Source organism: Pinus tabuliformis, chromosome 4_2 (genome assembly GCF_031772625.1).
Source record: "Pinus tabuliformis cultivar Carrire ecotype Pingquan chromosome 4_2, CPIR1, whole genome shotgun sequence".
Lineage (NCBI taxonomy): Eukaryota > Viridiplantae > Streptophyta > Pinopsida > Pinales > Pinaceae > Pinus > Pinus tabuliformis.
The window spans coordinates 77,180,822-77,325,000 of record NC_142304.1 but is presented as its reverse complement, the minus strand read 5'-3'; positions in this window follow the sequence as shown (position 1 = coordinate 77,325,000).

Here is a 144,179-nt window from a genome sequence, read left to right as displayed (position 1 = left end):
ACATGTCGGGGTTAAGATTTGGGAAGAAGCCATTAAAGATATGGAAGGTTCAACCAGACTTGATGGGCTCAACTTGTCATCTGACCCTCATTTTAGTGCCCAAAAGTTGATAGTGCTGGACCTTCCAACTTTCAGGGGATCTCCCCGATATGAAGTTCCAATTAGACCTCACACCATTTGGTGTAGGAGTTCCATCTGGAATACGACCCGATTGTCTATGCAATGGGTTTTAATGATGTGCCTTCACTACAATAACACATAGAGTGATGTATAGTGACTTTGGTGAGAACAAGTGTGTGACCCTATGGAGAGTCAAGTGTGATGCATGAAGGTTCTACCACAAGAAAGGGAAAATGAGTGAACCCCTTAGAAGTCTGTAATAGTACACATACTAAAAGGAACACACGAGCATAAATGAAATCACAAGATAACATGCAAAATAGTTCATAAGTTAAAAATGATGAATTCAACAACAACATGTATTCAACAAGATTCGTACCAATGCAAACAAAATAGTTCATAAGCATAAGCGTAAGTTAAATAACATACATTGCAAACATAACAAGAATAGTCCTAATATATTTATAACACATGCATGAAAACATGACAGTTATGAGATTTTATTAAGTGAAAGTTCCAATCATACATATACCATTGACTTACCACTAGCCCTAATAGTGGAACGTGAAGTCAACATCACCTGCTCCTCCAAAGAAAGATACTCCCTCTATGCTATGGAGAAGCCAAGGCTCTCACAAAACTTCCAATCTCTTGATTCTAAGCCTAAGCCTAGCCAAAATATTGGATCCCAAAAGCCCTTTACATGAGTTATGAGGATGTATTTATAACAAGAGGTGGTGACTCTTCAACTCCCTTTTGTGACTTTTGGACTTACCCATGACTTTTTAAATTCCTTACAAAATGACTCATTACATTAAATCATGAATCTTCACATTCCAATATTGACATTTGGAATTCCACTTACAAATTACTTACAAAATAATATTACAATTACTCATACCCATATGAGACAAAATTGGGTAGAGCCCACTAGACATCTTAATATGACATAACACTATCATGCTTGATTTTTGGGCAACTCTAGCTCGACAAATTCAACTTGACAGGTCTTGGTCACGTAACAATGCCAAGCTATGTATTGTGAAAAGAGTCCCTCAAACTGTGCGATGAGGATTGGATGGAAGAAAACTCTAGCCTCCATGGCATCCAAGTATACTAACTTGGAACCGGTCTGTACTTCTGACTTCAATATGAGAAACATCGTGTGAATCTAGACAAGACCACCAATTACTTCTGCATGTTCTGTCTATTTACTTCAAGATTTTTTTTAGCGACGATCTATTTTAACTGCTCCAAGTATTCATCTATCTCTAGCTTGACTTAGTTCCTGCGTTTGGCATCAGTGAGCGAGTCAACTGATGGGATCCTGTGGGTATTTACCAGACATCAATGCCATTATACAATCGTGCATACGAGGCCTGAATGATAGAAATGAATGAGGTGAGTTGTTTGTTGTTCTGGATGAGTATCTGAACCTTTGCTTTCTCCAGATATGCCTCCTGCTTTGTTTTCTTTCCTAGTTCACAGGTGCCCCCTTGTATCACATTGACCATTCATGCACGACAACAATGGTTGCTTATACAACCTTGAGAGTTTTGAAAAAATATCTGCACTTCTGCTATAAGCCATGCAAGTGGACAACTTCCTTATGCAAGGTAACAAGCTCCTCATAGAGATTTCGCATGGTCTCTCCAAGTATTGATACTTTGCCAAGTAACACTGCCTTATGTCCTCCAGATGGACCCTTGTGGAAGCTGCGTTCTAAGCTGCTACTCGGAGCTGTTCAACCTCTTGCCTTACAACCTGCTAGTTCTTCTCCAATTTTGTATTGTTGACCATCAAATACTCAATGTTTGACTTTAATGCACCTGTGAAGGCCAAGTTGGTTACGACAATGGCATTGGGATTATTCTTAGTGTCCTCCAAATTCACCCTTTCTCTAATACATGCAGGAGATGCGAGGTCATCCAGAAAATGGTTCTTATGCATTTGTACAATATTCTTTTGAAGTTCATCGTATGATAGATTTTACGTGTCCATAACCGAATCATCATCAAGAGGAATGGCTTCCTCTTCCTCGCCTGGAGCTAACTCTGATGCTGGAGGTGGTGGAGACTGAGCGGTGACCTGCTGTGTGCTAGGAATCAAGTCGACTTCTTGGTTCTGCAGCTCCAGTTTCTCCTCCATGTCTACAATCTCAATCAATTCTTCAATCTGTTGAGTAAGCTCTTGGTCTTGCATCTGTTTGTTCTCCTCCTCTGGTTTCCGCTTCTGTTCTTGCTCTTCAAATTGTTTCCGTGTTGTATCTTCTCCTATTTCTCTTCACCTTTCTTCTTCTTCCTGCTTCTTGTCTCTTCTTGTTCTTGCTTCTTCTTTTCTTCCTCTAATCTCCTCTTCTCTTCCCTCTTCATCCGTTCTGCTCTCTACATCCTTTGTTTCCTCTTTGCCTCTAGTGCTAAAGCCTCTTTCATCTTGCGGCTTCGTTCTCCCCCTAGACTATAAGCAACCTTTCTCTTTCCCTTATCTCGCGCGGGGTTTCTCTGTTCTGCTGGCACTGCTTCCAGAGTAGCTTCCTTATGCGGAGTCAGCTATGAGGTTCCTAAAAAACTGACTGGCTCGTGGGACTTGAAGGCATTATAACAAATTTTCCTTGGATCCTCTTCCAATGAGTGAAATGTCCCGCTGAGCCATTGAAAGTGAATTCTCGCACAATGGTATTTGCAAATACCACAAGGATCATACAGATTAAAGTCCCGAGTACCGAATGAAAACTTCTCTATCGCCATTCCTTTGGTCCACGACCTTCAAGTTCTTGATATCATACAATGCAATTTGCATAGGAAGAGTTGGCCAAGGTGTTTTCTTCTTCCAGTGCCAAGCTGCTAACAATCCTGTGGAGAGATGATATGCAACTTCTTGCATGACAAGCTTATCGGTGGCATACCTTGGCAAAAGATGTGGTGACCTATGACTGTCGAACACTCTAAGGATGGTTCCATCCAGTGAAACAAACCAATATGCAATATCTGATACTACTTCCATTTCCCCACATGATATGCAATGTGGTTCTTCCTTAAAGTTCATCTTGTATAATGGAATGAGGAAGTGATCATTTAGCTTCTCCATTACTCCTTTGTGGCTACAATCTGAAAGTAATATGCAATAGATATACACGACAGGGTCCTGTGGTGTCCAAGTCCAATCCATGCAAGGGAATGCATTATATGCACATATTGCATCAAGTAGATATGTAGACATGTAGAATCTTGCTTACCCTCCCTTGGAAGGATTCCGAGCATTCGCTACATGGATACTTAACTGTCGAGCCAACAATTCTGGCCAATTGAATGACTTCCCCTCATTCACAACCTAGTTAAATAAGATTTCCCACCCTTTAGGAAAGGTCTTCGTGCTCTATTGATCATATATTCTGCAAGTTAGGATAACCAAGAGCTGATAGGCCCTCCTAAGAGACTTTGTTTTGTAAGTATTGGTGGGTGTCTATCGATATATTTTTGGCTCTTTCACTTAACCTTTAACAATTTCTTTTGTGATCACATAGTTTTTGGTGGCATACAAGTATGAATCCATGAGTGCTTCTTGCTCAGGAAAATGGTACATGAGACGATAATCTGCTGCCAGAAAAGTAGCAAGCTTCTGTCCGCTGACATTGCTTAAAGTCATAGTCTTCACATTAATATGTGAAACAATCCAGTTGATAACATATGCACATGGGAAGACTAGATATCTGCATGCAAACCTATGTAATCCTGACCACTGAATATTAATGTATACCTGTCAGTCCTCTAGATCTACTTTGAAGCTATTTAAAAAAAAAAAACTTTGTTCACTTTCTGCCATGTAAGATCTGATTCTTTTTCCACAAATAGTTGAGTTTCTGAATATACTGACAAGTTTATTGGTGTACTCTCAACTGCTTCCCTGGTACTGCTTTCTATGGTATCTTTTGAAACAACTCTCTTGGGTGCCATGATAACAATGACTGCTAGAGAGAAGTGCTCAACCACTGTGAGACCTACATGAGGAAAATGCACTCATGGCTATATTACATTAGCTTTTACAAATCAACTTTCAAAGAAATATTAGACAGTAAACACACAGACTAATGAGAGATATTGCATAATTCTCATGATCAAGGAGGGAGAATGGCTGAGGGAACTGCGCATTGTGCAGTCTCAGCAGCCAGTGACGCCGCCTGAGGATTGATACTATGCAATGTGCAGTCTCAGCAGCCAGTGATGCAGCTTGAGGATTGATACTGCACAATGCACATTTCAGCCTAGGCAGTGATAGGGAACGACTACACATTGTGCAGTGTCAGTGGCTAAGGTGGGAGGACTTAGTCCTGGGACTACACACTGCGTAGTTGGTTCGACCTATACTACACTTTTCGCAATATCACGGGCCAAGCTCTTCGCTTGAGGCTTCGACTTGCGCAATGCTCAGTTGGCAAGGTAGTGCATGGCCAAGTGAAATGAAGATCTGCCTAGTGAGGGTGTAGGAAACAAGAAGATCTAAGAGATAATGAAATTTAAAGTGAAGATATGACTAAGTATGGATAGATAACCGTGAATCAAGTGCATAAAATCAAAAAACATAAGGAAAAACAAATATACAAGGAGAGTCACCAAAATGATGATCACTGGTCTGCAAAAATAAGAAAACTGATGTGACACATATGAAAGATGAACAAAAAACTGAATCAACATTTCTACAAGCTAATATTAGTTAAAGCACCAACAACCATGAAGATAAACAAACAAAATAATTTTCACTGAAACGAAACGATAAAAAATGACAGAAAAAGCGGCAAAAGATGACAATAGAAAAACTCACCCGAAAAACGGTGCAAGCTCCATCTAAGGCTCCTTGATCTCCTTGGAAATGTTAGAGCTCCAAGATAGAATGTGAAAATGTGCTCTAGAGGCATCAATTATATAGATTTGGACGGATTAGGGTTTTTGACGCGCATGCCTAAAATCAAGGAAAAAGCAACACTTGGAAGAAATTTCTAAAAATAACAATTGTGCCACCTTTGGGAAACTAATAATGACTCCCTATTTTCTAGGGATGTTTTTTCGTTTTTTTTGCATTTTTTCTTTTTTCGGGAAACTTTCCATGTACGCTACCAAGGAAGATTTTGCAATTCCGGAGAACTGGGCAACTTCTTGGTTTAATGAATTGTGTAGTTTCTAAGCACAAGGGTTGGATTGTGCAATTTTTGAGCTTAGTGCTCGTTGCCATCCATGATTGTGTAATTCTCAAGCTCAAGGATGACCTGCCATTTTGGATTGCGTATTTTCCATCATTAAGGTTGACTTTCCTTCGAAGATTGCGTGGTTTCTGGAGGAAAGCTCAAGACTGCTGCAAGGTCAAGTCAAAAGGTTAGCTAATAACTCAAAAAGATCATATCAGTATCAAAACAAGAAAACAAAATCACAACATAAAAGGATAAGTCTTAATTTCAACATGAATAATTAACGACAGTAAAACATAAACTTCCGTGGACAGAAGGGAGGACTCCAAAATGAAAGCATAGACAACATTTTGGAGGGTAGTTGTAGCAGCTACAACAAATGGCTATTTTCGTTTCAATCTTGCATAAAAATGAAACTAATCTATGATATTCATGAGCATAATTATTTTCCTATGTCAATCTCATTAAAAAATGAAACAAATCCCCCTCTAATTGAGCCAAGTATTTGATTAACTCGCATAAATGTTAAGTCGAATATTTCATATGATCTCATGAATGAACCTTCGTTTCATCCGGCTATTAGTAACCAATAGTCTACTTAGGTAGATCAAACAAAGCTTGGGGGGAATGTACCTCTACAGGTTATGTTTGGGGGGCATTAAAACTTATCTCAAGAACACTATCCTCTCTATTTCAATCTTGTGTAAAAATGAAACCACTCTCAAGCATGGTTTTTCTCTGTTTCAAGCTTGTATAAAAATGAATACTATTTAGAGTCCAATTTGGTTATTATTTTCAAGACTCGTTAAACTAATGAAAATCCCGAGCATGTTTTTTATCTTTTCATGCTAGTAAAATGTACATGAAAATGTCGAGTTCTTTCTGTGTTTTCCTGCTCGTTAATTAAATTAAAAGTCTATGATATGGTTATACTTTTATCACTTTTTCGGGCTCCTTAAACTAACGAAAAAGCGAAACCTTGGAGTTACCTTTAAGTTCTTTTTTGACTCCTGAAATATGAAAAGATTACCAAGTATGCTTTTTTATTTCAAACTCGTTAAAGAAAATGAAAAACTTATACTTGATATAAGTTTACCCCTTTTTTGGATCATGTAGACTATTTACGAAAAATGTACACTTTGATTAATCATGGTCAAAAGAGTTATTTCCTGCATTATTTTACCCTTTTCCAGGCTTGAGAGACTAAATTTAGAAAAAAAGACATTTCAAAGTTTACTTATGTTTTTCCCCTGACTCCCTGAATATGAAAAACACTGAACTTTACTTTTGTCGGGCTCGTTAAAACTTTACGTTGAAAGAACTGAATGAGTCTTATTTTTGTGTCTTTTTCAAACTCTTTAAATATGGAAACGACATCAAGTTACCCCTTTGCTGGACTCGTAAAATATAAATAATGCAAAACTCATCAATCATGATGAGACCGAACCACTCCCTCCTATGGTTCATTAAAAATACTCTGAAGGACTCATCTGAAGGATGAGCTTACAAGACAAGAATATGTTATCCTCCTCAAGCTTGTGCAAAAATAAAGAGGTACTTTCCAATAATTGTGGGGGAAAATTAGAAAGAGATGATTGTTTTTGTATTGTAAAAAGACAATATGTCGCTCTTAAACATGACACTTTGTCACTTTTGTGTTTGGGTTGGGAAATCAATTTATCTCTGAGTTGATCATATCTCATTGAAAGTATTCAAATTGGTTTTTGGTCTTATTTTTGAGTCAAATGCTACCAAGTCAAAATGTCATATCGCCCATATGTTTAAGAGAATTCCAACCTCAGTAAAATTCCCTTTTAATTCATAGCCTTCAATTGCATCGACCATCCCCGAGTCAGTTATGAATCACTCCAAATTTGTTCTTCAAAACTTGACATGAGTTTCATGTTGTAGGGCCTCTTGCGATGGGTCGCTTCCTATCGACTTCAACTCATTATCTAGGAAGTTGATTTAGAAACCTCCTTCAACATGGTTGTATCTTTGTAGAGAGTTCTAGGCTGGGGAACTGTGCCAAAGCATCTAAGTAAGAGTTTTAATTGAATTGGATAACCAATGCATTAAACCATTAACACTTGTATAATCCAAATATTTTTGAGAAGTTCAAAGCATTGATTTTCATTCCTAACAACATAAAATCTTTGAATTGATTTCGAAAGTGGAAAAGAGAGAAGATATATGACAATTAAACATTCAAATTGAATACTTAATTCACCAGATATAGTATATGCATGCAGAAGAATTATACAACCAAACAAATATATATTCAAGACATGACAAAATACAACAATTTAAAGGTGCAGAGGAACTAGTTCAAATAGATTGTTCAATTATCTAATCTCCATAAAGATGATAACTTCGCTTCGGCCTATAAGTAAGTTAATATTTAACTTAGCCTTACCCTAACTCCCATGTTATCTTAACTATATGATGAAAATCAGAGATGAATATACCATAAAATCTCACATGAACACAAATGTTGTTAATACTGATGACAAAATACTTTGATTATCTTCAAAATCTTTCAGAAAATTACAATAATGTTTCTAGATTATCACAAGGATTTAACCTTTCTTACTTTGAATTATAAAATATTTATAGAGTGTGATTCAAAATATCTAATCTAATACAATCATTTACAAAATGAAATCTTATCCAAAATGATTTGGATATATCACACTAATACAATATAAAAATATACTACTCGAATTGATTTGCATAGTCAACACTCTATTCCAGGGTGTTGTTTGTAATTGCTAGTTGAAAACCTATTTCTTCTCGTTGTGTTCCTTTTTCCACTGTACTAACACCTGGAAATGTGTATTCACTTCCCGTTTTCCTGTGCTTATGTCTTGAAATGTTTCATTTATTTTACTTAACAAGGTCGAGTAACTTTTCCCATCTTTCATAATTTGGAATTGAGAATTTAACCACTTTTCTAAATGCTTCGTCCACCTCTGTGCACTTTTCAAAAGTCAGTCTAGTAATAAATAAATGTTGAATTTGATGCTGGATAAATAAATCATATTACAGACCTTCTAGAAAAGCCTTACCATTTATGATTCCATTTACTTCAACAAATTTTGACCTGTCTACTTCTATGTTATGCAACCTATGCTGGTAATTTTCTAGTGGAGTCAATTGGCCACTAAAAGCTCTTAGAGGTGGAAGTCCTTTTTGCTATATAATGGAAATATTTATTTGAAATGTACTTATTACGCTTCTAAGTTTTGACATTAATTTTCTAATTGTAACATCAAATTTCTTTTAGTCAAAACTTTTTTGACTTCTAGGACTATGTTAGCCCTATCTTCAATTCCCAGGTCTTCCAATTCATCCTTAGTCTTTGAATTCAACACTTCGATGATCTTCATTTCCTCCTCTGCCTTATGATCCAAGTATTCTTTAATATCTGTTATGGATGCCTTTGCTTTTCTTACTAGTTCCTCTTGTTCAAAGATAATCTCAATAGATGTCTAGAGCTCTTACATGTTTGGATTGATATCAACCAAGATCTTTTCCTTTGCTGCAAATAATTTTTGTGTTGTGAGTGATTCATTTGCATACTTTTCAAGTTTTTTAGTTTGCTTGAATTTTTTCCGTATTTCATATATATATGCATTATCTGCTTTATTTTATTCTCTTCCATCCTCTTCAGTGTTGCTTTCAACTTCTCTATTTTGATATTTCTAAGGGATAAATATCCCATGCCCTTTGATAATATTTTTGTTGCTTCCTCACTGACTATCTCTATTTGTACTGCAAAAGTCCCTACACTTATGTGTTTTTTGTTTTCCTTTAACATGATTTCCATATCAGCCTCCATTTTCTGTATTTGGATGTTCTGCTCCACGATCATCTTTAACATGTTTTCTTCTCTTTCTACAACTGTCCTACTTCCTTAGTTTGTGGATACTTTGTTGTACGAAACTTTAGCTTCTTTCTAAGTGCCTGTATATCTAAATTTCTCCTCTTGGTTATCTCTTCAGCAACATTGATGTCACTAGAATCCAATCCTATCTTTAAAACCAGATCTTCCAGCCCTTTTATTCTAGTATCCTTGCCTAAGGAAGACATTATTTTTAACTTGATATGTGAATGGATATTATTTAAAGATGTTTTCAATTTAGAGACTTCCATAGCTGAACTTGTTAGTGAGGAATAAATCATCTCACCTACCTATTTATGGAGATCCATTTGATCTATTGGATGTATCTTCTTAGTATCAAAGGAAAACACATAAGCCTTATAGTCATCTGCACTTTTAGGAATTGGTACTTTTGGCTTTAGGAATGTCCAACTGGAATTTCCCTATGTCAGTTTATAGTGTAGATAATAGCATGTGTTGAGTGGTGGATGACTGTTTCCAGAACTCGGTATAAGTGGAAGTTTCAATGCCTCATTATTTTTCTTCATCTCTCTAAATATGGAAAATATATTTTGCTTTCCTCGAGGACGAGAAACATGAGAAGTAGGAGAATTAATAGTTATTTATTCAGTTTGCTAGAATGAAAAATTACACTGGTTTGATAACACTATTGTAGTTTTTTCTTATGAATTTCTACCTTCTGCTGTCTCCCTCTTCTAAATTCATTGATTTCCTTCTTTTGAAAACTTTGAAACCAATTGCTTTAGGTCCTAAACTTGTAGGTGACACACTTTCTCTTGGCCTTTTCAATCCCTTTTCCTTTAATCTTGGAGTTTCCAATGCTGTCTTAGTGGAGATCTATTCTTCAGTCTCTTGGAGTGAATCTTCTTCCCATTACTCTATATTTGCAAACTTCTCAATCTCTGGCTTTTCTATATGAACATAAGGGGATGACTTTTTCTCAGATCTTATCTTTTAAATTATTCCCAATGGGTCATAAGGCCAACTAAAACTAGGTCTAAATTTCATGTGTTTGAGTAGACTATTTACTTCCTTCTCTGCTGCTCTGGTGTTAGCAAAAAAGGACCAATCTGTTCTTTTAATTTTAACTGAGCTTTTTTATTTCTTGACACAAATTGTATTTCAATCATATTCATCCTCCGCTTAATGAATTCTAAAGAAAAAATCCTCACATGTAGGAAAATTGGCAGTTTATAAGGAGGTAGTTCACAACCATAGACTCTGATTTCTTTAATTTTTTTTTATAGATATACTAGTTTCCAACCTTAGATTATTCACTAAGATGTAAAATTATTTTGATTATGTGGAGACTCTAGGAATTGCATCGGTGCTCAAAAGACATAATGTCTTATGCAAAAAATGATTAAAAAAATCATTGAAACAATATTCTTCTGTGTTTTTTTTGACCAAAGAGGTCCAATGGATGACTGATTGTGGCCTTTCCTGTGAATAAAACTTTTGTAACAAAAATTCAAACCTCTTTGTCTGATGATACAAAAATATATAAACTAGAATATACTGATGCTTGAAAGATCCTTCAACACTGAATTTTAAAAATTGCTAATGAATAACATATGATAAAAACTGACTAAAATAAAAAAGAAATGAGGGTTTATTTCCAGATGAGAAGACTGACATAAATCCAAGGATGAATTCATCTACCCATTAATCAGTTTGATATCTGAGATTACAGGAAACCATGGAAACTACTTGCCTAGATATATTTGGAAAAATTGCAGAAGAATATTGTGGATTAGTTTTGGGCAATATTGAATTTCTAGATAGAAAAGACTAAAAAATGTGGGTTTGTTGCTGACATGTGTTCTTCTGGTAAAATTCCATGAGGTAATCGGTTGAAAAAGGATGAAGAAGGCCTTGGGGATTTTCTTTCCAAAGGAAAAATTGTAATATTTCATTATGTTAAAAAATTACATATAGTAGATGCCCACGACATATGCATAATTGTTGGCCCATGGCTAGTATTAGATACATATCAGTAGATAAGTTATGGTGATTGCCATTTCCAAAAAAAACTTGTAAAAAACTATACAAAAGTCACCTCGCAGGGTGTTTCGAGCTAGTTCAGTCTGATGAGCCATATATATATGTACATAGAAAATTTTCAAAAAAAGACAACTGAAATAAATAAAACATGTAGAAGTAATGTTTTTAGGGCCTGTCCACCCTATGATATGCTTGATCTATATATGGGCGATGATAATATTGGTACTGTTCACACTGTCCTGCTCCTGGATCATCCAAAAGCCTCAGGGTAGTAACATGGCCTCCTTGGAAAGCCTATCAACACTTTCGTTATATTCCCTGTAAATGTGTTGACATGAAATTGAGTTAAAATTTGCTTTGAAGGTGAAAACTTCGTACAATATGTTTTATGTGTATGAGGATGACAAAGATTTGTGTTGTTGAACCAATTTATAGTAATTTTAGAGTCCCTGAAAATATGCATGTTTGTGCATGCATGTGCTAATGCAAAACGAAATAGGTGCTTGAGAATAATTAGTTTCGCGAAGTTGTTTGTCCCCTTCCCCAAACCAAGCTGGACTTTATATGAATGTTGCTCTGATATATGCAAAATGAAATTGCCTCCACAACCATGAGATTGGGCAACACCATCGAAAAAAGACCATGGGTGGGATTTGTTGATTGGTCCCAGGGCGAGAGTGCACCGGGTGGGGAGATGGACAACCTCCGGGATTTCGTGGTATGCTGCCACTACCCTTGTGATGATAAGGGGCCATCGAGCCACTGCACCATTGAAAATGATATTGTTACGGGTAAGCCAAATGGTCCAACACAGGAGGAGGGGTAATCATAATTTTTTAGTGCCATGGTGAGCAGCAAACCATGTGTTCCAAGCTTGTTTGATAGAAGGTCCCTGCCACCTTTCCTGGATGGATAGCGCATGAACAGTCATTTGCCAAAGATGAATAGTAATAGGGCAGTGTAGTAACAAATGCTCATTTGTTTCAGATTCCTGTTTGCACATTACACACTAGTGCGGCCCATAGATAGATCTGTGGGTGAGGTATTCTCCCGTCGGTGTTTTGTTGCTAAGTACACTCCACATAAATAGACAAGATCGAGGAGGTGCTTTCAATTTCCAAAGATGGCGCTTCCTCTGGTTTGTGATCCATTAGGAGAGAGAGGTAGCTGATTTTCAGGGTGTATTTTCCATGTTTTGTTGGGGTCCAAACAAGTTCGTCTGGTCCTTCTTTTATATGAACATGTGCTTCGGTCAGAGCATTTAAATAACCCTCCCACGATTGTTGCCACTGTACAGGATGCCAATATTGTGAGCAAACAACCATGCTTGCTCGAATAAAGAACTGTTTTCCCTGTCTGCTATCTGTGCAACCACCTTGATGTCCCTTTGATGTAGATGGTGTATCAGGTTAGGAGGGAGCTGATGTCTGTTGCCTCCCTCGATCCATGGATCCATATCGATTCGCACATGATTGCTATCATTTATCCTCCATGCCAGGCCTGCTTTGATAAAAGGCATAGTTTTCAGAATTTCCTTCCAAACAATAGAGATGCCAGTGCGCGGCCAGATTGGCATTCAGACCCACTCGATTAGCTGCTGTGGCCAAACATATTTATGGTATGTGACAATGGTCTAGAGATTCTGTGCAGTGAGGAGAGTCTGACCCATCTTTGCTGCTAATGCTTGTGCAAAGGCAGCTAGATCCTTTATACCTCATCCGCCCCATCTTTTTGGTAAAGCTATATTTTTCCAACCAACCCAAGCAAAATTTTTTCCATCTTTTTGTCCATTCTATAGGTATCTGCAACATATCCTCTAGATACGGGTAAGAATGCCCTGAGGGATCTAGGCTGGCGACATCCAGTACATAGGTATGGCCTCCAGAATAGATTTGCTGAGGATAAGTCGTCCGGCTCTGGAAAGGAACCTATAGTTCCAATTTGTCAATCTATTTTCTATTTTTATCACCAACCAGATCCAATCTGTAATCCTGTAGCTATGTGGTTTGATCCAAAACCCCAAATATTTTAGGCCATTTTCTAGAGGATGCAGTTGGTATGAGAAAAACTGAAGGGCGGCTCCATCTTCCTAAGGGGAGGTGTGAGATAGAGTGATAGTGGACTTGGCTTGATTTGCTTCCATACTGGTGGCATGTGCAGAAAGTGAAAGGATTTCATGGAAAGTGGTGGAGTCCCGGATGTTGCCATCAAGAAAGATACAAACATCATCAAAAAATAAGAGGTGTGTGAGATAACAGATATCGCTCATTTTCAGCCCTTTGAGCTGACCTTCCCTTTTTGCTATTACAATGAGCTTGCTGAGGCCCTCCATCCCAATCAGAAACAGAAGGGGAGAGAGAGGGAATCCTTGTCGAAGGCCTCACTCTGCATGAAAGAAATGTGAAGTTGATCCATTTATGACAACACTGAAGGATGCTGAGGTGATACAACACATGATCTAATCCGTGAATGATGATGGGAAACCTAGGTGGATAAGGATCATTTTTATATAGAGCCAACTAACCCAGTCGAAAGCCTTTGCAAGATCAATCTTTAGGATAATTCCTTTCAGATTTTTAACTTTGATAGAGTGTAATGCTTCTTGAGCCGTGCTAATGGCCTCGTGGATCTGTCGATCCTGTAGGAAAGGAAATTGCTCAGGGGATATATGGTGTGAGAGAATGGGGCAGAGCCTATTTGCGATGATCTTAGCAATGATTTTATACAGAGAATTGTATAGAGAGATAGGGCGGAAATCATTGAAAGATGTTGGGGAGTCCGATTTAGGGATCAAGGCAATAAAAGTGGAGTTTATGGCCTCATACATTTTACCAGTGATCCTGCATTCTTCAACCACTTTGAGGAGATCTTGTCTTATAAGCTCATAGAGAGACAGATATAATTCAATAGACCATCCATATGGTGTAGGGATTTTATCTTTTTAAAACCATTTTAGAGTCCCTTCAAGTTTTGCAGAGGAGATTGGAGCAGTAACCTCTTCTGTTGTGTCCATATCAACGAAACTATGAAGATGTCATTCCGAACAAATAGTTTCCACAAGATTTGTAACAGGTGGTGCTTTGTAGAGGTGTTGGAAGTGAGAGTTCCCGAAATGTGAAAGGTGGCAAAAAGTATTAGCAATACCTCCATCCTGCGTGGGCATATTCTAGATGGTGTTGGAGACTTTTTGCCCCTTGGCATAATTCTTAAAGAACTTTGTGTTTTCATCTTTGGCTTGTAGCCAGATCACTCTGCTTTTGAGGCACCATGTTTCCTCCCTTTCCTTCAAGATTTTGGATCGTTAATTTTCCAAGTCGATAAGATGGGACTTTGCTTCTGCAGATATGAAGCCCCTATTCCAGTCACCCAATAGAGCGGCCAGTGATGACTCGATAGTGGAGAGGGTGTTGTCACCATTCAAGGTTTTTCCTTTGTCCATTGGATAGATAATTTCTTGAGCCGAGAGAGGTTGTAGTGGAAACCTTCAGCCAGGGAGCGTCCCCTAGAGGGAGGATTTGCCAGCCAGAAATTGGTGATTAATTCGGAATAGGATGGATCCTGTAGCCAGGTCGAATTGAATTTGTATGGCGCCTTGGGGATTTTTTGGAGGACCAGTGATTTCCAAGAAGATATGGGAGTGATCTGAGATACCTCCAGAGCCAACCCATTATCTGTAGAGAGATAATTTCTATAACAGTGGGATCTTGATCAAGAATCTGTCCAATCTCCTGGCTAAAGTCGCCTCCCCCATTCTCCTATTTCTCCATGCGACCATTGGTTTATTCATGGGGATATCAATCATATGGGCGAGTTCCAATAGTGCTTCCATGGATTCTGAGAGCGGGTCTACCTGTGCAGAAGAGCCCCAGGACTCGAGGTATCCTAAGGATAAATTTAGATCATCCCCAATGATGAGGTTATCGAGAGAGGTGATAGAGAGGTTTAAGAGACGATTCCAGAAGGCCTCTCACCCTTGACAGGGCCCATATACATTGATGACCCGGAGGTCCATACCGAGATCAACAGAGAAAAAGTCTATCCCAATGAAACCCACGCCTCCCCAGGTAGACTTCAGGTTAATGGAACGAGGGTTATATCCCAGAGCCAAACCCCCAGATCTCCCGGATGCATCGAGGGAGAGGAAGGTCCATCCAGGTTTCAGATATCCCAGGATATAGGTAATATGATCCGCCTCATCAAGGGTTTCTTGTAGGAATATGATATCAACGGGATTGGAATCAAAAAGTCTACGGGGGGCTAGATTTTTGGATGAGCTAGCCATGCCCCTATAGTTGAACAAGAGACACTTCATGGAGGTAACTGGTCATGGGTGTTCAATGCTCTAAGAATTCAGTCTTGGGATGTTTTTCTACTAGAGACCACCTCGGCCCCTGCTTGAAGTATGGATTTCGAGAGGAAGGCTTTGCGGCCACGGGAGGGTTTGAGGGGTAGCAAGGGGGAGGAAAGGCCCAAACCAGGGTGGGAGGGGGAGGATTCAGATGGGAGAGAGCGGGGATGAAGATTGTATGTATGGGGGGGTCAGATGGTGTAGAGGGTGGAGGGGAAGGCGCAGAGGGGGTTTCAAGAGGGAAGGATGGGGCAGTTATGGAGAAGACAGGCTGATGGGAGGTCAGCGGGTAGGGGATAGGAGGAAGAAAGCCATCATGTTCCAATACTGATGCATTGTGCAGATGGAGTGAAAAACATGCAATAGTAGAAGAAAAACAGGGTGGGAAAATAGTGGATTACCTGAGGAGCATGCAGCCTTTGCTGCTGCCCTTGATCGAGTCATCGACGAAGATGGTGGACAAGGGGTGGTGATAGGAGCCTGTTGAGTTGTGGTATCCCTTCCAAGTGGAGGAATTGCTGTTGATGGAGTCTTCTCAGGGTGGCTGCAGTAGTCTTGCCCAACCCCCCGTTTGTGCCCACTGACTGATTAGGGGACTTTCGAATCAAGGGGCATTCTTTGAATAGATGCCCTACTTTGTGGCATCGGCGACACCTAAACGACACACCTTCATAGTCTAGGATTTGGATGAAGTTACGCCATGGTAGGGCTAATTTCTCCTCCAAACCTTCTAGAGTATCTAGGTGCACCAGGATGCAAGCAATAGTATGGTTCTTTAACTATATGAAGGACTTTTCATAGTCTAGGTAGGTGCCTAGGGTATTCCCAATACGCACAAAAACTTCTTCAGACCAATATTGAAGGGGTAAACGAGGAAATCTTACCCAAAGGGGTCCTGCCCCAATCTACTCCCTTTTCGTATTAAAGAGTGGACTCCATCGTTTTAGCAAAACCGAGGCCATTTCTATGTGCCAATACCTGGCAAGCGCCATGTCTGTGTACTCTTCCAGGGAGAAATGGAGCGTGAACTAGCCTCGGGGTAGGATCTGCACCTCAGGTAATTCTTTGAAAATTCCCCCCCAAATATATTTTACCCATAGTCCAAGTCGTTCAGTAGAATAGGCTCTCTCGCAAACCCTACTCACTAGGACTTTTCCTACCATGTCTACTACTTCCGCCATGGTTAGACCTTCCCCAAATTTGATAGTGAAGTCTTTCCTGGAGGCCTTTACACACTTGATTTTCCTTTTCCCAGTTCTAGGCGCAGTTGGGTGGTCCTACAAAGGATCAGAAGGACTCAGATTCTCATGTTGAGATCGCTGCGCTGCGGTCCTTACCTTGATGATCGAGGTTTCAAAGCACCCGAATGGAGGAGCAGAAGAGATCGTCGCCGTTGAGCCGATGGGAGAGCCGTGACCCTGGGACTGTGGTGCTGGCTCCATAAGAATGTCATGACCCAACAGAGGGGAAGGGTCCACTGGGAAGAGGTGGTCCACAAGAGGCGCAGGTTCGAAGGATGGGGAAAAGGGTGAGTAGGCAGCCAGAAGGTTTAGGGTCCTAGGAGAGAGCAGGGGGCAATTGAGGGTCGGGGAATCGATGGAAAGGGTTGTAATATGGAGAGTGGATGCAGACAATCCAGGGAGGGAGACAACCAGAGATGGGTTTGCAAGCGACGGAGTAGCAGAAGAGTGATGAGAAACTAGGGCCGGCGTAGGGTTAGGGCGCTAGAAAATGGCTTGCTCAGGGTAAGGGTCTGGTGAGTAGTCGACCGTTTCAAGGTCCATGTCGTACATCCTATAGTGGGGAACAAAGATCGTAACCGTTGGATCACGGAGGCAAGAGCGTAGGCAGAGGGCAACTGGTAGCAGAGGGAGCCAGTGATGCTCAACGAGAGGTTATGGTTGTCTGCAATTAATGTATTCTCAGCTAGGGTAAAACGCTTGGAGCTCCTTGGGGATTGATATGAAATGCTTGAAAAATGGATCCAGTGGTTATTGAGAACAAAATTTTGTTGTTTCTGGCCACTATGTCTGTTTGGCTTGGTAAATAGTGATCTCACACCAACTGATGAATTCGAGAAAATGATGGGTTTGGGGAAGACAAAATTGGGGCAACATTGACTCCCAGAAGAAAAATTCATCACTGACATCCTCAAATTTTTGATATGCCCAATTATGGAGTTCATAGAGATCGAATTCACATTGGGTTTCAGTAAATCTATATTGTGTATCGATCAAAGGGATTTCATCTAAGTTAATGATAGGGGGTCAAGTCAAACTCTCTACAACTATTTTGGATTTTCCCTTTTGATTGGCCATTTCAAGAAATTAATAAAACATGGGATAAGATAAGAAATTACCCTGTTGAAATGATGGTTGATAACACATAGGATTGTTGCAACTGGTCGTTGTTTGGTTTGTCAAAGTTCTTTGGGCAAGAATAGAAAAAGGATAAGAATTAAACGATATCCAATATATAAATCTAGAATGAGTTTCAATGGTTTATTTCAAATTACCATTATTGGTGCACCATGATTTATTAATTTAAACATTGGCAGGAGCATTTAATAGGTTAACGAATAAATCTTCCAATTTATCGGAAGGTTTGACAATGACTATTTTAATGGGGCAATAGCGGAGTGCTAAATGAGTGGGAGCGTTGGCGAGAGGAATTGGATGTGAGCGGAAATGGTTTGTCGGGGGGGGGGCTGGTCCCACAATGTATGAGAGTGCTCCACGTAATGGATGATGGTAAAGTGAAAAGTACTTTGCAGGCCCCCTCCCCCCCCCATTCGTCTGGAGTGTGGGGGGTCTCGCAAATGCTTGTTGATCGTTGATCCGAGCGGGCATGATCTTGAGCATTGAAATATGCATGTCATAGTTCCTTCATAGGAAAAACATTATTTGGATAAAATAACCATTTAAAACAATTTTTTGGCGCATGTTGAAATTTTAAAAGCGACATTTAAATTTTCTCGCTTATTATAAAGTACATAAATTAAATTTTAACTTTTTTAATTTTTAATTTTTTATTTTTTGAAAGAAACTTATGCATTTCAAAAGAATCAAATGCCTAGGTAAAATTGAGTTACAACATTGGCTCCGTATGGGGACTGCTTCCTCTTGCAGGATGTAGAGAACGTACATATCCATGTGCCTTCTCCTTGGGCTATGGAGTTTTTGCTGTGAAAAACCACACCTACTCTGGAAATGTAAACATAACCGGATATATGCAATACTGGTGTTGAAAACTTACTTAGTACTAGATGTAATGCTTTATATATTTCCCATTAACTGGCAGTGAGAAACATTCTCCTTCCAAATTCAGAATAATGAAGGTATTATTGTCTAACTTCTGCAATGCTGAAAGGTCCCAACCAATGGTTGTTGAACTTTCCATTCTTTCTGTTTTCTTCTCTTCTTGCATCCCATCTAAGAACTAAATGACCTTGTCTGAAATATCTCTCTAGATTTTTTGTCAAACAAAATTTTCATCTTTTACTTATATTGTAGAATTTTGTGTTGAACTTCTTCCCTATCTTGATTCAACTCAATAATTTGATTTATCCTTCTTGAAAAATCATCAGTCTCTTCAAATGAATCTTGCAAAAATTTCATGACTGGAAATGCTAACTGATAGGGAAAATGGCTTCTATTTCATAGATAAGCCGAAAAGGAGATTTACTGGCAGACATTTTAGGTGAAACTCTATTTTCCCATACTGATATTTCAAATGATTCTCCCAATTTATTTTATGATCTACTAACACCTTCTTGATAACTTTGATTAGAATTTTGTTGGATGATTCTGCTAGCCCATTCCCTTATGGATAATAAGGTGTAGAGTGATGTAATGCAATTAGTTGGTTTTGACAAAATTGAATCATCTTAATGCTACTAAAATCTTGAGCATTATCTCCAGCTATTTGTCTTGGACAACCAAATCTAGACAAAATGTTTTCTTCAATAATTTCCGTAAGTATTACATATGTTGCATTCCTTATAGGAATAGATTCTACCCATTTTGTGAAGTAATCAATTGCTGTAAGTATCCATCTTTATTGATTACTTGAAGAAGGAACTATTTCATCGATCAAATCTAATCCCCACTGCAAAAAAAAACTTCCATTGAAACTGGAACTAGAGGGAGTGTTGCTAACTCTGTTTTCCTACAAAAATCTAACAAGGAATACAACTTCTCACCTTTGATCCAACCTATGCAAACAACCTTGGTCAATGGAATCCTTCTCTTAGAATTTTATGTGTTGTTTCTTTCCAAGCATAATGACCTCCACAGACTCCTTCATGAAATTGTTCAATCACCCCTTCTGTTTCACTTTCAATTAAACACAATAAGAGAATATTTAATGGATGTTTCCAGTACATATTTGCATTGACTATACAATATTTCATGGCTCTAAGTTTGAGAGATACACATTGATTCCTTGTGAATTGAACAAGATATTTTGAAGTCACTTAGAAAATGCATATTACCTTTATATCAATCTGAAATAAAAACTTTTCATCAATATGAAAAGGAAGTGACATTGAATTGGGAGAAGGTTCTTGTGGATTCTTATCCTCTGAAGACTTAATTATTGAATTGATGCCCAAAATTTTGCAGTTCGATCCTAACAACAACTTAACTAAACCTTGTACTTTCACCAACTTTGTAGGTCTGATATCTAAATCAAACTCTAGGATTTTAGCAATCCATCTCCCCCTCTTTCCATCTATATTAGGCTGAGTCAACATTGTTTTTACTGCATTATTAGACACATAAGAAATTATGGGAGAATGCAGGATGTAAATTCTAAAGGCTTTCAAAGGTTGTACCAAAGAATAAGCTTGTTTTTCTAGTATGTCATATTTTAGTTCTGCATCCCTCATGGATTTTCTAAAGAAAGAAATTGGTTTCTCATGTTGATATTCATTGTTCTGTAATAAAACTGCTATTAGTGTGGTATCTGAAACAAAAGAGAAGATATTGAATAATCAGGACTGACAACCATTGGAGCCTAAAAAATTGCCTTTTTGATCTGAGAAAAAGAAAATCTAGCTTGGGTGGTCTTGACTTCATTATCTGTAATATATTTAACAAAAAATTAATAGTAAATATGCAAAACAAAATAGACAAACACACCATGAAATCAAAACAAACAATCATACCACGAATTTGCATCCAAACTGCACTATGTACTCATTTTATTAATGGAAAGAGGTGTACAACAAGGTGATGGAATGAGTGCACCTGGGCTTGCTCTAGGCAAGCTAGCAAAAGCCCAAAATGATAAATGAAACAACCTCCTCCAATATGCTGCTAATTCAGCCCAATTGTTACACTGTAGTTGCCCATAAATATGTTGTTGCCTGAAATCATATGTTGTTAGGTCTCTCTCCACTGCTCAGAAAATTCCGGTAAATTTATCTCGACCTCTACTCAAGAAACCCATAATAACCCGCAAAGGGTTTGGCCAAAGCCTGACCCTAGAATTTCAACCCTCTTGGGCTTGACTAGCTCTCCTACTGGGTAAATCGACCCACTTGAAGATTTTGTTGTTGAATGCTCCAAAAATGACTACAAACCATGTTAGAAGGCTCTCCAAGCCTTCCCTTCGAATTTCCTCCACAAACTCCCCTCACTCCCCAACTTCCCGAAGTTCCTCTAGCTATGATTGCACAATCCCTACACTGATATAACTCTCCATGTTGTTGTAACTTGGCTCATTGTTGCTGGTACGAATTGGGATGAAGTAGAACTCTCTCCTTGGGTTGGCACTTAAAGTCCACCAAAGAAAGGGTTGGGATTTCTGCTCAGAAACACCCAGTGTGTTGAACAATGCATGTAGACTTGTCTCACTCCTCAAGCGTGTTATGTCAAAAGAAAAATTCTGAAAAATGATAGATGATGTGAAAAATGAGGGTCCCTCCTTCCTTTTGTCGAGTTGCCTCCAAGGTTTCCCATGTGGGTCCACATCAAATTTCCCTCACCAATTCGCTCCAATTAGAGTGTACTCTCCATGTGGGCTTCGTTCCAATTAGAGCATACTCTCCATGTGGGTTGAAATTCCCTTGTGGTGCCCCCACACTCCACCAAAGCCACAATATTTTGCATCAAACTCTAATTTTGGGGTGCTTCTCATGCAAAAAATCTAATGTCGGTCCCGTAAGCCCACTTCTCCTAAGTGAAGCAATGTAATACGCCAAAATTGAGCAAAAAAAGATATTTATTGAGTGGCACACTAAGTAGGAATATCATGGTCCTCCCCGCCAAAGCATTGCTTGTCCTTAAGCAACCACAGAGAAGGATCTTGTAGTATCTGTTCCCCCTCCCAGGTGGCATCGTTATCTAGTAGATTCCTCCATCGAATAAAAAACTCCCAAATGGCCTTGTTATGCAGATATCTCTCCCTGGTGTTCAAAATGGCCTCTGGTTCCAACACTAAATTCCCCTCATCGTCCACAAGGGGTAACTCTGTAGCAGTTGTAACCTGTTGTCCGAGTGCCTTCTTTAGGAAATATACGTGAAAAATGTTGTGCACCTGACTCCCTGGGGATAGCTCCAACTCATATGCTACCTCCCCCACCCTCCGAGTGACATGATAAGTTCCATAGAAGTGAGTTTTGAGCTTCTCGACCCTCTTCTGCTTGAGCATAGACTACTTATACGTTTGGAGCCTCAAAAATACCAAGTCCATTACTTCGAATTTCCTCTCAACTTTTCCCCTGTTTGCATAAAGATTTTGCTGATTTTGGGCCATTTGCAGGCTGTCCTTCAGATCACTGGTACAAAATGGCTAATTAGTTACTAAAAAATGACTAAAAGTTGCATATAAATGACCACTTTTCAGTCAGTGACCAATAATAGCTAATTTACAATATCTTATAACGCGAAAAACTTTTAGTCATTTTTAGCTTCGTCATTAATTGGTTGTATCAATTTTATCATCTAGTAGTATATTTAGTCATAAATTAGGTCACTAATTTAGTCATTAATTGTCACAAATAATGACCAAATACACAAAAAAAATATACTACTATATGATCATCCTAGAAAACCAATTAATGACCAAAGAAATATAACCAAAATGTTGGTCGCGTTATAAGACACTGTAAATTAGCTACTAATAGTCATATATATGCAAATTTTAGTCATAATTTGAAACAAATTAATGACCAAAGAAATATGGCTAAATTTTGGTCATGTTATAAGATACTATAAATTAGCTAATAATAGTCATAGATATGCAAGATTTAGTCGTTATTTGTAATCACAAATTTATCATTTACAATAGTCATATATCTTTTTTTGGTAGTTTCATATTCATTGTATAACCAAGTGATTTAGTAATTTATATTCATGTCATTTAATTTCATTAATAATCATTATAATCAACTAATTTAGTTGTATATTGATTTTATTTGTGTTCATCATTAATAAATATAAACTACTAATTTAGTAGTTTTAGATTTATTTTATGTGTTCATTATTAATCAACATAAATTAATTAGTATGATTTTGCAACTAAATTAAAAAAATGTCATACAATGTTCATCTAATTGAAAACACAAAGTCGAATATGTTAATTACAATACTAAATAATATCAAGTACAACTATAAATAATTTCACCCACATAAATTATATGATATGAAATGTCAAGTATTACAATATGAGTTTCCAACTTAATATTGGTTGGACTACAATTTACATACGAAATATTGTTTCATCACTTTAAAACATTATCATTGTATTGTCAAAGCATTGCAGATGCATTCACTGACTCTAAATTCTTTACCATCAGTCTCTATGTGTGTGTCTCATGTGGGATATTGACTTTAAGGGTATCACTAGACTGGCTCTCTTCTATCTTTTTCTGCATTTGTCGCTTCAGTGTTATTGTTCTCCTCTTTCTTCAATTCTTGCTTCTTACCATCAATACTTAGTTCTTCTTCTGAAACAAAAAAGATACAATGCAAAGTATAAGACATAAAAAACAATGAACACTAGAATATAAACTAAAGTAGACTATAAAAGATGTATATGACATATACCTCAATATCGACAATGTCAATGCCATATTTTCCAAGAAAAACAAGAAACTTGAACAAGTTTTCTTTAGTTGGGCGACAGTGGCCAAATGAATTGTATAAACAACACAAATAAAATGTCACCATAGAAAAGAACACCTTAGTAACTTAGTATTCAAACTTCAGGAAAATTTTAGGCACAATCATGCCAACTAAGTTACATGCTAAAAATCTTAGGTTGTAGATAACTCGTGAAAACAAATAATATGAGGTGTGATATCTAATACTCGTCTTTATTCTCAATATAATTTCATTCTCTAATGCATATTGTGCTCAAATAACAACATGGAAGTAAATGTTTGTAATAGTCATGAAAATATTTTAACACAAAACAAGTAAGTATTTCCAATTTCATAGTTAAAAGACAAAACAAAATCAAAGGAAACATTCAAAATACAATAAAAAATAAAGATACAATATCATGGAATGAACATTACAATTATAAAAAATCTATCTACCTTTCCACCAGTGTCTGGAATTCCTATAAAATTTGCTTTCCCAAAATAACCGTGAGGTGAAATAATCACAACATTAAAAACCATAGGAATCCCTACTAGAAACATTTCCAAAGTCGATGGATCATGTGTCTGAAGGATCTCCAACAACAAATGAATCATATCCAAGACATGTTATGCATTGTCTCCCCATCCTTTTTCCAATCCCATTTCCTATAACCTACCCACACCAGAGTAAAGTCACAATCAAACATAGGCATTGACATTTGTTTTTATATTTTATATCTATAAACTATTAATCTAATTTGTTTCGAGAACATATTAATCCATATTTAAAGTCATTTTGTCTTGAGAAGGTAATTAAGTAGGACATTAGAAAAGTTGACCTTAATGAGGTCCTCAAACAATTCCTACAATATCAATATTTTTCTTGATATGATATGTTGGGTAGAAAAAAGAACATATATGCAAAAGAAAAAGTCATATATTACTTGTGTTCAAACTCATATATGGCATACTCTTAGGCAAAGTTTCAAGATGTTCCTCTTCCTTTATCAAAGCGGACTGTAGCTTGGTTAAACTCTATATACTTTCATTCAGCATCAATTCTTGCATGATAAATTTCACACATTATTCCTTCCAATTTCTCAACATGCTACAAATGATAAATTGAAAGTCACATAAAACTAACCGTAGGCCCTTTTATAACCAATACAAACAAACAAATAATGTCTCTAATACAACTTTGCACCTCAAAAATTACTTTGTCACTTGCTTAGGCTAAAGATGAGATTCTTTGAATCGTCTTTAGCTCATACTTAACGGGATATTTGTATGTTTACCGTGATGCCAATTTGGTGTTGAAAGAAATATATAAATACAGGTCATTATCAATGAAATTAATGTATAATTAAGAAAAATAACATTACAAGGTAGTGGTAAATTTAGAGACACAAGCATCTATTCATAGTGGTAAATGAGGGTGGACCCTCTCAAACTTATGTGATTGGGTGGCACTATCAATAAATAAATTATTGTTTGTATTAAAGGTTTTCATTTAACCCATTTATTCTAAAGATTCAATCATAGAACACACAGGCAGGGTCCTAGGACGTCCCTGGGCTTGAAAAGAAAGAAAGAGACATTCACTCTATGACCATTTCATTATAACGACAAAAAATATCTTAGGGCTAACCCAACAACAAGACACCATAAAACAAATATGGAAAAATTTTCATACAGGTTGTGTTCCAAGTATAATATAAGATAATTTTATTTGTGTCCGCGAAATGACCACAAACGTTTGTCAAAGGAACAAATATAGTACATCTAGTGTTAGTATAAAGTGTGAGTGCCAAGGCATTTACAGACTGGATGTTAACTTTCTAGCAAAAGAGAGTATAAGCTAATCTATCATTATAAATATATATGTTATAAACTAAAAAGATATAAAATAGCAGTATTGAGCAAGAGAAGAAGATAGAATAAGCCCTGTCAGAGCTTACAACTGAGGATGAGTGAGGGGACCAAGAGGCAGACAAAACAAGATAGATTAATAAATGCATCTTAGAACTAATATGAATTCTATATTTTTAGAAACTTCTACACACATTATATTAAAGAAGAAATCATTGTAGTTGGCATTTTTCAAAAAAAAAAAATTCTAGAAAACCTATCTGTAATAGAAATTAGACTCGTAGGAGTATGTCCTAGACAACTTCCTTTTTTATTAAATTAAAAGTTAAATTTGTAACATAGGAAGGAAAATTTAGATGGAGTTAACATGGAAAATGACATACTGAAACTACATCTAATACCAAAATTTCATAATTACTAGCATACACCAAGTTGACTTACCTCACATTAATGAGCTACTACTAAATATAATGGTTTATTAGTTGCAGATATACAAAAGTCCCATATCAACAAATGGTGGTTGTCTCCAAAAAACTAAAAACGTACTCGTGCATTAAATACCATGCAACATCTTCCATGACACCCTCATGGACCTACATTGACATGAGGTCATCAAACATTTCCAACAAAGATAATGAAATTGGAATTGTAAAGTTAAAAATAAACATAAACATAAACTCACCAACAAATCCCATTAAATTCCTACAAAAAAAAAAGAATGATAGTAAACATTAAGGATAATTATGGCATCTTTTAATGGTCACATTTGTGGGGCCGTGAGCTCAATTCAACGAGTGTATTTACCCTTTTTATTTATTCCATGCTACCATCATGTAAAACCAATGAACTGTAGGATGAAATTGGCTTTTGACACAACTTGAATAGCATGAAACATTAACAAACCTAAAGAAAATGATTTTTGAAGCCTAAAAAATTTTGTGTGTTCAATTTCATATAGAATCCTCTGCTAAGCTACAACTGACAAATAACAAAATATGAACCAATCCTATTATATAGGAAAATCATCCAACTCGTGAACTGTATTCAAATGCCAACCTAATGATTATGAGAAGACATTATGATGGGTAGATTTATTTGCAGTCAGATACAAAGTTACTTTGAATAACATATATCAAAATAACTCACCTTATGTATTTGTTGGGCTTCAAGTACTTTGTTTTTGGCAGGTGCATTAATGTACCACAAACATATTTGTGTGTCATATGAACCACTTAGAAGATGGCCATGCTTAAAGGAGCTCCATGATAAACCATAACCTTCTGTATTATGACCGCTCAATCTAATATCAAGATTACAACCACCATATTGAGGGGGCTTTCATGGATGCTTGTTGTAGTCAAACACATAGACGTCTGCACTAACTGTTTTTGTGGCAATAATGAAAGGATTATGTGGCATGTATCAGGATCTATTGACCTCCCCATCGTGATTGATTTGTTGTATTACTTGTACATGCAACAAAGAGAATCCACTGAGTAACTTGACCTAAATCACAAAAATGGCATATTCCTAGTAATTTAATTATAAAGTTTCAATAAAATTGAATTGAAAAAAATAGTTTCAACACAGGCTACGAAAAATGTTTGTACCAAACATATAACAAATCCAAAATGAGTGGAAAACATTAAATAATGTGATAGAATAGCAACTTTGAAAACCAAAAAATTACATCGATCTTTTCATTTCCAATAAACGCAAATAAAAGTAATCACATTGTACAACAACGAACATTGTTCGTCATAAGTGTGGTGAATTCTTACAATCATAAGAAAAAGTTAAGAAAAATTCATAATTTTTTTGCAAATATACACTGAACTAGTAATCAACCCACATATTCATAGATGAAACATAAAGTGGGTTATAAGGTTTTTTATTCACATACTCAATACCATGGGCATCACAACATTTACAAATGAATGTGTTAGTCTATTGCATATACATGTCCATGTTACTAAATTAAGTGGTTACTAGAAAATCATTAGACAAAAGGTTCCACTCTCCATAAAGATGATAAGGTCCTTCATGAGTGAGAGAAAAAGACAATTCCTCACATGTTCTTGAAAGCATTCCCAACTTGGTTACAACTGCAAGATGCCCAACTTCTCAAGCATGGAGAAGTTGTGTTCAGAGGTCTCCCAATGCAAAGAGACAAAACCCCAAGACATGACAAATTCCAATAAAATTATTTCAAGAAACTATAGAATTTTTTAGCCAGTCTATTCAATACAATTTAAGAAACAAAAAAGGAATGTAAGGTGATTGGTGTGTGTTAGTGTTTCGATTGATGTCTAGGGTGTTTGTCATGTGGAACCTCATAACGTTTTACAGGCGACACAGGTACATGGGACAAAAATTAAATTTTTTCTTACTACCCATCATCACTTAATCACGCAGGGGGAAATGAAGAACTTAAGAAACTAGTCCTAGGTATTGAAATTTATGGTGGAGAAAAAAAGCATGTTAAAGGTTGTACTGTTGCATTAGAGAAAAATGATGAATTATCATTGGGTAGGATAATGACTATCAAGGCCTTGCACACATCATGTTCATTGTTGGTTGTGGAAAAAAAAATTAAGGCTCAGTAGAGGTAAAATATTGGCCTCCTTACCTAGTCAACTCGGGTTTTTTAGGGACATGAGTATATGGTGAAGGATGTTCAGTGTGCAATGACTGTTGAACCAAAAAATGAAAGTATTAAGCAAAAACTTCACTGGGTTTAGCGCCATTGAAAGGAGAACAAATCCATTGTGCCATCGACCATTCAAAAGAGAAGATTTCTTCCTCTATTTATCCATAGCCAAGCCTCAGGAATATTTCCTAGTTTAACAAAAATATGTTGTGGGGCCTAATATGTAATAATCTTCTGGGTACATAAGAAAGTTTTCGAAGTCACTCCAGACTTCTGGGTACATAGAAATGACAAGCTTGGCTAGGTTTGGGCTCAAGATGAGTCATAATTTTTTTTGTTTTCATTGAGAATCAATCTGATTTCCTCAACATCAAGAGGAATTATGACAAAAAATAAACCAAGACTAGGCTAGAGCGACGAGTAAGATTTTAACAACATGTATAGAGGTTTTGAAATTTCAATTTGAAATGAATAGAAAACGAACTCGGTTCCATGATATTGGACTTTGACAAACTCACCAGTTATGTCAGTGATCTGCTGCCATGGATATTCCACTGGACAACTCCTCACAACATATTTGATAATATTATATTTAAAATATGAGATTCTACACTATTACAATTTTATTTAATTTTTAAAGTCTTTTACATCACAAACATCACAAACACGAACAAAATAGACTCTTCTAGAGTCTTTTACATCACAAACACATGGCTAGCCCCTTTTCCATGAATAATGGGGGTTTACACAACATCAACCCGAACTATAGGTGTGAAAACACGAAGGTCAACTTCTGAGTGGCATAAATTTTGCATACTGACTCCGATTGACGTGATTCATGCGATGTTGGAAATATTTTTGTGTATAATAGCATGGAAATTTTTCGTGCTAAAGCGCCATGTTTTACCCCCAAAAAACATCGTTTGGTGCCTCAAAATGCTCCTGGAAGGTTTCAGACCCCATTTCGCCAAACTGGGTCCCACCGTTAAAAACGGTCCCATGAGTTGATTCCTCCACATTTTTCCACTCCAAATGCATCGAGATGGATGAAAAATAATAGAATGATCCATTCCGGATCAGTCAGAAAACAATATATAGGAATGGTTAGTATGTTGGGCTCGGGCCAAATGAAAATTGTGAGTTTATAGCAATAGACTAGGAAAAATAATCCTTGATCCTATGTGGAAAAGATTTCTCAAATACTTCTACCTTGAAGGGAGCACTAAAAGTTGCAGAGGCACTAGCAATATCTACACACAGTGCCCTTCCCCTGTATGCATGGCTTCTTATACATGGAGAACCCATAGTTTCATTATTTGCATTAGAAAAGATAGTCTAGAGTTGTCTAAATCTGCATAAAGTCCTGGTTTCAAATGGGGTAGGTGTTGCTTTAGGTCCTGATGGAATAAAAACAATTTTTTAAAAGTGAAGATTCCAAAGCACTAAACCTTTTCATAATTCCATCTTCTATAATCATGCGTGTTGTTGACAAATTAGGCATTATTCCTTCTATATCTAAACTCACACCTGGTCAAGCTGCCTATCAATTTTTGGTTGGATACCAAAATGGAAACTTTGTATCTGCATATGAGTTAGGTCTAGTGTCTCTTTATCCTATCATAGTTGTCAAGGAACTTTCCTCTCAGTTAACAAAAATAATATTTCTTCCTTTCTAGCCAATATCAATGTGGGGGAGAAGTATCTATCAGGTGAGGAGATCTTGAAATTGGTGGAAGCAACTCTTTTAGAGATGTTTCCATCAAGTAAAGGGAAGAATCCATCAAAAAATTCAATGGATCATTTGAAGTCCAAGTACACAAATTTTATGTCAGGAAGGTTTCCTGATCTCCCAGAGGAAATTTCATTCTAATAATGTGCTGGACAATTGCTCTTAAATATTATTGTTTGAATTCATCTGTTTTCTGTGATCTATGACCTGTGAAACATTAGCCAAATCCAGGATGCAAACAACCAATGTAGAAAATCCGTGATAGGTTAACCCAATAATGCAATATAAATCAAAACAAAATACTATAACCTACTCCTACTATCAATTTGCGGAAGCTTAAAGATCGAGCTGAACAATATAGCTAGAAGAAGAAGAATCAATGGCACAATACACATGAAAATACTTTGGGAAAAGCCTTAGATAAAAACCCCACACTATTGTATTATCATACATGGTGGAAATACATAGGAATTATACAAAGCCTTAGCTCTCACAGCTAGCCATCTCTTAGTACAATCCTCACATATGCTCATAGGCAATCTTGGCTTCTCTCCATCCTTCCTCTCTGCCCTCCAAGCTCCTATTTCCTTGCGATGTTCCTTGTGGATTATTAGCCTATTTTTTTTTTTTTTTTTTAAAAGGTCGTTTACTAATGTATTATAAAACTTCAAGGAACAAGTCCTGTTACATAAGATGAGAAGAGCAGTGAGGGGAGGATCCAAAATGGGTACGCAGACCCTTGATCCTTATCGGAAGACTTGTGAGTTGCGATTTGAAAAAGATAACAGCTATATTGCCGTACAAACATGCCTACTAGAAAGCAAAATTTACAAGACATAGAACAAGTTACAGTTGCTGGTTTACAGAATCATCGGGCTGAGGCTCCTTTTTTCACTGATCTTTGTCGAGGCCTCTGCGTGCATGCTTTGAGTCATTGCTTTTATGTGAGCAATAGCTTCTTCCAGGTGGTTGCATTTTTCTTTGAGACCTTCAATCTCAGCTTTCTGTTTCTCCAGCTTTTTTCTTTTTGATTTACTGTCAGCTTGAAATCCCTCCTTAAGGTCGTTGAAGTGTTTTACAAATCTGGTGATCATGAAACAGTGTGCTTTACACAGAGTGCAGCTACTGTTGGTGATTACTCGCTCCAGAGCGTTCTTTGCTGGTTCACGGTCCACAAGATTCTCTGCCATTTCGGATCTTCTCTTGGAGAGAGCTTGAAGAAGTTGGAGCAGAGGGAAGAAACGGGGGGAGCAGAAGGGATAGGGGAGAAGGGGAAGGGATGAAGAGTGGATCTGGCAGTGAGCGTGGACCTGGAAAAGGGATGGGGGGAGACCGCTAACAACAAGAAGAAAGGTGAAATGGAGGGGATAGAACAGGGGAGAGGATGAGACCGGGGAGGTAGAAAACGCAGGAGGGAGGGGGCCCTGAATCAAGCAAATAGAGCGAAAGTTAGCGAGAAAGCATAAAAGACACGAAAGACACTTTGATTACCACTGAGATCAGAGGGAGACAACTTCCTTTCGAAGCTAGATGCAGAGCCCAATCTGGAACTAAGGAGCACCGGGTACTTTCTCGAGAGAGACGAGCCATTACTCTTTTGGTCTTGAGGAGCTGAAGCTCGAGAGGCTGATCTTCCAAATCTAATGCGTGATACGCAGGGATTTTGCTGGTCTTGTGATCATGCCTTGGATTTTTTACGCAGTCAGTGAAGATTTTGATAAAGCTGGCGCCTAACTTCTGCGTGGAGTTGTCATGGGAACTCTGAGTGAGCTTGATCCCGTACCTGTTCGTTTTGACAGTGGGGATTTTCTTTGTAGCCTTCAGGATGAGGAGGGTGCCAGTGTCAGAAGGGGTGGAGACTGCGGGCGGCTTGTCGATTTTGGGAGAGAGAGCGGACAGGATAATATGATTGCTGAGGTGACCGAAAATTAGAGAATTTGCTGTAGGGTGGGTCAAGTTACGGGATTGGCTTATCATAAATATTCTCGTTCTTTCCGACCTGTCCAATGGATCTAGTAACTGCCCCGTTGGCGAAAGAGTCGGCTTCAGTGTTATTATCCCTCAGAACGTGTTTGAAACTAGTATCACCCATATGACTGATATTGTTCATGATCCTTAGTTTGATGTTGCTGAGAGCCTTTTTTTTGAATTCTCCCCCTGTAGCCAGAGCAACAATTACAATTGCCGAGTCACCCAGAATGATTGGGTTCTGAACTTGCATCTGCTTCATTATGCTTGTGCCTAAAAGGAGGCTATAAGCCTCTGCCATGTTATTTGAAATTTGGCCCAGGCCCCATTCGTAAGTTATGAGAGTTTTGCCATACTGATATTTTATAATTCCTCCTACCCCTGCTTTCCCCGGATTGTTTTTTGAGGCTCCATCAAACTGAAGAGTGGTTCACTTTTGTGCTAGAATCCTTTGATTTATGTCTTCCTTGGTGCCCCAAAGTTTCCAATTGTTCCTCCTCTTGCCTGCAATGGAAGGGGGTTGCTTGTTTTTGTCATAACTTAGGTAGAATTTATTAAACCAGTCTTCCTCGTCTTTTTTCCAGCTAGATCGATCTAGTTGAGAGACAGAATTGGCGCTTATTATCTCGGAGACAAGGCCCATAGTTTTTGCCAAGGTGCGCGCTGAGTTTAGCTTCTGGTTGTTGAAGATGCAATTGTTCCTGGTGAGCCAGAGTTGCCAGCTGAGTGTTGAGGGGATGCATTTCCATAATCGGATGATGATGGCCTTGTTTTTCGTAGAGTAAGGGTAGCATTTCTCCCAATTTTTGTGTAGAGTAGGAAGCTGATCGAAGGTCTCTCTTATTTTCAAAGGACTGATAAGCTGATTCCAGCAGCTTTGGGCATAAGGGCAATCTAAGAAGAGGTGATGAATGCTTTCCTCCTCAGCACGACAGAGACAACAGATTGAGGGACCATGGATACCTCTTTTTTTGAGATTCTCGGCCGTGAGGATCTTGCCTTTGAGAAGAGTCCAATTGAAAAATTTGACCTTTGGAAGGCATTCTGATTTCCACACCGCTGAACAGAGATTCCTATTACCTAGAGCAGAGCTTGCTTGAAGAAGTTTGTACCCGTCTTTAACAGTGAAGTTTCCTCCGCTAGGGTCCCATATGAACCTGTCGCAAGCCTCTTTGTTTATGGGAGCTGATCCTGAGAGGGAGGTCTTAAGATCTGACCATTGGTCCCTGAGGTTCTTTGGAAGAGGGAGGTCCTTCCAATCAAGCCAACTATTATGATCCCATAACGAGATGTCATAAAGAGAGTTCAAATTTTTTGCTTCCATCCAAATTTGCAAGGTGCTGAACTGCTGAAGAAGATTTCTTGGCTTTGCTCCCATAATTCTGTCCGTCCAAATATTTATTTCTTTTCCATTGCCCGGCGATTTTGAAATGTGGTCTTTGAATTGAGGGAGTACTTTTTTGATGAGTTTCCAGACTGGGGTGCAAGGTCTTTCTACGATTGCATCAGAGAGGACATTCGAATTCGGCCAGTTGAGGTATTTCCTTTTCATAACCTCCACCCACCAGGAGCCTTTTCCTATGAGCATTCTCCAGATCAGTTTAAATCCCATTGCTTTATTAGAGAGACTTGGAATTTTGATGGCTAGGCCCCCTTTTTCGAAGGGGAGGATAACTTGATCCCATCTGACTAGGATGAATTTTTTCGAGTCTTGCTTCCCTCCCTGTCAGAAGAAACTTCTCATAATTAATTCCATGTGCTTATGGGCACTGGCGGGTACCAAGGTTACAACATATTGATATATGGGTAGAGCTGAGAGGATAGCCTTAATGAGGGTAGTTCTGCTGGCCAAATTTAGCCAGGACAACCCCCAGCTTTGGAGAAGTCCTCTCATTTTTTCTATGTGCTTTACCCAAATTTCAGACTTGATTATTTCTTTTGCTAAGGGTAGACCCAGGTATGAGAAGTGGCTCCAATTCCTTTGCACTGGGATGTCCAGAATCAAGGCGATTCTTTGCATAATTTGAAGAGGGACATTCCAAGTGTATATTTTACATTTTTTATTGTTTAGCCTTCCCCCTGATGCTGCCAGGAATGAGTCCAGAGTTTTCTTGAATCTTTTTTCCATTAAGCTTGATGCTCCCCCAATTAAAAGGGTGTCATCCGCAAAGAGCGAATGATTGATTTCTTTAATCCCTCTCTCTATGCTAATCCCTGTGATCTCCTTTTGCTTGCGGAGTTTTTCCAGATGGATGCTCAAAGTTTCAGCCAAAATGATGTATAAGAAGGGAGAGAGGGGGTAGCCATGCCTCAGTCCCCTAGAGCTTCTGAAGTAACTGCTGGGTCTGCCGTGTATGAGGGGGGCAGTCCAAGGGTTTGAGATGCACTCCATGATGATGCTTATGAATTTGTTGGAGATCCCGAATTTTCTGAGGACGTCTGCCATAAAGTGATGATCGACCTTGTCAAAGGCATTTGCCATGTCCAGTTTAATGATCATGCCTCTTTCTTTTCTGTTGATGCTACTATGAATTGCCTCTTGTATCAGTATGACGTTGTCCATGATTTGTCTATGAGGGACAAATCCGCCTTGATTCTCTGATATAAGATAGGGAAGGAGCTTTTTAAGCCTGTTAGCCAGAATTTTAGTAACTATCTTGTAAAAGACGTTGCATAGAGAAATAGGTCTAAAATGGTCAAAGGAGAGGGGATTGAGGTCCTTGGGGATGAGAGCAAGGTGGGAGGATTTAGTGTTTTCCCCCATCTTGAATTTTTTGAAGACATTTTTTACCATCCTGACATAATCTTTTTTTATTGTGTCCCAGTGACTCCTGTAGAAGGCGGCAGTGAAACCGTTGGGTCCCAGAGCCTTATCCGGCTACATGCTGAAGGTCGCCAACCTGATCTCATCCTCCGAGACATCTTGATCCAATTCTCTGTCTTGCAGTTTAGAAATTTTGCTCTCGACTGGTCTGAGGAAATCCGTGTTGTCTGAAGTCCGAGGGACTGCTGATAATAAGGATTTGAAATGGCTGTGCGCTGCCTCTTTGATTTCCTCTTGGTCGCTGATTTCTTTCCCCTCTGCCACGATTTTATCGATTTGGTTTCCGGCACGCCTGATCTTTATGTTGTTGTGGAAGAAGGAGGTGTTTTTATCTCCAGCTATGAGCTAAAGGCACCTTGATTTCTGTCTTTGTTCTTCTTCCTCCACTCTATTTTGCCTGTAAAGTTTCCTGTACATTTCACTTTCCTGGATTTGGTCTTCCTTTGTAGATTTGTTATTCTCTTTCTCCTGGTTCCACTGTTCCATCTGCCTGTGAAGATCTGTTCTTTTTTTGTTTTCCATTGCTGTGTTTGCTCTAGCCCACTTTTTTATTACTGTTCTTAAGGACTTTAATTTTGTTTCCCAAATGTAGTGGGGCGAACCAATGACTTCCTTTGCCCACTAATCTTTGATAAGTTTACGAAAGTCTTCCTTAGAATTCCAATATTTGTTGTATTTGAAGGGGAGAGGCCCAAGATTTCTTCCCTTGTCAAGGATCAGGACCACGGGCTTATGGTCTGAGGCTGAGGCATGGACAATCTTGTTTTGATTGAGGAGAAGCTTGAAACAATTCTTTCATGAATTAAGATTCTGTCCAGTCTCTCTTTAATGTTGTGGATGCCAGCTCTCTTGTTTCTCCACTTGAATTTACCGTTATAAGGGGGAATATCAATGAGGTTGTGGGTTTGTATTATCGCTTCTAGAGAGTCTCTTGAGGGGTCAACGAGGAAGTTCCCACCTATTTTTTCCTCAATGTTCCTTATTAGATTCAGATCTCCACCCAAAAAGATGTTCCTATCTTGAGAGGACTACAAATCTGAGTTTATAGAGTCCCAACAAAGAGATTTATTCCTGTAGTGGTTTGGGGCGTGGATGTTGTAGATAGTGTAATCTCCTTTTGAGACTCTATTTTTAAGGTTTGTTCTTACCCACCAATTGCAAGATTTTTGGTTGGTGAGGTCCCATTTGTTCTTGTTCCAAAGAGTTCCTATGCCTCCTGAGGCACCTGTTGCATCTATTGCTATACCTGTGAAACTTTTGTAGCTTTTGGTGAGATTCTTGAAGTCATGCTTAGATATTTTGGTCTCCTGGATGAGGAAGAGGTATGGCTGCTCTTAATTGATTAAATCCCGGACTGCATTTGAGTTTAGGGAGGAGCCCAACCCCCTGTAGTTCCAAGAGACCAATATCATCATTTACTGATTTTTGGATGAGCCCCGCTCCTCTCCTTGGTCTTTTCCCCGCTTCCTTTTTGTTTGTCCAGGTATGAGTCCATCGGCTGTTGAGTTCCAGTGGCCATTTCTTTTGCTGCTTTTTCGTCTCTAATTTCTTTGTTCGACTTCCTGCACACTTTTCTCGGAGGATCAGAAGAGAGACTTGCTTCTTTCATTTTGTTTCTGGTGAGGATTTGTTCTATAGTTGGAGGGGGAGAGGATGGAGGCAGCGAGGGCGAGGGGATGACTGTGAGGGCAGTGGCTCGGGGAGATGGAGGGGGTGAAGGGGGTTCTTCTACTGACAGGGATTCAAAAGGGTTGGAGGATGAGGGGAAGGGCGGGGCTGAGCTAGAAGGGGGAGGAGGAGGGGCAGCTAGGGTTTCCGGAGGAGGCTTGGAACTTGGACTTTGCAAAGGGGTTGATTTCTTCTTTTTTACTTGTTCCCAAGAGCCTTCAGATGTTTCAGCATTTCCATTAGACTCATTTATTTTTAACTTACTACATCTATTTGCAAAATGTCCATATTCATGTCATACCTTACATTTGAAGGGTAGTTGCTCGTAATCTAGCTGTTGGATGTGTGTCCATTGATCAAATTTGATCTTGATGGCTTCCGGCAGGCCTTTCCCTAGGTCGACTTCAACGCAGATCCTCGCACAAGCATGCATATTCTCCTTTAGTTCACATATGTCAATGTATTTATCGACCACGTTCCCAATAGTCTTTACTGATTCATCTCCCCCGCAGTGGAGAGGGAGGTGGGGTAGACGGACCCAAACCGGGACAGAATTTGGGATGTCCATTTCCGGATCAAACCCGAGGTAACCACAGACCAATCTTTGGACTGCAGGTTCTAGCCCACCTGCAATTAGAGAGGGCTCTCTCTTTCTGATTTAGTTTTGTTGGAGATGATTTTATTGAGTTCAAGGGGGTTTTGTTTAAGTTTTGGTGGGAAGGATGATATTTCAGGTAAAGAGGCAGGGATAGCACGAAAATTTTAGAACCATTGGGTGTGGAGTCAAGGAGTAAGACTGCTGGTGCGTTTTCCTGGTCACAAGAAAGAATATGGAGCAAGTTTGCTGCATATGAAACAATCATTTAAGGTAAAAGATGGATTAAAGGCTAAGGAATGAGAGGCAATTAAGAATCTCACAGTCAGTTTAGCAGAAAGGAGATAAATGAGCCCTATCTAGGAGTAGTTAAGAATTCCTAGATAACACTCATTCATATGTGAAATAGATCAAACATGAGCCATAAAGGAATTCATATTTATGCCTAAATCAAGAGGAAAACATTAATAAGCCACAGAAACTGAGCATAGAGTGCGGCTAAGCAAATTCTAAACCAATCCTTTGTTTTGTAACTTAAGCATATGTGAAATTGGAATAACAGAGGTAAGAAACACTTATTGATTCATACTGTAGCACAAGAATTCCACATTCATTTCTTCAGACCATTAGACACAGAGCAGACAGTCATTCCTCCAAGCTTTTCAGCAATCTTTGATTAATTAAAACATTTCAGATATCCAGTGCGAGTCTCTCATGAAGACTATCAACCAACCAACCCTTAAAACAATACAGAGGGTGATATATAAAGGGAAAAATATCAAAACCTGTGTTAATGTGCCGTATCGAAACTGAGTTAATGTGTTGTCCTTGGTGACTTGGTGTAGGGTTTCTGCAATAACTGTGCATGGGTCTCTGGTCCATTGCTGTTCGGCGGCTTTAAATGCTTTAACTGTGATTTGAGAGCATTAATGGGCTTACACCACTTTATTTGACTTTGTTGGAGGCCATTCAATGCTAAGCTGCCTTGGGAAATGAAGATTTTGATTAAAACATCCAACTAATACTCTTTGTCGCTCCATCTTTCCTCTGATACTCTTTCGCAGTGGAAACGGGCCGTTTCTCTCTTTTGCTGTGTATGAAATTGTCAAATCAATAGTTAATGACCGCTGTTCGACCTTCTGTTGCTTTAAAACCTTCATTTGCCCCTTTCTAAATGCTTCGCGAAGAAAAATGGGTCATTCTGCGCCTTTGGGCTTGCTGGGGGCTGTGCGATGAGGGTTTTTCCACTTTGGCCCATTTCCCGTAGGGCTAGCGCTAATCGCGCATGAAAAACTGCCTCAGAATTTGAATCTGGGCTTCCTAAGCACGATTTTCGCCTTCGCGCCTTTTTGCTGATGACGTCAGCGGGTGGGACTCAGTATAGCGGTGACATGGCAGGGTGACGTCAGCATGTACGGCGGGTGACATCAGCATGTACGGCGGGTGACGTGGCATTACATGGTGGCAGAGACGTGGTAGGGTGACTAGGCAGTGCGGTGGCAGGAGGTCGACGCAGGCAGATGACGTCAGCGGGTGGGACCTAGTACGGCGGTGACGTGGCAGGGTGACGTCAGCATGTATGGCGGGTGACGTGGCATTTACATGGTGGCAGAGACGTGGCAGGGTGACTAGGCAGTGAGGTGGCAGGAGGCCGACGCAGGCAGATGACATCAGCGGGTGACGTGGCACTGACGCAAAAGGGCGGAAGCGGTTTTCGGTTTTGGGTGCACTGCCTTTGGGCAGACGGCGGTATCAGAGGAGGGGCTCCGCCACAGCCGGGAGGGCGACGCGTGGCAGGAGTACGGTGAGAAAACCGCCCATCTCCCGGACGCTAACCCTCGGGCTGTTTGGGCTATGAGGAGGCCCGCCCACTATAGATCTGGGGCACAGGAGATCGGACAGCCGGTGGCATGGACGAGGCGGTTGAGGGTTAAGGGACGGGCGCGCGAATATTCAAATTTTAATACAATGCCGCGGGGGGGTTTTAAAACTTAGGAAATGTGGGTTTTTGGGGATTTTAAAAGTGAGCGAGTCGAATATTTGGTGGGTAAGACCTTAGGATGAGGCGGAAAATGGGTTTTTTCAGGGTTAGGGCTTAGGAGAAATGGTTATTAGTTTGACCAGAGGTCAAACTAACTCGTGTAAGGACACGGATGGGCTAAAAAGAGCCCCAGCTGGACTGTTTTTTCCCGGACTTAGATGCATAGGGCTATAGTGCTAGGGAGGGGATATTATTATATTTTTGGGATTTTTATACATAGTTTTAGTAAGGGAAAGGAAAATAGATAGGGGGCTAGATAATAGAGTTAGGAGTTAATATGGAGATGACAAGAAAGTGCTAAAGTAAGGGACCTTAGGCTACAGAGGGAAAATAGAACTTGTATAAGAGATATGAGTGTATCTAAGTAAAGCAGATCTGTATGTAGGCAAATGATATGAAAATGATGAAATTAAGAGGAATCAAGCAGATCTTGACCTCTTCGGGGAAGTTAGTAAGTGATTTAGGGAATAAGAAGAAAGTGGAGTTAGTGATGTCCAACTTGAGCTCCTCCAAATGGAAAACTGCCTCCAACCTGTGATCTGAAAAGATATAACACTTTAAAACAAAAAATTGTTCATGAATCATCATTCTGCAACCTAAAAACTACCTACCCAGCCTACTGGCCTAACATTTTTTCTTCTTTTTGGTTTGGGTGCACTTAGACTTGCAGACCTAGCTTTACAATTTTTCTTTTGCCTGTCCACCTATCTAAATCTACACTTATTTCTGCCAAGGGCCCAGATTAAGCAGTTGGGCTCCTTTGATTCTCTACTTATCTACAAATCTGCCAAGATTAAGCTGTTTAGACAGATATCATTCTCTATATTCTAAAACAAGAAATTGAAACCTAGGGAGGCCAAGATTAAACTGTTTGGCCTTCCCTTAACTGAAAACTCATCAAAATTGGAATACAACAATGGCATTTGGACTAGCAGTCTTTCATGGCCTTTTCTTTGACCTCTTTTGGAAATATGGAACCTTGCAGCATGAAAGATGACATATTTGGCATGTAAAAATGTCAATCATGAAATATGAACACCTGTTGCAAAAGGAGGCTAACAGTGGCTCCACTTGGGGATGGCTTTTCCTTGTGAAAAGACAAGAACAACATGTCAGAATGCCTGATCTTCTATTGTTGTTGTAGATTGAAAAACTTCTTTATGCTGGATGTTAGATAATTGAAATTTTGTAATATGAACAACCTTCTCCTCAACTGAAATATTGTGAAATGCATAGCACTGCCTGCTTTCTTCTGCGTGCTTGCTACTATGTGGAATGTTGCTTGAGCATTGTGCCTTTGAAACAGTCTCAGAACATGGATCAAAACTGATGTGCTTGCCTTAGCCATTGGTCTAGAAACCGCTGCTGATATGAAACTTAAGACTGCAAGACTACAAACAGCTTCTTTTTGCCATGAATTGCTGTGATATGACAATGTTACTCTTGCTGTTTTGTTGAGATTAGTGCAGAGACAGAGCTTTTTAAAACTAGAATACTTGCATTGGCTGTGTCTTCACAAAATTTACTGCTGCTCCTCCAACATTCGGAAAAATAAAACAAAGTGTTGATATATACAAACATTACTGTACAAGAAATATATACAGAACTGCACTGTGTCCCTCAAAAGGGATCATGGTAATGTTTCAGCATACGGCCATTAACAGGGCCTTCTTCAGCAGAGCTGCCCTCTACAGGTTTGAGAAAATATGTGTTATTTCCCTGAACAACAGAAACAACAAATGGCCCTTTCCATAAAAAATCAAACTTTGCATGTTTTCCCTTATCTTCTCTTCGTGAATCCCACCTTAGAACTTTGTCACCAATGTAGAAATCCTCAACCTTAACTCTCTTATCAAACACCTTTTTGAGCTTTTCTTGCAAAATTTGAGCTCTGTCATAAACTTGTTCTTTGGTTTGCTGAAGATGAATGGTCTGATTAATCCTTCTTTGAATGTCATTTGGTTCAACCTGAATTTCCTGTAACAGTCTGATAGTAGGGATGCCCAAGGATGAAGGAAATCTGGCCTCCATGCCATATACTAGCTCATAAGGGCTCATCCCAATAGATCTCTTTGTTGAAAGTCTGTTTGCCCATAGGGCATTTACCAGCTTCTTGTGCCAGTTCTTCTTGTTTTCTTCTAGCACTTTCTTTATGATGTTGATGAGGCTCTTGTTGGATGATTCGGCCAAGCCATTACCTTGAGGGTAATAGGCTGTAGAGTGGCCCAAGGTAATATGAAATTGGTGGCAAAAATTGATCATCTTTTTGGATTTGAAGGCCGCGACATTGTCAGTGATGATCTTCTCAGGGCAGCCAAATCTAGAAAGGATATTGCACTCAAGGAATTGGATAATGATGGTGTCATTGGCTTGCCTACACGGGATGGCTTCAACCCACTTAGTGAAATAGTCGGTGGCTGTTAAAATCCATTTGTGCTGGCCTGAGGAAGAGGGATGGATTTCTCCAATGAAGTCAAGACCCCATTGTTGAAAAGGCTTTTCGGTTGAGATGGGTTTAAGGGGCAAGGGCAACAACTTTCTTTTGCCCTCAAAGATTTGGCATTTGTGACATGACATGGCAAACTTCTTTATATCTGCAAAAAGAGAGGGCCAATAGAAACCAACCCTTAAAATTTTATCAGCAGTGGACTTCCAATATAGATGTCCTCCACAATCACCTGCATGGAATTATTTCATGACTTTGTCAGTTTCACTCATGGTTAAACAATTAAGCAATATACCTTCATGATTTCTCCAAAATAATGCACCATCTATGACACAAAACTTTAAAGCCTTCATTTTCAAAAATCTTTTCTTGGTTCTGGACAATCCTAGGGGAGCAAACAAGTTTAACAGTACAAAACATATATCAGCATACCATGGGGATTGCAAAAATGTTTCACTGATCTGTGGAGTCGCCAGCTCCTGTTCATTGTCCAGTTGGTTAATGTCCAAGGCTTGAAAGTTTGTTTCGGACATCAGTTTGGCTAAACCTTGTCCCTTTATCAGTTTGGTTGGTTTTATTTCTATGTCATACTCAAGGATGTTTGCAATCCACTTGCCTCTTTTGCCTTCTAATCCCTCTTGGGTTAGTATGTCTTTTAAAACAACATTTGGGACATAGGCAATCAAATGTGAATATAAAATGTACACTCTGAAATCCTTGATGGCCTTAACGAGTGCATAGGCCTGCTTCTCCATGATTGGGTACTTCAAAGGGGCATCTCTTAAGGCTCGGCTGAAAAATGCAATTGGCTTTTCATTTCCTTGTTCATCCTTTTGTAGAAGGACAACAGCTATGGTGTGATTAGATGCAAAAGAAAAAATGATAAAATATTTGTCAAATTGTGGGCTGGTGAGGACAGGGGTTTGGGTTAAGGCAAATTTTATACTCTCAAAGACCTGCTTGGTTTCAAGAGACCATTTTACCTTCGCATCCTTTTTTAACATGTTGCTTAATAATATTATCAAATCGGCTAGATTTGGAATAAATCTCCTTAGGAAATTGATCTTTCCAAGGAACGCTTGCAGCTCTTTTATGTTTCTGGGGTATGGAATTTGGAGGATGGCTTGGATTCTTTCAGGATCAATTCTAATCCCATCTTTTGATATGATGTGGCCAAGTAATTTGCCTTCTTCAAGGCCAAAGAGAGACTTCTTGGGGTTCAGGGAAATGCCATATTTCCTGCATGTCATGAATATTTTCCTTAAGTGTCTGAGGTGCTCTTGATCAGATTTGGAAAATGGGGTCAAGTCATCAAGGTAAACAACTAGGAAATCATGTATTTCCTTGGCAAATGCAATATCCATTGCTCTTTGAAAGGTGGCACCAACGTTTTTTAGTCCGAATGGCATCTTTACATACTTAAATGTTCCCCACGGTGTGGTAAAGGCTGTCTTGTCTTGGTCATCTGGGTGAACAAGTATTTGATTGAAACCTGAAAAGCCATCTAGCAGAGAGATTCTAGATGACCCCACTACTCTTTGCAGGATGTGATCCATCTTGGGCAAAGGATAGTGGTCTTTTAGGGAGACTTGGTTTAAATTTCTCAGATCTACACAAAGTCTAATCTCACCTGTTTTCTTTCTTGTGGGAACAAGATTGGATACCCATTCAGAAAATCTGATGGGTGCTATGATACCTGCTTCAAACATTCTTTTCACTTCCTTTTCAATCAAAGGGAGAAGCACAGGATTGATTCTCCTCAGTTTCTGTTTGAAGGGCTTCTGGTTTGGTTTTAATGGAATGGTGTGTTGAATTACTGAGGTGTCATAGGACTTCAAGTCCTCATAACTCCAAGCAAATACATCTTGGAATTCTTTAAATAAATCAATATACTTGGGCTTTTGATCAGGTGGCAAATTTTTGGACAGTTTGATCATTTTTGGCTTCTCTGCTGTCCCAATGTTGTGTTCTTCTATATCAGAGTTCAATGGTTGCAATTTTGGTTTTTTAGGAACATCATTTGCATCAAACATGTCTTCTAATGGGGTTAGGCCAGCAGGCAAAAAGTTATCCTTTAAGTCAATGATTTCTGCCTCTGTTTTGGCCATTTCCTCCAAATGCATTTGTTTCAGCTGTTCTATGTTTGTTTTGTCAAACACAGTTGGATTCAGGATTTGTTTGGCTGTTACAGCCTGCTGAATTTCAATTTTTTGCTATTGGGAATCATTCATAGCATCCATGTCAATGTTAATATTTGCAAATTCATGCCCAAGAGTGAGGAAATTATTAATCTGGTCATCATTTTCAAACACTTGCCAGTCTTTCACGTTATTTGGGACAACGGGCCTATGTTTTATTTTAGCTGTAAAATAATGGTTTGGCTCTAAGGGAAGCTTGCATGTACTAGCAAAAGTGGCTAGGCTGTGTGCATGAATGTTATGATCTCTTGAGATTTTGGCAAGCTTGGATTCAGTGAATGCATTGAGTATATTAGTGGCAGCAGTCCTATAGGCCCTCATTCTATTGTCATTGGTAACAAAGTTACCTTTCATCTATTGTATGATTAAATCAGAGTCACCTAAAATGGACACTTTTGCAGCTCCTAAAGCTTTGAGTAGTTTAAGGCCTAAAAGCAGAGCCTCATACTCTGCCATGTTGTTGGTGCATTTAAAGTTCAGTCTGTAGGCATGGCCTTCTGCATGATTGTTATGTGTATTATGAATCCATACACCTGCCCCTGCTCCTAACTTGTTGACAGAGCCATCAAACTCTAAATACCATGTGATTTCTTGCTTGTGGTTAGTACTAAGAGTTTCAGCCCTTTTAGGATTGGGCAGATTTGCAGTTTCCGTTTGGGGAGGTTCTTCTTGTATGCTGGCTGCATTAACTGTTTTGACAATTTCATCAGTATGTGCAACCGATTCTTCATTGATGTGTGCTTGTTGTTCTAGAGCCAAAGGCTCATCATCAGTTGGAGAATATGTATCATCATTAAGCAAAATAAAAGAATCCATATCAGAATGGATTGAGTAAATGGGAAAATTTTCAGGCTTGCTCTCACTACTTACCACATATTTCATGAGTGTTTCTCTATACAGTTTCTTTGGTTGCCCAAAGACTGAAATAGTGGCATAGGAGAGGTCTAACTGAAGGGATCCTTGGAGCTTTGCTCCCCATGATCTTGATAGGAGCATACCGTACTTTGGTGAGATGTCAGCCACCACCACATCAATGAGGATGGTCTTGTTGGGATATTGGACTAAGGAGACACACAAGTCTTTGATGAGGCCTAAACACTTGACTTGACTTGAATCAAAGGAAAATAGATCTTTGTAGGGTCTTGTGATATCAAGGTTCAGCTTTTCCATAACTGCTTTGGGCATAAGATTGTGCGATGCTCCTGAATCAAACATGGCATTGTGCAGGATATTGTCATGTATATGTAAACTGACATAAAAGGGTGGAATAGGTCCATATGTTGATTTTCCATTAACTTGTGGACCAAACAACAGTTCAGGGGTATCATCCAAAACATTTACGTCGTCCTTAATCTATGGGATTTCAAGTGACCTTTGAATTTGTTGCCTATATACATCGTGTTTGGCAAGTTCTGAGAGGGGGATGGATATCTTAAGTTTTCCAATTTCTGCTTCTAAGTTAAATGGCTTTTCCAATGGAGTCTTGGTGTTGATAATGGCAGTTTTTTCTTCTTCTTTTGAATCACCAGCGATTTGCTCTTGTTTATCAGCAACATGGGAATTGATCGCTTGTGGGTTTTCAGTTTTAGGAGAGCTTTTTGGAACACTGTTCGAATTTTACTCAGAGGAAGAAGGTGGCAGAGGCTGATCAATAGAAGGTTGTATTTCTGTTATGTCTTCTACAGTCACTTGATGCAGGTTTGGGACAGGTATATCTGCTGGTTCTGTTATGACAACCTTGCCTTTAATCTTGTTGGGCTGTTTGCCATCCTTTGGTTTGCTAGGTTCAGAAATGTCAATGGTCCTAGTTCTCAGCTTATATTGTTTGTGTACCTCATACACAACAGTATCATAACCTTGTTTAAAATCAAAAGACTCACCAGACTTAGTCTGAAATTGACTAAAGTCATGCTCATCTTGGTCTTCTTGGCTCAGGAAAGTTTGATGCTCACCCTTTAGATCCATCAGATTCATGTGAGTGTCTTCTATGGGTTCACTAGAAGTGGATGCCTCAGCATAGTTTTCTTAGAAAGGGGGTCTTATGTTATGATCTGGGCTTGACCTCCCAACATTTGTGTTCTGCGTTTTCCTAAAATTTGGGTTCCTTATGGTATTAGACTGTTGTCCTTCCCATGATGACTTCCTCTCAACACTCTCTACTCTGTCTCCCAGCCTTTGCATGCCACTGATAATAGCATCAAGCTTTTGTTCTAAGGCTGAGGGTTCTTCCTTAAAGGTGGTTCTTCTTTCCATTCTAGCTCTGTTTCTTTTGGCAATTAGGTTGGCCTCTATGCTAACAACAACATTTTGCATGTTTGCAAGGGTCTGAGGGGCTCTTTCTTTTAACTGGTATGCCATATCCGGGTCGAATCCATCAGGGAATTTATACAAAGCAAGGTCAGGTGGTGGTCTAAATTTCTGTGGTATTGCATTATAGACATTATTGAACCTTGCACAGTACTCCAAAACAGTCTCTTGAGGACCTCTTTTAATTGTATCATATTCAGCTAGTATGTGTAAGGGGTCTTTCTTTTTCTCCCATCTGTTGGTAAAGGAATGGTAAAGCTCATCCGGAATGGTTATAGAATTTGCAGCAAGTGATCTGAACCAAGTTCTTACATCACCTGTTAGACTTTGAACAAAAATTTTCATTCTCACACTATCATCATCTATTTCGTAGTTTTCAAAATAGTCCTGCATTTTCTTGGTATGCTGAAGTGCAGTGAAAGGACCAGTACTATCAAAATATGTAATTTTGGATTGGTAATCTTGGGGCAAGGCCCCAGGATTAGCAGGCAATTGCAGGGGTGCATATCTATTAGCCATATTCACAGGGATAAGTGGAACAATAGGAACAATAGGAACAACAGGAACTGCAGGAACAACAGGAACAGTTGTGACGACAGTAGTGGTAAAAGGAGTATGTGCAGTGAATGAAGGTGTGGAAGGAGTGCTTTGAGATGTGGATGATGAACAAGGAGAAGCAGGGGTTGAACGAAATAAAACCTTGACAGGAGTTGGAACACAGCTTGGGTGAGCTGCTTCAGGACTCAAATCAACAAAATCTTCTTGTCTTTCTTGCTTCCTAAGGATCTTTGGGATTAAGTTGGGATTTTCAAAAACAGCTGGAGGGTTTGGGTCTGGGTTTGACCTTGTATGACGAAAGTTCTTTTTGGGAGCCAGCTTCCGAATTTGTTTTAGGTATTTTTTTGGGAATGCCTTTAGATTTAGCAAGGAACTGATCAAAATTTGGGAACAACTATCTGCAGCTTAAAAATAGCATGAAGATTGACTCAAGCAACTTTTATTTACTCCTGAAAATGCAAAGAAAGAACAGTTTCAAAGGCTCCCTGGCTGATATTCAGACTTCATCTGTAGTTTTAAGGAGCAGACAGCACTTGAACAATTGATTTGTCCCCAGTGGAGTCGCCATTATGTTATCACTCAGGTTGTCCTTTTGATCAACACAAAAGGATACGGCCGAGGTAACCACAGACCAATCTTTGGACTGCAGGTTCTAGCCCACCTGCAATCAGAGAGGGCTCTCTCTTTCTGATTTAGCTTTGTTGGAGATGATTTTAGGCTAGTTATTGAGTTCAAGGGGGTTTTGTTTAAGTTTTGGTGGGAAGGATGATATTTCAGGTAAAGAGGCAGGGATAGCACGAAAGTTTTAGAACCATTGGGCGTGGAGTCAAGGAGTAAGACTGCTGGTGCGTTTTCCTGGTCACAAGAAAGAATATGGAGCAAGCTAGCTACATATGAAACAATCATTTAAGGTAAAAGATGGATTAAAGGCTAAGGAATGAGAGGCAATTAAGAATCTCACAGTCAGTTTAGAAGAAAGGAGATAAATGAGCCCTATCTAAGAGCAGTTAAGAATTCCTAGATAAAAGTCATTCATATGTGAAATAGATCAAACATGAGCCATAAAGGAATTCATATTTATGCCTAAATCAAGAGGAAAACATTAATAAGCCACAGAAACTGAGCATAGAGTGCAGCTAAGAAAATTCTAAACCAATCCTTTGTTTTGTAACTTAAGCATATGTGAAATTGGAATAACAGAGGTAAGAAACACTTATTGATTCATACTGTAGCACAAGAATTCCACATTCATTTCTTCAGACCATTAGACACAGAGCAGACAGTCATTCCTCCAAGCTTTTCAACAATCTTTGATTAATTAAAACATTTCAGATATCCAGTGTGAGTCTCTCATGAAAACTATCAACCAACCAACCCTTAAAATAATACAGAGGGTGGTATATAAAGGGAAAAATATCAAAACCTGTTTATTACAGCTTGACCTAAACAGGTCTGAAAGAAAAATGATTACTTTAGCCTAATCCTATCCGGCAATAAATGCAAGGAAATATCTTTGAGCTGCGCTGAGGGCAGCCGTATCAAAACTGAGTTAATGTGTTGTCCTCGGTGACTTGGTGTAGGGTTTCTGCAATAACTGTGCATGGGTCTCTGGTCCATTGCTGTTCGGCGGCTTTAAATGCTTTAACTGTGATTTGAGAGCATTAATGGGCTTACACCGCTTTATTTGACTTTGTTGGAGGCCATTCAATGCTAAGCTGCCTTGGGAAATGAAGATTTTGATTAAAACATCCAACTGATACTCTTTTCCGCTCCATCTTTCCTCTGATACTCTTTCACAGTGGAAACGAGCCGTTTCTCTCTTTTGCTGTGTATGAAATTGTCAAATCAATAGTTAATGGCCGCTGTTTGGCCTTCTGTTGCTTTAAAACCTTCGTTTGCCCCTTTCTAAATGCTTCGCGAAGAAAAACAGGTCATTCTGCGCCTTTCGGGCTTGCTGGGGGCTGCGCGATGAGGGTTTTTCCACTTTGGCCCATTTCCTGTAGCCATGCGCATGAAAAACTGCCTCAGAATTTGAATCAGGCTTCCTAAGCACAATTTTCACCTTCACGCCTTTTTGCTGATGACGTCAGCGGGTGGGACCCAGTACGGCAGTGGCGTGGCAGGGTGACGTCAGCATGTACGGCGGGTGATGTGGCATTACACAGTGGCAGAGACGTGGCAGGGTGACTAGGCAGTGCGGTGGCAGGAGGCCGACGCAGGCAGATGACGTCAGCAGGTGGGACCCAGTACGGCGGTGATGTGGCAGGGTGATGTCAGCAGGGTGATGTCAACATGTATGGCGGGTGACGTGGCATTTACAAGGTGGCAGAGACGTGGCAGGGTGACTAGGAAGTGCGGTGGCAGGAGGCCGACGCAGGCAGATGACGTCAGCGGGTGACGTGGCGCTGACGCAGGAGGGTGGAAGCGGTTTTCGATTTTTGGCGCACTGCCTTTAGGCAGACGGCGGTATCGGAGGAGGGGCTCTGCCACAGCCGGGAGGGCAATGCGTGGCAGGAGTACGGTGGGAAAACCGCCCATCTCCCGGACGCTAACCCTCGGGCTGTTTGGGATATGAGGAGGCCTGCCGACTGTAGATCTGGGGCGCAGGAGATCGGACGACCGTCGGCATGGACGAGGCGGTTGAGGCTTAAGGGACGGGCGTGCGAATATTCAAATTTTAATACAATGCCGCGGGGGGGTTTTAAAACTTAGGAAATGTGGGTTTTTGGGGATTTTAAAATTGAGCGGGTCGAATATTTGGTGGGTAAGACCTTAGGATGAGGCGGAAAATGGGTTTTTTCTGGGTTAGGGCTTAGGGGAAATGGTTATTAGTTTGACCAGAGGTCAAACTAACCCCTGTAAGGACACGGATGGGCTAAAAAGAGCCCCAGCTGGACTGTTTTTTCTCGGACTTAGATAAATAGGGCTATAGTGCCAAGGAGGGGGTATTATTATATTTTTGGGATTTTTATACATAGTTTTAGTAGGGGAAAGGAAAATAGATAGGGGGCTAGATAATAGAGTTAGGAGTTAATATGGAGATGACAAGAAAGCGCTAAAGTAAGGGACCTTAGGCTACAGAGGGAAAATAGAACTTGTAGAAAAGATATGAGTGTATCTAAGTAAAGCAGATCTGTACTTAGGCAAATGATATGAAAATGATGAAATTAAGAGGAATCAAGCAGATCTTGACCTCTTCGGGGAAGTTAGTAAGTGATTTATGGAATAAGAAGAAAGTGGAGTTACTGATGTCTAGCTTGAGCTCCTCTAAATGGAAAACTGCCTCCAAAATGTGATATGAAAAGATATAACACTTTAAAACACAAAATTGATCATGAATCATCATTCTGCAACCTCAAAACTACCTACCCAGCCTACTGGCCTAACATTTTTTCTTCTTTTTGGTTTGGGTGCACTTAGACTTGCAGACCCACCTTTACAATTTTTCTTTTGCTTGTTCACCTATTTAAATCTACACTTATTTCTGCCAAGGACCCAGATTAAGCAGTTGGGCTCCTTTGATTCTCTACCTATCTACAAATCTGCCAAGATTAAGCTGTTTGGAAAGATATCATTCTCTATATTCTAAAACAAGAAATGGAAACCTAGGGAGGCCAAGATTAAACTGTTTGGCCTTCCCTTAACTGAAAACTCATCAAAATTGGAATATAGTAGTGGCATTTGGACTAGTAGTCTTTCATGGCCTTTTCTTTGATCTCTTTTGGAAATATGGAACCTTGCAGCATGAAAGATGACATATTTGGCATGTAAAAATGTCAATCATGAAATATGAACACCTGTTGCAACAGGAGGCTAACAGGAACAAAAACCTTCACCGGTTTACTATCCTGCATATTAAACCTCTACAATATTGTCTCAACATACTTCTTCTGGTTTCACCAGAGATTCCTCTTTGTTCGATCTCTTTTAATTTCCATGCCCAAAATATGGTTTGCAGCACCAAGATATTTCATGTCGAATTTGGAGGACAAATGGGTCTTCAAATCCTGGATAATTTCTTTGTCATTTCCAACTAGCAACATATTATCCACATACAAGATCAGATAAATAACATAGTCACCAATTAATTTAAAATACACACAGTGATCTTCTTTGCTTCTGGTGAAGCCATGTCCCCATATAAATGTATCAAATTTATGATACCACATCCTTGGTGACTGTTTTAACCCATACACAGACTTCTTTAACTTGCATATCGGTTCTTTCTTACCCTTCACTGCAAAGCCTTCATGTTGCTTCATGTAGATTTCCTCTTCCAGATCCCCGTGAAGAAATGTTGTCTTCACATCCATATGTTCTACCTAAAAATCAAAAGCAACAACAACAAATAAAAGTAATATAATAGAAGTTACCTTGGCAACAGAAGAAAAAATATCATCAAAATAAATTCCTGGCACCTGGGAATAACCTTTTGCTACCAACTGAGCTTTGTATTTCTCCACCTTTCCTTCTGCATTTTTCTTCTTCTTGAACACCCATTTGCTGCCAATGAGTTTCCTTCTGGCTGACAACTCCACCAGATCCCAAGCCTCATTTTTGTGCAAAGATGCCATTTCATCAACCATGGCCTCTTTCCAGAGTTTTACATCCTCTGAATCTATTGCTTCCTTCACAGTTCTGGGATCATCATCAGTAATAGATAAAGCAAAATTTGAATAGAAAGAAGATGGACTATACCTTTCTGGCCGCCTTCTTTCTCGAATTAATCTTCTCACACTTGGAGTTTGTGGCTCTTCATCTTTTGATTCCTCCTTTGCTATAGAATCTGATTCTTCCTCCTTTAGCTCAAACTCTATCTTCTTAGGTTCCTTTGGTTGGAATTCATGTTTAATAACATCTTTTACCTCTCTGAACACCACATCTCGACTGTACACAACCTTCCTTGTTACTGGGTTCCAAAGCTTATAACCCTTTAAACCATCCTTAGACCCAATAAAGATGCACTTTTCAAATTTACTATCCAACTTGGTTCATTTCTGTCAGGCCAGGGTAACTCCAGGTATTGATGAACGCAAGACAACTTGATATTTCACATTAGATAACAATTATTTATATACAAGAGAAACGGATCAGTTCATCTTCTAGATGACTGTCCGGCTTCACCTCATCCGTTTCGGATTAGGTGTTAACATTCCCCCCCTTAATCTGAAGGGATGTTGGTGAGTCCAAGCATCGTTCTGAATCTTTCAAGCTTTTCTCTTCCAAGCGCTTTGGTGAAGATGTCTGCAATTTGTTCGTTTGTGGAACAATGACGGAGATGGATTGTTTTGGCCTCAACATGATGTCGGATCAGATGATATTTAGTATTGATGTGCTTAGTACGATCATGGAACTTTGGATTTTTGGCCAACTTTATTGCAGATGTGTTATCAATCATGAGTGGAGTAGATTGTATTTGTTTTACTTGCAAATCTTCAAGAATTTTCCTGAGCCACACAATTTCTTTCGTTGCTTCAGCTGCTGCCACGTATTCTGCTTCTGTTGTGGAATCCGCTGGTACTGATTGTTTGCGTGATCTCCAGGAGACAGCTCCTGATCCAAGACTCATAGCATATCCTGAAGTAGATACCCCAGTTTCTTTGTCTCCATCGAAGTCTGAATCAGAGTATCCAATCAAGTTGAAGTCGTCCACCTGTGTATACTTGATTCCAAGGTCTTGAGTTCCCTTCAAGTACCTTAGAACTCTTTTTGCAGCAGACCAATGTCCCTCACAAGGCTTTTGCATAAACCTGGAGAGGATTCCAACATCAAATGAAATGTCTGGTCTGGTAGTAGTGAGGTAGATGAGACTTCCTACAAGCTGTCTATACCTTGTTGCATCCTCAAATTCCTTTCCTTCAGTAGATGTGAGCTTCAAGTTTTGTTCCATTGGAGTAGAAAGGGGATTGCACTCTGTCATGCCAAATCTGTATAACAAATCTCCAATGTATTTCTTTTGAGAAAGAAATATGGACTTTGGATGTTGGGTTACTTCAATGCCAAGATAGTAATGAACATAGCCCAAATCAGTCATTTCAAAAAATTTTCCTAATTCTTTCTTTATGGATGCAATATAGCTTTCATTGTTCCCTGTCATTAAAAGATCATCTACATATACCACAAGATATACAACTGTTTTGCCAACTTTCTTGACAAATAAAGTTGCATCATCAAGATCAAAATGTTTGAAGTTGAGTTTCAGAAGATGCTCAGTTAGTTTTTCATCCCAGGATCGTAACCTTGCTCTGATACCATGTCAGAGCAGGTTTATAAAATGATGCCAATATTCAAAACTATACCGCAATTTTTTTTGAAAAACGATACCACTGTTTTGAATACCACTGTTTTATCCAAAAACGATGCCGCAGTTCTGTATAGTCTTCAAACACAGCTTTTTTTTATAACCTTCAAACGCAGTCTCCACCGTTCAGAACGTCAGGCACCACGGACTTCATTTGCTTTCCACGCTCACCGCACCAGGTCGAGAGATTGCCTTTCTCACACCACCACAGTCTCGGCTGCAGCAGAAGACAGAAGGTCTCATGGTCGTCTTTTGCTCAGGTGTTCATTATCAAAACAAAACGCTCACATACAGCAGCGTATTCCACGCTCACCAGACAGAGGCGCTGAGGTCAAGTCAGAGAGCGCCAGGGCAGTCAGAGGCAGTGGATTCAGGCAAAGGGAATCACGTCAGAGGGGCAGCGGATTCAGAGGCAGAGCTGCTCTTAAGAGAGGAGTTACAACTAATTTAAGAAACCTGAGCTCTGATACCATGTCAGGCCAGGGTAACTCCAGGTATTGATGAACGCAAGACAACTTGATATTTCACATTAGATAACAATTATTTATATACAAGAGAAATGGATCAGTTCATCTTCTAGATGACTGTCCGGCTTCACCTCATCCGTTTCGGATTAGGTGTTAACAATTTCTCCTTTGGAACATGTACATATGCATCACATCCAAATACCCGCAGATGTGAAAGAGAGGGTGTCTTACTACTCCATACCTCTTGTGGAGTCTTATCCTCCAATGCTGATGAAGGTGATCTATTGACCAGGTAACGTGTTGTCTCCACCGCCTCTACCCAGAATTCCTGTCCTAACCTGGCACAACTGAGCATGCTTCTTGCCCTTTCCATCAAGGTCTTTTTCATTATTTCTCCAACTCCATTTTGTTAAAGTGTTTATGGAGTAGTATTCTGCCATGCTGTACCACACTTCTTACAGAATTCTTCAAATTCCATACTGCAAAACTCTCCACCGTTATCTGTCCTCAACACCTTTATCTTCTTCTTTGTCTGGTTTTCCACCAGAGCCTTAAATTCTTTAAACCTATCAAAGACTTCAGATTTCTTCTTAAGGAAATATATCCATGCATTCCTTGAGAAGTCACCTATAAATGATACATAGTACAAAGACTTACCCAGTGATGGAACTTTCACAGGTCCAAACACATTACTGTGCACGAGCTCTAATATCTGTTTTTCCCTCTTACCACTAGAGGGGAAACTCACCCGATTCTACTTCCCATATACACAATTTTCATAGAAATCAAAATCCAGAGAGCTATTACTCATACCTTCTACCATACCTTTACCATGAATTATTTGAAGGCCCTTCTCTCTAATATGTCCAAGCCTTTGATGCCACAACATGGTCTTCTCTCCAGAGACCACTAGATTTTCTGCTCCACTTTCAGGAACCACAAAACCGTTGCACCCGTCAACAATAGTGCTACCTTGCATCTTATACAGAGTTCCAATTCGAACTCCCCACATCAATACCAGTGTCCCCTGAACCATCTTGCAGGTATCCTTCTCGAACACTGCTTTTACACCTTCATCATCCATCTTGCTTACAAAAATCAGATTTCTGGCTAATGCAGGAATATGCAGAACACCGGGAAGTGTTCTAACCCTTCCACCTTGCAACTTCAACTTTACTTTTCTGCGACCAACTATTCTAGCCTTCTTGTCATCCCCGAAGAAGACATCACCACCATCATATTTATCATACTCGTAGAACCACTCTCTATGGGGAGTGAAGTGAAAGGATGCACCTGAGTCAATCAACCATGGCTCGTGATCTACATGTGTACTGGAGGAAGCCAAGTACAGATCCCCACCTTCATCTGAGGTGGTTTTTACCTCTACAGAAGGAGCATCATCAGATCCCTTTCCTTTGTCAGGAGCTTTAGATTTACAGTCCCTTTTGTAGTTCCCTTCCTTTCCGCATTTCCAACACACCACCTTTACAAGTTTTCTTAGAGATTTAGATCTCCCTCTAGATTTAGATCTCCCACTCAACGACTTATTTTTGTTTCTGTTATGGGATTGTCCTCATACATACAAGGCATCACCATTCTAGCTCTCCATATTTTTCCATCTCATCTCCTCCATCAGCAAGGATGAGACTATTTCATCAAACTACAAGGCAGTTGCATTGCTAGCTATTGCAATAACCAGACTATCCCACGAATCTGGTAGAGAACACAACAAACTAATGCACTTATCTTCATCTGAAATTTTGATATCAACAGACGATAACTAACTTACCACAGTATTAAACACATTCAGATGCTCTGTCGCCAAGTCTCCATCTTTCATCCTTAGGTTATACATTTTTTTCCTTAGGAACAGTTTATTAACCAAAGACTTAGATTGGTACAAAGTCCTTAACTTGTCCCACAAAGCCTTCGTCATATATTCCCCTGATACATTCAGCAATACTAAATCTGAGACACACAATCATATTGTGCTCTTTGCCTTCCGATCCCACTTCTTCCATTCTTCATCAGACACTCCCGTTGGTTTAGTACCCCGATCTACCGTGATCCACTAATCTTTATCCACCAACAGATCCTCCATCTTGAGTTTCCACAACTCAAAACTATGACCATTAAATTTCTCTATCTCTATCTTTCCACTGCTCGCCATCTTCTTTCACCACTAGAATCAATCTTGCAGATGTCCCACTAAACGGAATCTACCACAAGCCCAAGCAAAACCCCTCAGCAACAAAGGCATCCCCTTCAAGCCAAAACAACTCTGATACCAAATGTAGGTTTTAACCCTGTATGGAAATTACCTACACATGAATTCTAAAACACAGAAAATAAACAATGTGAGAGCATAACTCATAAAACACATATACACTGAGATTTTCCCCTGGATCCCAAAACCGGGATTACCGGCTTGATTTTTCATTATGTTCCTTTCAATGTTACAATACATATTTATACATGTCGAAGCATCCAATACCATGGACCGAAAACCATCGTGTCCAAAACCATGGATCGAAAACCATCACATCCAAAACCATGGACCGAAAACCATCGCTTCCAAAACCATGTGTGAAAATTGTGCACAAAACCATAGGTAGGTTCGCCTAACCTAATATAGGGTCCAATTTTTTTTTTCCTAGGGCGTTGCCCCAGACCCCGTAAAGGGGGGCTACCCACCCCCCTCAAACCCCCCGGACAAGGGAGGATTCCGCCCCCATGTGACCCCCCTGCTGCACAATTAGCGTAATGAAGGGGGGGCTCTGCCCCCCCTCTAACCCCTCAGTTCACTACGTGGGCTAGTCATGGAAAGAATAACACAACCCAACATGAAACTTACTTGTAAACAAACTTGTTTTTCAGACCTAGAATATTAACCAATATAACCTTCAGACTTGGAATATAGACCAAAGGAAGTACGTTCTATGTAGTGCATCCCCTTGTGGTGTGTTTTTAGAAGCACTTATAACAAAGGAAATGGGCCACTACCCATCAAAGGGAATAGTGAAGGGTTTCATAGGGTTTGATGCCCCATATTTAATGAATGAAGAAAATCTGAACTTGTGATAGTTTTTTAGGTTTGAGGTCCATGATATTTCAATAATTAGAATTCTATTATTGACCTAAAGACGATTTGAACCTGGGATAGTTTGAAAATATATCTAAATAAGGGATATGAAATCATCCCAAATCACTTAGTGTGCAAACGTAGATGACTTATCTAGATATACAGTGATGAATTGGGTTCAGGGTTCAAAACTGATTAGTGGTCACAGATAAGGCCAGGTTCAAGACCTGGGCTACTTTGAAAAAATATATACTCCTCAATGGAAACCCTTCCTCAAACATAACCTTTATTTGTAGTTTGGTTCATCTATGAAATTTTGTACCATAAACATATATTTTGGCCTTATGTATTTCATATACTAGGCTAGTTAAAACAGTGGAAACCAACAACCCTCACTTGAAGTTCAAAAGGCCTGAAAAGACAAATGATCCAAAGCCCTTGGCACAAATCTCTAAGGTAGTCAGAAGAAAATAACATGTGGTCTGAAACTAGAGAAAAAAAAAATGCCCGATAATGTTATTTTAGTGGCTTATGCTATTGGATTTATCTATAGAGTAGGAAGGAGGGGAGCAAGTGCTTGCATCTAATCCCACGGATACTAATCTTTTAGCTTTGAGCCACAATGAGAATTATATGAAAATATTTGAGTGTTAACATCATTTTATAAGGATTGACAAGATAGAGGTAGGCCCTTCAATAGATTAAGTCGACTGCGTGAAGTTATTTGCACTCAAAGATTCTTCGTTGACCATGAAAAATGACTGATGTCTAGGATTAGGGAGGGAAATGATCACTTCAACACTTTTAACTGTTAAATTTTCTACTTCACATCAGCAGACCTGCACTCAAAGATTTTACCACATTTGAAAATGAAAGTATGAAGAAAAAACAATAAAAAATTCAAAATTTAAAAAAATAAAAGCATAGGATTATAGATCAGAAGTGTAGACACTGCATACAAGAACTTCATATCAATATGACAAGCGATGGAGTGTGGATCTGAGAAATACTAAATCTGTAAAACAAAACCAGAAAGTTAAACTTTTGTGTACTGCAACATAGGTCTTTAATGCAACACAAATAGAAAACTTCTTAGATGGATGAATCACCCAAAATGTAGATTTAAGTGCTCTAACTTGTTCATCTACAACTTGTAATATCTGGGTAAGCCATGTTGTCTTTCTAGCTAAAATGAAAGGTAGCGAGCTCTCTTTTTATTTGCTTGAATATGATAGATCTGAATCTGGTTTCTCTTTTAATTTTAGATCTAAATATGAAACGAAAATATCTTTGCTTCTATCCCTCCTTATGGGAGACTCTTTTAACCTTGAGAACTGCCCACCCTTGTCAAACTTCACGTCCCTACTCACCACTGTATTCCATTGTGCAGGAAGGTAGATATACCACACTTTGCAAGTTTCAATATATCCAACAAAGATCCCATTGATACTTGAGGGCTCAAATTTAGTATGTTTCCAAATTCCCATCAAGAACATGAATATAAACTGAACTAATATATACACGGAAATGAGATACCTATGGCTTCTCACTAGTAAAGGATCCTCTAATGTTTTGTCCTTGAGGATCCTACGTGGACATAAACCCAAGATGTAGACAACAATATCGCATGTTTCTACCCAAATACATTAGACAAGTCCATGTCCATTTTCATGAATCATGACCTTTGCTGTCTCAATGATAGATATGTTGGTATTTTCAACAACCCCATTATGTATTGGGTTCTATGGTATTGTAAACTCCTTCTTATTGTATTCTCCTTTATTAGTGAAAAAATAGCCTTGTTCCTCTTCCCTATTTGATTTTCAACCAAGGCTTTGAATTCAATAATACTTCATCTTCAATTTTCATCAATAAATCCAACTTTTTTGAGAAGAACCATTGATGAAAGAAACATAATATAGATTACATCCCAATAAAGAGGAAGACATGGCCCACATGCATATAAGTGTATCAACTCAATAATCTCTTTCGACCTCTACTCGTTGGATAAAAGGAGAGCTTAGCATGATTACATACTACACATCCTTTGCACACACTGATTTTCCCTATCTTGAAATCTCGCAATCCTTACACCACATCTTTCAAGTGAGAAAGAGATCCATAGTGCAAGTGATCAAGACACTTGCTCCATAACATGCATAATATTATTATGCACTAAGGCATGATGTTTTATGGTATCGACTAGGAACCTATAAAGGCCTCCTTCACTCACTCCTCTGTCCAAAAGATGAGGAAGTTCTCAGCTGCAATCTTTTATAATGCATTGGTGATCAATAAACTCAACAATACACTTGATAATAAAATGGATAAAACAATTATTTCAATTATTTAACAAAATTACCTAACCAAAGTCCATTTGACCATGGTCTAACAACAAAAAAAATACTAGCAACAATGATAACCTAGGTTACTTTAACAGAATAGATACTTCTCAATTGCAACACTTACTCACCTAAAAATGTCCATCCAACCATGGTATAACAACAAATTGAACGGTAGTTGGAATGATGGCCTATGTTCAAATACTAGTAGCAAATCATCTAGGTTCACGACTTTTGTTACTTTGACACAACATATACTCCTCTATACCAGAACTTACTCAAATGCAATTTGTTTGTAGTGTGCGTCACCTGTGAATTTTTGTACCCTGTTAGTGCTCGAATTTGCCTCCGGCTGAGGAAGGAAAAATCCAAGGCAACATCAAACCACTTAGCCTCGTAGCTAGCCCTACGAGGACAAGAGAGGGCTCTCTCCGGGTCTATCTCGGCAAAAGGTATTCAAAGGGCTGAGATGACCAATGAAGAAAAACTGATTTTAGGCTAGTAAACTGATAATGAAAGTTTGATTTTAAATTTTTAGAGTTTTGGTGGAAAACTGAGCACAACAATTTTGGGTGCGGGGATGAGACACAGTTTTTGCAGAGGTCTTTTTGGGGCAAGGTAGGAGATTGTCTTGATGCCTTTGAATTAAGTGAATGGATAGAAATGACCGATGAGGAGCTAAAGAGAGCAAGAAACTTTCGAGTGTTCTCTTTATACATAGGAAAACATAGATATTAAGCAAACTTAAAGGCAGAGCATATAAATTATGAATTCTACCTTAACACTTCATTTACTTAATGTGCAGAAAAGAGAAGTTGGAAAATGATACACATAACACACTTACAAGTACAAGAGAGAAGCACACTATCAACACAAATAACCACAGGAATCCCAAATAGTGCTGCAAAACACTGGTCTTTCCTTTACCAAAATTGCAGAGATACAAAGTGTAATACAATAGAAGCTTATCCCTCAAGAGTCCAACCTCTCCAACCTCTGAAAATGACTAAGAAAATACATAATATAGGCAAGTAAACCCATTCCCTTGTCTCTAGGGGTCGATCTCATCATCCTAGGAGCTGTTTCAACCAATTCTAAACAAAGCACTATAATCTAGGCAGTCAAAACAACTTGCCTCTATAAGCTAGGAAACCAATTCATTCATTAAATGTTTGCTATTTTATGAATGAATCATCTAGAATAGGTAAATAAGTGTCAAGTCAACATAAAATTACATCAATTACATCAATTACATCAAGGAGGGTGAAAAATTCCATCACAAGTCAAAATTGGTCAAAGCTGGGCGAATTCCTGAGCTGAAGGTGCAAAACTGGCAAATTTCCCTGATGCGTAGCGCCCCAATTCTCAACGCGTAGCGCGCCTTTGAGACAACTTTTGAGGCACGTCCCGGCATCCAAATGAGGCAAAAGTAGGCTTGTTGGAAAGGTCTGGATGTCTAATTTCCAACCCAAGTGGAATTTCTCAATTTGGTGTCCATTTGCCCCTCCAAAATTGCAATCTCCCAAGACTGTTTCCTGTGTGTCCAAAAAGTGGCAGAAAGTCATTTTTTGCATGTTTTTTGACCTTCCGAGGGCTCAAAACCTGATGAAATGTCTTGGCAATTGATGAGAAAGTGTAATTTGTTATGAAAAATCCAAAAATGCTGAGTTTTTGAGAAATGGACTTGCCCATCTTCGGGGTAGCGCGTGGCGGGCTACGCGTTGAGGGCAAAAACCTGTGTTTTGACCAAAAAATTTAAAAATGACCAAAATTGCTCCAAATTCTCTGAAATTTTAGCTGAGGGTGTATCATTGAGTGCCATGCTCCTTCAAGGAGGCTTCATCCAAAATATGAAGTGGATCGGGCCTTTTCCTCCATTTTAGTGCCTTGGCCAATTGTCGTTTGAGTACCTTCATTCTTGCTTTGCACACATGCATGCGAGCCTAATAATGATGTTTCAAGTGATTGGCCTTCGCCAAAAACTTCTCTAAATGGATGTTGACCCTCTCAAGATTAGCGTCTTGATCCTTACTGACCTGTTTCTAATGAAACTGTTTCCGGTGTAAGAGTAACATTGACTCCAGCTAAGGTAACTTGGTCTCCATGTAAATGCAAGACAAAGAGACGAGCCAATTCATGATGAAACTGGACCTCCGTCACCTTTGTGATACCTCCTTGGCACACTTACCTCCGGTGTAGAATCACTATCAAAATCCTGCTCATAATCTGTTTCGGTTTCTGACATAGTTTTGAAGGCAAGATAGCTGAACTATATATGCTGATTATGCACACAATTAACTGCTTTTTGACTTTTTTCAAATGCTGTTACCAAGGGGACATAAATACAAGGGAATTGTTAGGGAAAGGGAACATGAGGGAATTAAGGGACAATAAAAATAAACAAGGAGTTTAGGGAGGGGAAAAACATATGAAATTATGATATTGTAGGGTTTTGAGATAAAGTAGGGTTTGGGAATTGAGTAGGGTTTGGGATTTTTGTAGAGTGATATTATAGGATTTTATGGGACATCTTTAGGAGAATGCTGGTGAATATGGGTAAAAAAAAGAAGGATTAAAATGGTAAACCTTGGGCAGCATTCATTGTTTGAAACCCTAGCAGAAACTTGGACTTTAAATTTCTCACAACAATTTAGGGTTTTTACTTTTAATTTGCATGGCATCTTTATCACATGTCTTTCATATTCATCTTGGAAAACTGAAACTAGCCATGGAAAGAAGCTTACTTGTATTGTCTTGAGCTAAGAGAGGATTTTGAGAGCTTGCAGGTAGGTGACTGGGCGAAAAACCCAACGCGTAGCACGCCTTTCCCAACGCGTAGCGCCCCTCTGATGCGTAGCGCACTTGTAATTTTGCACTGAGAAATGTGGCCTGAAGCGTAGCGCGCTCCTGATGCGTAGCGCGCCTGGTTCAACGCGTAATGCGACTTTCAGATGACTTTTGGAGGCCTTCCCTGTGTCAGAATCGGGCGCAGGATAGCTCATTGGAAATGTCTTTGAGTCTACTTTCTAACCCAACTGGAATTTTCTAATTTGGACTTCATATGATCTGTCCAAAATCAAATCTCCCAAGACTGGTCAAAATGTGCCAAATGAGGCTGCCTCAAGGCAGAGTGCTGTTGCAGTCAACTTTTGAATGCCTTCCTCAACTCCAAATTGAGCTCATGATAGCTCATTGGAAAGATATTTGTGTCTAGTTATCATTTGACTCATCAATCAATTCATTTGACCAATAAAGATAGGCGAAAACTTGATTTTCCCAAGGTCACTTCAGAGGTGCATTCGATTCTCCTGAGGCAACAATATTTTTGACATTTATCTAAAACAATGACACCTGTGTAAAACGTGAAGGAGGTTTTTATTATTTGGCATGTTGTGGACAAAAACCTCTCTCAATTTTCTAAAATTCATCTTGGATTGCTCAGAAACATCATGTAAGTAAAACCTATCCCGATGTGTGAAACAAGGGATTTTGTCGAAATGAAGCGAAATGAAGGGGATAAGGGGCTTCTAAATTCTTGGGGAAATTTTGGAAGTAGGGAGGGATGTTAGGAAGCAGGGGAAAGTGGAATCTCATAGATCGAGTGAGGGGAAGGGGTCCCAACGGGCAAAACACAGGCCCAACATAGAAAATTGCCAAGTTGTAGCAAGAAACTAGGGTTTGTGCGAAAATGAGGAATTTGGCGGATCTAAGGGATGGGAAGTATTTAAGAAGGCACATGAAAGATAGGGGAAGGTGTATGAACATCTGGATACAAGTTTTTCTAACGATTTGACCATCCAAGAGAAATTAGCTTTCAAAACCCTAGGAGAGGGAAATGACCTTGCCTAGGCGCAACTGAAGCATGAACAAGGTGTAAAATGACTCATTATACACTGACATGATAATGAAAACCGTATGAATGATGATAGCCTCAGCAGAATGATGATATGGACCTACATTTGGACAACTTTAGAAGGAGTGAAAGCAAACCCTAGACCTAATGCCTAGTGACCAAATTTTGCTTGAAAATTCTTTGAAATGATAAAATTTGACCTTGACACTCTGAGACCACTTTGCAAGAACATATTTGATCACTGGAGGAAGGCTGGAAAGAATGACACTAACATTGGCTCCAATGGGGATGGTAGCTCCGTGGAGGTGCCAAGAACGACAGATCTCTGGAAGAGCTAGACAGTGCCTTCATCCATTGGGCAATGGAATCAAAAACTCAAGCTAAAATGCATGACTGAAAACTGATGACTCGGATGACACAAATCGGCTCACTCAACTAAAAATTGACTCAATACTTAAACACAACCGAAAAACTGGAAATGATGCTCAAAGTGGAGCTTATTCATCAAAACCTACTCTAACAGTTTCATTCATCACCTGATCAAGTGAAATGAAACAACCAATGCAACCAAGTAAGTATTATGTTTGTTGTTCGAATTCTCTGCAAGTGCTCACTTATGAACAAAAAGAGAGAACTAATGAACGACAACTCCCATGATAACTTAGAAACAGATCCGTTGAATGATATGAATTCTCTATCCGCCTCCAAAAACATTGCATAAGGATCTTGAAATTCAAGCACACTGGAACCTAGCTCATATAATGGATTACTTCTCGTTTCCTCATACCATGAATGCAAACTTTGATCTGAGCCTTGTGACGAGACCTCTGCTGAAAATGAGAAAGAAACCGACTGCCGGATCGAATTCATATCAGCACATATTTCAAGCTCACATGTAGTCAATGGAGAAAGGCTTTGACTGCAAACCTCATCCAAAACATCAGCTATTGGATCATGAAAAACTTGAAAAGACTGCTGTAATGTATCCATTGAAAATGTATGACATCCTTCTAGCTGTTCATCTTTTTCTTGAGAGATTTTATGAAGATTCTGCCTTATAAACTGAAATGCTTCGAAACAAAAGGGAATAGAATCTTTCTGCATCATCAAATCATGTATTTAGTCTTCCACAGCTTCATCTGTAATATGCCCTTCAATTTCAATTGGTGGTTGCAAATCTGATGCTACAGGCTGCTCAAGAATTTTGTTATCTGTCTCATCCTCAACATTAACACTGAGAGATTGCTGATTTGTTATAGGCCGTTCATTTGAAGATTTACTATGCAATCTACCCTTAAAAAACTGAAATGATTCAAAACAGAATGGTACAGAGTCACCTTGAATCATTAAATCATGTGTGTGGACTTCCAAGTCTTCAACTGCAACTTGACAATCAATGGCTTTCGGGGGTTGCAAATCTGAATATGAGAAGTCTTGAACAAAATTTTCATTGCTCTCAAGATGATTCAAATCAAGACTTGTTGACATTTTATTTCTGATTGCAGTGTAGTTATCTCTGATGAACTGAAACGAATCAAAACAAAAAGGCAAAGATCCTTCACTTACTTCAAACTTTGCTGCACTTTCCTCGTCACTGTCATAGCTGATATGTGATGCCTGAACATTGTATTCAAGCTGCTGAAAATGAACTTCTTCCTCCCACAAACTAACTGCTGATTTGTTTGTAAGATTAGCTTCTGTTTGGAGAACATAATCATCATCATACTGATCAAACTGAGGCAATTCATCATCAAACATACACGTCATATCAACAGTGCTTTCTTCGCCAAGGTGATCTACAAAACAATCATTATTAGATCTATGACAACTAGGATAAGAAACAAAATGTTTTGGATCAACAACTTGTTCTTCTTCAATCAACGAGCCATGAGCTTGAACATCATAATCATTCCTTGCGTTGATCTTGTCCATCATCTTTTACACTGCACTTAATAAAATGTAAAGCTTCACCTCTAGAGATGTTGATTCGGCCGGATCTATGTTTTTCATCTCTTCTTCCTTCAACCTTGCCCGTCGGATCAGCAGATGTGACTCTACATTTATTGAACTGTTTTGCATCTCGTGAAGTGTTGCAATATCCCTTTCTCTTAGCTGAAACTCCATTTCCGGATCAAAGGCACCCGGATAGTGCAAGAGAGCAGATCTAGGAGTAGGTCTTATATCAACTGGCATCGAATAATAAACTTGATAAAATCTGGCAGAAAATTGTTGTACTATCTCCCCTGGTAGTCTTTTCAGCTGGTTGTACTCTTCTACAATCAAGAAAAGGTTCTGCCCGATCATCCACCTGTCAAGAAAGACTTTGACGAACTGCTGGAAATCTGAGATGCTTGCATCAGGCAAGGTTTTGAACCAACTCTTCACTTTGCCTTGCAAAGAAAGAGCAAAAAGCCTTATACTGACATCTTCTTCATCAACTTCAAAAAGATCTAGAAAATTCTCAACATTCTGCACATGTTGCTCTGCGTTGACATTCTTACTTTCACCATCAAACCTCGGCAAGTATAGATCATAGTTTTTGGGGAAAGCATGGAGAAAATAAGGTAAAACAACAGGTTTATACCAATCTGGAATTTTACAAGGTGTAGGGGTATGTACAACAGGTATAGAATCGGTCTTGGTCTTTTGAGGTTCATAAATCTGAAGATGGTCATCACAAAATTTAGAAGAAAGGTCTTGATCAAGCTCAAAGGTATGCAAATCTTTGGTATTCACAATCTTCAAAGGGAAAGAATCAACTGCAGGCCTGGGATCTTTTCTCAAGCATACTATACTTTGCAAAGCCTTCTTTACATTCTTAGGAAAGGGGAAGAAATAATTTAGAACAAAGAACAAAATTTCTTGGATGCAAATCCCACTTGAATACCTGATCTGTCCATATTGTCCCTTCATGTTTCTGCTGGTGAGGATCATCCTCCAGTGGAGTCTTTCGATCTGATCTCGAAACTGATTTAGAGTCGCGAGGTGAATGATTTCAGCCTTTCCAGTGTCTGATCGTTGTCCACCATCAACAATCAGATCTGAACTTGATACATGTACTCGGGCAATTAACAAGTTAGATGTCACGATTACAAGCTAGACCAGAGATTGACTGAAGCAACGTTTATCTACTTTCGCTAATGCAAAGAAAAAGAGTTTCGAAGGCTACCTAGAATAACTTCAGGCTCCTTCTATAGCTTATAAAACAAATGACATCAACCAGCAAACCATTTGTTCTTCCCCAGTATGGTCGCCAATATGTTAGCGCTCGAATTTGCCTCAGGTTGAGGAAGGCAAAATCCAAGGCAACATCAAACCACTTAGCCTCGTAGCTAGCCCTACGAGGACAGGAGAGGGCTCTCTCCGGGTCTATCTCGGCAAAAGGTCTTCAAAGGGCTAAGATGACCAATAAAGAAACACTAATTTTAGGCTAGTAAACTGATAGGGAAAGTTATGATTTTAAATTTTGAGAGTTTTGGTGGAAAACTGAGCACAACAATTTTGGGTGCGGGGATGAGACACAGTTTTTGCAGAGGTCTTTTTGGGGCAAGGTAGGAGATTGTCTTGATGCCTTTGAATTAAGTGAATGGATAGAAATGACCGATGAGGAGCTAAAGAGAGCAAGAAACTAGCTAGTGTTCTCTTTATACAGAGGAAAACATAGATATTAAGCAAACTTAAAGGCAGAGCATATAAATTATGAATTCTACCTTAACACTTCATTTACTTAATGTGCAGAAAAGAGAAGTTAGAAAATGATACACATAACACACTTACAAGTACAAGAGAGAAGCACACCATCAACACAACTAACCACAGGAATCCCAAATAGTGCTGCAAAACCCTGGTCTTTCCTTTACCAAAATTGTAGAGATACAAAGTGTAATACAATAGAAGCTTATCCCTCAAGAGTCCAACCTCTCCAACCTCTGAAAATGACTAAGAAAATACATAATATAGGCAAGTCAACCCATTTCCTTGCCTCTAGGGGTCGAGCTCATCATCCTAGGAGCTGTTTCAACAAATTCTAAACAAAGCACTATAATCTAGGCAATCAAAACAACTTGCCTCTATAAGCTAGCAAACAAATTCATTCATTAAATGTTTGCTATTTTATGATTGAATCATCTAGAATAGGTAAATAAGTGTCAAGTCAACATAAAATTACATCAATTACATCAAGGAGGGTGAAAAATCCCATCACAAGTCAAAATTGGTCAAAGTTGGGCGAATTCCTGAGCTGAAGGTGCAAAACTGGCAAATTTCCCTGATGCGTAGCGCCCCAATTCTCAACGCGTAGCGCGTCTTTGAGCCAACGTTTGAGGCACTTCCCGGTACCCAATGAGGCAAAAGTAGGCTTGTCGGAAAGTTCGGGATGTCTACTTTCCAACCCAAGTGGAATTTCTCAATTTGGTGTCCATTTGCTGCTCCAAAATTTAAATCTCCCAAGACTGCTTCCTGTGTGTCCAAAAAGTGGCAGAAAGTCATTTTTTGCATGTTTTTTGACCTTCTGAGGGCCCAAAACCTGATGAAATGTCTTGGAAATTGCTGAGAAAGTGTAATTTTTTATGAAAAATCCCAAAATGCTGAGTCTTTGAGAAATGGACTTGCTCATCTTCATGGTAGCGCGCGGCGCGCTACGCGTTGAGGGCAAAAACTTGTGTTTTGACCAAAAAATTCAAAAATGACCAAAATTGCTCCAAATTCTCTGAAATTTGAGCTGAGGGTGTATCATTGAGTGCCATGCTCCTTCAAGGAAGTTTCAACCAAAATATGAAGTGGATCGGGCCTTTTCCTCCATTTTAGTGCCTTGGCCAATCGTCCTTTGAGTACCTTCATTCTTGCTTTGCACACATGCATGCGAGCCTAATAATGATGTTTCAAGTGATTGGCCTTCGCCAACAACTTCTCTAAATGGATGTCGACCCTCTCAAGATTAGCTTCTCGATCCTTACTGACCTGTTGCTAATGAAACTGTTTCCGGTGTAAGAGTAACATTGACTCCAGCTAAGGTAACTTGGTCTCCATGTAAATGCAAGACAAAGGGACGAGCCAATTCATGATGAAACTGGACCTCCGTCACCTTTGTGATACCTCCTTGGCACACTTACCTCCGGTGTAGAATCACTATCAAAATCCTGCTCATAGTCTGTTTCGATTTCTGATATAGTTTTGAAGGCAAGATAGCTGAACTGTATATGCTGATTATGCACACAATTATCTGCTTTTTGGCTTTTTTCAAATGTTGTTACCAAGGGGACATAAATACAAGGGAATTGTTATGGAAAGGGAACATGAGGGAATTAAGGGACAATAAAAATAGACAAGGAGTTTAGGGAGGGGAAAAACATATGAAATTATGATATTGTAGGGTTTTGAGATAAAGTAGGGTTTGGGATTTTTGTAGATTGATATTATAGGATTTTATGGGACATCTTTAGGAGAATGCTGGTGAATATGGGTAAAAAGAAGAAGGATTAAAATGGTAAACCTTGGGCAGCATTCACTGTTTGAAACCCTAGCAGAAACTTGGACTTTAAATTTCTCACAGCAATTTAGGGTTTTTACTTTTAATTTGCATGGCATCTTTATCACATTTCTTTCATATTCATCTTGGAAAACTGAAACTAGCCATGGAAAGAAGCTTACTTGTATTGTCTTGAGCTAAGAGAGGATTTTGAGAGCTTGCAGGCAGGTGACTGGGTGAAAAACCCAACGCGTAGCGCCCCTCTGATGCATAGCGCACTTGTAATTTTGCACTGAGAAATGTGGCCTGAAGCGTAGCGCGCTCCTGATGCGTAGCGTGCCTAGTTGAAAGCATAGCGCGACTTTCAGATGACTTTTGGAGGCCTTTCCAGTGTCAGAATCAGGCGCATGATAGCTCGTTGGAAAGGTCTTTGAGTCTACTTTCCAACCCAACTGAAATTTTTCAATTTGGGTTCATATGCCCTGTCAAAAATCAAATCTGCCAAGACTGTTCAAAATGTGCCAAATGAGGCTGCCTCAAGGCAGAGTGCTGTTGCAGTCAACTTTTTAATGCCTTCCTCAACTCCAAATTGAGCTCATGATAGCTCATTGTAAAGCTCTTTGTGTCTAGTTATGATTTGACTCATCAAGAAATTCATTTGACCAAGAAAGCAAGGCGAAAAATTGATTTTCCCGAGGTCACTTCAGAGGTGCATTCGGTTCTCCTGAGGCAACAATATTTTTGACATTTCTCTAAAACCATGACACCTGTGTAAAACATGAAGGAGGTTTTTATTCTTTGGCATGTTGTGGAAAAACACCTCTCTCAGTTTTCCAAAATTCATCTTTGATTGCTCAGAAACATCATGTAAGTAAAACCTATCCCGATGTGTGAAACAAGGGATTTTGTCGAAATGAAGCGAAATGAAGGGGATAAGGGGCTTCTAAATTCTTGGGGAAATTTTTGGAAGTAGGGAGGGATGTTAGGAAGTAGGGGAAAGTGGAATCTCAGAGATCGAGTGAGGGGAAGGGGTCCCAACGGGCAAAACACAGGCCCAACATAGAAAATTGTCAAGTTGTAGCAAGAAACTAGGGTTTGTGCGAAAATGAGGAATTTGGCCGATCTAAGGGATGGGAAGTATTTAAGAAGGTACATGAAAGATAGGGGAAGGTGTATGAACATCTGGATACAAGTTTTGCTAATGATTTGACCATCCAAGAGAAATTAGCTTTCAAAACCCTAGGAGAGGGAAATGACCTTGCCTAGGCGCAACTGAAGCATGAACAAGGTGTAAAATGACTCATTAGACACTGACATGATAATGAAAACCCTACGAATGATGATAGAATCAGCAGAATGATGATATGGACCTACATTTGGACAAATTTAGAATCAGTGAAAGCAAACCCTAGACCTAATGCATAGTGACCAAATTTTGCTTGAAAATTCTTTGAAATGATAAAATTTGACCTTGACACTCTGAGACCACTTTGTAAGAGCATATTCGATCACTAGAGGAAGGCTGGAAAGACTGACACTAACATTGGCTCCAATGGGGATGGTAGCTCCGTGGAGGTGCCAAGAACGACAGATCTCTGGAAGAGCTAGACAATGCCTTCATCCATTAGGCAATGGAGTCAAAAACTCAAGCTAAAATGCATGACTGAAAACTGATGACTTGGATGACACAAATCGACTGTCACTCAACTAAAAACTGACTCAATACTTAAACACAATCGACAAACTGGAAATGATGCTCAAAGTGGAGCTTATTCATCAAAACCTACTCTAACAGTTTCATTCATCAACTGATCAAGTTAAATGAAACAACCAATGCAACCAAGTAAGTATTATGTTTGTTGTTTGAATTCTCTGCAAGTGCTCACTTATGAAAAACAAGAGAGAACTAATGAACGGCAACTCCCATGATAACTTAGAAACAGATCCGTTGAATGATATGAATTCTCTATCCGCCTCCAAAAACATTGCATAAGGATCTTGAAATTCAAGCACACTGGAACCTAGCTCATATAATGGATTACTTCTCGTTTCCTCATACCATGAATGCAAACTTTGATCTGAGCCTTGTGACGAGACCTCTGCTGAAAATGAGAAAGAAACCGGCTGCCGGATCAAATTCATATCAGCACATGTTTCAAGCTCACATGTAGTCAATGGAGAAAGACTTTGACTGCAAACCTCATCCAAAACATCAGCTATTGGATCATGAAAAACTTGAAAAGACTGCTGTAATGTACCCATTGAAAATGTATGACATCCTTCTAGCTGTTCATCTTTTTCTTGAGAGATTTTACGAAGATTCTTCCTTATAAACTGAAATGCTTCGAAACAAAAGGGTATAGAATCTTCCTGCATCATAAAATCATGTATTTCATCTTCCAAAGGTTCATCTGTAATCTGCCCTTTAATTTCATTTGGTGGTTGAAAATCTGATGCTACAGGCTGCTCAAGAATTTTGTTATCTGTCTCATCCTCAACATTAACACTGAGAGATTGCTGATTTGTTATAGGCCATTCATTTGAAGATTTACTATGCAATCTACCCTTTAAAAACTGAAATCATTCAAAACAGAATGGTACGGAGTCACCTTGAATCATTAAATCATGTGTGTGCACTTCCAAGTCTTCAACTGCAACTTGACAATCAATGGCTTTCGGGGGTTAAAAATCTGAATATGAGAAGTCTTGAACAAAATTTTCATTGCTCTCAAGATGATTCAAATCAAGACTTGTTGACATTTGATTTCTGATTGCATGGTAGTTATCTCTGATGAACTGAAACGAATCAAAACAAAAAGGCAAAGATCCTTCACTTACTTCAAACTTTGCTGCACTTTCCTCGTCATTGTCATAGCTGATATGTGATGCCTGAACATTGTATTCAAGCTGCTGAAAATGAACTTCTTCCTCCCACAAACTAACTGCTGATTTTTCTGTAAGATTAGCTTCTGTTTGGAGAACATAATCATCATCATACTGATCAAACTGAGGCAATTCATCATCAAACATACACGTCATATCAACAGTGCTTTCTTCGCCAAGGTGATCTACAAAACAATCATTATTAGATCTATGACAACTAGGATAAGAAACAAAATGTTTTGGATCAACAACTTGTTCTTCTTCAATCAACGAGCCATGAGCTTAAACATCATAATCATTCCTTGCGTTGATCTTGTCCATCATCTTTTCCGCTGCACTTACTAAAATGTAAAGCTTCACCTCTAGAGATGTTGATTCGGCCGGATCTATGTTTTTCATCTCTTCTTCCTTCAACCTTGCCCGTCGGATCAGCAGATGCGACTCTACATTTATTGCACTATTTTTCATCTCGTAACGTGTTGCAATATCCATTTCTCTCAGCTGAAACTCCATTTCCGGATCAAAGGCACCCGGATAATGCAAGAGAGCAGATCTAGGAGTAAGTATTATATCAACTGGCATCGAATAATAAACTTGATTAAATCTGGCAGAAAATTGTTGTACTGTCTCCCCTGGTAGTCTTTTCAGCTGGTTGTACTCTTCTACAATCAAGAAAAGGTTCTGCCCGATCATCCACCTGTCAAGAAAGACTTTGACGAACTGCCGGAAATCTGAGATGCTTGCATCAGGCAAGGTTTTGAACCAACTCTTCACTTTGCCTTGCAAAGAAAGAGCAAAAAGCCTTATACTGACATCTTCTTCATCAACTTCAAAAAGATCTAAAAATTCTCAACATTCTGCACATGTTGCTCTGTGTTGACATTCTTACTTTCACCATCAAACCTCGGCAAGTATAGATCATAGTTTTTGGGGAAAGCATGGAGAACAGAAGGTAAAACAAGAGCTTTATACCGATCTGGAATTTTACAAGGTGTAGGGTATGTACAGCAGGTATAGAATCGGTCTTGGTCTTTTGAGGTTCATCAATCTGAAGATGGTCAACACAAAATTTAGAAGAAAGGTCTTGATCAAGCTGAAAGGTATGCAAATATTTGGTATTCACAATATTCAAAGGGAAAGAATCAACTGCAGGCCTGGGATCTTTTCTCAAGCATACTATACTTTGCAAAGCCTTCTTTACATTCTCAGGAAAAGGGAAGAAATAATTTAGAACAAAGAACAAAATGTCTTGGATGCAATTCCCACTTGAATACCTGATCTGTCCATATTGTCCCATCATGTTTCTGCTAGTCAGGATCATCCTCCATTGGAGTCTTTGGATCTGATCTCGAAACTGATTTAGAGTCGCCAGGTGAATGATTTCAGCCTTGCCAGTGTCTGACCGTTGTCCACCATCAACAATCAGATCTGAACTTGATACATGTACTAGGGAAATTAACAAGTTAGATGTCACGATCACAAGCTAGACTGGAGATTGACTGAAGCAACGTTTATCTATTTTCGCTATTGCAAAGAAAAAGCATTTCGAAGGCTACCTAGAATAACTTCAGGCTCCGTCTGTAGCTTATAAAACAAATGACATCAACCAGCAAACCATTTGTTCTTCCCCAGTATGGTCGCCAATATGTTAGCGCTCGAATTTGCCTCAGGTTGAGGAAGGCAAAATCCAAGGCAACATCAAACCACTTAGCCTCGTAGCTAGCCCTACGAGGACAGGAGAGGGCTCTCTCCGGGTCTATCTCGGCAAGAGGTCATCAAAGGGATGAGATGACCAATAAAGAAACACTGATTTTAGGCTAGTAAACTGATAGGGAAAGTTTGATTTTAAATTTTTAGAGTTTTGGTGGAAAACTGAGCACACCAATTTTGGGTGCGGGGATGAGACACAGTTTTTGCAGAGGTCTTTTTGGGGCAAGGTAGGAGATTGTCTTGATGCCTTTGAATTAAGTGAATGGATAGAAATGAACGATGAGGAGCTAAAGAGAGAAAGAAACTTGCGAGTGTTCTCTTTATATAGAGGAAAACATAGATATTAAGCAAACTTAAAGGCAGAGCATATAAATTATGAATTCTACCTTAACACTTCATTTACTTAATGTGCAGAAAAGAGAAGTTGGAAAATGATACACATAACACACTTACAAGTACAAGAGAGAAGCACACCATCAACACAAATAAACACAGGAATCCCAAATAGTGCTGCAAAACACTGGTCTTTCCTTTACCAAAATTGCAGAGATACAAAGTGTAATACAATAGAAGCTTATCCCTCAAAAGTCCAACCTCTCCAACCTCTGAAAATGACTAAGAAAATACATAATATAGGCAATTCGACCCATTCCCTTGCCTCTAGGGGTCGAGATCATCATCCTAGGAGCTGTTTCAACCAATTCTAAACAAAGCACTATAATATAGGCAGTCAAAACAACTTGCCTCTATAAGCTAGGAAACCAATTCATTCATTAAATGTTTGCTATTTTATGAATGAATCATCTAGAATAGGTAAATAAGTGTCAAGTCAACATAAAATTACATCAATTACATCAAGGAGGGTGAAAAATCCCATCACAAGTAAAAATTGGTCAAAGCTGGGCGAATTCCTGAGCTGAAGGTGCAAAACTAGCAAATTTCCCTGATGCGTAGCGCCCCAATTCGCAACGCGTAGCGCGCCTTTGAGCATACTTTTGAGGCACTTCCCGGCATCCAAATGAGGCAAAAGTAGGCTTGTTGGAAAGATCTGGATGTCGACTTTCCAACCCAAGTGGAATTGCCCAATTTTGTGTCCATTTGCCTCTCCAAAATTGAAATCTCCCAAGACTGCTTCCTGTGTGTCCAAAAAGTGGCAGAAAGTCATTTTTTGCATGTTTTTTGACCTTCTGAGGGCTCAAAACCTGATGAAATGTCTTGGAAATTGCTGAGCAAGTGTAATTTGTTATGACAAATCCAAAAATTCTGAGTTTTTGAGAACTGGACTTGCCCATCTTCAGGGTAGCGTGCGGCGCGCTACCCGTTGAGGGCAAAAACCTGTGTTTTGACCAAAAAATTCAAAAATGACCAAAATTGCTCCAAATTCTCTGAAATTTGAGCTGAGGGTGTATCATTGAGTGCCATGCTCCTTCAAGGAAGTTTCAACCAAAATATGAAGTGGATCGGGCCTTTTCCTCCATTTTAGTGCCTTGGCCAATCATCCTTTGAGTACCTTCATTCTTGCTTTGCACACATGCATGCGAGCCTAATAATGATGTTTCAAGTGATTGGCCTTTTCCAAAAACTTCTCTAAATGGATGTTGACCCTCTCAAGATTAGCTTCTCGATCCTTACTGACCTGTTGCTAATGAAACTGTTTCCGGTGTAAGAGTAACATTGACTCCAGCTAAGAGAGGATTTTGAGAGCTTGCAGGTAGGTGGCTGGGCGAAAAACCCAACGCGTAGCACGCCTTGCCCAACGCGTAGCGCCCCTCTGATGCATAGCGCACTTGTAATTTTGCACTGAGAAATGTGGCCTGAAGCGTAGCGCGCTCGTGATGCGTAGCGCGCCTGGTTCAACGCGTAACGCGACTTTCAGATGACTTTTAGAGGCCTTCCTGGTGTCAGAATTGGGCGCAGGATAGCTCGTTGGAAAGGTCTTTGAGTCTACCTTCCAAACCAACTAGAAATTTTCTAATTTGGACTTCATATGACCTGTCCAAAATAAAATCTCCCAAGACTGGTCAAAATGTGCCAAATGAGGCTGCCTCAAGGGAGAGTGCTGTTGCAGTCAACTTTTGAATGCCTTCCTCAACTCCAAATTGAGCTCATGATAGCTCATTGGAAAGATATTTGTGTCTAGTTATCATTTGACCCATCAATAAATTCATTTGACCAATAAAGATAGGCGAAAACTTGATTTTCCCAAGGTCACTTCAGAGGTGCATTAGATTCTCCTGAGGCAACAATATTTTTGACACTTATCTAAAACCATGACACCTGTGTAAAACGTGAAGGAGGTTTTTATTATTTGGCATGTTTTGGACAAAAACCTCTCTCAATTCTCTAAAATTCATCTTTGATTGCTCAAAAACATCATGTAAGTAAAACCTATGCCGATGTGTGAAACAAGGGATTTTGTCGAAATGAAGCGGATAAGGGGCTTCTAAATTCTTGGGGAAATTTTTGGAAGTAGGGAGGGATGTTAGGAAGCAGGGGAAAGTGGAATCTCATAGATCGAGTGACGGGAAGGGGTCCCAACGGGCAAAACACAGGCCCAACATAGAAAATTGCCAAGTTGTAGCAAGAAACTAGGGTTTGTGCGAAAATGAGGAATTTGGCGGATCTAAGGGATGGGAAGTATTTAAGAAGGTACATGAAAGATAGGGGAAGGTGTATGAACATATGGATACAAGTTTTGCTAATGATTTGACCATCCAAGAGAAATTAGCTTTCAAAACCCTAGGAGAGGGAAATGACCTTGCCTAGGCGCAACTGAAGCGTGAACAAGGTGTAAAATGACTCATTAGACACTGACATGATAATGAAAACCCTATGACTGATGATAGCCTCAGCAGAATGATGATATGGACCTACATTTGGACAACTTTAGAAGGAGTGAAAGCAAACCCTAGACCTAATGCCTAGTGACCAAATTTTGCTTGAAAATTCTTTGAAATGATAAAATTTGACCTTGACACTCTGAGACCACTTTGTAAGAACATATTTGATCACTGGAGGAAGGCTGGAAAGAATGACACTAACATTGGCTCCAATGGGGATGGTAGCTCCATGGAGGTGCCAAGAACGACAGATATCTGGAAGAGCTAGACAGTGCCTTCACCCATTGGGCAATGGAATCAAAAACTCAAGCTAAAATGCATGACTGAAAACTGATGACTCGGATGACACAAATCGACTCTCACTCAACTAAAAACTGACTCAATACTTAAACACAACCGAAAAACTGGAAATGATGCTCAAAGTGGAGCTTATTCATCAAAACCTACTCTAACAGTTTCATTCATCACCTGATCAAGTGAAATGAAACAACCAATGCAACCAAGTAAGTATTATGTTTGTTGTTCGAATTCTCTGCAAGTGCTCACTTATGAACAAAAAGAGAGAACTAATGAACAACAACTCCCATGATAACTTAGAAACAGATCCGTTGAATGATATGAATTCTCTATCTGCCTCCAAAAACATTGCATAAGGATCTTGAAATTCAAGCACACTGGAACCTAGCTCATATAATGGATTACTTCTCGTTTCCTCATACCATGAATGCAAACTTTGATCTGAGCCTTGTGACGAGACCTCTGCTGAAAATGAGAAAGAAACCGACTGCCGGATCAAATTCAGATCAGCACATGTTTCAAGCTCACATGTAGTCAATGGAGAAAGGCTTTGACTGCAAACCTCATCCAAAACATCAGCTATTGGATCATGAAAAACTTGAAAAGACTGCTGCAATGTATCCATTGAAAATGTATGACATCCTTCTAGCTGTTCATCTTTTTCTTGAGAGATTTTATGAAGATTTTGCCTTATAAGCTGAAATGCTTCGAAACAAAAGGGTATAGAATCTTTCTGCATCATCAAATCATGTATTTCGTCTTCCACAGCTTCATCTGTAATATGCCCTTCAATTTCAATTGGTGGTTGCAAATCTGATGCTACAGGCTGCTCAAGAATTTTGTTATCTGTCTCATCCTCAACATTAACACTGAGAGATTGCTGATTTGTTATAGGCCGTTCATTTGAAGATTTACTATGCAATCTACCCTTCAAAAACTGAAATGATTCAAAACAGAATGGTACAGAGTCACCTTGAATCATTAAATCATGTGTGTGCACTTCCAAGTCTTCAACTGCAACTTGACAATCAATGGCTTTCGGGGGTTGCAAATCTGAATATGAGACGTCTTGAACAAAATTTTCATTGCTCTCAAGATGATTCAAATCAAGACTTGTTGACATTTTATTTCTGATTGCATGGTAGTTATCTCTGATGAACTGAAACGAATCAAAACAAAAAGGCAAAGATCCTTCACTTACTTCAAACTTTGCTGCACTTTCCTCGTCATTGTCATAGCTGATATGTGATGCCTGAACATTGTATTCAAGCTGCTGAAAATGAACTTCTTCCTCCCACAAACTAACTGCTGATTTGTTTGTAAGATTAGCTTCTGTTTGGAGAACATAATCATCATCATACTGATCAAACTGAGGCAATTCATCATCAAACATACACGTCATATCAACAGTGCTTTCTTCGCCAAGGTGATCTACAAAACAATCATTATTAGATCTATGACAACTAGGATAAGAAACAAAATGTTTTGGATCAACAACTTGTTCTTCTTCAATCAACGAGCCATGAGCTTGAACATCATAATCATTCCTTGCGTTGATCTTGTCCATCATCTTCTGCACTGCACTTAATAAAATGTAAAGCTTCACCTCTAGAGATGTTGATTCGGCCGGATCTATGTTTTTCATCTCTTCTTCCTTCAACCTTGCCCGTCGGATCAGCAGATGCGACTCTACATTTATTGCACTGTTTTGCATCTCGTGAAGTGTTGCAATATCCCTTTCTCTTAGCTAAAACTCCATTTCCGGATCAAAGGCACCCGGATAGTGCAAGAGAGCAGATCTAGGAGTAGGTCTTATATCAACTGGCATCGAATAATAAACTTGATAAAATCTGGCAGAAAATTGTTGTACTGTCTCCCCTGGTAGTCTTTTCCGCTGGTTGTACTCTTCTACAATCAAGAAAAGTTTCTGCCCGATAATCCACCTGTCAAGAAAGACTTTGACGAACTGCCGGAAATTTGAGATGCTTGCATCAGGCAAGGTTTTGAACCAACTCTTCACTTTGCCTTGCAAAGAAAGAGAAAAAAGCCTTATACTGACATCTTCTTCATCAACTTCAAAAAGATATAGAAAATTCTCAACATTCTGCACATGTTGCTCTGCGTTGACATTCTTACTTTCACCATCAAACCTCGGCAAGTATAGATCATAGTTTTTGGGGAAAGCATGGAGAAAATAAGGTAAAACAAGAGGTTTATACCGATCTGGAATTTTACAAGGTGTAGGGGTATGTACAACAGGTATAGAATCGGTCTTGGTCTTTTGAGGTTCATAAATCTTAAGATGGTCATCACAAAATTTAGAAGAAAGGTCTTGATCAAGCTCAAAGGTATGCAAATCTTTGGTATTCAGAATCTTCAAAGGGAAAGAATCAACTGCAGGCCTGGGATCTTTTCTCAAGCATACTATACTTTGCAAAGCCTTCTTTACATTCTCAGGAAAAGGGAAGAAATAATTTAGAACAAAGAACAAAATTTCTTGGATGCAATTCCCACTTGAATACCTGATCTGTCCATATTGTCCCTTCATGTTTCTACTGGTCAGGATCATCCTCCAGTGGAGTCTTTGGATCTGATCTCGAAACTGATTTAGAGTCGCCAGGTGAATGATTTCAGCCTTTCCAGTGTCTGATCGTTGTCCACCATCAACAATCAGATCTGAACTTGATACATGTACTGGGGCAATTAACAAGTTAGATGTCACGATTACAAGCTAGACCAGAGATTGACTGAAGCAGCGTTTATCTACTTTCGATAATGCAAAAAAAAAGCGTTTCGAAGGCTACCTGGAATAACTTCAGGCTCCGTCTGTAGCTTATAAAACAAATGACATCAACCAGAAAACCATTTGTTCTTCCCCAGTATGGTCGCCAATATGTTAGCGCTCGAATTTGCCTCAGGCTGAGGAAGGCAAAATCCAAGGCAACATCAAACCACTTAGCCTCGTAGCTAGCCCTACGAGGACAAGAGAGGGCTCTCTCCGGGTCTATCTCGGAAAAAGGTCTTCAAAGGGATGAGATGACCAATAAAGAAACATTGATTTTAGGCTAGTAAACTGATAGGGAAAGTTTGATTTTAAATTTTTAGAGTTTTGGTGGAAAACTGAGCACAACAATTTTGGGTGCGGGGATGAGACACAGTTTTTGCAGAGGTCTTTTTGGGGCAAGGTAGGAGATTGTCTTGATTCCTTTGAATTAAGTGAATGGATAGAAATGATCGATGAGGAGCTAAAGAGAGCAAGAAACTTGCGAGTGTTCTCTTTATACAGAGGAAAACATAGATATTAAGCAAACGTAAAGGCAGAGCATATAAATTATGAATTCTACCTTAACACTTCATTTACTTAATGTGCAGAAAAGAGAAGTTGGAAAATGATACACATAACACACTTACAAGTACAAGAGAGAAGCACACCATCAACACAACTAACCACAGGAATCCCAAATAGTGCTGCAAAACCCTGGTCTTTCCTTTACCAAAATTGCAGAGATACAAAGTGTAATACAATAGAAGCTTATCCCTCAAGAGTCCAACCTCTCCAACCTCTGAAAATGACTAAGAAAATACATAATATAGGCAAGTCAACCCATTCCCTTGCCTCTAGGGGTCGAGCTCATCATCCTAGGAGCTGTTTCAACAAATTCTAAACAAAGCACTATAATCTAGGCAGTCAAAACAACTTGCCTCTATAAGCTAGGAAACCAATTCATTCATTAAATGTTTGCTATTTTATGAATGAATCATCTAGAATAGGTAAATAAGTGTCAAGTCAACATAAAATTACATCAATTACATCAAGGAGGGTGAAAAATCCCATCACAAGTCAAAATTGGTCAAAGCTGGGCGAATTCCTGAGCTGAAGGTGCAAAACTGGCAAATTTCCCTGATGCGTAGCGCCCCAATTCTCAACGCGTAGCACGTCTTTGAGCCAACTTTTGAGGCACTTCCCTGAATCCAAATGAGGCAAAAGTAGGCTTTTTGGAAAGGTCTGGATATCTACTTTCCAACCCAAGTGGAATTTCTCAATTTGGTGTCCATTTGCTGCTCCAAAATTTAAATCTCCCAAGACTGCTTCCTGTGTGTCCAAAAAGTGGCAGAAAGTCATTTTTTGCATGTTTTTTGACCTTCTGAGGGCCCAAAACCTGAAGAAATGTCTTGGCAATTGCTGAGAAAGTGTAATTTTTTATGAAAAATCCCAAAATTCTGAGTTTTTGAGAAATGGACTTGCTCATCTTCAGGGTAGCGCGCGGCGCGCTACGCGTTGAGGGCAAAAACTTGTGTTTTGACCAAAAAATTCAAAAATGACCAAAATTGCTCCAAATTCTCTGAAATTTGAGCTGAGGGTGTATCATTGAGTGCCATGCTCCTTCAAGGAAGTTTCAACCAAAATATGAAGTGGATCGGGCCTTTTCCTCCATTTTAGTGCCTTGGCCAATCGTCCTTTGAGTACCTTCATTCTTGCTTTGCACACATGCATGCGAGCCTAATAATGATGTTTCAAGTGATTGGCCTTCGCCAACAACTTCTCTAAATGGATGTTGACCCTCTCAAGATTAGCTTCTCGATCCTTACTGACCTGTTGCTAATGAAACTATTTCCGGTGTAAGAGTAACATTGACTCCAGCTAAGGTAACTTGGTCTCCATGTAAATGCAAGACAAAGAGACGAGCCAATTCATGATGAAACTGGACCTCCGTCACCTTTGTGATACCTCCTTGGCACACTTACCTCGGTGTAGAATCACTATCAAAAGCCTGCTCATAATCTGTTTCGGTTTCTGACATAGTTTTGAAGGCAAGATAGCTGAACTGTATATGTTGATTATGCACACAATTAACTGTTTTTTGACTTTTTTCAAATGCTGTTACCAAGGGGACATAAATACAAGGGAATTGTTAGGGAAAGGGAACACGAGGGAATTAAGGGACAATAAAAATAAACAAGGAGTTTAGGGAGGGGAAAAACATATGAAATTATGATATTGTAGGGTTTTGAGATAAAGTAGGGTTTGGGATTTTTGTAGAGTGATATTATAGGATTTTATGGGACATCTTTAGGAGAATGCTGGTGAATATGGGTAAAAAAAAGAAGGATTAAAATGGTAAACCTTGGGCAGCATTCACTGTTTGAAACCCTAGCAGAAACTTGGACTTTAAATTTCTCACAACAATTTAGGGTTTTTACTTTTAATTTGCATGGCAACTTTATCACATTTCTTTCATATTCATCTTGGAAAACTGAAACTAGCCATGGAAAGAAGCTTACTTGTATTGTCTTGAGCTAAGAGAGGATTTTGAGAGCTTGCAGGCAGGTGACTGGGTGAAAAACCCAACGCGTAGCGCCCCTCTGATGCATAGCGCACTTGTAATTTTGCACTGAGAAATGTGGCCTGAAGCGTAGCGCGCTCCTGATGCGTAGCGCGCCTAGTTCAAAGCATAGCGCGACTTTCAGATGAGTTTTGGAGGCCTTTCCAGTGTCAGAATCAGGCGCAGGATAGCTCGTTGGAAAGATCTTTGAGTCTTCTTTCCAACCCAACTGGAATTTTTCAATTTGGGTTCATATGACCTGTCAAAAATAAAATCTCCCAAGACTGGTCAAAATGTGACAAATGAGGCTGCCTCAAGGCAGAGTGCTGTTGCAGTCAACATTGTAATGCCTTCCTGAACTCCAAATTGAGCTCATGATAGCTCATTGGAAAGCTCTTTGTGTCTAGTTATGATTTGACTCATCAAGAAATTCATTTGACCAAGAAAGCTAGGCGAAAACTTGATTTTCCCGAGGTCACTTCAGAGGTGCATTCGGTTCTCCTGAGGCAACAATATTTTTGACATTTCTCTAAAACCATGACACCTGTGTAAAACATGAAGGAGGTTTTTATTCTTTGGCATGTTGGGGACAAAAACCTCTCTCATTTTTCCAAAATGCATCTTTGATTGCTCAGAAACATCATGTAAGTAAAACCTATCCCGATGTGTGAAACAAGGGATTTTGTCGAAATGAAGCGAAATGAAGGGGATAAGGGGCTTCTAAATTCTTGGGGAAATTTTTGGAAGTAGGGAGGGATGTTAGGAAGTAGGGGAAAGTGGAATCTCAGAGATCGAGTGAGGGGAAGGGGTCCCAACGGGCAAAACACAGGCCCAACATAGAAAATTGCCAAGTTGTAGCAAGAAACTAGGGTTTGTGCGAAAATGAGGAATTTGGCGGATCTAAGGGATGGGAAGTATTTAAGAAGGTACATGAAAGATAGGGGAAGGTGTATGAACATCTGGATACAAGTTTTGCTAATGATTTGACCATCCAAGAGAAATTAGCTTTCAAAACCCTAGGAGAAGGAAATGACCTTGCCTAGGCACAACTGAAGCATGAACAAGGTGTAAAATGACTCATTAGACACTGACATGATAATGAAAACCCTATGAATGATGATAGACTCAGCAGAATGATGATATGGACCTACATTTGGACAAATTTAGAAGGAGTGAAAGCAAACCCTAGACCTAATGCCTAGTGACCAAATTTTGCTTGAAAATTCTTTGAAATGATAAAATTTGACCTTGAAACTCTGAGACCACTTTGTAAGAGCATATTTGATCACTGGAGGAAGGCTGGAAAGGCTGACACTAAAATTGGCTCCAATGGGGATGGTAGCTCCGTGGAGGTGCCAAGAACGACAGATCTCTGGAAGAGCTAGACAATGCCTTCATCCATTGGGCAATGGAGTCAAAAACTCAAGCTAAAATGCATGACTGAAAACTGATGACTCGGATGACACAAATCGACTCTCACTCAACTAAAAACTGACTCAATACTTAAACACAACCGACAAACTGGAAATGATGCTCAAAGTGGAGCTTATTCATCAAAACCTACTCTAACAATTTCATTCATCACCTGATCAAGTTAAATGAAACAACCAATGCAACCAAGTAAGTATTATGTTGTTCGAATTCTCTGCAAGTGCTCACTTATGAAAAACAAGAGAGAACTAATGAACGACAACTACCATGATAACTTAGAAACAGATCCGTTGAATGATATGAATTCTCTATCTGCCTCCAAAAACATTGCATAAGGATCTTGAAATTCAAGCACACTGGAACCTAGCTCATATAATGGATTACTTCTCGTTTCCTCATACCATGAATGCAAACTTTGATCTGAGCCTTGTGACGAGACCTCTGCTGAAAATGAGAAAGAAACCGGCTGCCGGATCAAATTCATATCAACACATGTTTCAAGCTCACATGTAGTCAATGGAGAAAGACTTTGACTGCAAACCTCATCCAAAACATCAGCTATTGGATCATGAAAAACTTGAAAAGACTGCTGTAATGTACCCATTGAAAATGTATGACATCCTTCTAGCTGTTCATCTTTTTCTTGAGAGATTTTACGAAGATTCTGCCTTATAAACTAAAATGCTTCGAAACAAAAGTGTATAGAATCTTCCTGCATCATCAAATCATGTATTTCATCTTCCACAGCTTCATCTGTAATCTGCCCTTCAATTTCATTTGGTGGTTGAAAATCTGATGCTACAGGCTGCTCAAGAATTTTGTTATCTGTCTCATCCTCAACATTAACACTGAGAGATTGCTAATTTGTTATAGGCCATTCATTTGAAGATTTACTATGCAATCTACCCTTTAAAAACTGAAATCATTCAAAACAGAATGGTACGGAGTCACCTTGAATAATTAAATCATGTGTGTGCACTTCCAAGTCTTCAACTGCAACTTGATAATCAATGGCTTTCGGGGGTTAAAAATCTGAATATGAGAAGTCTTGAACAAAATTTTCATTGCTCTCAAGATGATTCAAATCAAGACTTGTTGACATTTGATTTCTGATTGCATGGTAGTTATCTCTGATGAACTGAAACGAATAAAAACAAAAAGGCAAAGATCCTTCACTTACTTCAAACTTTGCTGCACTTTCCTCGTCATTGTCATAGCTGATATGTGATGCCTGAACATTGTATTCAAGCTGCTGAAAATGAACTTCTTCCTCCCACAAACTAGCTGCTGATTTGTCTGTAAGATTAGCTTCTGTTTGGAGAACATAATCATCATCATACTAATCAAACTGAGGCAATTCATCATCAAACATACACATCATATCAACAGTGCTTTCTTCGCCAAGGTGATCTACAAAACAATCATTATTAGATCTATGACAACTAGGATAAGAAACAAAATGTTTTGGATCAACAACTTGTTCTTCTTCAATCAACGAGCCATGAGCTTAAACATCATAATCATTCCTTGCGTTGATCTTGTCCATCATCTTTTCCACTGCACTTACTAAAATGTAAAGCTTCACCTCTAGAGATGTTGATTCGGCCAGATCTATGTTTTTCATCTTTTCTTCCTTCAACCTTGCCCGTCGGATAAGCAGATGCGACTCTACATTTATTGCACTGTTTTGCATCTCGTGAAGTGTTGCAATATCCATTTCTCTCAGCTGAAACTCCATTTCCGGATCAAAGTAACCTAGATAGTGCAAGAGAGCAGATCTAGGAGTAGGTCTTATATCAACTGGCATCGAATAATAAACTTGATTAAATCTGGCAGAAAATTGTTGTACTGTCTCCCCTGGTAGTCTTTTCAGCTGGTTGTACTCTTCTACAATCAAGAAAAGGTTCTGCCCGATCATCCACCTGTCAAGAAAGACTTTGACGAACTGCCGAAAATCTGAGATGCTTGCATCAGGCAAGGTTTTGAACCAACTCTTCAGTTTGCCTTGTAAAGAAAGAGCAAAAAGCCTTATACTGACATCTTCTTCATCAACTTCAAAAAGATCTAGAAAATTCTCAACATTCTGCACATGTTGCTCTGCGTTGACATTCTTACTTTCACCATCAAACCTCGGCAAGTATAGATCATAGTTTTTGGGGAAAGCATGGAGAACAGAAGGTAAAACAAGAGGTTTATACCGATCTAGAATTTTAGAAGGTTTAGGGGTATGTACAGCAGGTATAGAATCGGTCTTGGTCTTTTGAGGTTCATCAATCTGAAGATGATCAACACAAAATTTAGAAGAAAGGTCTTGATCAAGCTCAAAGGTATGAAAATATTTGGTATTCAGAATCTTCAAAGGGAAAGAATCAATTGCAGACCTGGGATCTTTTCTCAAGCATACTATACTTTGCAAAGCCTTCTTTACATTCTCAGGAAAAGGGAAGAAATAATTTAGAACAAAGAACAAAATGTCTTGGATGCAATTCCCACTTGAATACCTGATCTGTCCATATTGTCCCTTCATGTTTCTGCTGGTCAGGATCATCCTCATGTGGAGTCTTTGGATCTGATCTCGAAACTGATTTAGTCGCCAGGTGAATGATTTCAGCCTTGCCAGTGTCTGATCGTTGTCCACCATCAACAATCAGATCTGAACTTGATACGTGTACTGGGGCAATTAACAAGTTAGATGTCACGATTACAAGCTAGACTGGAGATTGACTGAAGCAGCGTTTATCTACTTTCACTAATGCAAAGAAAAAGCGTTTTGAAGGCTACCTGGAATAACTTCAGGCTCCGTCTGTAGCTTATAAAACAAATGACATCAACCAGCAAACCATTTGTTCTTCCCCAGTATGGTCGCCAATATGTTAGCGCTCGAATTTGCCTCAGGCTGAGGAAGGAAAAATCCAAGGCAACATCAAACCACTTAGCCTCGTAGCTAGCCCTACGAGGACAGGAGAGGGCTCTCTCCGGGTCTATCTCGGCAAAAGGTCTTCAAAGGGCTGAGATGACCAATAAAGAAACACTGATTTTAGGCTAGTAAACTGATAGGGAAAGTTTGATTTTAAATTTTTAGAGTTTTGGTGGAAAACTGAGCACACTAATTTTGGGTGCGGGGATGAGACACAGTTTTTGCAGAGGTCTTTTTGGGGCAAGGTAGGAGATTGTCTTGATGCCTTTGAATTAAGTGAATGGATAGAAATGACCGATGAGGAGCTAAAGAGAGCAAGAAACTTGCGAGTGTTCTCTTTATACAGAGGAAAACATAGATATTAAGAAAACTTAAAGGCAGAGCATATAAATTATGAATTCTACCTTAACACTTCATTTACTTAATGTGGAGAAAAAGAAGTTTGAAAATGATACACATAACACACTTACAAGTACATGAGAGAAGCACACGATCAACACAAATAAACACAGGAATCCCAAATAGTGCTGCAAAACACTGGTCTTTCCTTTACCAAAATTGCAGAGATACAAAGTGTAATACAATAGAAGCTTATCCCTCAAGAGTCCAACCTCTCCAACCTCTGAAAATGAGTAAGAAAATACATAATATAGGCAAGTCAACCCATTCCCTTGCCTCTAGGGGTCGATATCATCATCCTAGGAGCTGTTTCAACCAATTCTAAACAAAGCACTATAATCTAGGCAGTCAAAACAACTTGCCTCTATAAGCTAGGAAACCAATTCATTCATTAAATGTTTGCTATTTTATGAATGAATCATCTAGAATAGGTAAATAAGTGTCAAGTCAACATAAAATTACATCAATTACATCAATTACATCAAGGAGGGTGAAAAATCCCATCACAAGTCAAAATTGGTCAAAGCTGGGCGAATTCCTGAGCTGAAGGTGCAAAACTGGCAAATTTCCCTGATGCGTAGCGCCCCAATTCGCAACGCGTAGCACGCCTTTGAGCCAACTTTTGAGGCACTTCCCGGCATCCAAATGAGGCAAAAGTAGGCTTGTTGGAAAGGTATGGATGTCGAATTTCCAACCCAAGTGGAATTTCCCAATTTTGTGTCCATTTTCCCCTCCAAAATTGAAATCTCCCAAGACTGCTTCCTGTGTGTCCAAAAAGTGGCAGAAAGTCATTTTTTGCATGTTTTTTGACCTTCTGAGGGCTCAAAACCTGATGAAATGTCTTGGAAATTGCTGAGCAAGTGTAATTTGTTATGACAAATCCAAAAATGCTGTGTTTTTGAGAAATGGACTTGCCCATCTTCAGGGTAGCGCGCGGCGCGCTACGCGTTGAGGGCAAAAACCTGTGTTTTGACCAAAAAATTCAAAAATGACCAAAATTGCTCCAAATTCTCTGAAATTTGAGCTGAGGGTGTATCATTGAGTGCCATGCTCCTTCAAGGAGGCTTCAGCCAAAATATGAAGTGGATCGGGCCTTTTCCTCCATTTTAGTGCCTTGGCCAATCATCCTTTGAGTACCTTCATTCTTGCTTTGCACACATGCATGCGAGCCTAATAATGATGTTTCAAGTGATTGGCCTTCGCCAAAAACTTCTCTAAATGGATGTTGACCCTCTCAAGATTAGCTTCTCGATCCTTACTGACCTGTTGCTAATGAAACTGTTTCCGGTGTAAGAGTAACATTGACTCCAGCTAAGGTAACTTGGTCTCCATGTAAATGCAAGACAAAGAGACGAGCCAATTCATGATGAAACTGGACCTCCGTCACCTTTGTGATACCTCCTTGGGACACTTACCTCGGTGTAGAATCACTATCAAAATCCTGCTCATAATCTGTTTCAGTTTCTGACATAGTTTTGAAGGCAAGGTAACTGAACTGTATATGTTGATTATGCACACAATTAACTGCTTTTTGACTTTTTTCAAATGCTGTTACCAAGGGGACATAAATACAAGGGAATTGTTAGGGAAAGGGAACATGAGGGAATTAAGGGAATATAAAAATAAACAAGGAGTTTAGGGAGGGGAAAAACATATGAAATTATGATATTGTATGGTTTTGAGATAAAGTAGGGTTTGGGAATTGAGTAGGTTTTGGGATTTTTGTAGAGTGATATTATAGGATTTTATGGGACATCTTTAGGAGAATGCTGGTGAATATGGGTAAAAAAAAGAAGGATTAAAATGGCAAACCTTGGGCAGCATTCAATGTTTGAAACCCTAGCAGAAACTTGGACTTTAAATTTCTCACAGCAATTTTGGGTTTTTACTTTTAATTTGCATGGCATCTTTATCACATGTCTTTCATATTCATCTTGGAAAACTGAAACTAGCCATGGAAAGAAGCTTACTTGTATTGTCTTGTGCTAAGAGAGGATTTTGAGAGCTTGCAGGCAGGTGGCTGGGCGAAAAACCCAATGCGTAGCACGCCTTGCCCAACGCGTAGCGCCCCTCTGATGCGTAGCGCACTTGTGATTTTGCACTGAGAAATGTGGCCTGAAGCGTAGCGCGCTCCTGATGCGTAGCGCGCCTGGTTCAACGCGTAAGGCGACTTTCAGATGACTTTTGGAGGCCTTCCCTGTGTCAGAATCGGGCGCAGGATAGCTCGTTGGAAAGGTCCTTGAGTCTAGTTTCCAACCCAACTAGAATTTTATAATTTGGACTTCATATGACCTGTCCAAAATCAAATCTCCCAAGACTGGTCAAAATGTTCCAAATGAGGCTGCCTCAAGGCAGAGTGCTGTTGCAGTCAACTTTTGAATGCCTTCCTCAACTCCAAATTGAGCTCATGATAGCTCATTGGAAAGCTATTTGTGTCTAGTTATCATTTGACTCATCAATCAATTCATTTGACCAATAAAGCTAGGCGAAAACTTGATTTTCCCAAGGTCACTTCAGAGGTGCATTCGATTCTCCTGAGGCAACAATATTTTTGACATTTATCTAAAACCATGACACCTGTGTAAAACGTGAAGGAGGTTTTTATTATTTGGCATGTTGTGGAAAAAAAACTCTCTCAATTTTCCAAAATTCATCTTTGATTGCTCAGAAACATCATGTAAGTAAAACCTATCCCGATGTGTGAAACAAGGGATTTTGTCGAAATGAAGCGAAATGAAGGGGATAAGGGGCTTCTAAATTCTTGGGGAAATTTTTGGAAGTAGGGAGGGATGTTAAGAAGCAGGGGAAAGTGGAATCTCATAGATCGAGTGAGGGGAAGGGGTCCCAACGGGCAAAACACAGACCCAACATAGAAAATTGCCAAGTTGTAGCAAGAAACTAGGGTTTGTGCGAAAATGAGGAATTTGGCGGATCTAAGGGATGGGAAGTATTTAAGAAGGTACATGAAAGATAGGGGAATGTGTATGAACATCTGGATACAAGTTTTGCTAATGATTTGACCATCCAAGAGAAATTAGCTTTCAAAACCCTAGGAGAGCGAAATGACCTTGCCTAGGCGCAACTGAAGCATGAAAAAGGTGTAAAATGACTCATTAGACACTGACATGATAATGAAAACCCTATGACTGATGATAGCCTCAGCAGAATGATGATATGGACCTACATTTGGACAACTTTAGAAGGAGTGAAAGCAAACCCTAGACCTAATGCCTAGTGACCAAATTTTGCTTGAAAATTCTTTGAAATGATAAAATTTGACCTTGACACTCTGAGACCACTTTGTAAGAACATATTGGATCACTGGAGGAAGGTTGGAAAGAATGACACTAACATTGGCTCCAATGGGGATGGTAGCTCCGTGGAGGTGCCAAGAACGACAGATCTCTGGAAGAGCTAGATAGTGCCTTCATCCATTGGGCAATGGAATCAAAAACTCAAGCTAAAATGCATGACTGAAAACTGATGACTCGGATGACACAAATCGACTCTCACTCAACCAAAAACTGACTCAATACTTAAACACAACCGAAAAACTGGAAATGATGCTCAAAGTGGAGCTTATTCATCAAAACCTACTCTAACAGTTTCATTCATCACCTGATCAAGTGAAATGAAACAACCAATGCAACCAAGTAAGTATTATGTTTGTTGTTCGAATTCTCTGCAAGTGCTCACTTATGAACAAAAAGAGAGAACTAATGAACGACAACTCCCATGATAAATTAGAAACAGATCCGTTGAATGATATGAATTCTCTATCCGCCTCCAAAAACATTGCATAAGGATCTTGAAATTCAAGCACACTGGAACCTAGCTCATATAATGGATTACTTCTCGTTTCCTCATACCATGAATGCAAACTTTGATCTGAGCCTTGTGACGAGACCTCTGCTGAAAATGAGAAAGAAACCGACTGCCGGATCAAATTCATATCAGCACATGTTTCAAGCTCACATGTAGTCAATGGAGAAAGGCTTTGACTGCAAACCTCATCCAAAACATCAGCTATTGGATCATGAAAAACTTGAAAAGACTGCTGTAATGTATCCATTGAAAATGTATGACATCCTTCTAGCTGTTCATCTTTTTCTTGAGAGATTTTATGAAGATTCTGCCTTATAAACTGAAATGCTTCGAAACAAAAGGGTATAGAATCTTTCTGCATCATCAAATCATGTATTTCGTCTTCCACAGCTTCATCTGTAATATGCCCTTCAATTTCAATTGGTGGTTGCAAATCTGATGCTACAGGCTGCTCAAGAATTTTGTTATCTGTCTCATCCTCAACATTAACACTGAGAGATTGCTGATTTGTTATAGGCCGTTCATTTGAAGATTTACTATGCAATCTACCCTTCAAAAACTGAAATGATTCAAAACAGAATGGTACAGAGTCACCTTGAATCATTAAATCATGTGTGTGCACTTCCAAGTCTTCAACTCCAACTTGACAATCAATGGCTTTCGGGGGTTGCAAATCTGAATATGAGAAGTCTTGAACAAAATTTTCATTGCTCTCAAGATGATTCAAATCAAGACTTGTTGACATTTTATTTCTGATTGCATGGTAGTTATCTCTGATGAACTGAAACGAATCAAAACAAAAAGGCAAAGATCCTTCACTTACTTCAAACTTTGCTGCACTTTCCTCGTCACTGTCATAGCTGATATGTGATGCCTGAACATTGTATTCAAGCTGCTGAAAATGAACTTCTTCCTCCCACAAACTAACTGCTGATTTGTTTGTAAGATTAGCTTCTGTTTGGAGAACATAATCATCATCATACTGATCAAACTGAGGCAATTCATCATCAAACATACACGTCATATCAACAGTGCTTTCTTCGCCAAGGTGATCTACAAAACAATCATTATTAGATCTATGAAAACTAGGATAAGAAACAAAATGTTTTGGATCAACAACTTGTTCTTCTTCAATCAATGAGCCATGAGCTTGAACATCATAATCATTCCTTGCGTTGATCTTGTCCATCATCTTTTGCACTGCACTTAATAAAATGTAAAGCTTCACCTCTAGAGATGTTGATTCGGCCGGATCTATGTTTTTCATCTCTTCTTCCTTCAACCTTGCCCGTCGGATCAGCAGATGCGACTCTACATTTATTGCACTGTTTTGCATCTCGTGAAGTGTTGCAATATCCCTTTCTCTTAGCTGAAACTCCATTTCCGGATCAAAGGCACCCAGATAGTGCAAGAGAGCAGATCTAGGAGTAGGTCTTATATCAACTGGCATCGAATAATAAACTTGATAAAATCTGGCAGAAAATTGTTGTACTGTCTCCCCTGGTAGTCTTTTCAGCTGGTTGTACTCTTCTACAATCAAGAAAAGGTTCTGCCCGATAATCCACCTGTCAAGAAAGACTTTGACGAACTGCCGGAAATCTGAGATGCTTGCATTAGGCAAGGTTTTGAACCAACTCTTCACTTTGCTTTGCAAAGAAAGAGCAAAAAGCCTTATACTGACATCTTCTTCATCAACTTCAAAAAGATATAGAAAATTCTCAACATTCTGCACATGTTGCTCTGCGTTGACATTCTTACTTTCACCATCAAACCTCGGCAAGTATAGATCATAGTTTTTGGGGAAAGCATGGAGAAAATAAGGTAAAACAAGAGGTTTATACCGATCTGGAATTTTACAAGGTGTAGGGGTATGTACAGCAGGTATAGAATCGGTCTTGGTCTTTTGAGGTTCATAAATCTGAAGATGGTCATCACAAAATTTAGAAGAAAGGTCTTGATCAAGCTCAAAGGTATGCAAATCTTTGGTATTCACAATCTTCAAAGGGAAAGAATCAACTGCAGGCCTGGGATCTTTTCTCAAGCATACTATACTTTGCAAAGCCTTCTTTACATTCTCAGGAAAAGGGAAGAAATAATTTAGAACAAAGAACAACATTTCTTGGATGCAATTCCCACTTGAATACCTGATCTGTCCATATTGTCCCTTCATGTTTCTGCTGGTCAGGATCATCCTCCAGTGGAGTCTTTGGATCTGATCTCGAAACTGATTTACAGTCGCCAGGTGAATGATTTCAGCCTTTCCAGTGTCTGATCGTTGTCCACCATCAACAATCAGATCTGAACTTGATACATGTACTGGGGCAATTAACAAGTTAGATGTCATGATTACAAGCTAGACTAGAGATTGACTGAAGCAGCGTTTATCTACTTTCGCTAATGCAAAGAAAAAGAGTTTCGAAGGCTACCTGGAATAACTTCAGGCTCCGTCTGTAGCTTATAAAACAAATGAAATCAACCAACAAACCATTTGTTCTTCCCCAGTATGGTCGCCAATATGTTAGCGCTCGAATTTGCCTCAGGCTGAGGAAGGCAAAATCCAAGGCAACATCAAACCACTTAGCCTCGTAGCTAGCCCTACGAGGACAGGAGAGGGCTCTCTCCGGGTCTATTTCGGCAAACTGTCTTCAAAGGGATGAGATGAACAATAAAGAAACACTGATTTTAGGCTAGTAAACTGATAGGGAAAGTTTGATTTTAAATTTTTAGAGTTTTGGTGGAAAACTGAGCACACCAATTTTGGGTGCGGGGATGAGACACAGTTTTTGCAGAGGTCTTTTTGGGGCAAGGTAGGAGATTGTTTGATGCCTTTGAATTAAGGGAATGGATAGAAATGATCGATGAGGAGCTAAAGAGAGCAAGAAACTTGCGAGTGTTCTCTTTATACAGAGGAAAACATAGATATTAAGCAAACGTAAAGGCAAAGCATATAAATTATGAATTCTACCTTAACACTTCATTTACTTAATGTGCAGAAAAGAGAAGTTGGAAAATGATACACATAATACACTTACAAGTACAAGAGAGAAGCACACCATCAACACAACTAACCACAAGAATCCCAAATAGTGCTGCAAAACCCTGGTCTTTCCTTTACCAAAATTGCAGAGATACAAAGTGTAATACAATAGAAGCTTATCCCTCAAGAGTCCAACCTCTCCAACCTCTGAAAATGAGTAAGAAAATACATAATATAGGCAAGTCAACCCATTCCCTTGCCTCTAGGGGTCGAGATCATCATCCTAGGAGCTGTTTCAACAAATTCTAAACAAAGCACTATAATCTAGGCAGTCAAAACAACTTGCCTCTATAAGCTAGGAAACCAATTCATTCATTAAATGTTTGCTATTTTATGAATGAATCATCTAGAATAGGTAAATAAGTGTCAAGTCAACATAAAATTACATCAATTACATCAAGGAGGGTGAAAAATCCCATCACAAGTCAAAATTGGTCAAAGCTGGGCGAATTCCTGAGCTGAAGGTGCAAAACTGGCAAATTTCCCTGATGCGTAGCGCCCCAATTCTCAACGCGTAGCGCGTCTTTGAGCCAACTTTTGAGGCACTTCCCGGCATCCCAATGAGGAAACAGTAGGCTTGTTGGAAAGGTCTGGATGTCTACTTTCCAACCCAAGTGGAATTTCTCAATTTGGTGTCCATTTGCTCCTCCAAAATTGAAATCTCCCAAGACTGCTTCCTGTGTGTCCAAAAAGTGGCAAAAAGTCATTTTTTGCATGTTTTTTGACCTTCTGAGGGCCCAAAACTTGATGAAATGTCTTGGAAATTGCTGAGAAAGTGTAATTTTTTATGAAAAATCCCAATATTCTAAGTTTTTGAGAAATGGACTTGCTCATCTTCAGGGTAGCGCGCGGCGCGCTACGCGTTGAGGGCAAAAACTTGTGTTTTGACCAAAAAATTCAAAAATGACCAAAATTGCTCCAAATTCTCTGAAATTTGAGCTGAGGGTGTATCATTGAGTGCCATGCTCCTTCAAGGAAGTTTCAACCAAAATATGAAGTGGATCGGGCCTTTTCCTCCATTTTAGTGCCTTGGCCAATCGTCCTTTGAGTACCTTCATTCTTGCTTTGCACACATGCATGCGAGCCTAATAATGATGTTTCAAGTGATTGGACTTCGCCAACAACTTCTCTAAATGGATGTTGACCCTCTCAAGATTAGCTTCTCAATCCTTACTGACCTGTTGCTAATGAAACTATTTCCGGTGTAAGAGTAACATTGACTCCAGCTAAGGTAACTTGGTCTCCATGTAAATGCAAGACAAAGAGACGAGCCAATTCATGATGAAACTGGACCTCCGTCACCTTTGTGATACCTCCTTGGCACACTTACCTCCGGTGTAGAATCACTATCAAAATCCTGCTCATAATCTGTTTCGGTTTCTGACATAGTTTTGAAGGCAAGATAGCTGAACTGTATATGCTGATTATGCACACAATTAACTGCTTTTTGACTTTTTTCAAATGCTGTTACCAAGGGGACATAAATACAAGGGAATTGTTAGGGAAAGGGAACACGAGGGAATTAAGGGACAATAAAAATAAACAAGGAGTTTAGGGAGGGGAAAAACATATGAAATTATGATATTGTAGGGTTTTGAGATAAAGTAGGGTTTGGGATTTTTGTAGAGTGATATTATAGGATTTTATGGGACATCTTTAGGAGAATGCTGGTGAATATGGGTAAAAAAAAGAAGGATTAAAATGGTAAACCTTGGGCAGCATTCACTGTTTGAAACCCTAGCAGAAACTTGGACTTTAAATTTCTCACTGCAATTTAGGGTTTTTACTTTTAATTTGCATGGCATCTTTATCACATTTCTTTCATATTCATCTTGGAAAACTGAAACTAGCCATGGAAAGAAGCTTACTTGTATTGTCTTGAGCTAAGAGAGGATTTTGAGAGCTTGCAGGCAGGTGACTGGGCGAAAAACCCAACGCGTAGCGCCCCTCTGATGCATAGCGCACTTGTAATTTTGCACTAAGAAATGTGGCCTGAAGCGTAGCGCGCTGCTGATGCGTAGCACACCTAGTTCAAAGCATAGCGCGACTTTCAGATGACTTTTGGAGGCCTTTCCAGTGTCATAATCAGGCACAGGATAGCTCGTTGGAAAGGTATTTGAGTCTACTTTCCAACCCAACTGGAATTTTTCAATTTGGGTTCATATGCCCTGTCAAAAATCAAATCTCCCAAGACTGGTCAGAATGTGCCAAATGAGGCTGCCTCAAGGCAGAGTGCTGTTGCAGTCAACATTTTAATGCCTTCCTCAACTCCAAATTGAGCTCATGATAGCTCATTGGAAATATCTTTGTGTCTAGTTATGATTTGACTCATCACGAATTTCATTTGACCAAGAAAGCTAGGCGAAAACTTGATTTTCCCGAGGTCACTTCAGAGGTGCATTCGGTTCTCCTGAGGCAACAATATTTTTGACATTTCTCTAAAACCATGACACCTGTGTAAAACATGAAGGATGTTTTTATTATTTGGCATGTTATGGACAAAAACCTCTCTCAGTTTTCCAAAATTCATGTTTGATTGCTCAGAAACATCATGTAAGTAAAACCTATCCCGATGTGTGAAACAAGGGATTTTGTCGAAATGAAGCGAGATGAAGGGGATAAGGGGCTTCTAAATTCTTGGGGAAATTTTTGGAAGTAGGGAGGGATGTTAGGAAGTAGGGGAAAGTGGAATCTCAGAGATCGAGTGAGGGGAAGGGGTCCCAACGGGCAAAACACAGGCCCAACATAGAAAATTGCCAAGTTGTAGCAAGAAACTAGGGTTTGTGCGAAAATGAGGAATTTGGCGGATCTAAGGGATGGGAAGTATTTAAGAAGGTACATGAAAGATAGGGGAAGGTGTATGAACATCTGGATACAAGTTTTGCTAATGATTTGACCATCCAAGAGAAATTAGCTTTCAAAACCCTAGGAGAGGGAAATGACCTTGCCTAGGCGCAACTGAAGCATGAACAAGGTGTAAAATGACTCATTAGACACTGACATGATAATGAAAACCCTATGAATGATGATAGACTCAGCAGAATGATGATATGGAACTACATTTGGACAAATTTAGAAGGAGTGAAAGCAAACCCTAGACCTAATGCCTAGTGACCAAATTTTGCTTGAAAATTCTTTTAAATGATAAAATTTGACCTTGACACTCTGAGACCACTTTGTAAGAGCATATTTGATCACTGGAGGAAGGCTGGAAAGAATGACACTAACATTGGCTCCAATGGGGATGGTAGCTCCGTGGAGGTGCCAAGAACGACAGATCTTTGGAAGAGCTAGACAATGCCTTCATCCATTGGGTAATGGAGTCAAAAACTCAAGCTAAAATGCATGACTGAAAACTGATGACTCGGATGACACAAATCGACTCTCACTCAACTAAAAACTGACTCAATACTTAAACACAACCGAAAAACTGGAAATGATGCTCAAAGTGGAGCTTATTCATCAAAACCTACTCTAACAGTTTCATTCATCACCTTATCAAGTTAAATGAAACAACCAATGCAACCAAGTAAGTATTATGTTTGTTGTTCGAATTCTCTGCAAGTGCTCACTTATGAAAAACAAGAGAGAACTAATGAACGGCAACTCCCATGATAACTTAGAAACAGATCCGTTGAATGATATGAATTCTCTATCCGCCTCCAAAAACATTGCATAAGGATCTTGAAATTCAAGCACACTGGAACCTAGCTCATATAATGGATTACTTCTCGTTTCCTCATACCATGAATGCAAACTTTGATCTGAGCCTTGTGACGAGACCTCTGCTGAAAATGAGAAAGAAACCGGCTGCCGGATCAAATTCATATCAGCACATGTTTCAAGCTCACATGTAGTCAATGGAGAAAGACTTTGACTGCAAACCTCATCCAAAACATCAGCTATTGGATCATGAAAAACTTGAAAAGACTGCTGTAATGTATCCATTGAAAATGTATGACATCCTTCTAGCTGTTCATCTTTTTCTTGAGAGATTTTACGAAAATTCTGCCTTATAAACTGAAATGATTCGAAACAGAAGGGTATAGAATCTTCCTGCATCATCAAATCATGTATTTCATCTTCCACAGGTTCATCTGTAATCTGCCCTTCAATTTCATTTGGTGGTTGAAAATCTGATGCTACAGGCTGCTCAAGAATTTTGTTATCTGTCTCATCCTCAACATTAACACTGAGAGATTGCTGATTTGTTATAGGCCATTCATTTGAAGATTTACTATGAAATCTACCTTTTAAAAACTGAAATCATTCAAAACAGAATGGTACGGAGTCACCTTGAATCATTAAATCATGTGTGTTCACTTCCAAGTCTTCAACTGCAACTTGACAATCAATGGCTTTCAGGGGTTAAAAATCTGAATATGAGAAGTCTTGAACAAAATTTTCATTGCTCTCAAGATGATTCAAATCAAGACTTGTTGACATTTTATTTCTGATTGCATGGTAGTTATCTCTGATGAACTGAAATGAATCAAAACAAAAAGGCAAAGATCCTTCACTTACTTCAAACTTTGCTGCACTTTCCTCGTCATTGTCATAGCTGATAAGTGATGCCTGAACATTGTATTCAAGCTGCTGAAAATGAACTTCTTCCTCCCACAAACTAGCTGTTGATTTTTCTGTAAGATTAGCTTCTGTTTGGAGAACATAATCATCATCATACTGATCAAACTGAGGCAATTCATCATCAAACATACACGTCATATCAACAGTGCTTTCTTCGCCAAGGTGATCTACAAAAAAATCATTATTAGATCTATGAAAACTAGGATAAGAAACAAAATGTTTTGGATCAACAACTTGTTCTTCTTCAATCAACGAGCCATGAGCTTAAACATCATAATCATTCCTTGCGTTGATCTTGTCCATCATCTTTTCCACTGCACTTACTAAAATGTAAAGCTTCACCTCTAGAGATGTTGATTCGACCGGATCTATGTTTTTCATCTCTTCTTCCTTCAACCTTGCCCGTCGGATCAGCAGATGCGACTCTACATTTATTGCACTATTTTGCATCTCGAGAAGTGTTGAAATATCGATTTCTCTCAGCTGAAACTCCATTTCCGGATCAAAGGCACCCGGATAGCGCAAGAGAGCAGATCTAGGAGTAGGTCTTATATCAACTGGCATCGAATAATAAACTTGATTAAATCTGGCAGAAAATGGTTGTACTGTCTCTCCTGGTAGTCTTTTCAGCTGGTTGTACTCTTCTACAATCAAGAAAATGTTCTGCCCGATCATCCACCTGTCAAGAAAGACTTTGATGAACTGCCGGAAATCTGAGATGCTTGCATCAGGCAAGGTTTTGAACCAACTCTTCACTTTGCCTTGCAAAGAAAGAGCAAAAAGCCTTATACTGACATCTTCTTCATCAACTTCAAAAAGATCTAGAAAATTCTCAACATTCTGCACATGTTGCTCAGCGTTGACATTCTTACTTTCACCATCAAACCTTGGCAAGTATAGATCATAGTTTTTGGGGAAAGCATGGAGAACAGAAGGTAAAACAAGAGGTTTATACCGATCTAGAATTTTACAAGGTGTAGGGGTATGTACAACAGGTATAGAATAAGTCTTGGTCTTTTGAGGTTCATCAATCTGAAGATGGTCAACACAAAATTCAGAAGAAAGGTCTTGATCAAGCTCAAAGGTATGCAAATATTTGGTATTCACAATCTTCAAAGGGAAAGAATCAACTGCAGGCCTGGGATATTTTCTCAAGCATACTATACTTTGCAAAGCCTTCTTTACATTCTCAGGAAAAGAGAAGAAATAATTTAGAACAAAGAACAAAATGTCTTGGATGCAATTCCCACTTGAATACCTGATCTGTCCATATTGTCCCTTCATGTTTCTGCTGGTCAGGATCATCCTCCAGTGGAGTCTTTGGATCTGATCTCGAAACTAATTTAGAGTCGCCAGGTGAATGATTTCAGCCTTGCCAGTGTCTGATCGTTGTCCACCATCAACAATCAGATCTGAACTTGATACATGTACTGGGGCAATTAACAAGTTAGACGTCACGATTACAAGCTAGACTAGAGATTGACTGAAGCAGCGTTTATATACTTTCGCTAATGCAAAGAAAAAGCGTTTCGAAGGCTACCTGGAATAACTTCAGGCTCCGTCTGTAGCTTATAAAACAAATGACATCAACCAGCAAACCATTTGTTCTTCCCCAGTATGGTCGCCAATATGTTAGCGCTCGAATTTGCCTCAGGTTGAGGAAGGCAAAATCCAAGGCAACATCAAACCACTTAGCCTCGTAGCTAGCCCTACGAGGACAGGAGAGGGCTCTCTCCGGGTCTATCTCGGCAAGAGGTCATCAAAGGGATGAGATGACCAATAAAGAAACACTGATTTTAGGCTAGTAAACTGATAGGGAAAGTTTGATTTTAAATTTTTAGAGTTTTGGTGGAAAACTGAGCACAACAATTTTGGGTGCGGGGATGAGACACAGTTTTTGCAGAGGTCTTTTTGGGGCAAGGTAGGAGATTGTCTTGATGCCTTTGAATTAAGTGAATGGATAGAAATGACCGATGAGGAGCTAAAGAGAGTAAGAAACTTGCGAGTGTTCTCTTTATATAGAGGAAAACATAGATATTAAGCAAACTTAAAGGCAGAGCATATAAATTATGAATTCTACCTTAACACTTCATTTACTTAATGTGCAGAAAAGAGAAGTTGGAAAATGATACACATAACACACTTACAAGTACAAGAGAGAAGCACACCATCAACACAAATAAACACAGGAATCCCAAATAGTGCTGCAAAACACTGGTCTTTCCTTTACCAAAATTGCAGAGATACAAAGTGTAATACAATAGAAGCTTATCCCTCAAGAGTCCAACCTCTCCAACCTCTGAAAATGAGTAAGAAAATACATAATATAGGCAAGTCAACCCATTCCCTTGCCTCTAGGGGTCGAGATCATCATCCTAGGAGCTGTTTCAACCAATTCTAAACAAAGCACTATAATCTAGGCAGTCAAAACAACTTGCCTCTATAAGCTAGGAAACCAATTCATTCATTAAATGTTTGCTATTTTATGAATGAATCATCTAGAATAGGTAAATAAGTGTCAAGTCAACATAAAATTACATCAATTACATCAAGGAGGGTGAAAAATCCCATCACAAGTCAAAATTGGTCAAAGCTGGGCGAATTCCTGAGCTGAAGGTGCAAAACTGGCAAATTTCCCTGATGCGTAGCGCCCCAATTCGCAACGCGTAGCGCGCCTTTGAGCCGACTTTTGAGGCACTTCCCGGCATCCAAATGAGGAAAAAGTAGGCTTGTTGGAAAGGTATGGATGTCTACTTTCCAACCCAAGTGGAATTTCCCAATTGTGTGTCCATTTGCCCCTCAAAAATTGAAATCTCCCAAGACTGCTTCCTGTGTGTCCAAAAAGTGGTAGAAAGTCATTTTTTGCATGTTTTTTGACCTTCTGAGGGCTCAAAACCTGATGAAATTTCTTGGAAATTGCTAAGCAAGTGTAATTTGTTATGACAAATCCAAAAATTCTGAGTTTTTGAGAAATGGACTTGCCGATCTTCAGGGTAGCGCGCGGCGCGCTACGCGTTGAGGGCAAAAACCTGTGTTTTGACCAAAAAATTCAAAAATGACCAAAATTTCTCCAAATTCTCTGAAATTTGAGCTGAGGGTGTATCATTGAGTGCCATGCTCCTTCAAGGAGGCTTCAGCCAAAATATGAAGTGGATCGGGCCTTTTCCTCCATTTTAGTGCCTTGGCCAATCATCCTTTGAGTACCTTCATTCTTGCTTTCCACACATGCATGCGAGCCTAATAATGATGTTTCAAGTGATTGGCCTTTGCCCAAAACTTCTCTATATGGATGTTGACCCTCTCAAGATTAGCTTCTCGATCCTTACTGACCTGTTGCTAATGAAACTGTTTCCGGTGTAAGAGTAACATTGACTCCAGCTAAGGTAACTTGGTCTCCATGTAAATGCAAGACAAAGAGACGAGCCAATTTATGATGAAACTGGACCTCCGTCACCTTTGTGATACCTCCTTGGCACACTTACCTCCGGTGTAGAATCACTATCAAAATCCTGCTCATAATCTGTTTCGGTTTCTGACATAGTTTTGAAGGCAAGATAGCTGAACTGTATATGCTGATTATGCACACAATTAACTGCTTTTTGACTTTTTTCAAATGCTGTTACCAAGGGGTCATAAATACAAGGGAATTGTTAGGGAAAGGGAACATGAGGGAATTAAGGGACAATAAAAATAAACAAGGAGTTTAGGGAGGGGAAAAACATATGAAATTATGATATTGTAGGGTTTTGAGATAAAGTAGGGTTTGGGAATTGAGTAGGGTTTGGGATTTTTGTAGAGTGATATTATAGGATTTTATGGGACATCTTTAGGAGAATGCTGGTGAATATGGGTAAAAAAAAGAAGGATTAAAATGGTAAACCTTGGGCAGCATTCAATGTTTGAAACCCTAGCAGAAACTTGGACTTTAAATTTCTCACAACAATTTAGGGTTTTTACTTTTAATTTGCATGGCATCTTTATCACATTTCTTTCATATTCATCTTGGAAAACTGAAACTAGCCATGGAAAGAAGCTTACTTGTATTGTCTTGAGCTAAGAGAGGATTTTGAGAGCTTGCAGGCAGGTGACTGGGTGAAAAACCCAACACGTAGCGTGCCTTGCCCAATGCGTAGCGCCCCTCTGATGCGTAGCGCACTTGTAATTTTGCACTGAGAAATGTGGCCTGAAGCGTAGCGCGCTCCTGATGCGTAGCGCGCCTGGTTCAACGCATAACACGACTTTTAGATGACCTTTGGAGGCCTTCCCGGTGTCAAAATCGAGCGCAGGATAGCTCGTTGGAACGGTCTTTGAGTCTACTTTCCAACCCAACTGGAATTTTTCAATTTGGAGTTCATTTGCCCTATCAAAAATGAAATCTCCCAAGACTGGTCAAAATGTGCCAAATGAGGCTGCCTCAAGGCAGAGTGCTGTTGCAGTCAACTTTTTAATGCCTTCCTCAACTCCAAATTGAGCTCATGATAGCTCATTGGAAATATCTTTGTGTCAAGTTATCATTTGACTCATCAAGAAATTCATTTGACCAAGAAAGCTAGAAGAAAACTTGGTTTTTGCAAGGTCACTTCAGAGGTGCATTCGATTCTCCTGAGGCAACAATATTTTTGATATTTCTCTAAAACCATGACACCTGTGTAAAACGTGAAGGATGTTTTTCTTCTTTGTTAGTTTTTGGACAAAAACCTCTCTCATTTTTCCAAAATTCATCTTTGATTGCTCAGAAACATCATGTGAGTAAAACCTATCCCGATGTGTGAAACAAGGGATTTTGTCGAAATGAAGCGAAATGAAGGGGATAAGGGGCTTCTAAATTCTTGGGGAAATTTTTGGAAGTAGGGAGGGATGTTAGGAAGCAGGGGAAAGTGGAATCTCAGAGATCGAGTGAAGGGAAGGGGTCCCAACGGGCAAAACAAAGGCCCAACCTAGAAAATTGCCAAGTTGTAGCAAGAAACTAGGGTTTGTGCGAAAATGAGGAATTTGGTGGATCTAAGGGATGGGAAGTATTTAAGAAGGTACATGAAAGATAGGGGAAGGTGTATGAACATCTGGATACAAGTTTTGCTAATGATTTGACCATCCAAGAGAAATTAGCTTTCAAAACCCTAGGAGAGGGAAATGACCTTGCCTAGGCGCAACTGAAGCATGAACAAGGTGTAAAATGACTCATTAGACACTGACATGATAATGAAAACCCTATGAATGATGATAGACTCAGCAGAATGATGATATGGACCGACATTTGGACAAATTTAGAAGGAGTGAAAGCAAACCTTAGACCTAATGCCTAGTGACCAAATTTTGCTTGAAAATTCTTTGAAATGACAAAATTTGACCTTGACACTCTGAGACCACTTTGTAAGAGCATATTTGATCACTGGAGGAAGGCTGGAAAGACTGACACTAACATACCCTAAAGAGGAAAAGTATGCCTTATTTGTTTCATATACTGGGTTAATTAAAATATATAAAACAATTATTTTAGTAATTTAACAAAATTACCTATCAAAGTACTACCCAACTGTTGTCTAGTCACAAATTTGGACACAAGCAACAATGACAACCTGGGTTGAAAAGGTGGTAGAAGGTAAGGCCAGTTTCAAAACATGGGTTCTTGTGATAGAATAAATACCCCTCAATGGAACTTACTCAGAGGTGTCGAGAAATGCAACAAGTATCAATCTTCATAATTGTATTTGAGTCATGATGTAATGTATTTCTCAAAAGGAAAGAAAAACAATATTGTAAATGAAAAATTATTTAAGAGCATGGGTTTCATGATTTTTTATTTTTTTTTCTAGGTCAAATCCTCCATTGAAGGCTTCTACAATTTATGTCATGAATCTTAGTCCATCTCATCATGTAATGGACCCTTCTTGGGATTATTGTTTCAAAGAAGAAAAATATTTTTGTCAAAACGATGTCTAGTCTCTCCTCCATCAAGTCAGTTTTCCTTTGTACTCATCTCGACCTAAAAAAGGAGCTTCAAACTACTATATATACCATTTCATTCAACCTATTGAGAAGGATATACAAATATGGCATTCGATCTGCAACTAGAAGTGGAAATGAAGTGTGAAATACATAAGGAGAGCCTATCCTATGGAAAAAAGAAAAGGAAGCCAAGCGAAGGAGATTAGGAGGTCTTAAATTTGTTATCATATGCCACACATGCAAGTTTAATGAAGTGTTACAGGATTGAAAGGTGCAGGCTTGAGTTAGGAGATAAAAAATTATAGAAGAAGGAAGAGAGGGGTTAAAGGCCTAGTTGACATGATGTTTTTCCTTGTCTTGATTTGAAAGTTTGACTTGTTCATGGGAGGCTAGCTTGGTGGATAAAAGGATATCTTGAGGTCTTGGTCTTGGTTTTCTCATTTGATTTGATTCTAAAGAAGAGAAGAAGAATTTCTGGGTTTTCCCCTAGAAGAGGGGTTTTGCCTTGACTGAGTGCCTACATCTTGTGTTCTTTGTTGTGTTTGTGATATTCATTGTTTGGCATTTGTCATGATGATAAGAATATAATAATTGTAAAGAAGAACTAATAATAAACATCACAAGAAAGTGTAAAAAAAAGAGAAATCACATTAATAAAAACCCTAACTATGTTGCCCTATGGATTTCTCAACATGGTATCAGATTTAAGGTCAAAAAGCATTAGCAACTGGAAGATCATTGTTGTTTAGAGGCTAAAGGACTAATTATGCACATGAAGTAGCCGAGCTCAAGAAGTCTAGGCCGAAGGGCTAAATAAGACTATTTTTTAGGTTTGTTTTGTCTCTATTTCAGGATCAAAGAGGAGCAGAAGCTAGTCACAGGCTTGAAGAACAAAAATATCCATGGTAACTATATCACAAGAATAGAATATCATTTGTGGACTAGGAGAAGTCCCCATATTAAGCGAAGTGTCTACTTGTCAAAAGAACCAAGATCAATCTGTTTAGAGGCATTGTAGGCCTGTTATAAAAGCCACAACCACTGTAATTTTTTAAGGAGAAGAGATCCCTGTGGAAAAGATTGGATACCTGTGCATATATATATATATATATATATATATATATATATATATATATATATATATATATATATATATATATATATATATATATATATATATGTATATACGCATATACATATATGTATATACGCATATACATATATGTATATACATATATACATATATGTATATATATAGATACATATATACACACATTTACGTATATATACACACATATATACTTATATGTATACACATATATACTTATATGTATACACATATATACATATATGTATATATATATATATATATATATATATATATATATATATATATATATATATATATATATATATATATATATATATATATATATATATATATATATATATATATATATATATAAGTTGACTCTGAAATCTTAGTCTTGGAGGAAGAATATATCAGTCTTTGATCAAGTTCAAGAAATTTTTGGCAAAAGGACCAGCATTATTGTCAAAGACAGTGAAGAAAGAATTCAGTCCATATTCTATCATTGAAGAAAGGAAGATCTCATTGAGTAAGCTTAGTATCTTTGTCTCAAAGAAGGAAATAATCTACAACAGTGAAAAGAACTTGTTTAATTTGTCTTGCACCAGCTTGTGGAGGAAGCCTTGAAGATCCTATCAGAGTCAAGTAAATATTAATTTTTGTTCTTTATGTTTCAATCACCTAACTATATAACTTCAGTTTGCAAGGAAAGCATCAAGTTTAATGGAACATAAAAATGTTCAATCATAAAAGACAGAGGTATGTAATCTTGAGGTATGTATAGCTTCTATTACAAAATATTTTAGTTTTTAATTTCCTACATGATTCTAGGGTTTCCTACATGAACATGTATAGCCACAATTGCATGAGAACAATTTTCTCGCTTACAGATTAATCTTTTCCATTGTCTTCATTTGGAGATCGATATTTGGAAAAGGCCTTGGCACCTAGAATTAGGATTTTGATAAGATTTTTGGAGTTCCATATTACTCATAATTCATCAAACTGCATCAATTGCATTCTATGTAGATAAAAAATTCAAGAAGATACCTATGTAAATATTACAAATCTAGGTAGAAAAGCTTGCTAAACGTAGAAATGTAGAAAAAATCATGTTCAACCTCCATGATTGGTGTCATGATTCATCACCCAAATTTATCTTGAAATTACCATTAAACCTAAATACCCAGTTCTTGTACCAAATCGCAGAAGCCATAAACATGCATTTCTCTTAGCTTTGACACAAAAAATTAGATGTGGAATAACTTTGATTTTAAGAGATAAATTATGTTTGCAAAAAATTACAGTTCTCTATGAGGTTGATGCTGCCTTACTATTTAATTTCATGCTTTATGTTGCAAGAACAACAATAAAAAAATCACTAATCGTGGCCTAGTAAAAATATATCATTAAATCTATAACGCCATATGGATTTCCGACCCAAAACTTAATGGTTCTAATGAAAATAAGTTGACATGGCCTTGAGGCCTAACACTTTGGAATGAAACTTACTTTGTTCCACCATTCACTACATCACATAGATCCATTGACCTATAATATTAAGCCCCCGCTCAAAGAAACTAACTCTCGAAAGACGACTAGAAGAAGATAAAAAAATATCAAAGGACAAGAACACTGAGTCTTTCCAAGATAGAAGAGAGACTCCCATATACACCTCTTCTAAAAACAGTAATCTCAACTCTAATCTTGCAACAAAAGAGTAATTGTACCCTCTTAAATAATCAAATCACTTCACTACCCTGTAATTTAAATGTTCCTGGACCACCAAAATGCCTTTAATGCCTAACAATTTCTAAAATAACAACTTCGGAAGCATTAAAATACTAAAACCTTCTAGCATATCTCATAATATCAAGCTTAGATAAGAATATATGAACAACATCTACTAACACACACTAAACCTTTTGCTAATTCCTTCTAGAAACCCACTAAAAAACCATAGTAGCAAAAAATGAATGTTCATCAGCAAACACACCTTTGAAAAGTAGTAGGATAACATATCCACTAAACAACAACGAAAAGACACCTCCTATACATATCATTGATAAACTACTCTAGATGATGAAGGAAGATGTAGGGTTATTTTTTATATTTGCACCATAAACTATCCATCCATATAGGAAAATTTACTCAAGAAACAACTAGACCCCTCCTCAATAATTCCTAAACAGAATTCAATCCTAGTCCCATTGGACCATCCATATGTGAATTAAAGACGCATATTTCAATTACAACCTGTTATTTCCCAGTAAAATTTGAATCTCAATAATCTGACACCTGCATTCTAGAAGCAAACCAAAAAATCCCTAGAAACCTTAACCCTTTGGACAATTTATGTTGATTTCTAAAGCGTACTAAATTTCAGCGATAAGGGTAATGAGGATTTGGTTTTGTTCCAGATTTGTGCTTCGTATGTTACAGTAGGAAAGAATGGCAAAGTAAATGAATGGTAAAGTGATTTGTGCTTCCTATGCTACACTAGGAATGAATCACAAAGTGATCATAAGCAGAGTGGGTATCATCCTTACTACTGAAAAAATTTAAGGCTTAATAGAAGCAAAATATTGGCCTCGTTGCCCAGGTCAACACAGGTTTTCTGTGGACATGATTATGTGGTGAAGAATGTTTAGTGCATAATGAATGTTGAACCAAAAAAATGCATTGATCAAGCAAAAACTTAACTAGATTGAGCGACAGTGGAAGGAGAACAAGCCCACTGTGCCATTTACCATTCAAAATCAGAGATTTCTTCCCCTTCTTATCCATAGCCAAGCCTCAAGAAGATTTCCAAGTTTAACATTAATAAGTTGTGCGGCCTAATATGTAATAATCGTTTGGGTGCATATGCAAGTTTTTGAAGTCACTTCAGACTTCTGGGTACATAGAAATGACGAGCTTGATTAGTTTGGGCTCAAGATGAGTCATATTTTTTTGTTGTCATTGAGAATCAATCTGACTGCCTTAACATCAAGAGGAATTATGATGAAAAATAAAATAAGACTAGGCTAAAGCGACGAGTGAGATTTTAATAGCAGGTATACAGGTTTTGAAATTTCAATTTGAAATGAATAGCAAACAAACTTGGTTCCATGATATTGGAGTCTGAAAAACTCACTGGTTCTATCAGGAAACAATATATAGGCATGGTCAGTATGTTCTGCTCGAGACAAATGAATATGGAGAGTTTATTACAATAGACTATGTAAAATCATCCTTGATCCTATGTGGAAAATCTTTCTCAGATACTTTTTCCTTGAAGGGAGCACTAAAATCTGTAGTTTCACCAGCAATATCTACACACGATGCCCTCCCCTACCATTATGGCTTCTTGTACATGGAGAATCCATAGTTTCAGTATTTGCATCAGAAAAGGCAGTCTAGAGTTGTCCAACTCTGCATAAAGTCTTGGTTTCAAATGGGGAAGGTGTTGCTTCAGGTCCTGATGGAATAGAAACAAATTTTTAAAAGTGAAGATTCTAAAGCACCAAACCTTTTCAGAATGTCATTTTCTATAATCATGCTTGTTATTGACAGCTCATGCGTTATTCCTTCTACATCTAAACTCACACCTGGGAAAGACACCTATCCATTTTTGGTTGACTATGAAAATGAATACTTTGTACCTGCATATGAGTTAGGTCCAGTGTCTCTTGATCCTATCAAAATTTCCAAGGTGTCTTCCTCTCAGTTAACAAAAAGAAAATTTCTTCCTTTGTGGCAAAGTCAATGTGGGAGAGAAGTATCTATCAGGTGAGGAGAGCTTGAAATTGGTGGAAGCAACTCTTTCAGAGAATTTTCCATCAAGTAAAGAGAAGAATCTATAAAAAAATACGATGGATTATTTGAAGGCCAAGTACAAAAATTCCATGTCAGGAAGGTTTCTTGATATGCCGAAGGAAATTTCGTTATAATAATGTGTTGGACAATTACTCTTAAAGGTTGTTGTTTGCATTCATATGTTTTTCCCTAATCTATGAACTCTGCAACACTATCCAAATTTAGGATCTAAACAACACATTTGAAAGAAATGTTGGATAGGGGTTTGTTTATGAGTTGTACTGCTTATGGGGCTTTCACACGAAATATGGAGGAAGGTGAGAGGGTTGCTAAGGGAACGATAGTTAGCAATTATTGTAAAAAAATTTCTACAGTGTATCATACACCATCACTGCTATGAGTAATACTTACATAATTCTTTCTTTAGTTCCAACTACAAAAATGTTGGAAAATACTTGCCTTCGGACATATCACAATTAATTTGGTGGTCTATGGATCATACAAGATATTGTTGCAAAGTTTCAAGTTTTTATATTGTTACCAAAATAATGGGGATGAAAAATGATCACTAAATATGATTTCATATAAGTTTTGTAGCTACATATGTTGTAGATCCTACCATCTTATGCTTTGATTGTGAATTACATATTTCCATTGACATTGCATACTGCAAGAATTCAATGAAAACTATGTTGTCACCACCATTAAAAAAATGCTTGCTGAGAAAATTTATCTTGGAATCAACCCATGCACTAAAAGACAACAATAGAGTTTTTTGATAAAGTGTTTGGCGCAAAGAAATAGAATCACAAATCCTATTATGATTATCTCGACACATTTATTTCCCAACAAAGATAAAACAACCCAAAATAAAAGTACAATTGTGCTTAGGATCACACATGCAATCATTTACAAAAATTTTAGAATCTAGGTTAAAAATAATTTGGCACTCACCATTACAAATGAATAAAACATAGTAAGAAATTGTATCTAATCATGATATTGTGGGTTTTTCCTTACTTGGACTTCACAAGTCATCGAAAGGTTTCCAAGATGTTGTTAGTGGGAGAGAGAACTTCCCAGGATGGGAAAGGTTTTTGACTGACTTCATATAGGAAGAGATCTAAAGAGGAAACAAAAAAGGGAGATTGATTATGATAGAGGAATAGGAGAACCGTGGTCTGGCATGCAAGGGTAGCAAGGCTAAGGGAAAGAAGGGCCGAGGAGAGGCTGTGTCCAATAAGAAGGGAAAGAATAAGGATCAAAGTAAGATCAAATGATTCCATTGCATGATTTTGGACATTATGCTTCTAAGTGTACTGGTAAGAAGAAGGGGGTCGAGAAGTATTATGTTGTTGCATCAATAGAGGTACATGACTTTTCTACCCAGTTTGAGAAGGATATCTCATTGATGGCTTGCATGGAAAGCTCAATAGATAATAGTATGTGGTATATTGATTAAGGAGGTTCCTTCCATGTGACCGGTAATAGGAAGAGTTTCAACCATATGAAGGAGAAGGAAATACAGGTTCAAATTGAGCTAGGATATGATGGTTAGTATGCAGCTAGAGGAGTTGGTACTGTCAAATTTCAGAGGGAGTTAGGTAATTCCATTCACCTCATAGATGTTCTTTATGTTCCAGGATTGAGGACAATTGATATTATGTCATCTTCAACAGAGGTAAGGCGTACCTCCAACACTTAGCTTTTGGATGTAAGAAGCAGATAGGTTTGAGGGTGAAGAGCCTCTACAAGTTGCAGGTAGAGATAGGTGCAACCTTGAGCAATAAGGTAGGTAGTGCATAGAGTAGAGAAGTGATGGTTGAGCTAGAGCTCTCAAGATGGAGCCTCGACCAGTATCTCAGTTTCAATCTAAGCTAGTTAGAATTTGGGCTGACCAACAGGATGATGATGAGGAGGACCATAACCTAGGGTCAGTAGAGGTAGTAACTCAGTCAGAGACTTCCAGTATTGGGAGAGTTGAGCCAAGTGGGCAGAGGATCTGGTTAAGGGAGATCAGAAGAGATGTGAGCCTCCCAAAATCAAGAAGCAACCACAAGGATACATAGGGTACATGGAATTTATGACTAAAGTGGGGGACTCGTAGAGCATGGTGGGAAAGAACAGGTCTTGAAAGTAGGTTCCACAAAATAAAGCAGGGAAGTATTCTATTTCAGAGGAAGCAGGTGCAGTAGCAGAGAATTTGGTAGAGTTGAAGACAGATCTAGGTGGATGAGGTTCTTCCAGGAACACCTTCCTCTCTAAGAGGGAGCATTGAAAATATTAGTGAGAAAAGGGTTCCTTGATTTTTGCCTTCATCATAGGAGCAAGAACATGTTCCTTCTTGTGCATGACTCAAGTTCCTAAAAATTAGGATATTCCCTATAAATTTGGACAAGCTCCTATAATTTAGGAATCACTTCCTAAAAATTAGGATGAGTTAGGTGGTAGTTAACTGATTTGTTGAAATTGAAGGTTGAGTTCTTGATTTTCTGGTGTGAGTTAATTGAGGAAAAACACAAGTGATTGAGTTTCAAGTGGTTAGCTTGAAATATGATGCGTTGCATGACCAATTAACTCATGTTGTCTCAATCAATCACAAAGAATTCCTTAATTAGAAAACTCACTCATTTTAACCATTCGTATTTCCTTTAAAAGAAGGAACGAAGGCACAAGTTTAATCATTGTTTTGGTGAGCATGCATTGGTGAGACCAAGCAATAGGAAGGACAAGTTTCTGAGTGGAGCTTATGAGAGGAAGAGTGTGCAAGAGAAGCTTGTGCACATGTTGGTAGAGCGAAGCAAAGATCAACAATCTTACAAGGGTTTCAAAGGTCAAGCATGAAAGGCAAGTGTGTCTTTCAAATTGAAACAACAGTATTTTCTAAGAGAACAAATGCTCAGTTTTTTCTATCAATAAAATTCTCATCAAGCAGAGGATTTTTCCCAGTTGGGTTCCCTATTAAAAGAAAAAATATTGTGTGACTATGTTTTATTTTTGTTCCTAATTCTGCTACAAATTGAGTAGATAATTTTTGTTTTATTTATTTATTTTCTATTTTTTTGTTTTATTTATTTTTCTTTTTTGCTTTTTTGTTTTCTTGTGATTTATTTTTATTTTTATTATTATTATTATTATAATTTTTAATTTTTAGTTTTTGTTTTGTTTTGTTTTGTTTTTTTGTTCTTTGTTCTTTGTTTTTTTGTTTTTTGTTTTTTGTTTTGTTTTTTTGTTTTTGTTTTTGTTTTTTTTGTTTTTGTTTTTTTGTTTTTTGTTTTGTTTCTTTGTTTTCTTTAGATTATTCTTATTAGCAGATCATAATTTCATGGAAATTCTATAGGCAAGTTACAACACACTTGTTTATGTTATTTTAATGACAAATAAAGATAGAATAGGGTCTCAAGCCTGCAAAATAGGCTATAATATCTTTAGTGGGTACAATGTAATGGGTTTTTTCTATCAGTTTCAGGCCTTTTATTTGGACAATAAAATTAATGTTATGTCTTTGGTCTGGTTTCCCTTGTGACAGGAAAGTAAGCATAGAAAGATTGTCTGATGTTACTCATTTTGATATGATCTAATACAAATTTTCTACCTACCGTACACAAATTATACAAAAATAAAAAATAAAATAAAAAATAATTTTTTAGATGATGTCAATTTGAAAGAAACTTTTAACTGTCCTCAAAACTCATTCTCCCATCCCCATCTCACAAAATTTTGCAACATAGCTATCTTTATTTCTTTCACAACTCTCATGGTGATGCTTCAACACTCCCAACATCCACTCATTAGCCATTTATGCTCAATAGTGAACATTTTTTTCCAAGTTACAAAATTTGGGAAAAGCGTACTCTCCCTCATTTTGAGGATGGTTAAACCCTAGAATATTTAGGGTATAGGGTCATTTAACAAAAAAATTCAAAGTTGTTACAACAATATACTTAATATAAGCTCAATATATCACTTGTGGGAGTTGAACCTGGGTGAGGAGGATAACAATCATTCCTCCTCACTGCTCGAGATAAACACAATTAACCACAACCAATAGTGAATATATGTCAGATTAAATTAGATTTCCTTTGTAATAGGTGGTATTTTACATTCATTCTTGAATCCCTTTAACACTGCCCTTCTTTGTTCCCATAGAATAATATTTAATACAACTTCTATTCCATTCAATCATTTCACAATTACTCGATTTCTCTTTGCATAATTGTTCTTAAAATTTTAAATTGTTCTATTTGATAGGAAACCAATGAGTCCTCTTGTATTCTAGAGAATTTTCACGTTGACTTATCAAGATTTTTCAATTTTATATAACTTTAAACATGTATAAGTTATGGTTCTACTCAATATTTCATAGATCCGATTTCAAAATAAATCTATACTTCTAATTGCCATAAAAAAAACCTAGACCCTAGATACCAATTCATTTTATTTAGATTGTCTAAGCTTCATATCACAAGGATGAAGGGATAATTGCTCGCAAATAATCCAAGTGGTAAAAATAAGCCAAGCTCTTCTATTTTCTAACCCCGAATTCACTCCCGTGATAAATATTCCCTTCAGGAGTATATAATTTAGGTGAGAGAATTCCCACGATCCTTAAAGATTCACTTGGTATACACTATTTATGGACTATGTACCAGAGAAAATTTGTAGTAATCACTAAGTCACTACCTTGTTGTTGCCTTTAGCAATTTTACAAATTTGATCACAATTCCTGTTCATCGGTTCATGATTTTTTTTTAGTTGTCATTTTCCATAAAGAAATTTTAGAGTACATATTGATTGTCTAGTGCATCGAAGTTCAACGAAGATAGATGATGGTGAAAATTTTGATATGACAAACCTGTGTGCAAGGAAAAAAAGGTAAGCTGGAAGGGTAATTCTTACAAAGTCATGCACTTGGAACTCCAATCGAATGTGCATGCGCCTAAAGAGTTGCCGAAGTATAATTCATTGAAATGACTGAGGAGAGCATGGATGTCTAGGTTGGGATCCAGAAGATCTTCCTCCACTTTTCCAACCTACATCCATCCTTAGTCTTCGTGTTCCTCTTTTTTTACATTTTTTCATTCATTTCATTCGATGTGTCTTGTACTAAGTTTGATTTTCCCTCGATGTTCCTCATTTCGTGCGATCTATTTTTTTCAATATTGATGCATCTCATGTATCTTTTACTGAGTTTTATTTTCCCTCGTTGTTCCTCATTTCACGCGATCTGATTTTTTCAATATTTATGCATCTCCTCGCACCAAGTGGTATTTAGTGGTGCATATATCATAATCTAGGTCCAACCAATGTAGAAAATATACAATAATGCAAAATAGGAAGAGGGTTGGTGATCAAAACTAGGAAGAGGGTTTTTTAATCTTTGGGATACAAAAAATAGTAGTAAGAGGAGAAAATATATAATAATGTGCAAGGGATACAAAAAATACTAGTAAGAGCAGAAAATATAAAATAATGCATAATAGAAAGAAGGTTTGTGATGAAAAATGGGAAGATTTTTTTTTTTTTTTTAATTTTTGGAATCAAGAAAATGTGAGTAATGCAATGATATAACTTAGATATTTTAAATAGAATATAATTTTTGGAAAATTGATTTAAAGATAAATGCTAATAAGATTGATATGTATTTTATTTTTTATATATTTAAATAATGAAGATAAGTGATTTCATATAGCGTTAGAGTTGGATGTGGGGTACATATATATTTTTTTAATTAAGCTAGTATTTTAATAAAAAGAAAAACATGTCAACATGAGGGGAAAGTTCAACTAATTGTACTAATTCCATTAGGAATTTGGCTAGATATGTGTTAGCAAGTGCTCAGTTCAAATCCCACTATGTTCAATGTACTATTTTATGTCAATTATTTTACTAGGGATGTCATTCATGAATGTGGGGAAACATCCTTTGGGTTTCCTACTTGTTTTTTCCTAGAAGAAATAAAAAATCAAAAGGACAATATGTCTTTAGTCTTAATAATAAGCCAATATCTTAACATGTGAGGATATCCAAATAAGAAATAATATCTACCACAAATATCATAATAGATCGAACAAGAGACAATAAAATATCATTCAAATTCAAGGACCCTATTCAATATCTTTCATATACATTGGTCATAAGTTATTGATGATCAATATCCATTCTCAATTTGCAACAAAAAACCCTATATTGCACAAAATGAAAGTGAATGTTGTGAGAGTCGCTCATGACAATTCACGGTATGTTTTCATCACATTGAACTTGAGGGCACTGAGTTTGTGGGAAAAGAAAACCATTACTATAAATGCCAAGCGAGAGAGGCCCTTGAGAAAATTAAACACCCTAATAATCTTGATAGAGATAGAGGGTTGCAGATAAGGGTTGTTTGGATTCCCTGAATCCACCAACAAAGAGATTTGACAAAGGGTTGCTTGGATTCCCTTTAAGTTAAGCACCATGAGAAGTTGTGAAGAAAACTTAAGACATTTGAAAAGTTGCATGAAGGAAACTTGGCAGTGGTACTAAGTGAACGTTCCTTGATTGAAGTTGATACCATCTCCATGTTACTACCACTTTGCAAGACAAAAAAGAAATGTGAAATAGATGTGCAACCGACTAAAGAAGTTGGAAAGGTTGTTGCAACATATATAAGTGGTTAGGCTGTGCAGTAAAAGGAGGTGTTGACCAACTCCCATTTTGGATAATTTGTTAACCTTTGAATTTAATTCCCTCTGAATGTGATCAAAGGGTATGACCTTGAAGATTCTAATCAACTCCATAACTCTAAGCATACATTGATCCAATAAATAAGTGTTTAAGGAAGTATAATATTTCATCCAATCTATAATAGCCTTTGAATTCCCTGTTACTTGTAAGGTTAGATTGTTGAAGTGACATAATTAAAATCACTGACATAAACCACTGATTTGTATTATTGTAGTGCTTGTTAGATAGTCGTATTTTTTTTCCTAGAATGAAATAGTCATTCACGTTAGTCATTTTTAGTTGTATTATTTATTAGCTAGTCATATATTTTAACCCGAGACTAAATTAGTCATTTATGTTAGTTGTTTTTATTGGGGTCACTTAAGAATGCTCATTTTTGGTAGTAGATCACTTGGAAAAGTTGTGGTGACTAACTTTTTTAGTCATCTAGTCACTAATTTCACCATTTTTTACTAGTGGATCCCTCAAGATATCTTGGCTCTCCTGTATCTAGTCCTTGCCCCTTGGGGCCTTGCTGTCTTCAAACATAATGTTAGCGAAAGATAACGCATCATAACCATACATAGCTCAGAATGGTGACATATCTATAGACATGTGATGCGTGGCATTGTAGCAATATTCACCTAAGTACAACCACCGTATCCACACTCTTTGCTGACCTGTCACATAGTTACACAAGTAGACCTCCATCCACTTGTTAATTATCTTCATCTGCTAGTCTGTTTGAGGGTGGTAATTGGTACTCAGGGTGAGCTCAGTACCCACCCACATGAATAGCTCCTAACAAAATCCACCCATCCCAGTCATCGACTATGGTCTTCGGGAGACCACGTATACAAAACACCTCCTTGAAAAAAATTCAGCCACCTACGAGACCCCATATTGAGATGGAATAGCAAATAAGTGAGTGTACTTCATCAAGTGGCCCACCACTACATAGATGTAGTCTTTGTCCTCTACTGTGGGAAACTCGGTAATGAAATCCATCGACACTCTCTCCCATTTCCCTTCCAGAATGAGAAGTGGATGCAATAGGCTTGCGGGGTGTGTCTTCTCTCCCTTGTTCCTCTAGTATGTGTCACGCTCCAAGATATGCCTTAGAACATCATCCTTGAGGCCCTTCCAAGCAAAGCTCTCCCTGATGGTCCAATATGTCTTTGTGAACCATTGGTTCCCTGCTAATTGTGAATCACGAGCATCCTGTAGAATATTCTCCCTCAGTGCAGAGTTGGGTACCAAGTGAATGTGGTATCGGTATTAGATCACCTCGTTCATCATCCGATACTGATCAACCGTCACCAACCCGTCAAGGACCTTACGTGAAAACTTGTCCTTGGAGTACTCCACTAATAACTGCACCCTCCAATCCAAGTCAATGATCATCAAGGAAAGAGTGGTTGGCCTCCTAGACAACGCATCAACCACTACATTGTGGTTCCATTTGACATAGTCAATTTCAAATTAATATGCCTGCAGTTTTCTCACCCACTTTTGTTTCCTCTCCTGCAGTTGTTTCTGCTCTACAAAGAACTGAAGGTTATTGTGATTGATCTTGACCTTAAAATTGTTCCCCACAAAATACTGCCTGAACTTGGCCAACGCATGCATGATGGACAACATATCTTTATCATAGATGGAATAAAGTAGCTCATGGGGAAATAAATTCCGACTCTCAAACACTATGGGGTGCCCCCTTGCATCAATACGGCCTCCACACCCACTCAAGATGCATCACACTCCAACATGAAAGGTTGAGTGAAGTGAGGAAGTGCCAACAACGGACAACTACTCATGACCTCCTTGAGGTGATCAAATGCCTCATGTGCTTTAGTGGTCCACTCAAAGGCCCCCTTCGTTTTCAAGTCTGTGAGGGGTGTTGCTATTGGGAGAATCCCTTCACAAATTTCTTGTAATAAGTGAAAATGCCCATGAAACCCCTCAACTCGGTCACATTGTAGGGCTCTGGCCAATCCCGATTAGCCCTGATATTCTCCTTATGTACTCTGACACCATCCTCCCCAATGATGTGCCCAGAATGAATAATACTTCCTCAAGATGTTGCAAATGATATTCTTACGTCTGACTATAAATCAATATGTCATCAAAGAACACGAGCACAAACTTCCTCAACTTCCCACAAAACACGCGGTTCACGCATGACTAGAATGTCACAGGTGCATTTGTTAGCTTGAAGGGAATAACTAGGAACTCAAACTGCCCATAATGGCATTGAAATGTTGTCTTTGGGACATCTTGGTCCCTCACTTGGATCTGATGGTACCCTGACCACAGATCAATATTCGAGAAGGAATTAGCTCCCCTCAACTTATCCATCAGATCATCTATATGGAGAATGGGATAGTGGTTCTTCAACCATATTCTTATTGAGGGCCCTGTAATTGATGCACATCTGTAAGGACCTGTGCTTCTTCTTCACCAGCACAATTGATGAGGCAAAAGGGCTAGGGATGGGCCTGATGTGCCTAAGTTCCAATAGCTCATTTATGGCCCTCTCGATCTCATCTTAATAAGCCTTGGGATGTCAGTAAGGAGTAGTGATGATGACTTGCACCCCTGGATCCAACTCGATAGTGTGCTCAAACCCTCGGTCAATGGTTGACCTAGTGGAATGTCCACAAACACCACTAGATACTCCTCAAGAATAAATTGTATCTCCAGATGTGGTGGATTGGGCTTTCCCCAGCCTCTACGATCCTCAACTACACAACCCACTCAATGTCTCCATGCCTCAAGTCAGCCTCCATCACATGGGTTGAAATAGTATGTGGTGGGTATGAGTACATCCCCAAAGCAACACAGTCTTTCTATTTGGCCCTACAAACTCCATTTCTAAAGTCCTCCAGCCTATTGTGACTCTTCCAAGCGTATAGAGAGACTGGAATCCCAACACTATGTTCGTGTCCAATACATCCACCGCAAAGAAATGATATGTCATGGAGTAGTTACCCATGGTCACTATCAAGGATGGCACATAACGAGTGCACTGCATGGTTCTATCCCTAGGCACATGAACTGAGAATCCCTCAAAATCCTCAGTTGTGATTCCCCTCCTCTAAACCAACTAAGCATAAATGAAATTGTGGGTAGCCCCACTGTCCACCATAATTGATACACACTTCCCCTGAAAATTGCCTCTAATCCTCATAGTCAATAATTTGGGTACCCCACATAGTGACGCAAGGACCCCTCTAGTATTTGCGAAGGAAAATCCCCCCATTGGTGGTGGTGGTCCTCCCTGTTGAGGTGTTATGATGTCCTCTCCGCCCATCCCAAAATAGGTCTCATCCTCTGGCTTCGCTGTCAAATAATACCTCGATATAGTGGGCCTTGCCTATTGCACACCTATGGCCTAGTGCCCACGACTCCTGACAAGTGAAGCACAATTTCCTCCTCTTGACGTCTCTCCAGGTCTCATCATCTAGTTGCCCATGCCCTTGGTTGGCTCTAAGTGGTGGAGCTCTGGTGTCCTTCCCCCTCTACTACAAACCTTTTCTAGGGGATAATGGTGCCCTTGCCCTAGGTAGGGCATGTTAGAGTCGGTCTTGTCAGTCCTCCATCAGAGATCAAAACTCTTTCTGCATTTCATTTTTAGGTGTCTCGCTCAATTCACCCAGTTTCATTTCGCTAGGGGCATGCCATTATCTGACGGAAGGGTCTCTTCACTTGTTTCTCTCATGTTTGTACCTGCTGGGTTGGTCAAAAATTTCTCAAAGTTCATTTCACATCATTTGCAGTCATAGATGCTATTTTGGTCCAGAAAAGAGTCATTTCACTTTCTAGGTCTAGGGTTTGTCTTCAGAATGTTGAATAATGCCCACAGGCCATGAGGATGTTTTCAATAAGTTTTCAGTTCAAGATTTTCATCATTAATAATGCTGAAGGATATTTCTTCTTCAAAACTCTGTTTTGAAGAAGAAATCATCAAGTTTGTTTAATACATGATTGTTAAGGTTTTTCAAGTTCTGCAGTTCTTCAGGCAGCCCTGGTCATCTTGCCAGGTTTCAGCAGCTCCTATCCCTGCAGAAAATCAACCAAGAAAAGTCATCATTTCAAGCCAAAATCAGAATGGAAATTAAAACACATCTATAGTATAATTTGCTCTATTTGCATAAGAATCTTGCACTGTAGTTTCTAGATCCAATTTTGTTGTGACATTTCCAAGGGAAGAAGTCTAATCAGCCTATAGGAGGGCCGAATATATTGTTTTTCACCAACACTAGGATAGTCAAGTTATTTATCATTCAGAGGACCAATTCCAAGAAGATTTGCTACCACCACCAGCTGATATGGAAGTCATAATGTCCAAAGTTGAGGGCTTGCAGTAGTTGAGATTAAATATATGGTGGTTGTCATTTTCAGCTCCAAGGACATGCAAATAAGGAACCTGTTCCAGATTTATTTATGCTCAGAATTTCAAGGTATTATGGCCGCATTGATGAGAGAACCATAGAGATTAAGCAGCCAACCCATTGAATTCCGATTTCTCATTGTACCGAAGGTTGTTCCGTGCATTTTTCAGAATATTAAAACTAAACTAGGTGCCAAAGAGAGCTCTATCTCTGTTTGGAGGAGATCCAAATTGTTTACAAGAAGAAGGGACAAATTTCCTAAGTACCAAGCACAAGACCGAACTGTATGAACGTGCAATGATCCTATGTTCAAAATGAATGAAGAGGAACAACAAATCTAATATGAAGGAGATCACCGTCGTATATATATATATATATATATATATATATATATATATATATATATATATATATGTTCACATGTGCGGCGTGTTGGGCAATGGCGCAACACACTGAACAAGCACGGCGCATTGGGTGCCTTTATGCAGTGTAATTTTACACTAGCATGGCGCACCCACATGGCGCGACGCACTGGGCAGCCTGCGCGGCGCACAAAGCCTCCAAAGGAAAAAAATTCATTACAGCTTCAATTAAATTTCATTTCTTCTGCTCCAAGCCGGTTCGTTGAATTGGATGGAAATTCAAAATGGAAAGTATTGGATATGATTTAGTCTCCTAAGCAACTCGTTGCTGCTATTGTATCACTTGGCCAGTCTCCCCATTAGGTAACGACAGTAAAAAATGTCCTTAGCAAGAGAAGCATTTACAGGAAGAACTATAGGCGTGTTACAGGGAAAAGTGTCTATTTAGAACTGCTCTATCCCACTAAGGTGTGACAGCTGCCTTAGAAACAAACAGAGAAAAACTACTTTTGTATTTCCTTTATGAATTATTGATAGAGAGGAATAGAAAGAACCAACCTGTGTCTTGCGCTGATCCTTTGATCCAATCCCTCTCTTCTTTGATAGTCTCCAGCTACCTGCTCCCTTGCTTGCCCAGCTTCACAAAGTACCTGTAAGATCACAGAAGAAGAGCACTATACAAAGACATGGATCTATATTCATAAACAACTTAGGATCAGATTTAAGTTAACCATACAAAATGTAACAAGCATCAATGATACAAAAGCATGGAGAAAAACTCAAATATTTTTTATTGATAAACAAGAAAAGATCCAGGAGGAGTTACAACCAGTGGTTCCGACCCAGCATCAACCTCCCAGCAAAGAAGCCCCTCTTCACCTCAAACAAAGCATAAATCACCCAACAATCTGATGTTTGTCTCTAGAAACCAACATCAATTCCTTACAATATGCAAAATTCCAGCCCCTAGATCTCTGGGATGAGGGATCCATATATAGATATCTGTAAGGAGGATGAGTTAGCTTGTGATTTGATTAGTGTCTTCTCTCTGTCAGTTCTTGCTTCCACTTGGAGACTGAAGGCCTCTTACTCATCCTTGGTCGAATTCAGTGAGGCAAGTGTCACAGGAGAAGATTCTGGAAGCCTCCATTGTCTCTCCACCTTGCGGAATGACACTGCTATTTGTCATTTCTCGCCCATCGCACCCCAAAGAAGGGAATTTTTAAATGCAACGCACCCTCACAATGTATTTAGGTGCAATGCAACGCACCTAGCTAGTGGAGCAGCTGAAATGATCCCGTTTTGACCCATTCTGAGCAGTTTCTGGTGGAGAACTTCTGGGAGAAGCTGTAATCTGTTGACCTTGTTCCTTTAGGGGTTAGAACAACACTTTTAGGGACTTAGGAGCCCTTGATTTATGGACATTTCATGCTTGGGGTTGTAGGGCCCAAAAATGTCTATAACAGTTGCCCCCTAAAGTATGAGGCTGTTAACCTTTTGGTGTCGGGTGAAATGCTTTATTATGAGGATCCGAAGTTCTTTCAATGCTGGGAGGAGACCTGTAATAAGATACAATACAATACATTATCTTCATACTGTTTTCATGATCTAGCTGAGGCGGGAATTCCCATGCTCAGCTTTATAAATTCATTTTCATGTACATAGGACAGACAATCGTCTGAGTGTAGACTGATGATTCTGGTAGAGCCATCATCCTTTTGAGTGGATGATTATCTGTGCAGCAATGATGTACATTTAATGTCTTTATTTCCCTGAATATATATCGCAGCCCGGATGGATGAAACTAGATCCAGGGTCTTCAATCTCGTCTGATCTTCACTCAAAGTACAAGTCGATCCATGTGAGAAATGTTCTGAAGTCGAACATGGAAAGACATCGCTTGATTACCAGTCAATGATGTAAACTTTTAACAAGCGCGAGAGGAATCACCGATAATGATAATGATCCTCAAGGTACTGCAGTACAATTCACGTGGTGTGAATAAAGGACTTGGCATCGAACACCACGCAAAATCTTTCGGTCGAAGGCCATTGATGTAAACCTGTCGCCAGAAGTGAGAAACTTGCCATTGAGGCATGCAAGCTTCAAAGTACTGAATGGGGTGTTCCTAGATCAACTTCTTGGATAATGAGCTGATGTCGACAAGAAGTGATTCGTCATCGGAGGGCCTTAATGAATCCCACATCAATGACACGGAATGGAGCAAATGATTTTGATGGAGGCGAAAACGATCTGGTGATATAAGGTTCAGGGTGGCGATCATGAAAGAATGGAGTATAATATATGGTAGTGGGTGAGACACAGGTGACTTCTCTGGATGACTTCTCTTGAACATATCGGCGACACTGATGTGATGGATTGGTAGCATTAACCCCAAATGTGGATGGTATGGCATGACCATGGCGATGTGGCCAGTGAATGAAACAACCCAACCCCACTCGGACACGGAGTGGAAGTGTCATGTTCAAGAGCGACTTGCTACCAACAAAGTTTCTTTGAGTTTTCTTCCCAATTTTTCCCCAGTCATTACTGACCTGTACCTCTTTATTTTTGTCAAGCTTGAGGAGGATAACATATGCTTGTTCTATAATTTTCCCTTCGGGCAAACCCATCGCTATGTTTTAACGAGCCTAGCGATAGTGAAACTCGTTCTCGTCTATAGACAAGTTTGTCGCTATTAATCTTTTTAACGAGTTTAACGACAAAGATAACTCGATCCTTTTCAATTTTAGAGAGTCTCAAAAGGAACGTAAAGGTAACTCCAAAATCCCTTTTTCGTCATCTAATCCCTTAAGTCCGAAAAATTATAAAACAATACAGAAGGGATGAATTTTTGATACTTTTAACGAGCCGAATAAAACAAGCGCTCGATATTTTTGTGTAATAATCCCTCAGGTCCAAAAAGATTAAAATCTAGAGGAGGGATAACACTTCCTGTCCCTTTAACGAGCTGGAAAGGCCAAGGATTCGGCAATCTTTTCATATTTTACGAGTCAGTTGAAAAGAGCTTAAAGGAGACTCGTCTTTTGAGGAACGAGTGATAAAACGGGTAGCAGCTGGTTCCAGGTAAGGTTTGGAATTTTCCAATCACGGCAGTGTCACAAGGATGGCTAGTGAAATCACTCTTCGCAGCTGTTCCTCAAAATGGGTAAACAACCAAATGGAGGTGAATGATCGGCCAATGAAAAGTGGAGGTGATGGTGCAAACATGACCAAGGCTTTAATGGCTGAAGTACTACATTCACGATGGTTATTTATCGGGGAATAGTTCATTTTTTAACGAGCTTAAACGCGGGTGGAAACATTTGCTCATGTCTTATGTTTATTTTTTAACGAGCTTGAACTATGTGCTAAAACTGCTCGATTAATCCAGTCGTATGATAAGAATGTCTCATATAAAAACGACAACTTTTAGAGTTTTGCCCCACATCCTTTCTTTATGCAAGTTAGGAGACGACCAATCCTACGAGTTTAAAGGGTTAGAGGTCCTATAAAATTAAAAAAATAAATAGTCACTCTTCGCTTGCACTCCAAAAGGTTTGCATGCCCCCAGGTATAAAACTGAGTTTCAAGGTTACCCCTTCTTCAGTTCATTAAAACATTTGTTTTACCGAGAGAGGCCTACCTCTTACAGGTTACCCAAATATTGTTCTATTCACAGCGCAAACAAAACACTTCTTCGGCGATGTCTACCGAAATAAGAAAAGGTGAGCAGATGGTATGGCGTGACCGTCCCTGACATAACTTTTACAAGAGGATCTTGTTCCAGTCCAACTCCCCCTTCCAATCACGGACGAGAGTACGGAGGTCATATTCTCTCGCGGAAACCTACCTTATACCCGAAGTTTTCCTGCCGAAGCAGACCAGGATGTATGCCCCCTGGGTTTCAGTCATGTCCCCTCGAATCACTCGCGCTCATCGGGTGGACGGACTGGAGATTGAGACATTTCTTGCATGAAAAGACCATTCAGGGATGGTATATGACTATTTGCTATGCGTGATCCGGGAAATGAAAGCTGGTCTACGAGCTTGACCACTCTTCCTTCGTGCGGAAAACACATTACTCTAAAGAGTGAGGAGACAATTGCTCCCATGCAATAAATATAGTCTCGTCCAAGGAGTAGGTTGTAATCCAGGGGTCCTTGAACTACCATCACGTTCATGTGAACGGTTTTCCCTCTCAATGTTATGGGCACATTGGGAAGGATCCCTAACGGTCGACTGGTTCCTTTATCAAAGCCTGTCAGATTTCTTATCTCAGGAAAAAGCGATGGCGAACCAAGCGCTTTCCAAGAAGTTGAGGAAAGGATACTCACAGAAGCCCCCTCATCTATGATGGTACCAGCCATAACCATTCTATATATTTGAACAACAATTCGGAATGGTACACTAGCTGGTAAACGGGGTCTGCCTAGTTGATTCCAGTTGAAGGAGACAACTAGGTTGCTTGGAGGTGGGACCGAATAGACGGCTGGGTATGACTCTGACGAACTTCCTTCCTGCGGTAACGGAACGGGTAAATTCCCCCATGTTCGTTAGAGTCTGTGCTTATGAAGATAATTTGGACGGTGTCATCCTTGTTCTCTTCATTGACTGTATCATCTGAAGATGAAACCTCTGAAGGCAAGACCGGGTCAACTTCCGCCTCGACCTTTTGACTTTCGTCTGGTATGGATTCAGATGGTTTATCTTCAATGATAGATGCTTCAGCCTACCACCTAAGCAGGCCAGCCGGATTTTCAACTGGTGACGGACTCGGCAAGAGTTTTTTTATATCCAGGAGGAAGTCGTGACGGTGAAACCAGACGATCATCCAAAACTCTTTTAGCCTCGTCTAAGAAGGGACAACGGTGGACGGAATGATCGCCTTCGCACAGTTTACAAGGAAATCTATATTTTCATTTTTGTCCTGGGGCTTCACTTTCACTAGTTGACGATGTGTTTTCAACATGATCATAAGAGGCTGACGACACCGGGTTGTGCAAACGAGGAGACCAGTCCCTTAAGATCCGAGGGATGCAAGGACAATCTCTGTGAAAATGGTCTCCTTTGCAAATGACACATGGTGATTTAGGCCTGGTCGGTGCAGTGTGTGGATTTTCGTTAGACGACACTCGTTTGCCCCCATTCGCTTTTGGCTCCTTCTTCTTCTTCTCTTTCTTCTTATTTTCCTTCTTCTCCTTAGGAACCCGAATTTTGGCTTTTCCAGCCCCATCAAGCGAAGAGGAAGGAGGAGAGGAAGAATTAGAGGAAGTAGAAGGTTGGTGGGTAACTCTGGACTCGTCTAATTGCTGATTCGATTGTTCAGGAATAGTGGTGTTCTGAACGACAGAGGTTGAGAAGAGCCATACATGCAAACCAATTGTCAGTCCAGGAAGCGACAATGTGGCCATATGGGGTGCACCAACATCTCCCCAAGAGGAGAAGGGACTAGGATTTCCTCCAAGGGGAATTCCTTGGTTGGTTGACTCCATTTTCTCAACCCAAGATCAACGTAGGAAAGGGGTAATGAATATTCCGTTTAAAATAAATTTTTAGACGCTTTGACACAACTTGTTTTTTCAGTTTTTAAGAGTCAAGAAAAAACAAAAGATGACTCTAGTCTCCTTCGATTTTTAATGAGCCTGAAGTGACAAGTGCTCAAATGGACCTTTTCCATTAAGGAGTCTGAAAAGGAACTAAAGGGACTACTCTGGAGATCTAGGTAGAGGGAGTACCAAACCAATCGCAAAACTTCAGAATACTTTTTACGGTACGGCAGTCAATCTTCCCGAATGCTGTGTTCAGTGCATTGCGATCGATAGGGCGGCAGACACGGCTTCCTAAAGATAAAGGATTTAAGCCTATAGGGGTCTCCAAAAATATACTCGACAGTACATGGGAGCACAAGTCCGTACTGGCACTTATCGTCTCAAAGTGGAGGAATCACCCAACCATCAGTGAGGACAACAGTTACCAGGTTTTACGACGCCGGAATACGTCTCTAGCCTAGACCTCTAAATGTTGTGCGTTAAGTTCCAAAGCGTTGTTAGATTCATTGAATTTATTTTAAGTTGATCTTGTTTATGAAGTTTGCCTTTCGGGTTCACCACGAGATGTAGATGTAATTCCTAAAATGCAATCTAAAGATGATAAGCAAACTTTTATCTCTTTTGTGCAATGAAAATCCTAGCTACTAGGGGAAAAGAAAGACAAAATCTTTTCATAAAGAGCATAGAGCACACTGTAAATGCACTTTCCTAAATCAAGCCAAACAGACTGTCTATATGCAAATGCACATGCATGTATTTGCTTTCGACTTTCTTAGTATTGATGCTAAAAAGAAAGTTGATGTACAAATATGAACTTCTTTTCAAGCGACAAATATAAACAAGCTCTTTTTCGAAATCAAAAACATAGATGATTACGACACCTTACGATTTTGAAATGAACACTCGTTCTTGACACTAGAAAATTGCAAATTCAGACCAAAGGCAATAGTAACAGTATAATCGACCATCAACAGCAATCAAACTTTCTCCTATGATTGAAATCGACACTTGCAACAGATTCAAATCAAAGGACGACAGTACGACTATTCTACTTTTGCAATGGAAAACTGTAAACGACTCAACAAACACACAAAAACATCTACAGTTCTTTTGTACAAAGGATGCGGAATAACAACAAGGAAAAGAAGTTTCAAACAGACATATACTGATCAGAGGCAGCAAAATTCAGGGATAGAACTGGAAAGAATGAAGCACAAGAACCACAACCGCACAGAGTCAGTCTGATCAGCGCACCTGTAACACAGAGAATCTGAAATGCAGCGCAGGTTGCCCCTTCGGGAACTGCCCCGAAATTCAGGATCTCTGAACAGTACCTGCGCTGGGCCAGAAACGAGACTCTGTCCGGGTTTCAGGTCACAGTTTGCAGTTCAGTCCTTGGTTTTTGGCCGAGTAAAAAGCAATCAGTAATGCAACAATCAGGGGTAGATCTAAGGAGGATCTAAGAGCTATCACAGGGGTAATCAGATAGTTTGTGAATCAGCTGTTTAAATCATAAACAGATCCAGTGAATGGATTGAAGCAACAGTTATCTACTTTGCATTTGTTATGGCAAATGCAGTTCGAAAGCTACTTATAAGTTTATGAAACAAACAATAAAGAATTATACACAAACAAACTAATTAGACATTCCCCAGCGGAGTCGCCATTTTGTTACCGGGAAAAGTGTCTATTTAGAACTGCTCTATCCCACTAAGGTGTGACAGCTGCCTTAGAAACAAACAGAGAAAAACTACTTTTGCATTTCCTTTATGAATTATAGATAGAGAGGAATAGAAAGAACCAACCTGTGTCTTGCGCTAATCCTTTGATCCAATCCCTCTCTTCTTTGATAGTCTCCAGCTACCTGCTCCCTTGCTTGCCCAGCTTCACAAAGTACCTGTAAGATCACAGAAGAAGAGAACTATACAAAGACATGGATCTATATTCATAAACAACTTAGGATCAGATTTAAGTTAACCATACAAAATGTAACAAGCATCAATGATACAAAAGCATGGAGGAAAACTCAAATAGTTTTTATTGATAAACAAGAAAAGATCCAGGAGGAGTTACAACTAGTGGTTCCGACCCAGCATCAACCTCCCAGCAAAAAAGCCCCTCTTCACCTAAAACAAAGCATAAATCACCCAACAATCTGATGTTTGTCTCTAGAAACCAACAACAATTCCTTACAATATGCAAAATTCCAGCCCCTGGATCTCTGGGATGAGGGATCCTTATATAGATATCTGTAAGGAGGATGAGTCAGCTTGTGATTTGATTAGTGTCTTCTCTCTGTCAGTTCTTGGTTCCACTTGGAGACTGAAGGCCTCTTACTCATCCTTGGTCGAATTCAGTGAGGCAAGTGTCACAGGAGAAGATTATGGAAGCCTCCATTGTCTCTCCACCTCGCAGAATGACACTGCCATTTGTCATTTCTAGCCCATCACACCCCACAAAAGGGACTTTTGAAATGCAACGCACCCTCACAGTGTATTTGGGTGCAATGCAACGCACCTAGCTAGTGGAGCAGCTGAAATGATCCTGTTTTGACCCATTCTGAGCAGTTTCTGGTGGAGAACTTCTGGGAGAAGCTGTAATTTGTTGACCTTGTTCCTTTAGGGGTTAGAACATCACTTTTAGGGACTTAGGAGCCCTTGATTTATGGACATTTCATGCTTGGGGTTGTAGGGCCCAAAAATGTCTATAACAAGGCGGGTCGATAGATCAATCAAACCATTCAGTCGATACTCTTACTTATCTCGCGCTGATCAGATTAATGTTTCTACTTTCGTTTTTTTGATTTTTCACTGCCATTTGTGCAAATTTTTAACGTCAAAGATTTCTCTTGTCGCCAGAGACGCCGCGGGTTGGAATTGCTACAGGATTCAGCATGTTTGCGAACTTGAGGGATCAAAAGAGCGGCGTCAGAGTAAAATGGGGGACACCCTTTGCAAAGGACAGAGTACATGGTCCTCGTTTTGATGAAAAAAGTCATCTTTTTGGAGCTCAGAAAACAGAAAGTGACACAATTCAGGCCTCTCGAAACCTTTGGGTTGGCAATGTATCTCAGCATGTCTCAAAAACTGCATTGGCGGAGCAATTCTCCAGATTTGGGGAAATAGAAAATATCACTGTGTATTCTGCCCGTAGCTATGCTTTCATAAACTTCAGGAAAGAGGAGGATGCAGTGATTGCAAAGAGAAGCCTTCAAGGGTTGGTATTCAGTGGTCAGGCTCTGAGAATAGAGTTCGAAAAGGGGGATCGTCATCTTTCATCAAGTCATCATGCGGGAGAACATCCAAGACTGCGAGATGATAGGCGTCTTGGTGAAGTTGTCGGCTTCTCAGGTCTCAGAGATTCAAGAGTCCCAGGACCCAATTCTGATGCATCTTTTGATAAACATAAAGGGGATAAGGACGGAGAGCCAAGTGAAGTTTTGTGGATACGCTTTCCAGGTTACATGAAGGTGGAGATAAAGAACATGAATTCATTCTCTGCAATGCAACGAGCCATTGATTTTGAGATTTCTCGACAGGTGACTCTCCACCAGGAAGGTCAAGGTAATGAGATTGTCCAGGAAACTCGACTTTGGGAAGAGGAAAGTCAGCGTACAATTACGATGCAGCTGAAAGAGGGACTTGCTGATTACAGATACTTTCCAGAACCTGATCTTCCGGACGTTATCTTAACGCAAGATTATATTGATGCTGTTAAAGCTAGTCTTCCAGAGCTCCCAGATGAAAAGCACTGATGTTACGAGAGAATGGGGCTTAGCATGCAATATGTCATCATACTAGCAAATGACAGTGATGTAATTGCTGAATGATGAATGTAAAATGATCCATCTTCGTATTCATGATCCAAATTGAACTGAAAGTGGCGTTATGTTGTATGTCTTAGGTGGCAGTCATTGCAATACTTTGGCATTCGATTCATCTTCAGATCTTAAGAACATATGTTGCAGTTGGCCTAGATTTTAGCATTAAAATATTGGAGACATTTTCCCTTCTGTAAAGTGGCAAACGCATCTCAAGAAATTTAAGGGTGGTTGTGCAAGAATGTACCAAGTGGCATTCAAGAAATAGAGTTTAGGGTCCTAAAATCAGCAACTACACGATTCTAGGCTCAAAATTTAGCAAAGGAATAGGATTCGACTACCTATTTTTGACTTCAGTTATGTTTCAAAGGATTTACAGCTACAGCTTCCGCCTCTCCATTGGTCTTTTGAGTGAAAATGTAACGCTGCTTATCTTCAGAAAAGATGATTGGCTCCGGTTAGTTAATGACTAAACAACTTCCCGTTTGTGTCGATCTATTTTCCCACATATTGAGTCTATTTATTGTATTGAAAAATCATTTGTAAAGGGTTGGAGTTTCTGGGAAATGGTGGGAGAGAAAACTCAGCTATTCACTGTACAGTTTGGCCAGGAGATTAATAAAAATGATGCAACTCTGATTCATGAGATCCCTGTGGTGTGAGTTTAGCAAATGTGTTTTTTTTCTCTGTTTCATATGTATCCTGTTATGTTTACATTTCATTCATGATCATTTCCAGTTGAATGTTTTTAAGTAAGAACGGTAGAATCCATTTTATTTCTCTACCTTGGAAAAGCGTTCATCCTCTGTGTGACTTCTTCTGTTTGAAAAGGATTCATTAGTTATGCCCTTTTCAACCTCTCAAACAATATCTCCACTCCATATTACTTCAATCTGATTGCTAAAACTCCTGCCTATCTTGCCTCAGGAAATATTCTGTGTCTTTGATTTAATTTCCCAGCTCAGGCGGTCCTTTGGTCCCACACAGCCCAGAAAATTTAGTCATTCAATCAATTATCTCTTTCATATTTATTTACTAGCCTAAAGTCAGTATTCATCTTGAGTCATCTCAGACCATATTGTTTATTTTTACTGAGTGTGACCCAGAGAGAGCTCTCTCCTGTTCCGGTAGGGCTAGCTACCAAACTGAGTGTGGTTTGTGGTTATCCTAAATTGTGCCTTCCTTCAGGCTAAGGAAGATTTAGGCTCTAACAGGGTATTGAGTAAATCTCGGGCAATCCCTACCACATCCTTTAACGTAGTGGGCCAGTTGGACCTCACTAACCCACACAACGACTTTTCTAGCCCATCCACAAACATGAAGATCCTCCTAGACTATGACATGTAGGACACCATCATAGACAATCAGAGAAAATATGAGATGTAGGATTCTACACTCCAAACCTGCTTGAGCCTTCTCAGCTCCTCGAAATACTCCTCCAGATCCTTCCTCTCAAACCACTCCAACGCCCTCCTAGCGAAATCATCATAGGTTGTTACTCCCTCATGTCCCAACATGGTCAATCCATGGAACCACCAATCCTAGTGTTATAGACATTTTTGTGCCTTACAGCATGAAGCATGAAATGTCAATAATCTAAGGGATCCAAAGTCCCTAAACATGTTGTTCCTGCCCCTAGAGGAACAAGGTCAGCAAACCACAGCACTGAATATCAGTTCTCCACCTGAAAACACTCAAAAACAAGCTAATTTTGGATCATGTCAACTGCTCCACTGAGCATATGCGCTGAATGTCAAGAGCTACACTGTCTACCCGCGCTGAATGTCAACTGCAAAGAAGGCTACCTGCGCTGGGCGAGTTGGGACATGTGGCACAGTCATTCGTCAAGGTGTCAATGCCCAGGAAGCTTCCAAAATGACACTTGGATCAGGGAATTCGACTTGTGATGAGTAAGAGGGTCTAGATCTCCAAGTGGAAGCAAGAACCTCCAAGTGGACTCAAGAACTGAAGAATAACTGAAGTGGGAGAGGACACTAGTCAGCTTCATGCCAGCTACAAGCTGACTCATCCTTTCTCCAAAACTCCTATATATAGAGCTCTCTCATGAGGTCTATGGAGGCTGGAATCTTGTGAATGTAAGGAAGTGCTGTTGGTTTGAGTATAGAACTATTGGGTGATTTGCTTGAAGGAGGTGAAGAGGAGAATTCTTTTTGCTGGGAGGTGATGCTGGATTGGGCCTTTTATGGTTGTATTACTTCCTGAACTTTACTTCTTCCATTAATAAAGCATTTGAGGTTCTTCTATATGCATGTGTCTCAATGGTGTATTGCTATACTTGTGTATTTGATTTATTCTAATCCTTGAATCAATTATGAATGTATGCTTCTTGTAGTTTCCCTCTCTTGCCATTTTGCAGGAGCTTGGTGTAGCTGGGCCAGTGAAAGAGCAAGGAGCTGGGAGCAAGCAGCAAAGAGAGAAGATTGGATCAATCATTAGCGGAAGACAACGGTTAGTGGATCTCTTTCTCCCCTCTCTTACATCTCATAAAGAAGTAATATCGAATAGCTTTGCTTTGATTGTTGCTGAGGTACTATCACCCTTAGAGTGGGATAGGGTCATTCCGTATTGGATACTTTTCCCAACAACAAATTGGCGACTCCGCTGGGGATCGTATCTTGTTGGTTGTTTGTGTTTTTGCTATTCATTTCATAAACACAGGGAGTACCGAATCGAACTGCATTTGGATCTTTCAAATGCAAAGTAGAGGGCAGCTACTCTAGCTCAGTTTCTGGGCAAGTTTATGATTTGAAGAGCTGATCCACAAGGACTCTAAATAGCTCTTAGTGATAGCTTTTCATCCTCCTTTTCATCCCTTAGTGTGTACTTGACTGATAGCTTTTGATTTGGCCAAAAACTGTGAATTTTTGAGCAATCTGTGACCCGGAAACTGAGAAAAACGAAAGTTTATCTCTTCAGTGCAGGCACTGTGAAGGCAGTCTGCATTTCAGCACAGTTCCCGAAGGGGCTACCTGCGCTGAAGGTCAAACTGCCAGTGTACTACCTACGCTGAACCAGTTTTGCCTAGTGCTACTGGGGTTCCCTCCTGTTTATTGCCCTGTTTTCATCCTTGTTTTTGCAGCCTGTTACCAGTCAATGTACCTATCTGAAACCAACTTTCCTTGCCACTATTCCGCCTCGGTTGTATAAAGAAACTGTGTTTGTTCTTTGTGTATTTCTTATATCATTTACAATTTCCCATAACGAAAGTGAACTAGTCTTCCTGTGGCCTCTTAGATCTAGACCTGTGATAAGTGTCGTTTTGATCTTAAGAGTTAGTTTATTTGCTGTTCATAGCTGATTGAGCTTTTTCTTTCGTCATATGGTTTGAATTTATGTATTTCTAGTGTCAAAATAAGTTAATCTTAAGGTGTCTTTTGATTTTGGACAAGCTTGTTTGCTTTCACTTGAAATTGAATTCGAAGTTATACAACAACTTTCTTTTTGTATTGCACCAACATTAAGAAAGAGAAAAGAAATACCTGCATTGTGCATGTGCATTTTGACAGTTTGCATGTTGATTTAGGGAAAAGTGCATTAGTGTGTGCTCTATGATCTGTGTGAAAAGATGATGTCTTTCTTTTCCCTCAGTAGTTAAGATTTTCAAAGTTGAAAGATTGAAAAGCTTGCTTATCATCTTAGACTGCATTTAGGAGTGTTACTATACATCTCGTGGTGATCCATAAAGGCAAACTGCTAAACAAGATCAACCTTAAAATAAATTGAATTTACATAACAACGCATTGAAACATAACGCAAACACATAGAGGTCTAAGCTAGAGACGTGTTCCGGCGTCGTTAAACGTGATATCTTAGCGTTGAGTGGTTGGGTGATTCCTCCACGGTGAAGCGATAAGTATCAATACGGACTTGTACTCCCACGTACCGTCGCGTATATATTGGGAGACCCCTATAGGAACAAAGCCTTTATCCATAGGAAGCCGTGTCGGCCGCCCTACTGATCGCAATGCAGTGAACACAGCATTCACGAAGATCGACCACCCGTACCATAAAACGTATTCTGTGGTTTTGCGAAAGGTTTGGCACACCCTCTGCCTAGATCTCCAGAGTAGTTTCTTTTGGCCTTTTTCAAACTCTATAACTGAAAAAGTCCATCCGAGCATTTGTCACTTCGGGCTCGTTAAAACATCGAAGGAGACTAGAGTCATCTTTAGCTTTTTCTCGACTCTTAAAAAGTGAAAAAGCAAGTTGTGTCTAAAGCGTCGTTATAAAATTTATTTTAAACGGAACATAATCACCTCCTATTCCTGCGTTGATCTGTAGGTTGAGAACATGGAATGCCCCAACCAAGGAATTCCACATGATGGAAATCCTAGTCCTTTCTCCTCTTGGGGAGAAGTTGGTGCGCCCCACATGGCCACATTGTCGCTTCCAGGACTGACAATTGGCCTGCCTATTTGGCTATTCTCAACCAATGTAGTTCAAAACACCATGGTTCCTGAACAGTCGAGTCAACAGTTAGATCAATCTAGAGCTGCCCACCAGCCTTCTACTTCCTATAACTCTTCCTCCGACCCTTCATCTTCGCAAGGTAGAGCCGACAAAATCCAAGCTCCCATGGAGAAGAAGGAGAAGAAGAAGAGAGAGAAGAAGAAGAAGGAGCCTAAGGTGACTGGGGGCAAGCAAAAGACATCTGACAAAAATCCACACACAGCACAGACCGGGCCTAAATCGCCATGTGTCATATGTAGAGGAGACCACTTCCATAGAGATTGTCCCTGTATTCCCCGGATACTAAGGGATTGGTCCCCTCGTTTGCACGGTTCGGGAGCATCAACCTCTGATAGCCATGTTGAATGCTTACCGTCAACCAGCGAAAGTGAAGGTTCAAGACAAAGAGGGGGAGCAAGATCCCCCTGCAGACTGTGTGAATGCGATCACACCATCCACCGTTGTCCCTTCTTAGACGAAGCGAAGAGAGTTTTGGAAGATCGCCCGGTTTCACCGTTGAGACTTCCTCCTGGATACAAAAAACTCGTGCCAAGTCCTTCGTTGGTTGAAAATACAGCCGGCCCGCTCAAGTGGTCAGCTGAAGCGTCAGTCATTGAGAATGAACCTACTGAATCCAGACCGGACGAAAGTCCAAAGGTCGATACGGCAGTTGACCCGGTTCTGCCTTCGGAGGTTTCATCTTCAAATGACACCGTCACTGAAGATTCATCTTCAAATGACACCCTCACTGAAGAGAATAAGGATGACACCATCCAGATTCTTTTCATCAACATAGACTCTGATGAGCGTCAGGGCAATGCGCCCATTCCTTTATCGCAGGAAGGAATATCGTCAGGGTCATATCCGGCCGTGTCTTCGGTCCCACCGCCAAGCAACCTGGTTGTGTCCTTTGATTGGAACCAACTAGGCAGACCCCGGTTGCCAGCCAGTGTACCATTCAGAATCATAGTCCAAATTTATAGAATGGTAATGGCTGGAACTATCATTGATGAAGGGGCATCTGTGAGTATCCTTTCCTCTATTGCTTGGAAAGCACTGGGTTCCCCGGCGCTTTTGCCTGAGATAAGAAATCTCTCGGGTTTTGATAAAGGAACCAGTCGACCATTAGGGATCCTCCCCAATGTGCCTGTTACATTGAAAGGGAAGACCGTTCAAATGAACGTGATGGTCGTTAAAGGACCCTTGGATTATAACCTACTCCTTGGACGAGACTATATATATTGCATGGGAGCTATAGTCTCCTCACTCTTTAGAGTAAATTGTTTTCCACACGAAGGAAGAATGGTCAAGCTCGTAGACCAACTTTCATTTCCGGGATCACGCATCGCAATTAGTCACATACCAACCCTCAATGGTCTATTCACCCAAGAAATGTCTCCACCCCCAGTCCTCCTTCCCGATGAATGCGAGTGATTCAGAAAGATGGGACTGGAACCCAGGGGGCATGCATCCTGGTCTGCTTCGGGCAGAGGAAAACTTGGGTATAAGGTAGAATTTCCGCGAAAGAATATGACTAGTCCGTACCCCGTCCGTGGATGGAAGAGGGGTTGTTATAGAATAGGATTCTTTTGTTAAGGTTACGTGTTTGACAACAATCATTCACCTTTGTCTATTTCGGTAGACAGCGCCGAGGAAATGTTTTGTTTGAAAGATTAACGAAACAATCTTTGGGTAACCAGAAAGAGGCAAGCCTCACCCTTTAAAACAAATGTTTTGATGGATAAGTAGGGGTAGCCTTGAAATTGTACTTTATACCTGGGGGCATGCAAACCTTTTGGAGTGCAAGCAAAGAGCGGTTATTTATCTGTTTTTTGGATTAGTCGTTTCCGAACTTGCATAAAGAAAGGATGAGATGGAGTAAAGCTTAGTGAAGATGAAACTCCTTAAAAAATAGAGATCTCACAGGAGACATTTCTTATCTTATGATTGGTATTTCGAGCAGTTTTACCGCGGAATTTATGCTCGTTAAAAAATAGAAAAGCGAGATTCGAGCAGTTTTAACGCGGAATTTATGCTCGTTAAAAAATAGAAAAGCGATTGTGAGCAAAAGTTTCCTCCAGAGTTCAAGCTCATTAAAAAATGAACCTATCCCGGTAAATAACCATTGTGATCGTAAATTTATTAGCCATAAAAAGCCTTGGTCGTGTTTGCACCTGCCACCTCCATTCCATTTGGCCAATCGTTCACCCCCATATGATTGTTTACCCATTTTGAGGAACAGCTGCGAAGAGTGATTTCACTTAGCCATCCTTATGACACTGCCGTGATTGGAAAATTCCAACCTGTACCTGGAATCTGCTGCTATCCCTGTTTATCACTCGTTCCTCAAAAGACGAGTCTTCTTTGAGCTCTTTTCATCTGACTCGTAAAATATGAAAAGTTTGCCGAGTTTTGGCCTTCCAGCTCGTTAAAAGGACCGGAAGAGCTATCCCTCCTTTAGATTTTAATCCTTTTGGACCTGAGGGATTATTGCACAAAAAGGTCGAGTGCTTGTTTTATTCGGCTCGTTAAAGTTATTGAAAACTCATCCCTTCTGTATCGTTTTATACTTTTTCGGACTTAAGGGATTAGATGACGAAAAAGGAATTTTGGAGTTAACTTTCTGTACCTTTTCAGACTCTCTAAAAATGAAAAGGACCGAGTTTTCCTTGTCGTTAGACTCGTTAAAATGATTAAATAGCGACAAACTTGTCTTTAGACGAGAACGAGTTTCCCTATCGCTAGGCTCGTTAAAACATAGCGATGGGCTTGCACGAAGGGCAGGTTATAGAACAAGCATATGTTATCCTCCTCAAGCTTGACAAAAATAAAGAGGTACTGGTCAGAAATGACTGGGGAAAAATTGGGAGAACCTCAAAGCTTTAATGGTAGCAAGTCGCTCTTGAACATGACACTTTTCCTCCGTATCACATCGGGTTGGGTTGTTTCATTCGCCGGTCTCATCACCATGGTCTTCGCCAAACCATCCACATTTGGGGTAATGCTATCGATCCATCGCATTAGTGTCGTTATATGTTCAAGAGATGTTGTTCAGAAAGAGTCAACCGTGTCCCATCCACTGCCATACATTATCCTTCATCCACCCATGATCGCCACCCTGAATCATATTTCACAGATTGTTTTCACCTCCACTAAAATCATTAGCTCCGTTCCGTGTCACTGATGTGGGATTCATTAAGGCCCTCCTTTGACGGATCGCTTCTTGTCGACTTCAGCTCATTATCCAAGAAGTAGATCTAGGAACACCCCCCTCAGTACTTTGAAGCTTGCATGCCTCAATGACAAGTTTCTCACTTACGGCGACAGGTATACATCAATGACCTTCGACCAGAAGATTTTGCGTGGTGTTCGACGCCAAGTCCTTTATTCACACCACGTGAATTGTACTGCAGTACCTTGAGGGTCATTATCATTATCGGTGATTCCTCTCGCGCTTGTTAACGGTTTACATCATTGACCGATAATCAAGCGACGTCTTTCCATGTTCGACTTCAGCGCAATTCTCACATGGATCGACTTGTACTTAGAGTGAAGATCGAACGAGTTTGAAGACCCCGAATCTAGTTTCATCCATCCGGGCTGCGATATATATTCAGGAAATATAAAGACATTTTATATGTACATTATTACAGCAGATGATCATCCTACTCAAAGGATGATAATTTCAGCAGAGAATTATCAGTCTACCATCAGACGATCGTCTGTTATATGTACCAAAATGAATTTATAAAGCTGAGCATGGGAATGCCCGCCTCAGCTAGATCATGAAAGCATAATGAAAAATAATGTATTGTATTGTATTTTATTACAGGTCACCTCTCAGCGATTGAATGAACTTCGGATCCTCCTGATAAAGCATTTCACCCGATAAACGACCTCATACTTTAGGGGGCAACTGTTATAGACATTTTTGTGCCTTACAACATGAAGCATGAAATGTCAATAATCTAAGGGATCCAAAGTCCCTAAACATGTTGTTCCTGCCCCTAGAGGAACAAGGTCAGCAAACCACAGCACTGAATATCAGTTCTCCACCTGAAAACACTCAAAAACAAGCTAATTCTGGATCATGTCAACTGCTCCACTGAGCATCTACGCTGAATGTCAAGAGCTACACTGTCTACCTGCGCTGAATGTCAACTGCAAAGAAGGCTACCTACGCTGGGCGAGTTGGGACATGTGGCACAGTCATTCCTCAAGGTGTAAATGCCCAGGAAGCTTCCAAAATGACACTTGGATCAGGGAATTCGACTTAGGATGAGTAAGAGGGTCTAGATCTCCAAGTGGAAGCAAGAACCTCCAAGTGGACTCAAGAAATGAAGAATAACTGAAGTGGGAGAGGACACTAGTCAGCTTCATGCCAGCTACAAGCTGACTCATCCTTTCTCCAAAACTCCTATATATAGAGCTCTCTCATGAGGTCTATGGAGGCTGGAATCTTGTGAATGTAAGGAAGTGCTGTTGGTTTGAGTATATAACTATTGGGTGATTTGCTTGAAGGAGGTGAAGAGGAGAATTCTTTTTGCTGGGAGGTGATGCTGGATTGGGCCTTTTATGGTTGTATTACTTCCTGAACTTTACTTCTTCCATTAATAAAGCATTTGAGGTTCTTCTATATGCATGTGTCTCAATGGTGTATTGCTATACTTGTGTATTTGATTTATTCTAATCCTTGAATCAATTATGAATGTATGCTTCTTGTAGTTTCCCTCTCTTGCCATTTTGCAGGAGCTTGGTGTAGCTGGGCCAGTGAAAGAGCAAGGAGCTGGGAGCAAGAAGCAAAGAGAGAAGATTGGATCAATCATTAGCGGAAGACAACGGTTAGTGGATCTCTTTCTCCCCTCTCTTACATCTCATAAAGAAGTAATCTCGAATAGCTTTGATTTGATTGTTGCTGAGGTACTATCACCCTTAGAGTGGGATAGGGTCATTCCGTATTGGATACTTTTCCCAACAACACCCGGGCTTCCCCTTCCAGATGAAACGTGGAAATATCGATTTCCTGACCTTTTGTCATTTGGTTCAGCTGTAAGTAAACATCCAACTTTTCGACCCATGCCTTGGCCGAACTCTTTGAGGACCCATCGAATGTTGGGAGAAATAGACTCCCCACAGTGTGTTGCAAATATGTTCCCTGCATGTAACCTCATCCACTATGTCCCTTAGGCTTATTGTTTCCCTTCAACTGGAAAAAATATTTGAAAGTAATGGCTCTCCCAAAACCAAGCCCATAAGACTGAAACTCCAGGAAATATTCCCCATAAGGTGCTTCCTCATGCTCTGGCTGCCCACCTCGTCTACATTGTAGGATTGTAGGAATGGTGGATATAGGGGGTGTGTTTTGAATCAAGGGCATGTTGGCATGGAGAGATGCATGATCCTATGAGGTGTCAGATCCTTCTCTATAGTGCAAATCCCCTTGTACTCCCTACCCCTTGTTTCCATTGCCATTTCGTTGGCCTATTCCTTAAATGTTTCAAGATAGATCCCGCACTGCCTTTAGTAGGAGTTGGGAAAAATCCTTCTCCTCCTCACATTTGTCTCCTTCATTGTCCCCCATATTTATTTCTTCTACCTCCGGTTCTGTAGTCATAGGATCAGGGGTGATCTCTAACCATTGGTCTTTGCTTCTATACCTTTACCTTGGGTTTGTGATGTTTTTCCTATCCTCTATTGTCATTGACTACGTTTCTCCCATAGGTTCTGCCAAGTCTATGAGCTCTGATAGCACTGTAATATCCCTAAGTGAAAATTAACAGTAAATATGCAAAGAAAAATAGACAAACAAACCATGAAATCAAAACAAACAATTAAACCACGAATTTGCATCCAAATTGCACTGTGTACTCATTTTATTAATGGAAAGAGGTGTACAACAAGGTGTTGGAATGAGTGCACCTGGGATTGCTCTAGGAAAGCTAGAAAAAGCCCAAAATGATCAATAAAACACCCTCCTCCAATCTGTTGCTAATTCGGCCAACTTGTTGCGCTGTAGCTACCAAGAAATGCGCTACTTCCTGAAATGATATGTTGTTAGATCCCTCTTCACTGCTGAAAAAATTTCGGGAAATTAATCCGGAATTCTACTCAAGAAACCCATAATAACCCATGAAGGGTTTAACCAAAGCTTGAACCCAAAATTTTGACCCTCTTGGGCTTCACTGACTCTCCTATTGGGTAAATCGACCCACCTAAATATTCTACTGCTAAATGCTCCAAAAATGTATGCAAAACCGGTTAGAAGGCTCCCCAAGCCTTCCCTCCAAATTTCCTCCACAAACTCCTCTCACTCCCCAACTTCCTTGGAGTGCCTCTAGTTATGACTGCACATTCCCTACACTATTGTAACAATCCCTGCTGCTATAACTCAACTCACTACTGCTGGTACAAATTGGGATGAAGTAGAACTACCTCCTTGGGCTGGCACTCGAAGTCCACCAAAGCAAGGGGATAGGATTTTCACTCTGAAACACTCAATGTGTTGAACAACACATGTAGACTTGGCTCACTTCTCAAGCATTCTATGTCAAAAGACAAATTATGAAAATGATAGATGATAAATAAAATGAGAGCCCCTCTTTCCTTTTGTTGATTTGCCTCCAAGGTTTCCCATGTGGGTCCACATCGAATTTCCTTCACCAATTTTGCTCCAGTGAGAGCGTACTCTGCATGTGGGCCGAAATTCCATGTGGTGGTCCCCACACTCCACCAAATCCGCAATATTTCCATCGAAATCTAATGTTGTGGTGCCTATGATGCCAAAAATCGAATGTGGGTCCCCTAAGCCCACTTCTTCTAGGTGAAACAATGTAATACACCAAAATTTAGCAAAATTAGATATTTACTTAGTGAAACGCTAGGTAGGAATATCACATTATCTTTCTTGAGCATATTGGTAATGTCTTTAACAATTTTAGCATAATTAGGTATGAACCTTCTTAAAAAAATTATCTTTCCTAGGAATGACATAATTTCTTTCTTATTTCTAGGCAGACTAATTACCTGAATTGTTGAAACTCTTTTAGGGTCAATTGTAACTCCTTCTTTTGAAATTATATGTCCTAAGAATTTCCCTTCCCTCATGGAAAACAATGATTTTTTAGGATTAGTAGAAATCCCAAATTTTCTACATCTTTGAAAAAACTTTCCTTAAATGTTTGATATGTTTTGCATCAGAGCCTGAAAATATTGTCAAAAAATTAAGGTAAATAACTATGAATTTGTTTACCTTACCAACAAATTCCAAATTCATGGCTCTTTGAAATGTTGCACTGACATTAATCAGGCCAAAAGGAATTTTGGCATACATGAAAGTTCCCCACGAGGCTGAGAAAGTTGTCTTTTCCCTATCTTCTTGGCTGGCCAATATCTGATTATATCCAAAAAAACCATCCAACATTGAAATCCTGTCAGAATCTGTTACTCTTTGAAGAAATTGATCCATTTTTGATAATGGATAATAATATTTCAATGACAATTTATTTAGATTTCTAAAAAAAACAAATAGTCTTATTTCTCCATTATTTTTTCTAACAAGAACTAGGTTAGCTATCCATTCTGAATATATTAGAGAAACAATAATTTTTGCATCTAACAACTTCCTTACCTCTTTCTCAATAATGGGCAATAAAATTGGATTAATCTTTCTCAATTTTCGTTGGAATGGCTTAGCTCCTAGTTTCAATGGAATTTAATGTTCAATGATTATTGTATTATAATTTTTTAGATCTTCATAAGACCATGCAAAGACATATTTGTATTTTTTGAATAAATTGATATATTTTTCTTTGACAGCCTGAGGGAAAATTGTTGAGATTTTGATATTTCTTACTTCTTCTGCAGTACCAATATTGTAATCCTGTATATCTTCTTGTTGTGAATTTAACAATGAAGATTTTGGTACTTCATTTTGATCAAACAAATTTTCAAGGTGGGCTAATCCCTTTTGAATATAATTATTAGGTAACTAGATTATATCATGATCAACTATTTTTTGTTCAAAATTCATATCTGACTCATCAACATTTTCTTTTGCTTACAATTTTTTTTTTCACTATTCATCATCTTCAAAGACTTGCAAGTGTCTTAAATTTTCTGAGATGGAAGGCCTATATTTCACTTTAATTTGATAATATAACTGTGAGGAATCTAGAATTTTAAATGAACTTGCAGAAATTGCCAAGGAATCTACATGAATATTATCTTCTCTTGGGATAACTCAAATATTAAAATCTTGAAAATAATTGTCGACACAATCTCATACTTCATTTCTGTAAGCTCTGAATCTAGGATGTTTTGTTTGACAAACATTTCTAATCTGTTTCAATATCAATTATGAATCACCAAATACTACTAGATTTTGCAATGTCAAGTTTTTAGCCAACTCTAATACCAAAATGAAAGCCTCATATTCTTCCACATTATTAGTGACTTCAAAATCTAATTTAAATGATTGAGTAATTTTTATTTTTTATTTTTTGGTGAAATCAAAACAATTCCTGCCCCAACTCCATCTTTAGAAAAAGCTCCATCAAAATACATTTTCCAAATATCACTTCCTGAATTGTGAGGGAAATTTATGGTGTCTTCAATTTTGTTTTGTGGATTACACTAATCATTTATAGACAAAATAAAACACCCTAGATCTTGATCAATAGCATATATAGGATGATTTATTGCTTGATTATATTTGCAGATAATGTGCATAAATATGACTTCCCTATATAGCCTTAAATGATCACCTCCATAAACAAGAATGGTAGCATAAGACATATCCATTTGTAAGTTTCCTCCAAAATTAGCACAAGAAGATATTGATAATAACATACCAAACTTGGGAGGGATTTTTGTGCCTACTGTATCAATTACTATGCTTTTGACAGGAAATTGAGCAAGAGTAACAACTAAATCTTTGATTAACCCAAATCATGGTACTTTCTTTGAATCAAATGTATACAAGTCATGATAGGGCCTTGTAATTTTTAAGTGATGTTGGTCCATAATAACTTTAGGTATCAAATTATGAGAAACACCAAAATCTAACATACAATTGTACAACATAAAATCATGAACCTTTAATGTAGCATAGAAAGGTGGCACACTTTCATCTTTCATGTCTTAACTAGGCCCAAAAACTACTGAAGGTTTTCATCCTGTAAGATAATCACATCTACTTCAACATCTACACTTGAAGACTATATCCATTTTAAACTTGTTTCTTATTGATGTAGTATCATCAAACTCGATCGATTCACATTGACCTATCTAGTCAAAATCATTTACCAAAGAGGGTTGGTCCTCTTAATTTTCTTTAATTATTTGTTTGTAATAAGTTGTTAAGATTGAAAAGTTGGCAATGGACTAATTGAATGTGTTAGCATAGGTGTTTTATAGTCCAATTAATTAGGGATTGGTTTGTTGGAGAATTCAAATGGGATATGGTTGTAAATCCCTTAGACTAAGGATAGTGAGTATAGAAAGAATGGGTAGGGACTTGGGAACACCTAGATTCAATGTAAATCAGGCCATTAAGGGCAAGAGTTATCTCTGAGTTTTAGTTTTTCGATACATAGTTGATTTGAGAAAAATATTTGTATCTGGCATCGCTCTACATTGATGAATAAATATATAAGTTCGCTTTTCTATGTTGATTGTGGATTTTGGTTGTTAGAATTTGTTTTAAGGTTTTAGCCGCCAATATATATCTGGCATGAGCAGGGTGCAGAGGGGACTTTAAAACGCTATTGGGAGCAGTATTTTTGGAGGTTACATTGAGATAGTCCATTGAAGTCGTGGTGATCAGACTTTGACCAAGCCGTGGGGCATGTAGTTTTAATAACAAAGAAGGGGGGAATTAATACTCTGTATGTAACATTTACATGAGAATAAGTTGAAGCCTTAGCTTGTCTCTGCGATCAGTCTTTGCTCATGTAGATTGTTTGGGTATCCAGATCTGTTTAACAAATCATGAGATCTATGGAATATGGCATCAGATCAGTCAAGGCCATGGTGGTGTGTAAGTGCTGAAAGGCACTAAGCTTTATGGTTTTTGGAATAAAGTTTCAGTCTTTGGTGAATGCATATGTTTTCTGGAACATCAAGTATGCGTTATTTCAGAACAGGGGAGAAGCAGAAGTTGGTACGATTCGAGGGTTTAACACTATTTATTGAAAGAGGATTTTAACCTCTTGTGATCTAAAAAGGGAAATTTGGCCTTGGTAGGCCATCATTTGGTATCAGAGCATAGGAACATAGTTTTGTTCTTAGAACTTCAACAAATATGCCACCTAGGAGAGGAGGAGCTGGCATAGGTTGGGGAAGACCCGTAGCCAGTGCAACGATGCTTGAGGAAATTAGACTTCTTCACACAAGAATGGAAGCAATGGAAACTTCTCAGAGGAGAGCACCTGATGAGGGAGATGCCAGTGCTGAATATTTTGATGAAGAAGAAGAGGAAGAAGGTGAAGCAACCAAAGTTCTCAAGATGTTGGAAAACGAAAGTGGAAGACCGAATGTGGAAATACCTTTGTATGAAGGAAACCTTAATGTGTAAGAGATAATGGATTGGATCAGCTCATTAGATAAGTATTTTGACTATGAGGAGGTTGAATATAAAAATAAGGTGAAATTCGTAGCTACTAGATTGCAAGGCCATGCATCCATCTGGTGGGGTGAGCTACAAATATCCAGAGAAAGAAAGGGAAAACTCAAGATTAAGCAGTGGGATAAAATGATGAGTAAATTAAAAAATAAATTTATGCCTAAA